Below are 144,179 nucleotides of genomic sequence, written 5' to 3' on the forward strand. Positions count from 1 at the left end.
AGAACCAACCACAGGGGACGAATCTCAGTAAGTCTATCCACAAACTGCTGACTCAACACTGCATTGATCTGTCGAATGCAGGCAATGTGCTCCTCAGTGATGGCAATAACTGCGCCCGGTGCCCGAGCTCCATGTAGGAGCTCGAACAACAGCTGCAGCATCGATGTGGGGAGACAGAAGTAGGATCGAATCCAATTTAAATGACCCAAAATTTGTTGTGATTTAACAAGGGTTAGGGGTTGGGGTAGAACCACTTCCGGGCGAACAGGGGCAGCATAGGTTTGTAAAACCTTATGCCCGAGATATTGGTACGGATAAGAGCGTTGGATTTTTTCTGGTGCCACTAACAGGCCATTTTGGCCAAGAATCTGAGACAAATATTCAAGCTGTTGTGCCGTGACCTGGGGACCACTAAGCAAAATGTCATCCATATAATGGTAGACTTTTAGTGTGGGGTATCAGGCACGAAAAGGGGCGAGGGCCCGATCCACAAAAAGTTGACACAAGGTTGGACTATTTTGCATTCCCTGGGGCAAGACCTTCCACTGATACCTGTGAGAGGGTTGCTGATTATTATATTCTGGCACCGTAAACGTGAATTTTTCACGATCTCGTGGGCAAAGGAGGATGGTGAAGAAACAATCTTTTAAATCTAACACACAAAGCTGATCGGTTTGAGGAATTAAATTCGGGTTTGGCAACCCAAACTGCCAGGGGCCCATGGGTTGGATGCGTTTATTTATTTCCCTTAAATCGTGGAACAGCTGCCATGCACCAGATTTTTTCTTAATAACGAACACCGGGGTGTTCCAAGGACTAGTGGAGCTCTCCAAGCGCTGCGCATGCAAATGTTGGTGCACAAGTGAATGAAGCGCTTTCAGCTTTTCTAGGGGGAGGGGCCACTGGTCAATCCGTACGGGCTCTAAGGATTGCCATACCAATGGTAATGCAGGGGGCAAGGTGGGTGGGGGAGGGTTTTGGGCCATTATATATTAATATCGAGGGTGGTGTCCAGCTTTGTAAGTAAGTCACGGCCCCAAATATTGAGGTGGACAGGGAGCACAAAAGGGCGGATCGTAGCAAGGGCACGGCCTCCTGGTTTAGAGACCGTGACCCAAGACAAACTTTGGCGCCCGGGTTTGCTACCCCCGATCCCCCACAACTCTTTAGAAGGAACTGTTGGCCAACTGACCGGCCAGTCCTGATCACGAATCACCGTAACGTCAGCTCCAGTGTCCACCAGCCCTGTAAAAGGAAAATTATTTAAAAGAAGTGTTAACTGAGGTTTCGAGGGGCGGAGCGACATTGTTAGAGCAACAAGTTGAGAGGACGTGTCGTGAGGCGGCGACTGAGACAGCTTTGATCCAAAGCCACCTCCGCCCCGGGCTCAATCCTCTGCGGCTGGCACCTGATAGGGGACTAAAGTCAATTGTGCAATTGACCATCCACATGGGAGCGACTGTGGAAGATGGGTCCACACCTGAACCTTAACGCCGGTGTAATCGGCATCAATGACCCTTGGGATGACCAAAAAAACCCTGTTTCCCAGCGTGTGAGTGAGGGAGAACCAGACCCACAAATCCGGCAGGGAGAGGTCTCGTCACCTGTGTAAAAGGTATGGCGCAAACCTCCCCTGGCAACTGAAAATCAGCGTCCTCCTGCATAATCAAATCAAGCCCAGCACTTCCGGCAGTCGCCGCCCTCATGGATTCTATAGATTTTAAGGCAGAGGGACAGTCATCTGAGTGGGGAAACACCCCCGTTTGGTCCTGGGTTCGGGGGGGGGGACCCGTCGCGCGGTTTCCCGGCCCGCTATGACACTGATTGGCCCAGTGATAGCCCTTCCGACACTTGGGGCACTTCTTTGAGGGGCGGGCAGGCGCCATCAATGAGCGGCACTCCCGCTGAAAGTGACCCTCCTTACTACAGCGGTAGCAATGCTTCCCCTCCTTCCCGCTTTTCCGCAGGGCGGCGGCCAGAACCCCAGCTTTATGTGCTTGTGTGCCAATGTTTTGGCACGCCCGCAGCACGTCTGACAGCTCTAGAACGCCAGCGGCTTGTGCCGCCTGGAGAGCACGGCGGCAATCCTTGTTCGCATTTTCAACCGCCATTTTTAACAGAATCTCCTGAACTGCCGCAGGGTCATCCACCTGTCGGAGGATAGCCTCCTGCAATCTGCTGGTAAAATCCATAAAGGACTCTGATGCACCCTGACAGATACTGGCAAAGCTTTTGGTAGGCTTGCCTGAATCCGGGACCTTCCGGAAAGCATGCTGGGCGCAGGCAGAAATAATGGGGAAGACGGCCTGAGGGAGTTGAGACTGCATCTGAACGGTAGCAAACGGGCCCTCCCCTGCCAAGTGCTCATAAATGACACCTTGCTCTCTATATACCTGGGCTTGGCGTTCCGCCATCTGCCAATACTCACTAAGCCAAATAACATACTGACTAGGCGTCAGCATCATGCGCAACAGCGCCTTCCAATCTTCAGGAACCAGGGTGTACCCAGTACCTAGCCCTTCAAGGAGACCACGTACATACGTGCTAGTCAGGCCGAACTCACGAATCGCTTTCTTTACCTCTCTGATCAAAAAGTAAGGCAAACTGACCCAGTTTGCAAGCTGGTTGCCCTGGCCATCATCCTGCCAGGTCATCGGGCAAACTGAGACCAGATCAGCTAATTCCTCTGCTGTAAGATCTGGGCGAGTCTTCACTGCGTGAACCATTTGTTGCACCAGCGAAAGCCCCTGAGCAGATGCTGACGACCCCCCGGGGGGCCCCGGAGCATGGGGCCCCACGGGGGGAGGGTGATCACACATCGGCTCCGGTGGGGAAGACAGGGGAGGCGGTGATAATTGAGGCGCTGGGGGCAAAGCAGGGGGAGGGATGGCTGCAGGAGCGGACGGGGGTGGTGAGATCGGCAGCCCCTCTATTGGCGCGGGAGAGGGCCTTTCCGAGGCAACACGCTGTATCGCGTCGCGGCAGAGGTGCCGGGCATGTAAAGCCTGCACGGGCACCCGAGGCTCTTTGTGCAATGTCTGGCCCAACCGCTCCCAGTTCCGGCTTCAGGGTACCACGGGCATTGGGCACTCACCTCCTGTAGCAGGAGAGTGAGTTCTCGAGTGGGGCAATCATGCTGAGCCTTACGCAGAAAATATTGTAGCTCATTGCGGTGTTGCACTTGCAAAGCAGAGAGGGAGCTTCCCATACTTACCACGATGAAAAATACTCACCGGGATCCGCAAAGCAGATAAGTGAGGCGTCTGAAACCCTTGCCGGGTGAGGTGAGTGCTGAGGGCCCCACATTTGGGAGCGGTTGTTGCGGTGCAAATACAAGACGGCAAGGCTTTAAGCAAGCAAGCAGGCTGGTCTGCTGATGGGCTGGTCCGCCTGTCAGCTTTTCACCCTCTCTTTTATTTCTCTCTCTCCCCCCGCGCATTACATACTCCAACAGATAAAAGGAATACCCTGGCTTTGTATAATATTCTTATTTACCAATTTCTATCTACCGCATTCCTTGCTCTCGGGCCTTGAGCCCAGTCCTGGGAGGCTTCCCACGGTTCATGTCATCTGGGCGAGATTCCAAGGTTCATGCCCTTGAGAGGAGCCGTGTGTGCACTGCTCCTACACAACACTCCGGGTGTGCCCTGAATGTTGCCAAGTGCATGAACCCTGCATGAATGCTACAGCGGGCCTTTTCCTGTCTACCTGGTCAGTGCATCTGAGTCAAAAGCGCTATCCAGAGCAGTCACAATTGAGCACTCTGGGATAGCTCCCAGAGGCCAATACCGTCGAATTGCGACCACACTACCCCAAATTCGACCCAGCAAGGTCAATTTTAGCGCTAATCCCCTCGTCGGGGGAGGAGAACAGAAATCAATTTAAGAGCCCTTTAAGTCAAAGTAAATGGCTTCGTTGTGTAGACGGGTGCAGGGTTAAATCGATCTAACGCTGTTAAATTCAACCTAAACTCGTAGTGTAGACCAGGGCTGAGACACATAGCTATACCAATGTAAGTTCCTAGTGTAGACCAGCCCTAAATACTACTAAGAAAGCTAAGGACTAAAGTGTTCGAACTGGGAGCTGAAAGTTGGGAGCCTTATGTCCATATTTGGGTTCCTAAATAAAAGTGGGCTGCTTTTCAGATTGCCAAGTGCTTACCCCTTCTACTGAAATCACTGAAAGCTTCAAGTGCTCACCATCTTTCTTGACAGGTCTTTAGTATGGGTTGTGTACTGCCAAGGGTCTCCCATGGCAGGGGTTACAAAACAGGAGCACAGCCTAGGAATAAGACGATCATTGGGAGAATGGGGTTGTATTACTGAAGGTTTTTAATGGCACAAGTACACGGCAGCTGCAGACAATGACCAAGATACCAGCATTTTACAATATCTAGATTGGGGGGAGGGGGAGAGAGGGGGGAGGGGGAAGAGAAGGAATGAACTGGTGAAACTGCGCCATTTCTAGAATGGCAGAAGCCAGCCAGAATTGTACAAGGGAAGCTTCCACAAGCACATTTCTGTAACTTTTTATCTTGCTTGTGCAGGCTGGAAATGTTGGTATCACCAGATTGTATTTCAATCAAAAAGCATGGGAGCAATTCACATTGGAACAAGTAATTAAATTGCTGAGAGTGGCATCATGGAAGCGTGGTGCCCCCATTCTCTCCCAAGTATCTATATGCCAACTGAATTACAGATTGCTTTCCCCCATCTCGCCAAAAGCAGGAGAGTGAGCCTGTTTCCATCCTGCACCATAACTGGAAAAAAAAAAAAAAAAAAAAAAAAAAAAGAGTGGGGGGGCCTATTTTGGAAGAGGGCTGCTTCAACACACGCTGATCTTATTCAAACACCGTCTATCTTTAATGCACAGTTCTAGTCCCAGCTCAGCCTGTGGTTTTGTTCAGAAAACTACAGACAGAGCATTTATCAAGCTAGCTGACTCCCTAAAGCTGAGGGGCTTCTGGAAAGCTGGGGTGGCATTAGGTAAAGAAAGGGCAGAGCAGATTACTCAGCACCACTTAGCAAATCTAGAACTCACAACCCTCACTCTAACACTCCCTGGAAGTAATGTTGCAGGATATCCCCTCCTTATTTGCATATCACCCTTGGGCCAGGTCAGGGTTCTCCATTCAGACATTGTGTAGAGAAGGAAGGGGATGAATTTAAATTGTGTCTGGAAATAACCACTTGGGTAGCTTTTAGAGGCCATATGATCAACAGTATCAAATCTGTAGACTCTCACTGTACTATAAGAGAGGATACAAGGGAACATTTCCAATAAGTTTCAGCTAATACAAGGTAGGTCTTTTTCATAGCACTGATAGTGTCTTAGAATTAATCTATGTGGTGCTTCGTTTTGCAACTGCTTCAGTTACTGCTACTTGGTTTGAACAGAGGTAAGCACATTTGAAAATGTGCTTAAGTCCCATTTTCATCAGCAACATGGGCACTTAAAAGTACAACCACGGAGAGTTTTTAGACCAGGGCCCACATAACACAGAAACATTAACTCCCTATCCCAAACCAGGAATCTTTGAAATCTTCACAAGAAATGAAACCCTTAAGATGCTAGAATGGATACTGTGCATTAGACTAGAATGTACTGTGTTTAAAGGGAAAAGAAGGAGTCTAAACACTGCAATTTCACTTGGAAAACTTCACAATACAAACAACCTTATTTTGTCCCTTCACCCTTCTTTCCTCCTTTGATCCTTCATTTTCCCCCTTCCTACCCATCAAATAAATTTGTTACTGTTAGATTTTCATTCCCTGCATTTTGTTGGCTTACGGCACAAACTGTTTGATTCACAAGGGAACTTTTGTGTTTAACTGACTCTTTGGGTGCCTAATGCCAATGTTTAAGCACCACTGACATTCACAAAAACACTGCTCAGCTGCTGCCTATCCCCGTAGGTGTCTATTCCCATAATCAAGCAGGTTTCCACTGTGGGCATATGCAAAGCCCCCTAACACCTGATGCTGCTAACAAGCTGCTCAGAGCCCTACCTCATGCCTAAGACCCAGTGGGGATTCTCAAGTGTGGCATTCCCTTATCTATCTCACCTGCAAGACCCAAAGTGATAAAGCATGCCTAACCTGCATAGAAGACAGCCAGGGAGGCGGTGAACAGGTCAAAATTTTAGGGGTGGGCTGGCTGGAATATGTGCATCCAAGAATACCTAAAAACCCAATGGGTAGGGCACTCATCTGGGATGCTGAAAACCGAGCTTTGAATCCCCAAACCACATGATTTGGAACAGGGACTTGAACCCAGATCTCCCACATCTCAGGTGGATGCCCTGACCACTAGGCTATACAGTCGCTCTTACTTTTTCTCTCTCTATCCTAAAAGAATATTTCGTTATTAATACAAAGTGGAACAGCTCTAACAGAAAGATCCACCCAAGAATAGCCAATAGCCTAGTGGTAAGGGAGTCACCTGGTTGGTAGAAGACCTGGGGGTTCTAGCCCCAGCTCCAAATCAGGCAAAGTAGAGATTTGAAAACTGCTCTCCCAGGTGGATGCCGTAACTACTGGGACAGTGGCAATAATGGGATGGCCTCTCTTGCGCTCTCCAGTTTTTCCTGAGAATGGGCCGATATGGCTTAAGTCCAGGAGAGGACGTACAGCTAAGAATCCCAACCTGAGATAAGTGCCTAGCAACCAGGATCAATGGAAGTTAAAAGCATAAATACGGAGATGGATCTGGGCCCTGAGCACCACTCCCTTCCTCTGCATTTCACTCCTGGCTAGCCTACATGGGTTCCCATTCACTTTGCTGCCTTCTGAAAAATCCCTTTCTTAGGGATCTAACTCTCCCAATGCAATGCATAGGGAGCCTGGGCAATTAACTCAGGGGCTGTTATTTCCACTGGCACCAGTGCACCTATTAGTTGGGGAATTAGGGGTTGCAACCCCCAATTCCCCTTTATATTTATGATTAATACTATGACTTGGGCATGGAAATATTCAGTAAATGTCACAGAAAAGGTGTGGGCAAAAGTGATAAGTCACAGAAAGTTAAACAATGTAGTTTTTGTTACATCAACACATGCAAGAGCATAGTGAGGGGTGCTGAAAGGCGAGGCCTGGGGGAGTTATAGAGTGAGCTCACCCCACAGCAGCAGCTCCCCACTCCAGCTGTTGTGACTCAGTGCATTTAGCTCACAGCACCAATCAGCTATGGTCCATCTGCCCCTCTGTAAATGGGGAAAGAAAGGCAGATGGGTCAAACCTGAGTAGCGCTGTGACCCTGTGCACCAGGTTGCAAGGCCACTGTGTCCGGGGGCATAAACAAATATGTTTTACAACCATTTCCAAGATTTCACAGACTTTATTCAAATTCATAATTTCTATGATCAGTGTGACAAAATCACAACCTTATTTATCACACACAGTACAAAGAGCACGGAGGTCATGAAGCACTTCCCTTTCACAATTTGTTTAAAGCTGTATGGACTGAAGGACAAATGTGTTTTACTTCTAAGCAAGTTGTTTGCAAGTTACATGATAAACACAAGCATTGAACTAGAGACGATCATTACAGTTCATGACGCAGAGGCATGGAAAGGATGGAAGACATTTTCTGTTAAGTTAGCAATACACAGAGGAGGTGTTTAAACCTGTGCAATGGAATTTCCCCGGTAACACAAGACAACACATATAACTTCGACTGAGCCAAGGCTCCGGGTTACAGCGTTCAGCAGCAAAGGCACCATCTTTCTGTAAACATGGACTCCTCTCACACCAGCTCTCTAAAGTAGCATTCAAAGCATTTTATGGAGGTACAGCAAGTCATAGCCCTCCATTGCCTATGATCATTTTACCTTTGTGAAAGGGTTTCGATATTCAATAGATCACTATTAAGTCTCCCCTGTACGTATTATGATTAATTCATGCAGAAAGTGCTTCCCCTTGCCTGTACTGGGGTACCAAAAAGTTTCATATACTGTGGTTTTCCCCAAGGCAGGTAAAGCTTCAGATTTCACTCTGACACATTCATGCCTGCAATTATTTTTTTGTTCTAGGTATTGTGCTAAAGACAGGATCCCTCAAACAGAAGGGCTGGTTTAAAATTTGCAACACATTTATATTAAAAAATGCTGTTAAAATATCAATCCCTTTTAGTTGCGAGTCTGCTCAGTCCCTCTCTCCCCAGTAACAGATTGTGCATTAGGAAAGAGTGACTTTGCGCAAATGAATTCATCAAATGTATTGACTTCATTTAAAACTGACTGGCCATTTGTTATGACATTTATATTTTTGATGCAAGTTTCTATACCATGAGGTTCTGAGCGTGCACTGCTTTCAGGAGGGTGGACAGCATTCAAAGAAACCTTTAGCAATAAGACTACCAAATTTGAAAACAGCTATGATAAATATTCAATATAAAGTTAAAACCATTTATGCCTTAGACAAAATGAATTGTGCATCTTCATTCAGTAATACTGAACGACTCTCACCAATATTCTAACAAAATTCTTACGACTCATACATACAAATCCAGTGATTATGCTAATTTGTGCACTTCACTATTACATGAAACTTGTGCGTTTCTACAGTATTTTCCTTCTGCCTCACAGGGCCGATTCTGACTGGTATTTTAACTCAGTATTATTCTTTTCATGTTCTGTAGGACTGTCAACTGGTACCTGCAGAAAGAATTAAGGAATTAAGTAGTTATACAAATGAAGCTATCCCTGACTTCAGTTTGCCAGTGAACAATGAGACTAATCACTAAATTCTACAGTTCATATAGCCAGTTAGACTACATTACTGTTTTAGAAACTAGATTTGGTGAATAATTAGTTTGAGTTAGATAATAGAAAGACATAAAAAAACAGATTCCCTTCCCCCTTCAATTTACGATTAAAAATTATATGGAATTTAGATCTCCTATAAATTATATAATTTTCCCATCTATATTACAGATGGAGTGTTGACATGGATCTTAGTGAGATTAACATTCAGTTCATCCCCACTGTATTTAAATACAGTAGAGGAGGATCTTGAAAATAAGGAAATCCTGCTGTAACTTATAGGTACACGTGAATTACCTAAAGTAGGCAGAAAACTATGTGATGTCTTACTGTAACAGCATCTATCACAAAGGCATCTTCATTTCCTTGAAGGTCAAGAAAAATACAGGATGGAAAATTTCAACTGTTTACCCTCATTTAAACAACTAGAGACTATGTAATATATTGCAAAGCTAACAGCTAGGAATACACATCTTGTGATCTACTAAAGAACATAAAGCAATGCTTATTGCTCAACTTTCCCTCACTTCAAAAGGAGCAAAGGGATACACCAGGGATCAGAAACCTTTGGCACGCAGCCCGTCAGGGAAATCCACTGGCGGGCCAGGACGGTTTGTTTACCTGCAGCGTCTGCAGATTTGGTCGATCGCAGCTCCCACTGGCCGTGGTTCGCCGTTCCAGGCCAATGGGGGCTGTGGGAAGTGCTGGCTGCTGCTTCCCACAGCGCCCATTGGCCTGGAGCAGCGAACTGTGGCCAGCGGGAGCTGCGATTGGCCGAACCGGAGGACCCTGCAGGTAAACAAACCGTCCTGGCCCGCCAGTGGATTTCCCTGACAGGCTGCGTGCCAAACGTTGCTGATCCCTGGGATACACCTAAACCGCACTCAATAAATTCACCATGGCATGAAACTCTACCATGCCTCTCTTTCATACACACGTGGATCTCACTTAAAGGGAAAACCATTATTTCACTGAAATGCCAAATGTATAGCATATACTCCTAAGCCTATACTTAAAAAAAGCTCTTTGCAGTAAGCACTGTAAATTTTGATGCAGTTAAAGGGCTAATCTGCAGCAAGCAATATGGAGACTAATACCGGCTATTAAGAATAGAGAAAACTCTGAAGGCACAGGTGGCACTGTCCTATATTCTGAAGAACCGCTAAGAGATATACACATATCAGTTACAAAGAGAAATAATCAGATAACTGAGGGAAGATCCTGAAGTGTATCAGCTGCTCTAGCTGAATTAGGAAGCAGTCACATATTGTATTTTGATGTTAAATACTCATGTAATTACAAGTCTAATATTAAAGTGCAATAATATAATCAAAATAAAAAAAGGTTAAATCACTTACAGCTTTAACGTCTGTGTTCAAAATCCCAGAATTTATAGTCTGTCTTCGCAAATCTGATTTGATTAAGGCTGAAACAAAGAAAACATTTGTAACCCCCACCTTTCACATACCGCGACCATTCCAGGAGACTGGCTGTACCACTATGGCACAGATGTGGCAGTTACTTTATCACCTGTTCAAAAGAGATTTCTTTATTTGCACTCTGACTTATTCACCTACCCATATTATTCACAAGTTTTAAACTTGTCCCTCACAGAAGTCATTTAACAAGTTTTTACATATGACATTTTCTTAACCACATTAAGACATCAGTAGGGGCATGGTGAATGTTGATGCTTTTGGCAAATACTTCCCTGTACACATGTAAACTTCCCTGTACACTGAGTAAGTCCCAGGTATAAATTTGTGAACCAAACAGTAATTTCTCTAGTCTGAGAACATTAGAGCTGCCCATAATGAAGTCTTGTCAGGCTGTTTGCATGTCTCTAAATCCCCTCAGAAGAAGGCCCTCAGAATAGAAGACTTTTGTACAGAATCTCTTATATGAAAGAGCAGAACAGTTTTATTTCTAGAGGGAAAGCATCTACTTCCACGCCCCAGCACCTCTCCCATGTTCCCTCTGAGTGCACAATGTCCAGGGATTTCTTACTCAACATCAGACCACCAGAAAAGAATGCTATCAAGCCACGCACTGGGGAATGAAAGCATGTGAGTGGGACACAGTTCTCCAGGAATCACTCTCAGTTAAGTTTCCTCCAAGTCAGTTCCTCTCTTCAAAGCAACATGCTTTGACATTCAAATGCATTAAATTACAAGTGTGGTCTAGTGAACCAAGCACAGGCCCAAGATCAAGTAGTTGCTGAACCGACTAGAGGGGATGCCATTTTAGATTTGGTCTTGGTGAGTAATGAGGACCTCATAGAGGAAATGGTTGTAGGGGATAATCTTGGCTCAAGTGATCATGAGCTAATTCAGTTCAAACTGAATGGAAGGATTAACAAAAATAAATCTGCAACTAGGGTTTTTGATTTCAAAAGGGCTGACTTTCAAAAATTAAGGAAATTAGTTAGGGAAGTGGATTGGACTGAAGAATTTATGGGTTTAAAGGTAGAGGAGGCCTGGGATTATTTTAAATTAAAGCTGCAGAAGCTATCGGAAGCCTGCATCCCAAGAAAGGGGAAAAAATTCATAGGCAGGAGTTGTAGACCAAGCTGGATGAGCAAGCATCTTAGAGAGGTAATTAAGAAAAAGCAGAAAGCATACAAGGAGTGGAAGAAGGGAGGGATCAGTAAGGAAAGCTACCTTATTGAGGTCAGAATATGTAGGGATAAAGTGAGACAGGCTAAAAGTCAAGTAGAGTTGGACCTTGCAAAGGGAATTAAAACCAATAGTAAAAGGTTCTATAGTCATATAAATAGGAAGAAAACAAAGAAAGAAGAAGTGGGACCGCTAAAAACTGAGGATGGAGTGGAGGTCAAGGATAATCTAGGCATGGCCCAATATCTAAACAAATACTTTGCCTCAGTCTTTAATAAGACTAAAGAGGATCTTAGGGATAATGGTAGCATGATAAATGGGAATGAGGATATGGAGGTAGACATCACCATATCTGAGGTAGAAGCGAAACTTAAACAGCTTAATGGGACTAAATCGGGGGGCCCAGATAATCTTCATCCAAGAATATTAAAAGAATTGGCACAAGAAATTGCAAGCCCATTAGCAAGAATTTTTAATGAATCTGTAAACTCAGGGGTTGTACCGTATGATTGGAGAATTGCTAACATAGTTCCTATTTTTAAGAAAGGGAAAAAAAGTGATCCAAGTAATTATAGGCCTGTTAGTTTGACATCGGTAGTATGCAAGGTCTTGGAAAAAATTTTGAAGGAGAAGGTAGTTAAGGACATTGAAGTCAATGGTAAATGGGACAAAATACAACATGGTTTTACAAAAGGTAGATCGTGCCAAACCAACCTGATCTCCTTCTTTGAGAGAGTAACAGATTTTTTAGATAAAGGAAACGCAGTGGATCTAATTAGTTAAATTGGATAAGATGGGCATCAATAGGAAAATTGAAAGGTGGATAGGGAATTGGTTAAAGGGGAGACTACAACGGGTCCTACTGAAAGGTGAACTGTCAAGTTGGAGGGAGGTTACCAGTGGAGTTCCTCAAGGATCAGTTTTGGGACCAATCTTATTTAATCTTTTTATTACTGACCTGGGCACAAAAAGTGGGAGTGTGCTAATAAAGTTTGCAGATGATACAAAGCTGGGAGGTATTGCTAATTTAGAGAAGGACAGGGATACCCTACAGGAGGATCTGGATGACCTTGTAAACTGGAGTAATAGGAATAGGATGAAATTTAATAGTGAGAAGTGTAAGGTCATGCATTTAGGGATTAATAACAAGAATTTTAGTTATAAGCTAGGGACGCATCAACTAGAAGTAACGGAGGAGGAAAAGGACCTTGGAGTATTGGTTGATCATAGGATGACTATGAGCTGCCAATGTGATATGGCTGTGAAAAAAGCTAATGTCGTCTTGGGATGCATCAGGAGAGGTATTTCCAGTAGGGATAAGGAGGTTTTAGTACCGTTATATAAGGCACTGGTGAGACCTCACCTGGAATACTGTGTGCAGTTCTGGTCTCCCATGTTTAAGAAGGATGAATTCAAACTGGAACAGGTACAGAGAAGGGCTACTAGGATGATCCGAGGAATGGAAAACTTGTCTTATGAAAGGAGACTCAGGGAGCTTGGCTTGTTTAGCCTAACTAAAAGAAGGTTGAGGGGAGATATGTTTGCTCTCTATAAATATATCAGAGGGATAAATACCAGAGAGGGAGAGGAATTATTTAAACTCAGTACCAATGTGGACACAAGAACAAATGGATATAAACTGGCCACTAGGAAATTTAGATTAGAAATTAGACGAAGGTTTCTAACCATCAGAGGAGTGAAGTTTTGGAATAGCCTTCCGAGGGAAGTAGTGGGGGCAAAAGATCTATCTTGCTTTAAGATTAAACTCGATAAGTTTATGGAGGAGATGGTATGATGGGATAACATGGTTTTGGTAATTAAATATTCATGGTAAATAGGCCTAATGGCCTGTGATGGGTTTTCAGATGGGGTAAGATCCAAGTTACCCGGGAAAGAATTTTCTGTAGTATCTGGCTGATGAATCTTGCCCATATGCTCAGGGTTTAGCTGATCGCCATATTTGGGGTCGGGAAGGAATTTTCCTCCAGGGCAGATTGGAAGGCCCTGGAGGTTTTTCGCCTTCCTCTGTAGCATGGGGCACGGGTCACTTGCTGGAGGATTCTCTGCTCCTTGAGGTCTTCAAACTACAATTTGAGGACTTCAATAGCACAGATATAGGTGTGAGGTCTTTTTTAGGAGTGGTGGGTGAAATTCTGTGGCCTGCATTGTGCAGGAGGTCGGACTAGATGATCATAATGGTCCCTTCTGACCTAAATATCTATGAATCAAAAAATCCCACACTCCAACCATGAATTTGACTTGTTGTGGCACATTGAGCAAGCCACTCTATCTGAGGTATAAACAACTTCCTGTCTATATCATAAGCATGATTTGCTTCAGTTTCTTTGCACCACATTATATAAGTATTAGGGTTATTACAGTATCAAAAATGTTCTGGATTACTACAAAAGTGAGGCAGTGCTATCATTCACTTTTATGGGCTGATAAAGCTTTATAGGCCTATTTACAGTAACCAACAAATTTCTAGTTCTTCATTGGATAATTTACCTTTAAAAAGGTCCCTAAGCCAAGAAATCAAACTCAAGCTAGTGAGGGTAAACTTTCATACACATATAAAATGCTATTATTTCCTCACCAGCCAACTGACATCCAGCATTCCTCATAATCAAAAGGTTCTTATCTTAAGCCCACTCTCAGTGGTGGGTATTTCTAATTGGCTAACAAGGTTAGTTTTTCCTCATATTCCATAATGGACAGTTTTGCCCTTGCAGACAAAAAATAAATGTGAAGAATGCTAATGCCATCCAAAAATTTAACAAGTCATTAAAAAGTGAATGCCTCATCAGTTCTCAAAAACCAGCTACAAGACATGAATGTTTTGCACATTAATAGCACACCGCTAAAAACCATTTTTAAAAAAAGTAATTTGTAAGACAATTATTAGTAGAATTGTCTATGCCCCACATATATATGGCTTCAGATAACATGAGATCTTATAAGACAGCCTTGCAAGCTTGTCAGTAAAACCTACAGGCAAAAATCTCTTATCACACTCAAACACCAATATGCACAAGAGCCCCAACCCCCAATACACACGCCACCTGCACATGTGGATATGTGCAATCCAACACTGTAGTGATGAGGCACATAAAACTTTGAACTCTCTTGAGCCATCAGGTTTGAGTAAAGCTCAACGATACATAAATCTACCACTAGCAACTAGTTTTACAGATTTTAGCCAACTCCTTACTCTCATAATTTTGTAAGTAATACCCCTCTAGCCATCAAATCTCCAGAAAATGAGATATTAGCCAGTGATGGCAGCTACCATAACTAGGCAATTCCATCCCTTTTCTTATGGCAGCTGGAAGGAATTTGTGGTTTTACCTCCAAACTGGCAGATCAAGTTCATACAAAGAAACCTCTTTTTCACAAAATAAAGTTGTGCGCTGTCTGTTTATACAACTATTGGATCATTCTATTTTAGAAGAGTGATCACTTCAGGCAACTACTAGAGAGTCATTCACTCCAAAAACATTAAAATCAATTAAAAACACCTGGAGCTTTTCATAGGCCAGAAAGGACCATTGTGATCATAGTCTGACCTCCTGTATAAAACAGGCCATACTACACAAGGCCAAAATAATTCCTAGAATATATCCTTTAGAAAAAATATCAAATCTCGATTTTAAAATGATTGGTGATTGAGAATCGACCATGACCTTGGTAAGCTGTTCAAATAGTTTATTACTCTCATTGTTAACAATTTATTCCTTATTTCCAGCCTGATTTGCAGTTATTTGCTGAGCAATGTATTTGATTGGTTCTAAAAATCCCACATATTTAAACGATCATTCTGGCTTGTAAACAGACAGATATTACTGGCAAAACTAACTTCACCCTGTAAATCCATTTAACCAACTCTATCCAAAAATCTCTATTTCTTAAGTGTGTTTTTTCATACTTTGGATTTAAAAATCCAGGTTTATGTACTAATTTAAACTGATGTATGTTTCTTTCATTTGTGTTTACTAAGATGTTTTGCAACGCTTTGAAGATAGTAAAATGTTCTAAATTTATGAAGACACTGTAGAGATGCAGCCAGGAACATGACTATATACGTAGTTACTGTGTTGTCCTTAGAATGAGGTATGCATGCAGTAAATATTAATAACAATTCTTTAATCAAGGAATAATTTTCCATCCTTTGACATAGATAAGAAAACTGTGTGTTTAAACTCTATTGCTTTGTTGGAGACATTAACTCATCAACAAAGAACAAAAATACCTACATAAATAAAGGTAAATAGCAAATGTGATTAGTTACCTGTTAAAATAATGCCTATTAACATCCAAGCACAGAGGAAAAGGTTTCCTGCACGAGGGCCATAATCTGTTATGAGCTTTCCTTGAACCAGTGTAAAGAAAATCCCAAATATCTGTAATCAATCATAAAACATTTCAGATTTTATTAGACTCATTTTGTAAATCTCTTCTAATTTAGCTTACAAAAATTCAGATCAGTGTATTATAGTTATTCTACCAGTCTAGAGACTGGCAAACAAACACACACTATAGGAGCACAATAAAATGCCAGCAGTCAAATCTAGGACTGTTTCCCCAAAAATTCAGGCAGAGAGGCTTTATTAAATGTTACCCTCATTTACAAGAATAAGTCTGCAATAACCTGTGCTGAAGCATTAAGGAGTCCTGATGAAGTGCCTTCAGACTCTGGGTAGGTAATTTCCACAGCAAACTCAAAGCCAAGTGGGAGATAACCAGTCATGAAGAAGCTGAAGGGGAAAAAAAAAAAAAAAAAAAAAAAGGTGAGAACAAGAGTATCCTAAGTGTGGCTCTATTCCATTGCTATGGATATGAAAAACAAACCTGAACAAAAGGTCATTTTAAAGTATCAGGTTACAGTGTTATGTGCTTGATTTCAAGAATTTATATAGTTTAGGGCTTAATCTGGCCCTCCCTACTTATCTGCCCTTGTTTTACAATGTCATTCTCATATCCTTCCACCATTCTAGTCCTGACATGTTTGTCTGGTTCTCATTCATAAACGATCTGTGCCGTGACTCCACGCAGCTCCTGGAAGCAGCGGCATGTCCCCTCTCCGGCTCCTACGCATAGGGGCAGGTAGGTGGCTCTGAACGCTGCCCCTGCCGCAATCACCACCCCCGCAGCTACTATTGGCCAGGAACCACGGCCAATGGGAGCTGCAGGGGTGGTGCCTGCAGACAGGGCAGCATGCAGAGCCACCTGGCCGCGCCTCCACATTGGTGATGGAGGTGGGACATGACACTGCTTCTGGGAGCTGCTTAACATAAGCGTGCCCGGACCCTGCACCCTGACCCCCTCCCGCACCCCAACCCCCTGCCCCAATCCCCCTCCTGCCCTCCAAACCCCTCAGTCCCAGCCCAGAGCACCCTCCTGCACCCCCCAACCCCTCATCCCCACCCCAGAGCCTGCACCCCCAGCCAGAGCCTCTTCCTGCACCCTGAACTTCTCATTTCTGGCCCCACCCCAGAACCCCCAACCCCAGCCAGAGCCCTCACCCCCTCCTGCATCCCAACCCCCAGTTTTGTGAGCATTCATGGCTCCCCATACAATTTCCATATCGAGATGTGGCCCTCGGGCCAGAAAGTGTGCCCACCCCGCTGTGGAGGAACGGGATTGACCATCAGTAAAGACACTAGAACTGCACCTGGGGATTGCTGTGGAAATTGGGGGAACTGAATGGAGGGCAGATGGGAACTCAGTGTACTTACTTTTTACAATTATAACTTAGACTTAACACCTATCATCACCCCACTCGCTTCACCTGTCTATCCCTTTCCCCACCTCTCTTTTGTTTTTTTAGATTATATGCTCTTGGGGGCAAGGACTGCATCTTCCTCTGCATTTGGGATGTGCCTAGCATATTTTGGTTGTTAGAAAAATATAAATTGTACATAGTAGCAATTATTATTAGTGAGCTCAAATGCCCAAGCCCACTACTTTTGTTTATTTGGGAGCCTGATCCAATGCCCACTGAAGTCAATGGGAAGACTCATTTGTTTCAATGGGCTTTGGATCAGGCTCATATAAGAAAGCTAAATTCTGGTCTTCATCACACTGGTGAAAATTGAGAGTAAATCTACTGACCTCAGCGGACCAGAATTTGGTCCACTCACCCACTGTATCTGTAGTATAAGATAGGTCGTATGTATGGAAAGGGAGTTTTACAGGTATAGTCTTTTAGTTTAAAAAAAGCCATTAGATACCTTCAAATATAGTTTTTAACTGGAATTACAACAGGTCTTCCTTTCCCCTTTGATTCCTTACCCAAGCACTCCTCCAGTCACAAACACTATTACAAGGTGTCCAATGTCCAGGGTGAAAGTAAATATGATCATTCCAACAAATGAGAGAATGTAAACGATTAAAGTAGTCTGTCTGCAAACAAAAGCCAAGAGAAAATACCCACCGTAAATCTGAGAAGGCAATACATATTGTGTAACATGGACATCATGTGAATATTACATATTCTCTTTGCTATAATTGAAATATGAGTTTTAAAAATCTGCTTCAGGTATTTCCAACTCATATATATACAAATTGTGCTAATGGATGCAGTCTGAGCAACTGAGGCACACATTAGTTTTATTAGCCAATCATTTGCAGCAGGGCAACCATTCTACTGCATTACCATCCACTAGGGTTATTAAAGCTACTGTACATAATTTATAATAAAGAAACACTGAAATAAGAACTTCACTCTAAGACCGTTCTTGTTTTGAAAATCAACATCCCCTATTTCCCTTATACATGTTTGCTAAATACCACAGCATACGCATTCTACAGAGCCTGTAACAGTGTTCTGCTCCACGGACATCCGCTGGATTAAAAGCTGAGTTATGCTTATTTAAAGACCCAGTAGAGGGTGCAAAAATTTGAATAAATAAATTAAGCTCCTAATTTAAAATGTGGTGAAGCCAGTATGCTCCACCAAAGGAGGAACTTGTTGGGTCAAAGCTGGAACAAGATAGAATCGGGAGAGGTGGGTCTGCTGGAACCCAAGATGCCTTTCCTATTTTGCTAACATCATGCATGCATGCATTCTCCAGCCACAGGGACAGACAGAAACCCCTACAAATTCTCATATCACCCCATAGTGGACTCAGCCCAACCCTGCCCCAACCTCATTCTGGCCAGAAACCAATGAGATAGACTCTAAGACTCCTACCTCAGTCTCAGTCATGGCACTCCCTCAAGGACAAAGAAAAATCATGGACATATTGATGTTTTTTTTTTTAATCATTTCCCTTCCACAAAGGTGCACTTGAATCTTTGTATTTTTATACAAGACTCCCCTCCCCCGCAACAATTACACATCTGCCCTACCCCCGCCCATCCCAACTCCACTCACTCACTTACTTGTATGTTTTGGTGTAATCCAGCCACAAACCACAAATAATGGAACCCACCATTCCTGCTACCACCAGTGTCAAGCCAATCCTCCCAGCATTCACTTCTTCTCCCTTTCAACAAATATTTATATGGTGTTTATTAATAAGTCACTTCCACTCAAGGAGTCAGGCTCTCAGACCTCTTGACAGTTATAAATTCAAACACTAGTACTTATCACCTCCATAACTGTATGGAGTATGCAATTTTAAGGGACTACAAAGGAGACTGAATCCTTGATCACACAAATGTCCACAAAACACCTGGGAAACCAACTCTGCAGATATACAAATGAAAAAGCAAAGGATTCCAGAGAAACTTACCACATAATATGTTACTATCATTTGGTTCAATAATGTGGAGATAGAATAAAATGCCCCAGTCATCATACCTGCAATAGCAAAACAACATGATGTACCCTCCATATCATTAACCATATTGTAAGTGTCAATAATAATCAAACGTTTACATTAAAAGAAGCAACATTCCCCACCAGGAAACTCAGTAAGTCACCAGCTCGATGTCTACTTATTGCCTTTTTTTTTTTTTTGGTAAAAGGTTTCTCTGTATCCTAAAGCGCCCCTGCCCTCCTGCTATAATCTGTGCCCAGACTCTCAAGGGCTAGCATTCAAGCCACCATCTGTCTGAATGAGTTGAATTAGAATGACAATTTTAGGGGTGTATGTTAGCTACTCCTTAAAAGGAAGCACTCAAATTAAAAATCACACGTGTCCAAATGTATTTTACCTATTCTTAAAAATGGTAATTAAGATAACAATAACTTAGAGAGATTAGAGAAGACATATTTATGCTTTCCTCAGTGGGTTTGCTTTGTGCATTTAAAAGCATTTTGTATACAGTCAGCTTCATTGTTCCCACAGTTTGTTTCCCTAGGTCTTCCACACATCAGAGAAAAACAAAGCAATAAAGCTACTTTCCTCAGCAAGTCTTGCTCTCCCAGGCTGTGTCTACACTAGAGACATTTACCATGCTACATGACATTTGTCCCCCCAGAACTACTCTCTTAATCATTTAGCAGCTATAAAGACTATGATTTGTCAAGGCTTCACATCAATTAAGCTTCAGTCATTCCAGGCCCAATCTTAATGTCAGAAGTGCTAGTACAATTAGTGTAAGCAGTCCTACTATAGGGGGTGAAGGATGTCCGGTGTAGAGCTAATGACAGCCTTTCATCTACCTGCTTCCCCCAAAAGTACCAAGATGCACTGAATTCTGCTCATGGTTTTTGAGAAGACCACAGGCCACGCACAGTTTTTGATCTCAAGCTGTTAAATGAGTGATAGCATGGCAAAGATTGGATGGACTCTAGGAATGTATCTGGCCTTTATTACCAGCCTAAAGATAAAAGGCAACACTCACCATAACTGATCAGCAAAAGCACAAAAGGAATATTTCTGAACAGGTTAATTATTGATTGTTTATAAGAGTAATCTTCAGGAGGAATGTCCTGGAGAACTGCTTGAGCCTGGCTTGGAGGAAATTTAGGCTTTTCATCAAACACTAGAACAAACACAAAAGAACAACATTAATAGAGTTTTTCACCCTACCTACCTTTACCAGTTTACCTTGAGTAATGGCTTGGGATTTTACGTGAATACAAAATGTTCCGGTTTAAGAAACATGGTAAAATAGATTTTTATGAAAGCGTAAACAACAAACGTCTTCCATTCAACTTTATCCTCTGACAAGAGCTAGCCAGACTGAACATGCCACCTCCATTCACTCTGGTTGGAGTGCTACTGACAAACATACCCTAGAGACATTTTTCATCTGTCACATGTTTGGGCCCTTATATCTTAGAATACAATTACTCTAAGCAAATGCCCAAGTCATGCTATGGCATGAATTAATTGGCGCACTGTTCAGAGCACTGTGTCTCTCTTTTCAAGATGACTGAACAGCTTACCCAATCTCTTTGGACCTGGTCCAGTTTGTAGTTGGAGTCCCAGAAGTAAACAAGCTAGTGCATCAGCACTTCCCTAAATACACCTTGAGCTAACTTCAGTTAAGAAAGAAGATGCAACAGTTCAAGTCCTGAAACTGAAGCATTAGTATTGGTAAGCCTCCACCATAACTTCTTTTTAAAGAACTTATTTTCCTCCTGGTTGAGAGTAAAGGACCAAGATTAAGGGCTTGTCTACACAAATAATTAGTTTGCAGTAGCTGGGGTCTGAATCTATCCCACACTAGCCTGCTATGAACTAAATGCCCATGTGGACGCTGCTCCGCACATAAACAATTCATTAGCACTCTTTGCTCTAGTCCTCTTTAAGATCAGACTAGATCAAAGCGCATTAACAAACGGTTACAGTGTGTCAGCAGAGTCCATATGCACAGTTAATCCACAGCAGGGTAGATTAGGATATTCACAACCCAGCCTGCTGCGAACTAAATGTTCATGTAAATAAGCCCTAAGTGTCCTTTACTCTAGATATCCTTCAAGGGAGACCATTTTGTTTCACTGGAAACTTGTCAAGTTACAGTAACTCAGTTGTCTTCTTTCTGATTGGCCCCACAGATAACTGAAGAACAAAACTTGAGAAAATCTGATCTGTGCTATTGCCCTTACATTAAAGCTGTGATTTTCAACCTTTTCTCATTTGCGGACCCCCAAAGATTTTGAACGGAGATGTGGACCCCTTTGGAAATCTTAGGCACAGTCTGCGGACCCCCAGGGGTCCACGGACCACAGGTAGAAAACCATAGTTCTATAGTAACAATCTTTTGCAGACTGCTTAAATAACCAGTGCATTAGAGGACTGGAAAAAAAGGAAGAGTGTTTTAACTGTTGATTGCTCCTTCTCATGCTCTAACTTGTCCTTGTACTAAACAGGAAGTCAGCTGACTTTCCTTGAAAGCCTCTTTGAATCCTGGTTTGAAGGGAGATATTATTTTTAGATACCATTGCTATCACAACCTATGACAACCGATATTAAGGCCTAAACATACTATAATCTATTTAAATTGTTTTAAAAAATTATATTTTATTAGTACATTTGCTGCCTAAGTTTTAGAGTCAAACCATTCAACTGATGGAAGTCACTGGCTAAGTACCTGGAACCAGCTGTTTGTTGAAGTGCTAAGCCAGCTTTTGACAGCAGTAGCTTCTTCTGCAGGTACAGAGAGAATATTTTCTTCATTTCAGTTTATTCCACTAGTTCAGTTCAATGACTAGTCAATTCAAAGGTAAGGAACTGACTGGGAGCTGAAAAAGCAGGAAAGCTTGTTTTCCTCTTCCAATGACTGAATAAAAACAAGATGTCAGAGATCGACTAGCCCTAAAATCTTGAAGGACATGCAGATAAGAAACAATTACTTTAATTCACTATCTACAGACCATACTTCTTTTGATTAATAAAGCAGTTTTAATGCAAAACATGTTTTGATTACTTTGAATATAGTGGTTACATACAAAAACAAGTAATTTAGTCTAATAAAAGCAATATTAAAATGTTGTTTTTCTACATTTAACTGAATTTCAAATTCCATTCAAATTCAGTTTGCCACAAATCACAAGCTAAAAACTAAAAAAATCAAATAAGGAATGTGTCATTCTTCATTTTGTAACACAATAAAAATATAAAAATTAAGAAAATCTGAATATATGCTAAAGTATAAAATTGCTAAAATAAATGTGTATAGATATAGTTTAGTAAAAAGTAGTACCAAAAACTTAGCATAAGGGCATTTAATAGCAAATCAACATATTTCAATTGTTACCAACCAATGAGAATCAGCTATTATTTAGGAAAATAACTAAAAAGTACAAAAGCAAAACAAAGAATAGAAGTGAGGATTTAACTCAAGGTTTTCTGCTTGCTGATTTATATCATGATTAAAATCAATCCACTCTGGAATGAAGCAGGATCACATTAATCAGATCACCTAGCCCTTGTCTTAAGTATTGAGATGCTCTGCTTACAGTGGCAAAATGAGGGTCAATCTAGCTCCCTTATTTAGTTATAAGGCCGAAAGTGCACTGCTATGCTAACTCCATTATATCTCAGTATTGTAACATTTGTGACAAAAGATCACAGATAAAAAAAATAACATTTTTGTGCAGAAGACCTGCCAAGGACCTCTACACCATTTATGCACCATTTTAAAGGGCTTAAATGGTACACAAGTCTTCATGCAGACCCTCTACAAAAGGGTGAATTTCACCGCAAACGTAAGAGAACAGGGCAAGAAGAAACTTTTAGTGGTACCTGAATTTACATGCTTTGGTATGCGTTTGTATCAGACCCTTAACAGTCTGTAGTATAACTTATTTTATTTATAGTGTTAAAAGTTGGATTTCTGTAAATATACCATTGGCTCTGGAGTTTCTTTAGGGATCTTTTGGATACAAATAGGTCAATGAACCCATTAAAACCTTTCTGACCTTTGTGTATATCTCTAGAGACAGTCACACCATACTAGTTCAATATGCTGTGGATATAAAACCAGTGTCAAAAATTGTTCAAGTGGCATTCAGCTGTATTTGATGATTTAGTATTTTTCCTTATTTCACTGTAGGTGGGACCACTAAAACAGAAAGCACATAAACGTTTATGAAATAAAGTCTAAACACAAATCCTTTCTTACTTGCTATTTAACAATACTTGAATGTGTTTACATTTTATCTTAGTAGGATTCAGTTCTCATTATTTTGATTTATTCAATTAGCATTTTTCCCCTACCACTTCCTTAAACTTTCGACATCCTCAGGTTAGATAAATTCATACACTGATATTTGGTAATCACTAGACACTCAATCACCAATCTGCAGTATTGATCAGCAGCTTTCACATTGACTGTGAATGAGAAATGTGAATTCAATATCGAAGACTGGAAAAATAAGAGCAGCTCACCAGCTTTATAAAACCACAAATGTCCTATCCATCTTCCTGAAGCTTTAGCAAACAAAACCCCACTAAAACCTCACAACTCCTTCCACCCTTCCAATGACAGGTAAGGAGGTTTTATCAAGAAAACAGGAGATAGTTTATCTGGTGTAAGAGGAAATCAAGCTCAACTTCAGGTAAAAGTTATACATGTGGAACATAGACATGTGTATCCATGTGGAATAAAGCAAAGGGAGTATCAACTATGAAAGCCTGCAACTCATTCATTTATCATAGATGTAACTGACCTTGGGCTTGTCTAGAAGGGTTAGAGCCTGGCAAGCTGGGATGTAAATCTACTGCTCACTAAGACGCTATACACAGTCTGCGTGCCATGGACGCTGCTGCTGTGCACTGAAAGTTCCCTATTCCGCTTTGAGGTCAGACCAGCCCTAAGAATACTGTTTTTAGGGACCATTGGAATGAAGAACACGGTCCCCAGGGTTCAAAAGGAGTACTCTAACTCCGGCAGCATTAAGCTAAGATCATGTTTCTGAACACTTCTTTAAACCGACATCAGTCCTTTAGGGAATCTCCTGATGTTGGGATGGCTGAATATTTTACAGTTGTCAGCTGAAGGAATAGCAGAAAATTGAGAGACTTCAGTTATAACAACAAGTCCAAAAACAGACTAAGAGGGAGCAGAGCATTGAGACATGTTATCTGCTGCCAACAAAGATAACAGAAATGAACACGGTTAGTAACACTGGAGGGTTTTATGGACTGTAGTACGAAATGTAACTTTACTGGACACACTAGATCAGAAGCTGATGTCTCATAATCCAAGCTGCAAGATAAAGAGACTTTGGCCTGGGGATGCAGAACAAGGCTGTCGGCCTGGGCTAGACATTCTGAAGACAACCATGACAGATCCAGAAGATGCACTACTTGGCCCAAACAGGAGGGATCAGAATGACACAGGCCTTGTCCTGTCTGATCACCAATGTGCATACAAATCCACAGAACAGGAGAACTCTGCTCCAGTCCTAACAAGAACACATCTCTAAATGCGTTTCCATCAATCTCTGCTCTGAAGCAAAACTGAGGGAGTTTTGCATTGCTACACCTGCAGCTAGCCACAAAAAAGGAAGGTACTGAGGCAACTGGGGCCACGCTCTTACAATCTCACCTGTGAGCATTCAGTGCCTTGAGGCGATGCTTGTGCAATCCCAACACCCACTGCTTTTTGAGGACCTTGGGGCACATCCCACAAGAGGTAACATGCAGAAACCACCTCACGTATTATCAGCGTACAATTTACTTATTATCAAATTTTTTGCTCCAATGGCATTTCAACTCGTTTAAAGTTAAAACAGGAAACTGAGGCTAAGTCTACTCTTAAAACATCTGCTGATGTAGTAACAGTTAGGGTTGTGATTTTTCTTTTTAAATAACATTGTATAACAGCAAAAGCTCTAGCTTAAATGCAGTTATACTGGCAAAAAAAACAAAACATGCTTTTGTGGGGAAAAGCTCATATAATTTAGGGAGCTGGTATTCGCTATTCTGACAAAAGTACTTTTTGGTATAAGAGGCATCTATACTAGGAAAGTTTGCAGATCTAGCTATTCCTGCAAACTCTTTTTAGTGCAGACTAGGCCTAAGTCTATTCAGGTCTTTTTCTACAGCTCAGGGCCAACACACAACACAACATAGCATGGTTAAACGCAGGCAAACACTATTTTAGACAAACAAAACTTGCACATGAATTCAACCTATCTAGATACTTATACAGCCCTTACCATTATAGTAAGCAGCGCCTCCCAAGAACAAAAAACAAGCACATTTAATTCACCACTTGCTAAGAGTATCTCGACAGAAAGCAGATGTTTGGTGTGAGACACTGATAAGTTTATTCCAAGGAAAGCTAAGTCAAAGAGGTGGGATTTGCAATTTGTTCTAAAAGCTGCAGTTCATGGAGTTTAAAGTCACTACTGGATTGCTTTGCTCACACAGCCACCATATGAAATGTTTCACTTACCAACTAATGTTAATAAGAATAAAAGTGTGGATACTGCTGCTGTTCCATAGAACATGATGCTGATATTATGCCCCATTAGATCAGTATCATCAACTGTGTTTGGAACCAAAACTGGTGGTAACAAGAAGCCAATTGCCGTGCCAAGCTGCAAAAAGAAACAAAAAACAAATACACTTTCCTGTGAACACAAGCAATCAAAAGAACAAAGAAAAAAAGTCCTAACCTGTGGAATACGGAGCTTATATTATAGCACAGAAAGTGATTAATAAGAATTACAAAAGGAAAAGTGTTCCTGCATTGTACTGAAGGGCAGCAGTTATTGATCTGTCAATTGTACTGACAACCAACAGCCAATATTTCCATAAACGAGTTTTCCTCTCTTCACTGCAATGCTACAGTTGGAATGCTACACACTGACAACAAAAAAAATTATGGAAGTCCTTCTGTAAGGAGGAAATTTCATATGAGAACACTGCTTTATGCACAGACATTTATTTGGCTTGTCATTCTGCAACTGAATGTACAGTCCAACTAGACAGGACATGCGTTTCTCTTACAAACCAGTCTTCCCTCGTTCTTGATCATAATCCTGCATTTGACTTCACAGCCTGATGTTATAAAAGGGAAGTTCAGCATTATATTTTCACTGCAGGATTAATCAGGAAGAGATTGGCAACTGGGAAGGGAATGCCTTTGTAGAAACACATTTTCAGTTACTATTAAGCCTGACAAGAAGTGCCATAAAATACAAAAATAGCAGGTTTATGTTTTGGGCCAGTTTCAATTCAGCCTCTAATTCAAGAAAAATAGAAGGCTATGACTTAAAATTTGGCTCCTGGTATGTAAAACATTTGAAAATTTCTGCAGGCATAAGCATAGTTTCTTTAAATTTCTCTTGGTTTTGTCTCTTGTTACTGGCCGCTGCTTAGGCAGTTTGGGTGGGAGGGGGCTCAGGGCTGGGGAAGGGAGTTGGGGTGCGGGGCGGCACATACCTCGGGGAGGCTCCATGGAAGCTGCCGGCATGTTCCTGCAGCTCCTAAGCGGAGGGAGCAGGGGTCTCAGTACGCTGCACACGCTCGCAGGTGCCGCCTGACTGTGGTTCCCAGCCAATGGGAGCTGTGGAGCCAGAGCTCATGGCGAGGGCAAAGCAGGGAGCCCCACTGCCCTTCCTTCCCCCTAGGAGCTGCAGGAACACCCGGAGCCGACTAGGGAGCTTGCCAGCCCTGCCAAACCTCCCCCTATACAGCACCAGCGGGGGTGCCGGGCCACGCCACAGTCCCTGTGGTGGCCCCCCGACCATTCCCCGAGAGCACCCATGGTCCCAAGTGTTAGTTAGGGGAATATAGTACAAGTCATGGGCCATGAATTTTTGTTTACTGCCCGTGACCTGTCCATGACTTTTCCTAAAAATACCCATGACTAAAACATAGCCTTAGTACTAACTAACTCACTCTTATAGTGGAGTAAGATGACTTCCAGTGGAACAAGAGTGAAATTATCAGCTCCTCTCATGAATTATCCAGTCGTGCTGGCAAGATTACTGAGGCTCACCAAAGGGTAATCCCAGTCTGTTTGTCCTGAACTGGTTCATCAGATCAGGACTACAGCTGGTGAGCATGAAGACTTCTACCTGAGTTTAGGAGCATGAAAGGGGCAGGTCCTCTTGCCTACCCCCAGCATCCCTCCTCCATATGGCATCCCCCATAGAAACACCACATGAGGGTCTGAGATGTGGAGTCATGGATGTGTGCAGGGAATGGGAGTAATCAGTTCTTAAAGGGATTCCACAGAGCTAATACCTAAGTAGCCTAGCACACCAAGGCAGCAGCATCATAGAGAGCCTTGATGCAAGGTTTGCTCCGATTCAGAAGGACTGAATGACAATTTGCCCCAAGCTCACTCTCAGCCCACAAGCCCTGCCTACATCTCCACATGACTCTCATCCCCCACGATCTTCTCACCTCCACCCCGGATGCTGCAGTATTACAGTAGTATTTGTTAGTGTATTTATTCTCTCTTCTTTTTGTTTGGGAAAATGATAATCAGTTATTTAACACAAAGCTAAACAGACCTTTCACCTCATTACAAGTCTCAACTGAAGCTTGTTTCTCCATTAGTTTTTTTCATTGTTTACCTAACTTTCATTGAATTAGTTTTTCTGAAAAACTCTTAAAAATGGAACCATGCTGTACATATTTGAAACAAGCACTTTGTAAGTTACTTGGTGATGTTACCCCAGTTTTGTTCTTTGATGTGCTCAATGCTTTTTTTTGCCTCTGTCTTCACGAACAAGGCCAGCTCCCAGACTACTGCACGGGGCAGCACAGCATGGGGAGGAGGTGACCAGCCCTCTGTGGAGAAAGAAGTGGTTCGGGACTATTTAGAAAAGCTGGACGAGCACAAGTCCATGGGGCTGGATGCGCTGCATCCAAGAGTGCTAAAGGAGTTGACGGATATGATTGCAGAGCCATTGGCCATTATCTTTGAAAACTCATGGTGATCCAGGGAAGTCCCGGACGACTGGAAAAAGGCTAATGTGCCCATCTTTAAAAAAAGGGAAGGAGGAGGATCCTGAGAACTACAGGCCAGTCAGCCTCACCTCAGGCCCTGGAAAAATCATGGAGCAGGTCCTCAAGGAATCAATTCTGAAGCACTTAGAGGAGAGGAAAGTGATTAGGAACAGTCAGCATGGATTCATCAAGGGCAAGTCATGCCTGACTAATCTAATTGCTTTCTATGACGAGATAACTGGATCTGTGGATGAGGGGAAAGCGGTGGACGTGTTGTTCCTTGACTTTAGCAAAGCTTTTGACACGGTCTCCCACAGTATTCTTGCCAGCAAGTTAAAGAAGTATGGGCTAGACGAATGGACTATAAGATGGATAGAAAGTTGGCTAGATTGTCGGGCTCAACAGGTAGTGACCAATGGCTCCATGTCTAGTTGGCAGCCGGTTTCAAGTGGAGTGCCCCAAGGGTCGGTCCTCGGGCCGGTTTTGTTCAATATCTTCATAAATGATCTGGAGGATGGTGTGGATTGCACCCTCAGCAAGTTTGCAGATGACACTAAACTGGGAGGAGAGATAGATACGCTGGAGGGTAGGGATAGGATACAGAGGGACCTAGACAAATCAGAGGATTGGGCCAAAAGAAATCTGATGAGCTTCAACAAGGACAAGTGCACAGTCCTGCACTTAGGACGGAAGAACCCCATGCACCGCTACAGACTAGGGACCGAATGGCTCGGCAGCAGTTCTGCAGAAAAGGACCTAGGGGTTACAGTGGACGAGAAGCTGGATACGAGTCAACAGTGTGCCCTTGTTGCCAAGAAGGCCAATGGCATTTTGGGATGTATAAGTAGGGGCATTGCCAGCAGATCGAGGGACGTGATCGTTCCCCTCTATTCAACATAGTTGAGGCCTCATCTGGAGTATTGTGTCCAGTTTTGTGCCCCACACTATAAGAAGGATGTGGAAAAATTGGAAAGAGTCCAGCGGAGGGCAACAAAAATGATTAGGGAACTGGAACACATGACTTATGAAGAGAGGCTGAGGGAACTGGGATTGTTTAGTCTGTGGAAGAGAAGAATGAGGGGGGATCTGATAGCTGCTTTCAACTACCTGAGAGGGGGTTCCAAAGAGGATGGATCTAGACTATTCTCAGTGGTGGCTGATGACAGAACAAGGAGTAATGGTCTCAAGTTGCAGTGGGGGAGGTTTAGGTTGGATATTAGGAAAAACTTTTTCACTAGGAGGGTGAAACACTGGAATGCATCACCTAGGAGGTGGTAATCTCCTTCCTTAGATATTTTTAGGGTCAGGCTTGACAAAGCCCTGGCTGGGATGATTTAGTTGGGGATTGGTCCTGCTTTGAGCAGGGGGTTGGACTAGATGACCTCCTGAGGTCCCTTCCAACCCTGATATTCTATGATCCTCTGTGGTTTGTTTAAGTACTTTCCATATTGGATTATAAGGGACAGATAATTTAGCTTCTATAACATTTAGTTTAAAAGAAATACATCAGCCAAAGCCTCCATTAAATTATAATGAGTCTCTAACAGCCATGTGCCTTTGAAAACTTCAGAAAAGATGCTGAATCAGAGCAGTCAGGTTTCTCATACAATGCCAGCTTTGAAATGACTAACTAGTTTAGATTTTCACTTATGTAGGCCTGCCGCACTCATTTGCAAGGAAAAAATCACATTAGTTTGTGGGGAGAACGCACAAAAACGTACTGGATCTTAACTCTCTCCTTGTTGTGATAGAGAATTTTGCTGTGTGCATATCAATGGAAAATCTCTCTTAGGATCTGAATTTTCCTCATTCAAACAACATCAGTTCTGTATACTGCATTAGAAAAGCAAACATGCAGAAATACACCATTATCAAAGTGTGCCCCCGCCCCATCAGCGCCTTCTAACTTCAGCTGAGATTTTCCCCAGTTTCAACCAGATTCTTCTCTTCCCCTCCTTCCGTCTGGATTTCCTTCCCCTCTTCCTTAACCTCGATTTCTCCCTTCTAAACCATGGACTTGTGGCTGCTGCACTGATGAACACCGACCTACCCCTGTCCCCCCACGACTCAACCGGGCATTTCTTTTCAAAAAAGAAGGGCGCAAACCCGACTCCCACCTTCCTACACAGCCCATTTCCCCCCGGATCTCTCTCTCCCTTTCCGCATTAGCTCGCTCTGCCCCACCCCTTTGCCCCAGGCCCTCCCGGGCTCCCCTCCGCTCACCTGGTTGCCCAGCACGGCCACGGCGCAGGCAGTGGACACCTCCCTGGGCCCAAACCAGACAGCGGCGACGCGGGAGGGCAGCCCCAGGATGAAGACCTGGGCCACGGCGCACACGGTCTGGGCCAGCAGGGTGAGCGGGTAGAGGTCAGGCCGGGCGCTGGCACACTTCAGCCAGGCGCCCAGGCAGTTGAGGCCGGAGCCCAGCAGGGCGGTGAGGCGCAGGCCGCGGGTGTCCAGCAGCCAGGTGGCCGGCAGGATGAGCGGCACGTAGGCCACCATGTAGACCATGGAGAGCCAGTCCACGCGGGAGTGGGGGGCGCCGTAGAAGCGCACGAAGACGCTGCTGAGGATGCTGTACTGGATCCACTGGAAGGCGTTCACCAGCGAGTAGAGGCTGAACACGGCCAGCACGGGCAGCCTGCGCCAGGAGAGCCGGGGGGCCGCCCGCGCCACGCCCGAGCCCGGGGAAGGCAGCATGGCCTGCGCCTCCGGGAGCGCCCCAGCATCCGCCCCGGCGGCGGGGCTGCCGCGCTCGGCCTCCTTCCCCGGGAGGAGCCCATTGGGCTGCGGGGGCATGTCCCCCTCCTCATCTTCCTCCTCCGCCCCGTCCCCAGCCATGGCCGCGCCTTCCCCGCCCAGCTTCCCGAGCCTCACGCCCGCTGCGCCGCTCCCGTGGCCCCAGCCGGCCCCGGCGCCGCCAGCTTGCTAGGAAAGCAGCGACGGAGGCGCGCCGCGGAGAGTCCCTAGTTCTGCCGCGCACACGCGCGCGGCCCGGCCCGGCCCCGCCCCCGCCCCCGTCTCCTCCAATCACAAGAGAGGGGCGGAGCTTCTACGCCATCCTCTTATCCTGCCTGGGGCGAGCGGGTGCGCCCCAGCCCCGCAGGCCACTTGCGCTCTCCCCGGTGCCCGCGGGCGCTACGCCTGGAGCTGTCCAGCCGCAGCGCCGGGCCGGTGTAGGGCACTAAAGTGCTCACACCGGCCGCCCTCCTGTGACCTCCCTGGCCCGGCCCTTCGCCCTCCCGCGGGTTGTGGGAGGGGGGGCGTAGTGTATTAAACTGCTCCCTGTAGGAATGTGCTACTGGTCGTAGTTACTGATAGGTAATGGATTGTAATAAACTGCTATTGTAGTAAAGTGCTACCGGACGTAGCAAAGGCCTACAGGTAGCAGTTTCTTGCACTGTGGTGTATGTGAAATTGCTACGTGGAGAAATGTGCTATCCCTAGCAGTTATTTATACGTGAGCATTGTAAGAAACAGCTTTTGTCAAAAGATGCTCAACCCCTGTCAAAAGCAGTCCGCAGAATCCTACGGCTAATAAGGGCAGGGTGAAGGGCAGTGGCTTCAGCAGATGTCCTGAGTATGCTCAGTACACTGTAAGTAGCACATTACTACAGAGAGCACTTTACTCGGCTACACCTGGCCTGAGCCAGGTCAAGGTGGGGGGTGGGAGGCTGAGAAGAGGGTCTCCCCCAGTAGGGAAGCTGGGAGCCCAGCAGAGAAGCAGGATCCAGCCCCCTGCCCTCTCAGTGGCCCTGCCCCCACCCCCCCCCGATGAGGATCCAGCCGCCCCCTGGCAGCAAGACTCCCCAAAGAGAGGAGCCCCTGCCCCCTCCCCACATGCTCAGGGTCTCTGCCCCATAGGGAAGTTGGAAGTGATGTGGAGAGGATCCAGCCCATCTCACCCCCCACAGAAGGACCACTTCTCTAGAGGGGGCCAGAGCCCAGAAAATGTGGGGAAAGGAGCCAGGGGCCTTTCCCTGCTGAACACCCTTTGAACTGGGGGAGCTAGAGCCCAGACAGGGATGGAGGAAAGTGCCAGCCCCTCTTGCCTGCTGGCAGAGCTACTGTCCAGGACAGCCCATGCTTAGGAGCAGGTGGAAGATGCGCTTCAGCATTGACTGTAATGTATACCCTGCCTGACTAGGAGTGAAGAAAGTCTGGCCCACAGGCTCTCTCAACCTCCCTGGGCCATCAAGGACAATCCCATGTAGTGATGGAGAGGATCCAACCCTTTTACCCCTACAGGAACCCTCTCGCCTCAGGGGAGACAGGTTCAGGTTCTACCCCTCTGCCCTATTGCTCCCCTTGGGAAACTAGAGCCCCAAAGATAAGAGAAGGCATTCCCTCTATACAGTGAGCCAGAGTCCAGCTAGGATAGTTCTGCCAGATAATTCCCCAAGAGGCAGAGCCAGAGTCCAAAAAGCGAGGAACCAACACCTGTTGTTTTATAGCACCCTTCCCTGCAGGAGGAGACAGCCCTATTCCCTCACATTAGTATTGCTAATCCCAAGCATTCAAAAACCAAGAACCGTGGCTCATTTACATGGTGCCACGCTAATTAGGTTGTAAATTCCAATGTTTACTAGCCCATGTGGATCCTGCTGGCATGCACTGAAAGTTCCCTACTGCATGTTAACGTAGTACTGTTTGAAACAGGATTACATTAATACACACCACAGAACTTTCAGTGTGCACCAGCAGGGTCCACATGGATCAGTTAGTGCACAATATGCTCGTGTGCATTGGAATTTATATCCCTCCCAGCTATGCGTAGAGCCCTGCGGAGATACAAAAAAATTTGGATCTGCATCTGAGATAATTAACTTGTATCTGACCCACGATCTGCACTCCACTTTTTAATATGTATCCGCACCAGCACCCTGTCTTGTAATCTCACTGGTAGAGCCCTGCACAGATACAAACATTTGGATCAGTGATCAGCAAAGATGGTAAACAATACATCCGCAGATATCCACGGATTTGCAGGGCTATAGCTCTGCGGACTAAAGAACCGTGTAGACAAGCCCTCAGGAAAAAAAAAATTGTTTTCAAAAGCCTTTAGCCGGAAGTTTCCCATCCCCAAAGTGTATGTGATAATTTCACATTCAAAATACAACCTTAACAACACGCACATGCAGGGCCTGGGGCAGAGCCGGGGGGTGAGCAGCGAGCACCCCCCGGCACACTGGAAAGTTGGCGCCTGCCAGAGTCAGTGCCTAGACAAGGAGCCGCGTATTAACTTCTCCAGAGCCACAGGTTGGCCACCCCTGTTCTAGAGACATCGTTTGCTCCAGTCCCTGCTGCTGGGTCTTCAGAGAATCCTCCGTGGGCATGTCTAGCCTAGGAAAGAGAGTTTCTAGGGAGAATCCTCATACTGAACGCCCAGCGTTTAAACATTTGTAAAGCTGTTCATTCCTGTCTATTAGATGCTAAGTGCTATTTAAAAAAGTGTTAATTCAAACATGTTAGCTAATGTTTTAAAAACCACCCCTTTTTTTTCCTCATCTAAAGGGCCTATGTAGGCTGTGCATGGGGATGATTGACAAAAGTCTGGGGAATGTTACCTACAACCCCCACATAACCTCAACAGAAGCAGCACTGCATCTTCAGTGCTATACTAATGCTCTTGGCTGCACCTACCCATGCCAGTCTAGTGTGGTTCTTGGATCTGTACTCACTGACCCTCTGACCCCATCGCCCGTCCATGCTGTGCATTCGCCCACGGAGCACAACACTGGATTATGCAAGGTGCATGGACACTGATGCTGCCTACCTGTATCCTAGCTCTGGCTCAGTGTAGTGAAATTTACTGGCCTTTATTGGAGTTACAGGATTTGGCTCATTGTAGCTGCCATGCAGAAGTGAGAAAAGCTTGTCCTACCTGGTAATTTAAGGCACAGATGGGAAGACATCAGTTGTGATGGAACCATGACCATGTTGAATTGTCAGTTGCTAGGCAATATGGATCTTCACCAACTGTCCCTTGTTCCAAAGTCCTTGGGCAAACATTCCTTTGTTTTTTCTCTCTACCACTGAAATTTGGCTTGGGCATCACACACATAGATCCCCCGCCCCAGAAAATACAGCACTGCCGAGGCTCAGGTGTGTAGTGTTTTCATATTGTTAAGATATTTTTCTTGTAAAAGACTTTCACTTCCAGCCCCCCTATTATTATTTATTTGTACTGTATTAGCACCTACGAGCCCCAGTCCTGGACCAGGATCCTAGTGGAGAAGGCACTATACAAACACAGATTTAAAAAACAGACCCTACCCCAAGGAGTTTAGAGGAAAGATAGATTTTTTTTAAAACCAGGCTTGAGTACTGTTAGAAATTTTAGATCAGCTTTTGGAGAGAAGGCATTTTAATCAAATAATATTCTGTAAACTACCTATGAGCTATTTAGATGTGTCTAATAGTAACATTGTTTTAGATAAGAAACTATGTTCTTTGCAACAAATGTCCTTTAAGTTCTCACATTTTATGCACTGGCAGTTTTGACAAGATCAAGGGATTTGAGCCTTGGTTTTTTGGCACTATTTAAATTTAGGTAATTATTACAGCTAGAATAATTCTATGAATATATACTGCATTAAAAAAAGTTAACCCTCTGGCTACATTTGCTTTTTCAAAATACTCTAGCAAACAAGTTCTGGCATGGATATTTGCTGACTCCATGACTTTTTAGTGAATATTGGAGAATATCCAGAGGAAAGGAATTATGAATTCATAGAAAACAGATATGCATCAGAAACCTTTAAAGATTATGTTCATCCAATCATGGAGCAGAAAAAAATACCATGTGACCTATGTGTCCAATAGTCCTTAAATAAATATAAAATATAAATTGTAAATAAGCTACAAGCCAAGAATTTTTTAAATCTTAAGATTTTCTCAAATTTATTCAATGATTAAGCTGCTCACCAACAATTCAGAAGAGGCAAAATTAACTAAATAAATTATTCAACACTAATAATTTGTCCAGCTCTAGGAACTATATTCTGCCTAAGTTTTCCCTGCAGTTTCAATTGACTTTTTTGTATGTGAGACTCCATCTGAAGATTTTAAAGTATTGTTAATTAATATGTTATTAGACTTCTAAGGCTTGATTCTAAACTCACTCTGGTTTTACACTGGTCTAATTCCACTGACTTCAGTGAAGATCTTCCTGAATTACTCCTGTGTAAATTAGATTGGAATCAGGCACCTTGGATTTTTTTGTTTGTTCCTAGGATAAGAAAATCTGTAGTTTAATAGTTTATTTATATTTTTATATGTAAAAAACAGATACAGGGTAAATGTTTCAAACGTGCCTAAGTGACTTAGGAGTGTAAGCCCCATTTTCAAATCTAAGACACTTTTGCCAGTATAAACTGTGTCCACATTGGGAGTGCTTTCCTGGTATACCATACTAGTATACCTTCATCTGCAAAGAACTCATAGGCAATATCTGCACTACAGACCCTATGTCATTATAGCTATGCCAACATAGCCTCCTAGTGTAGATGCAGCATATACTGACAGAAGGCCTTAGGCCTTGTCTTCACTTGCAAGCTATTACAGCAAATGCTTCTAGTGGAGACGTACCTTACATAGCCAAAAGCGGGCTTTTGCCAATACAGCTTATACCAGTTCCCTGAATAAAATAAGCTATACTGGCAAATGGACATTTTTACTGGTATAACTGCATCTGCAGTAAGGCATTTGGTGGCATAGTGATGTCTGTCAGGGTATGATTTTTTACCACACTAGTAACAGACATTGCTATGCCAGCAAAACTTTTAAGTGTAGACCAAGCCATAGGCTCCTAAATCACTTAAATTCATGAACATTTTCTCACAGATTTTAATCTGATTTAGCCAAATTCTGCCCTTGAATTTGTGTGTGTGGTTCTCATTGAAGTTTGGGGAGTCCCCTATGTTCATCAGAAGACACAATCTTTAAAGCTGAAGAAAATACAAGACCTGATTCTGCTCTGATTGGCTTTTCACCATTGTTACTCCACTGACTTCAGACTTACTCCCGATTTCCACCAGCAAAGCAAAGTCAGAATCAGGCTGTTTGTCACTGTGGACACATCTTAAATTTCACTTCCATGGCAAGCAGACAGAGCCAAAGATTCTGTTTACATGAGGATTTGTTTGCTTTTTTACTAGGAATTCTGCTTATAAGAGACACCCACCTAGATACAATGGGTGACGCAGAGAAAAAGCGCCTGATTGAACTGAACATGACAAGGGACCCCTTGTGTATGGTGGAAGGAAAAAGTGACTCAACCTGGCTCAGACCTCAGAGGAGACACTTCCCTCAAAGTAATCGAAGTTCACTAGAGAACTACAGAGAAAAAGAGCCTGCGCTTGACACTGGCAGGAGCTCCTGGACAGCACTCACTCCTCTTCACCACAAGGAGAGAAGGCACTTTCCAGAAAGAAGTAAGTTATATGCATTACAGAGAAGAAACATGTGGGGCCAAATTCATCCCTGGTGTAGCTCCATTGACCTCAGTGAATTTAGACCAGAGATTAATTTGGCCCAGTATGACCACTGGAATATGAGGTTACAGGATAAATGTCTTCAGCTGCCACAATGGTACAGGATGAACCTCTCTAATCCAGCACTCCCTGGTCGGCAACATTCTTGGTCCGGCATAGGCACTGACTCAGTGGGTAGTCAGGGGCTGGAGCACCCACGGGGGAAAATGAGTGGGTGCGCTGCATCCACTGGTGCCAAGCTCCCCCCCTCTGCCCCCTTCTCCCCGTGCCTCTCGCGCGCCGGCAGCTCCGTGCTTACAAACTCTTCCTCCTCCCTCCCAGCACTTCCAGAGCACCACAAACAGCTGATTCATGGCATTCAAGCTCCGGGAGGGAGGGGGAGGACCTGGGGCCGGCAGCTGGGACCCTGGGCGAGGGGCTGGGATCTTGGGTTGGCATCAGAGCCCCGGGGCGGGGGCCACGCTACACTACGTACAGTAACTTTATAAAGTGCTTTGAGATTCTTTGGGATGAAATGGGTGTTGTTCCATAAATGATTACACCACAAATAATATTTTCCTTTTCTGGGATGGAGGAGAACAAAACCTATTGGTTATTCACTGCCCGTACATTTCATTAACACGGAGTTGAGATTGACTGACAGCGTCTCATACTCTTCTAGAACAATCAAGGGGACCTATACTTAAATCTCTGAAAACCAGGAAATAAAGAGGTATGGTACACACCAACCCCACCCGCAATCTTACCTCTGTCTTCAAGCAATGCCCCAACACACCAGTAACACACACACAAGCATTCTACCCTTACAGGTGCTCAAGAACGCTTTGGGAACAACAGTATACAACAGAGCACTATAAAACAGAGACAAACACCTTTTTGTTAAGGCAAAACTCAAGTTAGGTCTCGTTTAGCAAACAGGAGTTCCCTGTACTTGGTCTATATCCAAATACTAAGTCTACTCTACACAGATGACCCCAGACTTGCAGAATGTTACTATCGGTTCACCCTTGCCTAAGGCTTCCTTGTGAGACATTGCCTTCGCTTACCCCTCACTAAGACCCAGAGACTGCTGACATGCATGCCACCAGACTGCTGACAGTCTCCATGGCAAGGAGACATTTTGTGCACTTCTACCAATACAACCTACACAACTGAGCACTGAAATGTAGCATGCTTGATCCTTCAAGATACAGGTAAGGGTACAAGGTACTCCTCATATCAGTGACAGCTCTGGCAACCTGCTCCAACTAATCTTTCTGCCATTCTGTACAGCTACAACTAACAGTGAATGGCGGTTGGAATGCATGCAGATAAATGATGCAGTGAAAATCTGTGGAACACAAGACAATGGCACATTCTTTTAGTCATGCCTCATGTCTACTTTAGTTCTGGTAACACCCTTTACTGAATCATTCCCAGCAGCTATTGTCAGCTCAGGAACACAAGGTGGAATGATAACCACTTATATTAATACTACAAATTCTGCTTTCACTTGCTCATTAGTCAGGCAATTCTTATTAACACTATTCAACTGCAGACAATGTAAGACTAGAACTCATGGTCTCCTAGTTCTTAGGGCACTTTCTCCAAGGACAAAGTGGATTTTGATGGGGTGGGAGGAAACATGGATCCTCCTTCTCCTTTTGTCTGTGTCCCATCTGGAGGTTCAGTTGTGTGTGGGGCTCTGTTTCAGAACAAGAAAGGAGGCTAGGTTGGAGTTAGGAGCATGTGAAGTGCATTTGGAGCGTTCAGGGTTTGAAGGGATAAGAGCTAAACAAGTTCCAGCGTACATGTTCAAGCAGCCTTTTCCCCCCTAATGCTTATAAGTTGGCCACATTCCAATGGATTTTCATTGGGACAGCAAAAGGCACCTCTAACCTCGGAACTAGCCCTCTGCTACATGTCAGGTTCCTGTTCCAAACCACAAGTACCAGAGATGTTTGGAAAAAAATCAAAAAATTAACACTTTAAAACAACCTATTTTTTGCTGAACTGTTTTTGCTCAAGCTTAAAAAATCCCAAACAACAACTGAATCTCAATCCAAGACCAAACACTGAAATTTTAACTCCAGACAGTTCAAGTTTGCCAGAGTTATAAAGCAACTGAAACGGCAACCTTATACATTCTGCTACTGCTCCTCCTCCTATAATATAAATATATATTACTAAGAGAGGAATCGATTTTCATAACTATTTTCAAACTTTACTTTTATCCTGCAGATAATGCCATTTTTGGATGAAGCACCACTTAAAAGCGGCCTTCTTGTTTGAGCTCAGGACATTTCACAAAATAAGGAGAAACTCAATATTACAGGGCTGCTTTTAAAATGCGTTTGGATATCTAACACTGGTAGTTAAGCTGTTTCAACAGTAGCTCAGTTCCCAATTAAACTCATTACTAACACTCTAAAGTACATTTTAAAAACAACATAATGTACTTTTCTTTCTCTTCATGAAACTTGAACCTCAGGACAAGACTCAGAAACGAACAAAAGTTGATTCACTGGAACTGTCTAAGACTCTACAATTTTGACCATGAAACCTACTGTTTATTTCTAAACTGAATTAAAATGATAACTTTTATGCATGGTATGCAGATAGGATTTCCAGTTTATTTTATGTGTATTTCAAGCTGTACATTTCAGTCATTAGAGGTTAAATTTTAAAATTAATTTCCAAAGCATGTTAGTCCAAATTTAACTCCCTGTTACAGTTCTCAGCGCAAAGGAAAAATCTAAGCAGCAAAAATGGATTGGACAGCTAGTTCCCTCTATCTCTAAGTGATTTTTTAAAATTTAACAACAAATTTGGGCAACATAATAGCTTTAAAACAAAACCCCTTAAATTTCATATTAGCTAAAAAAATCAGTTTTCTTCCTTGCTTATTTAAAAAAAAAGTGACAAAAATGTAGTGAAGAGCCACAGTATTTGTAGAATCCTGGACTAAGGGTGGGTGAGGAACAGATTGCTGACTGATGTAACCCTCCCTCTTCCTCCCACTCCCTCCCTGATCAGGACGTTGATTGCCCAGCCCCCACACTACTCATCTGGTCACATATCACTTCCCACCTCCGTGGAGGGGTGTTTGGAGTATAAGTCATTGAATGGGGGGAATGGGCAAGTGTTGGGGGTTTCAGGCAATTGTCTGATCCATGAGGTGTAGAGCGAGGTAATCACTGGGGAGGTGGGGGGGAGTTGTCAGCCAGTTATCTCTAAAACTACTTAGTTTGTATGTAGCACGTCATCCATAGATAAGTATCATTATCCCATTTTACAAATTGGGAACTGGAGATACAGAAACATGAAGTGACTTGCCCCAGGTCACCCAGCTGGTCAGTGGCAGAGCTGGGAATAGCATCCACCTCTCCTCCCAGTCCACTGCCAGACCCACTGGACTGCACTACCTCCAAAAGGCACGAATTATAAAAATACTGCCGTCTTCTGATTGACCCAGTGGTCCACCTGCAGCTCAGGGGAAGCATCTACATTACAGTGGTACAGCTGCAGGGTAGATGTGGCCTGGTACAAAATTGATGGGAGGTCAGAAATTAGGCCTATTGCATTTTCTTATCAACACTAATTGGCAAACAAATATTTCTGAAAGCAATCCTCTGTGGCTCTGGAAAACACCAGCTAGGGGAATGCTGTGGTCTCAATATGCCAATATGATGCAAAAGTTTGGCTCAAATAGCAGAGAAAGGTGCAGAATTATAAGACGTGAGAGTCCAGGTTCAGAAGATTCCTCTTTAAATACCAATGGAAATAAACATTACTGGATTTTTTGATCTATATAAAAGGCATGGAAAGCTGCAGTCTTGTGGCTCTCTTGTTTTCCATCAGCCTGCTCTCAAATTATTAATCGTAACTGATTTTCACCTCATCAACAGTAAAATAGCCTACCTGTATAAATACAATAGGTAAAACTTTATTGGGCCTTTATTCTTTAAGATGTCATTTTGGTCATACAAAAATTCCACGTAGCATGAAATATGTATATGTACACTGTAAAAAAAAAGTAATATAAAATAAAGCCCCAAACCACAAACTACAGAGCAGAGCTGTGTTTCGGATGCTCTCATTTTATTGTTGTTTGGCAAGTGTTCATTCTTTCAACCGCTGATGAACTTTGGGGAACAGCTTCAGGGCATTACATGTTGTTACTTCACAGACTGTTTCTACTGATAATCCTTTCACTGCAGCAATGTACTGACAAGCAATCCTGATCTTCTCTGGTTCATTTCTCTCCTAAAAGAGAATTGCCAACAAGGTTACACTATACAAGAAACCAAGTGAGATCAGCCTAGCTTACCCAGGGCCCATAGGACTGAGTCCCTCCCTTCCGTTAATTACTTCAAAAAGGTCACCACTGGCATTTACAAATCTTAAATCACAACTAGGCTCTATGATAAGTTAGATGGAAGAGTCAGCCTGATACTGTGCAGTTTTGGATCTGACACGACCATAGTTCTATGGCAATTTCATTATATTTTAAAGACAACAGCTGGATCAAGCTCAAGAAATTCTACTTCTTTTGTTGCTGAGAAAGAATAAATATTCAGCAACAGTTTCAAGTTCCTGAAACTTCTCTGTGGAGATTATCAGCAGGAAGAAAGCTGTGTTCTTTGAAGTTCTATATATATCAGCCTTGATCCTGCAAGATGTCGAGTGCTTAACTAAAACCCATGCGACTTATTTATTTATTTAAAGTAATAAAAACAATACCTAACCAAGGCTTGAGGCACTCTGACATCACTGATGCTACAATAAAATCCCAGCAGCATTAAGAAATCATTTCACAGGAACTCAGGCAGCCAGAGTCCAGAAACTCCTTTCCACTCTTTTATTGCTGCGGGAACCAAAACCTCAACCCTCTCCAAAAACCTTATCAAAAAACACCTGTTTGAAGAATGGCCAGAACGTCACCAAATTTGGACTATTTAGGGGAGTTAGTTCCAGAGTCCTGGAGCTCTCAGACAGATGCTCTTTCTTTTATAATGAGGGGAGATCCACCTCAAATGTCCCTGCTCACCACAGCTGTTGCAGTGTGGCACAGGGAAAGAGCCAATCCTCCAAGCAGGCCTGTCCCAGGCCATTAATGGCTTTATAGGTCATAACGAAAACCTTAAACTCCACCCGGAGACTAACAGACAGCCAGTGCAGATCCTGGAGTCATATGCTTCTGGTAAGATGCCCCATGCAGTACCTAACATCTCAACTGCCACCGAAGTCAACATGGACTCACAACACACAACATGTTCAAGCATTGCTCAGCACCTTGCGGGCTCTAATCTATTAAAGAGACATTTTCATGTTGATTTCAAAAATTAAAAAAAACAAAAAAAACTAAAATGTGGGTTTTGTTTGAGTGTAAATGTTCCTGTGCAGTTTGGTATCCTGAACACTGGCTCTCATGCATTAGCACCAAATGGCAGAACGAGAAACTGACTAGTCTGTTTTCCAAGCTAAATGTAGTGCCAAATGTACACAGACAGCATTAGTGATGACAAATTAGATTTCTAAAATTTGTAGTGTTAATTACCTGTGATGGTGGTAACAATACAAAGGAAACAATTATTTTAATGATCTGATTTCACATGACAGTGCCCCTTTGAGCTCAGAGGCGCCCGGGTGTGGTGTTTGAGATCTAGGTTAAACTATGTATTTCTTAGTGTGTGTCAATGGAGTGACAGCAGTGTAAACCCAGTGAGATAGCAAAATTAACCCTACAGTACAGTGGTTTTCAAACTTTTTTTCTGGGGACCCAGTTGAAGAAAATTGTTGATGCCCATGACCCTATGGAGCTGGGGATGAGGGATTTGGGGTGTGGGAGGAGCTCAGAGCTGGGGCAGAGGGTTGGGGTGCAGGAGGGGGTCAGGGCTCTAGGCTGGGGATGCAGGTTCTGGGGTGGGGAAGGGATGAGGGGCTTGGGGTGCAGGAAAGGGGTTCCAGGTTTGGGGGGGCTCAGGGCTGGGGATTGGGGCACAGGGTTGGGGCGCAGACTTACCTCTGGCGGCTCCTAGTCAGTGGCACAGCCGGGTACAGAGGCAGACTTCTCGCCTGTCCTAGCACCACGGACGGCACTGCACCCCAGAAGCATCTAGCAACAGGTCCGGCTCCTAGGCAGAGGTTTGCGAGCGGCTTCGCGCAACTCTCACCCACAGGTACCGCCCCCCCACCACCCCAGCTCTCATTGGCCGGAAACCAGCCAATGGGAGTGCAAAGCCGGTGCTCGGGGTGGGGGCAGTTTGCAGAGCCCCGTGGCCCCCCTGCTGGCCGCTTCTGGGGCACAGCGCGGTGTCAGAAAAGGTAGGCACTATGCTGCCTTAGTTGGGAAGCACCGTCGACAGGACTGTTAATATCCTGGTCGGCAGTGCTGACCAGAGCTACCCAGCACCTTACGTGCCGTGACCCATGGTTTGAAAAACATTGCTGTAGTATATGCACCAAGAAATATTTTTCTCTCCTGACATTCTTTTGGCTTTTCTTTTTTAATGTGAGGGAAGGGACCTCTCTTTGCATCTTGCATATGGCTAGTAGTCAGGGCATTAGAGAGCATGAACCCCAAATGCATTAGAGTGCATGAACCCTAACAGTCAGTCACTTCATTTCTAAAATGCAGGTTGGAAGGGTTTAGGATTTAAACTAGTAAGCTACATACTTTACCTCTTTCTTTGGGCCAAGAGAGGGTGAGTCGGTCTCCAAGCAAATGTTCTCTAGTGGAATCTGTCTTATTAACTTTGCTCGCTTGTAAAGACAGGAGAATAAAACAAGAAACAACACAGGTAAGAGTCCGTTCTCGTCGCACTAATCAATATAGAAAGGAGCACACTATACATTTACACACACAAAATCAGTTAATGGCTAACAAGTCTGACTTATTGGCATTTAATAGGCTGTTTAAGCCACTGGGGATAATCCTATGCCTCCAGTGAGCTGCAAACACAAAGGTTAAGCAGAGTATACTTGCCCATCAGAGCCTCTACCACACTACAAGGATTGTGAATATTCATCCCCCTCAAATGTCTGTTAATCTTTTCTAAATGCAAGCTGTCTTTAACATTCTATTAAGTACATCCACTCACCGAATGACACGTTACTGTGGTTGGGAAAGACAGTACAACAGCCAGCCAGGTACTGGGCTGGTGTTGTAGGAGACCCACAGTCAAGAACATCCTGTGGACTCCTGTTCTCCTAACCATTAAACTAATGACTTCAGGTAGATGGGGTGGGTTGTGGTTTTCTCTCTTTGTCTAGGCAGTTACAGCATGCTCACTGCCATGGTATCCGAGCCCCTCTCAGGGCTGGTGTGAAAGATAAAGGGATTCACTCCACCAGAAGATCAGAGAAAGGACAATGGGGCAGATGGTAGCTTGGACGTGGGAGGGCTCAGTGTCTCGGCACAAGAATTGGTCATTTGGTGTAGGAATCAATAAGTTAACAGCCTTGTGATTCCTTGGATGCTTGGGCCCAATCTTCCAGCTGAGAGGCACTGGCATGACTCATTCAGTTAACACTGTGATCAGCCAGAAGGAGCATGGTTGTGAGCAAGTCAAGGCACTCTCCTCTCACCAAGTAGTTAGTTGTGCTGTCTCAGCAGCACTTTGAGCCCAAGTCAGCAGTGCAGCAAGGGACAAGGATAAATTCAGCTGGCACTACGTAGCAGGCCTGGGTATGAACAGGAAGAGATCTGGAAAACCCGTTGTACAGAAATGAAAGATTAACTGCTTTACCGCTGCTGTACTAGGTGTATGGGGAGGAGGGGAATGAACCTCAAATCCTGCCTCAGGTACTTGACACAAGAAGGTAGGAATGAGCCATGCCAAGAGTAACTCCACTGGAGTGTCTTTGATGTAGAATATGTTTAAGTGAGATCAGAATGAGGCCCCTAGATGACAGCCTGCAAAGTCTGAGATTCTTTAGATAGGGTATGAATGTGATCCCACTTCCTGACCTTCAGCGTCCTGCCCCGCTCCGCCTCCCGAGGGGCTCTATGCTCTTAGACCCAGATCCACAAAGGTACATAAGCACCTAACCCCCTGACGTAGGCACCTCAGTCCCAATTTTATGCTCCATAAGACTCCCACCACACCCTGTGGGCACCTAAACTCAGAGAGGTGCACATCAAACTATCCCATAGTTCAGGGGTTAAAGCACTCTCCTGAGTGGTGAGGAGACCTCTGTTCAAATCATTTCTCCCCTCTAGCAGAGGAGGGAATTAAACCCAGGTGTCCCACAACCCAAATGGGCGCTTTAACCACTGGGCTAAAAGTTATAAAGTGGGCCTGGGGGTGCCCTGGATTTTGCAAGGATTGAGCCAGGCACCTAACTCATTCTTACAAGAAATGACTTGCTGTAAGCATAGGCGCCAACTTCCACTGGTGCCGGTGGGTGCTTGACCCCCCTCTGCCCCTGGTTCTGCCCCAACTCCACTCCTGCCCCGCCCCCATTCCAACCCCTTCCCCAAAGTCCCTGCCCCAATTCCACCCCCTCCCTGCCCATTGGACTCCTTCCCCAAATCCCCGCCCTGGCCCCACTTCTTCCCCGCCTCCTCTCCTGAGCGCACTGCATTCCCGCTCCACCCCCCCTCCCTCCCAGTGCTTGTTTAGGTGGCAAGTGCTGGGAGCTAGGGGAAGAAATGGGGATGCAGCGCGCTCAGGGGAGGAGGCAGAGGTGAGGTGAGGTGGGAGGTGGGGAAGGGAGCTTGGCTGCCAGTGGGTACAGAGCACCCACTAATTTTTCTCCGTGGGTGCTCCAGCCCTGGAGCACCCACGGAGTTGGCGCCTTTGGCTGTCAGCACCTAAGTCATCAGCTGGCACCCCGGTGGCAGGGCATGGTGTATCAGGCTCATGCTTCAATGGCCCCAGCTGACAACCAGTCTGGTTCTGCAGTAGTCTGCGTCTTCTTGCTGGAGGGCTGAGTCACCTAGACTCCCATCCCTTCTGGAGTAAGCCAATAGTCCCTCAAAACAGGAAAGCACAAAGTCTCATGGCTTCTATGCCAGGCCCTTGGCCCCCGTGTTGGACTCATCATTCCTGTCTCTTCCAATCTTCAAGCCTGTACTTCCCCTCTCAGTCTTGTGGGAAAGATAGGGGAATCCAGGCCCAGCCTCTCCTCTGGCTTCCTGCCCAGGGACCCTGTTTAGGTGGTTATGGGCTTGTTGTTCAATCCCTCGCCACTACCTTGGGTTGCCCCTACCTTTCCCTACTTGTCAGCACCTTCCATAGATATGGGAATACTGCCATGAATTTGTGGCTCCCCACAGCTTCTTCCCAGCTAGCTACTGAGGAGCTTCCTCAAAGTTGCTCCCAGCCTGTGAAATACAGCCCAGCTGCTGCTAAACAGTCCTTCCCATTTACCTCTTTCTGACAGGAGTCCCCCCAGCTCTCCTTCTTGAAGCTGGATTTGTGCTTAAGCCCACTGCAGGGCCTCAGCCACCTTCTCCTTCAGCTAGCTTCTTTTCCCCAGTTAGTCCCAGGCTCAGAGGATCCAGCAGGCCAGCCTTCTCCTGCTGATCTGCTCTCCTTCCTAGTCAGCCCCCAACTGAGCCATGTTCAGGCCTTTTAACTCCTCCCTCCAGGCTTGACACCTTTTGCAGGTGTAGTGGGGTAAGGCTGATGGCATCGGCTCTCATTAACCTCTTCAGCTCCAGTGTGAGTTTGTTACACCCTCTCACAGGCCCTAAGCCACCTGACTCCAGGAGAGAGGTTGCCAGTTGTGGATGGCTAGCAGAGATAGACGCATCCCTGCAGGCTGGACTTAGGTGCCTATCCCTGTGAGAGGAGCAAGTCTTAGGACACATCCCTCTCATTAGCATCCCCCATTGGCTATCTTAGGCAGCTCCCCACTTTGTGTGCTGGCTTTTGTGGATCCCATTCTAAGGCACTTGTCTCTCCCCAGTCAGTGTATAGGGAGTTGAGGCACCTAACTCAACTTTGTGAATTGCAGTGTTGTTCCTGTGATTTACTAGGCACCTAAGAGTTAGGCATTGCAATGCTCAGCCTCACAATGCCTAAGTCCTTTTGTGGATCCAAGCCTTAGGCCCTATCTATGCCAGAGTAATTCTCTGAAAATCTCCCACTGATGTTAACAGTGGTTCAGTTCCACTGGTGTTAGCAACACTGAGTGCCCTAGTGTAAATGGGCCACCAGATACTCAGCAGAGTCATATGACCATGTTAAAAACAGCATTGCTGGGACTGGTAACACTGGTAGAGCTCAACTGATCTTAGCAGCAAGTGCTACAGACCAGGCCTTTGATTGTAAAACTCCTGGCAGCAGGGACTGTCTCCCCCTATGTATTTGTATAGCGCTTATGTAACCCACACACCTTCTGGGTGTGGTGTTCTGTCCCATCTAGTGGCACCAAGACCACTTAGAGAGAAAGTGAGTTTGTTCTACAGCCTTAGCTAACAGCCAGTTGGCTTTTAGCTCATGAGGTAGAGGCTCATGCACTGAACTCCAGAGGCCCCAGGTTCGATCCCGCCCACCAACAACTAGGGTCTGTCGGCATTACACCTACCAGAACAAAGCCTCTAACTGGTGCTTAGGAGCATTACTGCAGCACAAACACCACCACTACCAAGTCAGCTCACTTTGATTCTGCCTTTGGGCCAGATTTTGATCTCCCTTACACTGGCTGCACACTCATGCACCTTCACTGGTTTCAATGGACTCACTCCTAATTTACATCCTTGTAAGCAAGAGGGGAATTGTCTTTGTCTTCTTCTTGGAGAAGCAGCTTTTCACATTTTCTCTTGCCATCCTCCATCCCTGACCCTGTCCATGCACCATGCCACATCGCTTTCCTCCTTATTCTAACCCTTCTTCCAAACTCACAACAGTTAGTTAACCAAACCCAAATGTCAGGGATTTAAAACATCAGTGTGTAAAGATCGTTAATGCCATTAACCCCAAAAGCGTTTGTTAGGAACGCCAGCTCTAGCTCCATCATCATGTTCCAACCATCGTTCCCCAGCTAAGTGTTCTTCTCTATCGCCGTAGCCCCATCGTTGCTCCACGCTGCAATATATTAAGTTAATTAATCCTCATTTTAAAAAACCCAACAAGAACTAAAAGGCCACATATGTTCCTCCCCGCATCCCTTGCTGAGCTATGGGTGATTTAGACTGTAAGCTTCCTGGAGCAGAGACTTGCCATTCTTCATTTGACTTTAATTCTGTCCTGATTATATATAAACAAACAGAGAAAGTGTCTCTGAGGAAGTATGGGTATCACATGTGCCTATGACACACACTGGGCCCGATTCTCTTTTACACGAAGGCCCATCTACACGGGGTGACAGTGGGCCAGTACAGGCTGGTATGGTGTACCGGTAAGAAGCCAGTGCCCGACTGTACACAGCCCACGTTAAAGAGTTGTGGCAGCAGTGCTTTCACATGGCTGCCCCTTCCCCGTCCGCAGCCCTGCCGGTAGGGACCGCCAACAGGGAAGGCAGAAGGGGCAACGACATTAAAGCAGCGGCCAGAGCCCTGGGCCCTTTTAAATCGCCACCAGAGCCCCGGGAGGTGGGAGCCAGGCAGCGCGGATGGGGCTGGCTGGGAGAGACTGACCCACAGCCCCGCCCCTTCTGCCCGAGACCCCGCACCCTTCAGGGGCCAGAGCCGGCCCCCGTACTGGTAAGAATTTAATATTACTTTCACCCCTTCATCTACATTGCTCTGGAGGAGTAAATGTGCCCTAAAGGGGGTATAAATGTAGTTTACAGATGTTATGTACAAAGGCAATTTACTGCCAGAGTGGCATAAAGGGGCCTTGGTGGGCATGAGAATTCATGTCATTGTATGCATGTCCCCAGGGTCATCCTTGCCCTCTGCCTCACCCTACCCTCCCAAATACCATCCCCCAATACCTGAGCCAATGCAGAACGTCATTTCTCGCGCAGTCCAATTAAAACTATACTGAATCAGAGTCCATGAACTTTCCAGGGACTTACCTGATCATTCCTTGTGACAGCTGGAGGAAAAGAAAAACAAAAGCCAGCTTGTACTCCTTCCAGGGCAACAGAGGGTCTGCCAGCAAAGTTATGAAGCAGTGCGTTCCAAATACCTGCACCACATAGAAGAAACCCCAAAAGCCTCAAGACACTAAAGCTAGGCTGTACGAGTTTAACAGCACCACAGTAAAGATTTGTATCATGAACATTTTTTTTCTGTTTTAATTGTAAGAGACTTTAGTGCTGGCTCTCAGTCCTGAAGTCCTTTATTTATCCACAGGCAAAATATTCATCAACCATGGCTTTGTAGGATCCCTCCCTGACGAGTGAGAACATAATTGATTTCACCTGTGACCTCTCTGCTGGGCCTGCCAACAAAGGTGCAGACTCTGATTCCCATGTATCCACTGGGAACCGGACCAAGACCACCAAATTCACTTCATATCAACACCAGAGAGCTGTCAGTGGTAACAATTTTCAGTTGGCATCTGCCGGGGCCAAACTGGAACCTGTAATTAGAGGTGAAAGGCTCCACAGTCAATTACCTACCTCCGCAGCCTTTCTGTCCCTCAGCAGCTTATTTCTGTCCTGCTATCATTAATTGTGTTTGTAATATGCACAGAGATGTAGATAAGTAAATATTTTAAACATAGTCTAATTGTATCTTTCTTCACAACATAGCCCAAATTTCAATCTACAGATTTGCTGGAAACAAATCATAAAGAGAAATAAAGCTATCTGGACACCGTACTCTTCTTGCTTCCATTCAAAGAGTGTAGTGGAAGCTGATGCTGAGACAAAGGCTGCTTTGATTCACTCACAAAAAAAGTTACAATAAAAAAAAGAAACAATTCTGTTTCATCAGAGGTTTTCCACTCTGCAGAAACTGTCACTCCTTGAGCATAATACGTAAACTTGGCAGCTCCACAGCATCTTCCACTCATAGTTTCCAAACTTTAATGAATGGAGTTCTAGGACACACACGTGAGGTAGGGAAGCATTATTAGCTCCATTTTACAAACAGGTAAACTGAGGTAAAGGACTCACTTTTCTTCCCAGTTACAAAGGTAAATCAATTGAATTACACCAGCATCTAACTGGTGTAAGAGCAGAAACAGGCCCAGAGAGCAGTTAAGGATTTCTTCGTGCAACAACAATCAGTACTGGTTATAAGGGTTTGATCAGAATGGAAAGCGAGACTTACCTTGCTCCTTAAGAAAAGCAATAGTTTGTCTCCCAGCCGAACGAGAATGCACGTTTCTGGTCATTACAAAAAACATACTTTAGAGAAGCAGAGACACACTGGTGTTTTTTTTTAATATAAAGTGATTTCTTTTTAGAAAATAAGCTCTCTCTCTTAAGGAGAAAACATTACTGTTCAGGAAAACAAGAGTTACAACTGGCACTGCTGGCAAAGTGAAGAGATTTGGTTCTATTCTGAAAAAACAGCTATAGAAAAACGGCACCTTCTTCCTCACCAGGTCTGCACCTCGTGTGTATTTAGAGTCAGATCTGCTGAATTTAGTGACAAAAATAAGGTGTTACTCTTGTTTGCCATGCAGAGCCAACACAGCTAAGGGAGAGCAAGCTGGATTCCTTTCCTCCTACTGCATCATCATCAGAACTATTTACTTAGTACCAACCAGTTTCACTGACATAAACTGAATGAAGACAATGACACTTCACAGTCACTGAGGGCTTCATGTGACCTTCAGAACGTTTATTACTGGCGCTGATGCAAAGAAGAAAAGAACCCAGCTTGGTTTTCAAGTCAAGGGTTGAATCTGAGGGCTGGCAGCTGGGGGTGGGGGGGGAATCTTTTCACTGGTAAACTAAACACATTTGTTCTGGAAATCACTGGGAGACAATAAACACGGCACCCTACCACACAAAAGTTACTTTCATTGAAACAAAGAAAGAATTACAAACCAAGAGATTTTGTTCTCCATCCCCACTTTTTAAAGTTCCTACCATTTGGGCGCAAAATGGGGTGAGGGGTACAGGTGGTTTAAAGTTCTCCTTTGCACTGCCCCAGTGCTGGTGCTGCTCTGTCCAGGCCATTATCCCTAAGCTGAAAAGCTAAAAGGGGCCAGAAACAGTAGTCCAGGATAATCATGGCACAGAGGCATTCTAGCGTCTCTCCCCACTCCTTTCTCCAGCCATGCCCCCTTTTATCTTCTAAGTCAGCTGCAAGGGGATCAAGTACAACAAGTTGGTATTACACCACCCGAGCCCCCCCCCCCCCCGGCACTTGACGAGCCTCCCTGGGCCATTTAAACTGGCTTTATGACCACATTATGCTGGCGGTGCAGTGCAAAGTGGCCATGTTGCACCAAAGGATATGGTCTTTTACTTTTTGAAATATTTTCTTTTAAATTATCACTGCTGACCACGTTTTTTCCAACCCCTTCTTCCTGTCCTCATTTCCCCTCCTCTGTCTGACTTTTAAGAACCAATTGTTTTGATCGGATTTGTCTGTATTCTCCTGTACAGTGCCCCAAGCACCTTGGGAGAGGTACTTGATACATATAATTATCCCCCTCTCCTCCTCGGATGTGGGGTTTGCATGTTGAATACCTGTTGATAGTTAGGAGAATTACACATATAGGGAGAAGAGAATAAAGTAATACGGTCTTTGTCTTCCTGTTTCCTGATGCTGAACTCGATATCATCAAATTAAATATAAAAATCTCAGTTTATTTTAATAATACTCTTATTTCCCCCCTAAATGTTCACTTATCAAGTACAGTGGAAAACCACCTATCTCATGGAATAGAGAGTTCTGGGAGAGATGCTGATTTCATTCATGCCAGTGTAACTCCTCTGACACCGCTGGAGTTACACCCACATAACAGAGATCAGAATCTGAGCCATGGTCATTATTCCAATAAAAGCTCTGGATTAGGGGGCGAGTTTTCCAATGTAAATGACATACATAGAGGCATGAAACCTAAATTTGGACAACAAGGAGTTTAAATAAGAGGGTCTCTCTCTGCTGTGGTGGGTGCATGTGCCGAATCCTGCTCCCATCGAAGTCTGTGGCAAATCTCTCTCTGGTTGAAATCCTGGCCCTAATGAATTGTGGGGGAGCTTTGCCATTCATTTCAAGGGAACAGAATGTCATCCTGTGACTTAATTTGTGCAGAAGTGGGACATAAAATGATGCCTTGAAATAATACAAGTCTAACCCCCATCGAGTTTTATTTGGGGAGCATAGCTCAGTTCTTATCCAAAAGATGAAAAGTGTACACATGGAAAATACACCTCCTTTCAAAAACAATTCTTTCAGAAGAAATGCCAGCAAGTCTCCCACATTTTTAATGATGACTTAGCTAGAGAGGAACATTCATCAGCCCTAATCTCTTGACACAGGCTCTGGCTTCCCAGGTGTAAGCCACCTTTTATTATTGTTATTTTTCTTTTTAACCTTAAACTATTGAATATTTTGACTAAAAATAATCCAAACAACCCATCATTATCAATATGCTTTACCGCCCCTCCTGCACTCCAGGAGCTGTGACTTAGGAAACATGTGCTGAGCTTAGTTAAGATTTGATATATGAGGAAGACTTTGCTTGGAGGTGTTCTGACTCACACTGGCAGGTCCAGCTGTTTAGCTATATCCAGCTGTAACGCAAAGACCTTCTGCTGCTCCTCACGTTGCTGGGATGTGGACACAAACCATGGAGTGAAGTCTAGACCAATCTGCAATGAGAATCAGTTAAGGGATGATACAAAGTTTATGAAATCTTAAGTAAACTTCAAAATGCATGGAGAATTAATGCTTTCAGTACATTAAACTTCAAATGCTGTAGGCTACTATGAGAAACCACTATAACTAAGACAAGATTAGAAGGCACTACAATCTCTATATAAGATCTTGTACCTGGGGGTACAGTAGTACATGAATGCAGAATAAACTATATTATATATAAGATAACACAAAAACGCTTTGCTAGGAAAAAATCTATAGCAGCTCAGCTAGTCTCCCTACCACTGTCCTAGCTGCAGGATTCTAGCATATATTTGCGGACCATCTCCAATACTTATTCATAAAATGATCATGTGGGGCCTGATTCTAGTCTCACAACAAGAGAGGAGTTTGGGGTTTGTTGAATCTCAGCAAATATGATTTCTGTCTATAAAAAGAAATGTAAGCACCACAAACCACAGATTGCAATATATTGCACAGGCCTACCAGAGCAATGGCTGAGTCAAGAAAACCCTGATACTAATGAAATCAAATAAAGCACTCTACCTCTCCAATAGCCACCAGCTTATCTTTGTGCTTCTCAAAGAATGGAAGGGCAGGTTCCAAGTCCTGTAATAAACCAGCTACAGCTCACATGCTTCGTTAAAATACCAGTGGGGTAAAAGAGGTCCTGGCATGTCAATGAAATTGCAAAACAGGCATTAGTAGACCATGGTGAGGACAGAAATATAAGGCAGGTATTAAAATTATATACTGAATTGTCTACCAGCTACTGAATGTTTTAAGTACCCATTCTTTAAATAAGACTATAATTAAAAATTAAAAGAAAGCCCAGTCATTCTGCTGGGCTGCCCAGAGCCAGCCAGCCACACAGCCACACTACGGTGGAAAGTACAGGCTTGGGCTGGGGCTTGGCCATAATAGCCAGAAGATGTGTTGATTCAGCATATCTTCAAGGCAGCCTCAGATGGCAGGGCTCCTCTGGAAGTCCTGGGGGAAGTGTAAAGCTGCCCTCCACTGATGGAATCCCCAACAGGGACAGCAGTGGGAATAGCATGGGTACTCCCCTGAGGATGAATGCCCCAGTATGCAACCTCTCCTGCTGCAATTTGCATCCCATGGGCCAGCAGAGATTAGTCAAGGCCACAGTTTGCAAAGTGCAAAAGCAGCTATATAAATAAAAGGCATCACTATTATCCCATAGGGCTTGCCTACATGGAAGTTAGTGCCCATAAGCTCGGGTCTGAATTTACCAGGGTGGATAAAATCAACGATTTAACTTAAAAAAAAAATCAGATTTTTTTGATAAAAGGTTTTTTCCCCAAAAAGCATGTCTAAAGATAGTTTTAATTAAGACACATTATAGTTCAAAGATATCTCATCATGGAATAGGGATTATAAATTCTAATTCTATAGTGTGAGACAATATATTCATGTAATGTTTAAAAAAAGTTTTGTAAATGAGTTCCAATAGTTCATGGATTAGGGACCCAATCTGATGGGGTTCCAGGGACTTCTGTATAGATTATTTAGGTTAATCTTTCTATCTACCCAATGGGACTCAGTGCTCAGTCTAGAAGATACCACCAGAGATGAGTAGTTTTGCAGTTCTCAAACTGTGGATTTGTGTCTCTGGAGGTAACATGCTTGTTAACAGCAAAAATGTTTTTAAATAAATAAATATATATAGAGAGGTGAGAAATAAGACCTCAGCTCTATTGTCCCTCTTCAAATTTGTGTACACAGAGTCAATCCCTTACCTCTCTCTAAAAGTGCAAAGTTTCAAAAAGTTCAATGAATAGAAGATTGTTGGAGCGGAATAGATCTGGACAAGGAGAAGAAGTCCGGGGATAAATGTGAGAAGCGAGGGACAGATGCTTGTTTTGTTAAAATATGTGTTTGCTGTTGAAAAAAAAAATCCAGAATACTTAATGTTGTTGTTTTAGTTAAATAAAACAATTTAAATGTCTGTTTGGTGATGTTCTCCTTCTAATACAACATGGCAAGAAAATCCTCCAAATACTAATGATTAACCTGTTGAATTGGAGATAGTTCAATGACTTCATAAATATCTGCTTCAATTACCTTTGGTAAATGAAATAACCAAACAATCATTCATTTTCTGATATAGCTGTGAAACTCATCTGAAAAGTTTTCAAAATAAATCAGTTTAAAAATGTATAGTGGGTACCTTCTAAAAATGAAACCTACATCTATCTCTGAGTTGTGAAGAATATGTATTACAGTTCTAACAACCAACAAGATTGCACTTTTATGTAGAAACCCATGATTAAATCGAGTCTTCCTGACTATTTTTTAAATCAAATCCGGCCTGGACTTTACAGTGCACTAGCTGCTCCACAGTAACTTCCCATATGGACACACTGTGCACTACAGTACCTTTGTGCACTTCAGCTTTTTTTGGTCCAGTAAAAGGTATTCCCCACCTTGCCCCTCTAATATCCTAGGACCGGCACAGCTCAGACTGCACTGCACAGGGAACTATGGCCATCATGATCACACAGCACCCTCTGGAGGCCAGTGAAGGAACTGCCTTCATGTCTATTGACAAGGTGCTGTGGTGATGGCTTATGCAAAAGGCTAAGATTTTGTCACAGTTATTTTTAGTAAAAGTTGCAAGCAGGTCACAGGCTTCTGTGGATTTTTGTTTACTGCTCGTGACCTGTCCCTGACTTTTACTAAGAATAACTGACAAAATGGGTAGGAAGGAGGGTCTAGCATCAACCACTTCTGGCGCTCCAAGGTTCTCCCTGCTGCCTTGTGCCTCAGAGCTGTAGGGGAGCCTGTCACCAGCAGCAGCTGAGAGCTGTGGGGAGCTGCAGGGCCCCTGCCGGCTGACAGCTCCAGCCCCGCTGCTGAAGTGGAAAATGTCACGGAGGTTTCTGGAAGTCACTGATTCAGTGACTTCTGTGACCTCCATGACAAAATCTTAGCCGTACTAAGTTATGCATCAAGGAAGAAAAACAGGATAAAAATCATAAAATAAATGGGCCCTTGCTTGAAGTCTCCTTAAAGAGCTTTTATCATCTGCTTCAAATCCTGCACCTAACCTATTTCCAAGATCTCACCACATTTGCTAATTTTTTTACTTGTTGCTTCATCTCCAAAAAAGGCAAAAAAACCTGTAATAACTCCGAGGCCAGCCACGACTTCATAGCTGTCACCAGGTTGCACAGCAAGGGCACTCCGAACTTCACAGGAAAGGAACTCAGACCTTCCTGCTCTGAAAGCACAGACCCTTACTCCTTAAAGGAGAGCTCCCTCCAGTTGTTAACTAAGTAGGGCCTATGCACATATCTGATGCCATCTAACAGAGAGCAGTATCAGACATACACACTAGCCAGTTTTCCCCCCAATAAATTGGTGATAATTACATTATCTTTATTAGAGTTAGGCACAGAAGAGAAGTGTCCATATTCACCCATGTGACAGCTGTAGGCACAACTGCTACCATGGCAGATTTCTGCTCTAAAGACTTGAAGAGCTACATAAGTGGAGTTACAAATACCCATATGAAGAAATTCATTTGATTTAGCAAAATACAGGCATAGGAAGCTCGACAAGTCACCTGAACAGTAACACTGCGATGTCCATTTGCACTGCTCTGAATCGGATGAATCCCAAAACATGCCATGACAGACTCTGGATACCTTTAGGAGGGGGAAAACATGTCAATGGGATTAAAACATCTAGCTCAGCAGTGAAAGTAACATCATCCAGTGGCTGTTTGGTGGCCTGTAGGCAATAAGTTAGCGGTCACAGCCAAGTTTCTAGCAGAGAGGTGTCCTCACTCAGGGAACACCCATCACAATCAGCACTGAGTTGTCATTCTTAGCAGAAACACCAAGGACTGAAGAGATTGGGAAGATTGAAATAGCCTTTCACCACTAGAGATGGGATGGTCTCTCAAAGGCCTGTCTACACACATTTTTGTACTAGTATAACTATGTGAGTTAGGAGTGTGATTAGTTAGTGATACCACTATGCCAGTACCACCCCTACTGTGGTCACAGCTACACGGATATAAAAGTGCCTTATACCAGTAGAGCTTATTCCCCTTCACATGTGTGAACGGCTACAGTGATATAAAGCTCCTTCATTCCTACACAAATACATCCACCCTCGTGGAGCTGCACCACTTTAACTCTAGCAGTATAATCAGAATGGTACAACTTGTGTGTGTAGACAAGGTGGGGCTGAGGCACTTTGATGAGGCAGAGGACATCTGCAATGCCACCCCCATGCTTTGTCCATTCTTAGGAGAAAGAGATGTCTCCAGGACTGCTCCTTTGCACACTCAGTTCATACATATGCAGGTGATCAATAATGTTTAACAATGAATACTTAACTTGATCTCTTGATATTTCTATGTTTTACATTTTGCTTTTTTAAAAAAACAAAGAAAAATACAATCTCTCTCTCCCACACACATGCACATACATTATTTTTATAAAAGCAAAAGATACTCTTTGTTAGCCTGTTCCAGTTCTCCAGCTCTCTGCCATGGTGAGTCAAAAACAACCCTCAGGCTCATTTGTATGCAATCACCCTGTTTAAAGAGGCCATATTGCAGTCCATTCTCCCTTAGAATTAGAAGAGGAGAGAATTAAGACATGTTACTTCCCCTCTCCACAAAGCACTCATGGAAGAATAAATATATCTTGATTTTAGGTTCTCACCTCTGTAGGATATATGGTCCATTCCCCTGCCTTACAACAGAAACAGCTTGCTATTCAGCATGTACCCCTCCAATTAAAGGCAAAATCCTGCTCTTATATTCATATGTTCAGCCCATGGAAAACCCTGTACAGTATAGTCTTAATTTCAAGTATATAGTCAACTTTGCCTTAAACTCCTTTATGCCATCACCTCACTCATCATATGGCTGACGTCCACACTTCAGCAACTCTATGTGATGAAACCCTTCATAATATCTAGACCAAATGTTACAACTTCGAAACAAGCTGCTACCTTGGAGGGGTGAAGAGGTTATCTCCCGCATCCTCATTCACTTTTAGACACCTGAAGATCATTACAATATCACCTCTTTGTTTCTTCTTTTTCAGGCTAAACATGTTTACATTTTTGTCAGCTGACACACATGCAAGGCCAAGATTCTGTCTCATTGCCTTCCCCAGTACTCACCCTGTAATCTGGATATCCTTTTTTAAATGAGATGCACAAAAGTTGCACATGATTCTAAGGACACCATTCGCAAGACTTTATGTGGCGAGATCCCTATAACCCAGTTGCTAGGGCACAGGACTGCGAGTTGCGCATGGGGTTTATCCTTGGCTCTGAGATGCAATCACTAGTCCTGATTCCCCACTACCCTAGCTCCCTGTGTTGTCATTTACACGTGCACCAAGTGGGTGTGAAATGCTACCAGATCAGAACAGTAGATTTACCCTGACCATGCACAGATATAAATGACTATGCAGAGCCCGAGGCAGTGGAGAACCAGGCCCAACAGCATGATCGTGGCCAATTCAATTAATCTCTCTGTGTTTCAGTTTTTCTATCAGTAAAGTGAGGATAATGAGACCCATTCACCTCTGTCCAGAATCTGGAGAGCTAGATAAGACACGTGCTATGGCAAGTGTTAAGTAGAGCGTTATTTCTTTGATCTAAAAGATGTCTTTTTACTGACACAAGGCATGCAGTGAGATAACAAACCTTTCTGCTAGATCAATAACTTCCTCAAATTCACTTTGCTGCTCTGTAACAGAAACAAAGGCTCGAACTCCAGCCTGGATTGAAGAAAAACAAACAAACAAAAACCCCTGTATTTGTTACTGGTGAAAGTTACACTTCCCTCCTGTTTTATGTATGTGTTTCCATTTATAAACGACTTAGCTAGGAACTGCTTTAGGAGCACATTCACTAAACTCACTTCAATTAAATACATCATTAAATGAGTGGAGGAAAAAAAAATAAAGTAGTACCAAAATAAATGACTTCTCACCTATCCAACCATGCAGGATTGAACAATATATTAGCCACACTGCCTCTCTGCCCCTCCTAGTCCAACCCCATCTCAAAATCCTGAGGGAAGAGCTAATCCTTAATTTGCCCTAAAGTTCCACAGATTCAGGGCTTGTCTAGACTACCGCTTAAGTCGATGTAAATTACATTTGTAGGGGTGTGAAAAAACCACCCCCGAGCGACATAACTTACATTGACTTAAAGCCGTGTCTACGCTACGCTATGTTGATGGGAGATGCTCTTCCGTTGACTTAACGCATCTTCACCAGATGCGCTAAATTGACCTTGCTGCATCGATGCAGTGATGGCCAATTTAACGTTGTAGTGAAGACAAACCCCAAAGCTCTGTTGGGCCAAGGAAGAAAGCAAGCTCCAGAGACTAGGGCCCCTTAATGAAAACACCCTGACGGTAGGCCCCTCTACCAAACCCTGACAGAATAAAGCATTCTTGATTGCTGTTCCTGCGCCCAGAATTTGGGGAGCCCAAATGATCTATGCTAATCCTTCCAGTTGCTTCACACGCACCCCTCCCAAGCCTTTCAGTTGCTTCACCACTCAGTATTACTGCAGTCTTGTCCAATTTGAGTCAGGCAACCAAACTGGCCAGCTGGATGGGATGCAATTACTGAAGATAATGACAGTCAGCCAAGACACTGCAATTCAAACGTCCTCCCTAGCCCTTCTAATGGCCCTTTCTGCCCATTAAGTAGAGGAGTGGCAAGACAGAATAAAGTTCAGTGGGTATTTCATATTTGGCTCCACTAATAAATAAACAGATCAAAAAACCTCTACCACTTACAAACTGTGCCCACAAATAGTCTAACATGCTCAGGTTAGTGCTACCCCGTCCTCATGCCATCACCTGCGTGTTTGCTTTACCCACAAGTTACATCTTGTCTTGATCTAGGGTCCTGCTCCTGCTACATCTGCAGCCCTCTGTGCCTGTGTAGAATCCCATTGACTATACTGCAGGATCGAGGCCTACAACTGTAAGCTGTTTGGCACAGGAGCGGTCTTTTAATACATGCTTGTCTAGAACCTAGCACAATGGGGCAACAATCTAGTTGAGGCTTCAAAGTGCTCCTGTAATACATAATAAATAAATCCTAATAATGTCCTGAGTAATGAATAAGGGATTCTGGTGCAGAAAAAGTAATAATTTAAAATAAGTCACTAACCTTTCTTGATTTTTCAATCACATCATTTATGTCCTGCAAGACACAAATGATCAGTTATCATGCAAAGCACTGAGAGACCTCATTTTGTTACATTTAAGCGAGGGATGTGTAATGGGTTCCCCCCCGGGGTGCCACCTGGAACTGAGGTATCACTGAGCCCCCCGACCAGGGCTGGCTCCAGCGTTTTTGCCGCCCCAAGCAGTGAAAAAAACTCGCCGCCGAATTGCCGCCGTGGAAGGCAGGAGAGAGAAGCTGCCGCTGAATTACCGCCACAGAAACTCTGCCATCCCTTTCTGACTGCCGCCGAATTGCTGCCGCTGCGGAAACTCTGCCGCCCCTTTCTGACTGCTGCCCCAAGCAACTGCTTGGAACGCTGGTGGCTGGAGCCGGCCCTGCCCCTGACCCACCAGCCTTGGCTCCCTTTACACTGTACTGCTGTGGCCAGCCAGCACTTTCACCAGCACACATACAGATAGGGACACACCCAGCTGCAGTTATATGCAGACGCTGAGAGCAGCTCTGCATGGGAAGGCTCTAGCTAAGGAACTTTCCAGCTACGCAGGCACGCACTCCGCTCTGGGGTGTAAACCCAAAATTATACCATCTTTCGCTGCACAGGGAACTGTACAGCGTAAGCTCATAAAATTCGCCCCCTCCCTTAATGTGGAGAGGAATATACAAGAGCTTTCTGCCCCGAGTTATGACTCCCACACAAAGCAAAACCAACTTTAACAACTTCAAAAAATAGATTTTAAGTGATTATAAGGCATAGCAAACAGATCACCTAGCAAATAAACAAAACTGCAATCTAAGCTTAATAAACTATATAGATCAGATATGAATAGCAAATCCTCACCCTAAGTGATGATACAAGAAGGCTGCAGACTCTTAAGGAGCAAGCTGCACTTGCTTACAGTTCTGAATCCCCCAGGCTAAAGGGAGTTTAGCCTGCGTCCAGCACTTCCCCCAGTTCAGTCTTTGTTCCTCAGGTGTTTCCAGGTGTCTCTTTGGGTGGGGAGTCAGTGAAAAACCTCGATGATGTCACTCCCCTGTCTTAAATAGCCTTTGCATATGGCGGGAACCCTTTGTTTCAAAACTTGGTTCCCACGCCAGTCAATGGAAAAACACTGGTTTCAGAGTAACAGAGGTGCCACAAGTACTCCTTTTCTTTTTGGAAAAACACTGATATCCCAAGATGGAGTCCAGCACCAGGTGACCTGGTCACATGTCCCTGTAGTGTCACTGAAGCCATGAGTTGGAGGCTGTCTACAGCATCCTCAGGAAGGCTCCCCAACGGGAGATAAGCTTCTTCTAAGGCCTATTGTTTTCTCCTAATGGCTCATTAACCTGAATGGACCCTTCCCAGCCAGCCATCTAGACTGAGAGCCTTTTGCCTAGTCAGCGTTCCCCAAGTGTAAACACATTTGTAATACAGATACATAGTCAATATTCCTAACTTCAGATACAAAAATGATACATGCAGACAAATAGGATAATCATACTCAGTAGATCATAACTTTTCCAATGACACCTCACTTGACTTATCTTGCATAAAACACATTATGTCATCATAATCATGTCATAACAACACTGCTGTGAAGAATGGGGCGGGGGGAGGCCGTGTCACAGGATGGTCTTGTGTTTAAGCTACCAGGCTGGGACTCAGGTCATCTAAGGTTCATTAGTGGCTCTGTCACAGACTTCCTGCATCACTTTGGGTAAGTTGTTTAACATTGTCCTTTCCATTTTATGTATGGGAAACCGAGTCCATGGCAAAGTTTGCCTAGCTGATGGGGGGGTTGTAAAACTAAATTATAAAATATTTTTCAAGTCCTGGGGTGAAAGGTGCTTGATAAGCGCAAAGTAGCATCATTATTATTTTACAAGAATTTGGTGGCATAGCCAGGAAGAGAAGCCAGGTCTTCTGACAGCACAGACATCCTCCCTTCCTCTCCCAACCGTCTTGAAAGCTAAACGTGGAACCCAACTACATCTGTGCTGACCCCTGATCCCCAGTCCTTCTCTTGACACTTTTGTGTATTACCTTGCTCAGATGCGGGGGCATTTCAAATCCTAATCTCACACAAGAAGGAGTCTGAGGCAGCCAAGACACCAATGGGTAACACTGAGTGCAGAAATTCAAATGGAGGTACTGGAGCCGACTTCAGCCCAGATTCAGCTACAGAGAACATCAACTATTGCGGGGTGACACTTTGTACCCCAAAGCAACACTCTAGCACCCCCATATTTAACATGGTGATACAATTATGATATATTTTGTACAAAGTATGCCTTGTGAGGTATCATTTTAAAAGACTTGATCTTTTGAACATCAATATCAAGTTGGATTGGGTGTGCTGTCATTGTATGTGAAGTTATGAAGTTTGCCATGCATGTTACTGAAGTATGTTGTAAGGTTGGGAATACACACAACCAGCCTTTCAGGTACAACAATGGGGCAGCCAGATACTGATGATGGCCCATGAAGGGGAATACACACTCACAAGGACTACCCCAGGAACTGTATACAGTGAAGACCTCTCAGAGGGAGCACAAAAAAAAATGGATACTACTTGACTCACCATAGCAAAAGATCTTTCCAGAAAGCTGGAAGAACTTATAAAGGAGGGGAAGTGACATCATCATTTGTCTTCACTTCCCCCACAACTCAACACCTAGAAACATGTTTGGAGAACAAAGACTGAACTGGGTCCCAGGCTGAAGGGGATTTCCAGCCTGTGTGTGGAAGATCTAAGACCTACTTGTATTGTCGATCAGGGTGAGACACTGCTTGATTCAAATCCTGTCTAGTTTACAGAACTCAGATTGCAATTTTTCTTTTTATTTCTTAGGTAACCAACTTTGATCTGTGCACTTACTACTTATAATCACTTAAAATTTATCTTTCTGTAGTTAATAAACCTGTTTTACCCTTTCCCTAAACAATGTGTTTTTGTTGAAGTACTTGGGGAATCTGCTCAGGAACAAAAACTGGTGCATGTCCTCTCCACCCTGAGGGAGGGGCAGACTGGGTAATAAACTTACACTGGCCAGGTTTCTGACCAGGGCAAGACAATACAGCTCTGGGGTCCTAGGCTGGAGAGCTGTGGGGAATTGGCTGGAGTCTCGCTATTGTTGGTTCATGAGCGGCTGGCAAAAGCATTCATGTAACCCAGCTGGTTTGTCCCTGCCTGTGTATATCTGTGTTAAGTGCAGTATCTGGAGCGGTTTGCAGCTAATCACAGCATCACAGTGTGAGAGGGAGCCCAGGCTGGTAAGACAGAGGGCTCAGTGGTACACCAGTTCCAGGTTGCATGCCGTCACAGTGGGTGTATGGTTTCATGAGATTTGCTTACCTGACTTGTTTAAAGAACACTATTTCTTCAAGGAACACCCACCTCAATAACTTCAGCCTTCTGAAGCAAGAGCCCTGATGTTAGTAGCGTCACTGACAAGCAAATGAAGGAGAAGCCCAGATTCTCCCTCTATTTGGTTAACTCTGTAGCCACGTAGGCAGTGATAGTGATCCTTTTAATAGAGGGACACAGCAGTGACTACCAAACCACAGCACGTTCTATCTTGGTGTCACACACACACTTCCTTCCATTTGCCTCTAATGCCAGCAGCAATTTTCAGGTTAACACAACTGCTTTTTCAGAGTTAAATATAATTGCACAATGACAGAACATTCATGTTAGCTCACCAAGTTCATCCCCTGCAAACACAGACTGTGGTCCCCAATAGAGGACGTAGCAGACATGAGAAACAGACCAAAAAGATTATTAACTAAAAGGCTAGGTGTAATAATTTCTTCCTAATCATACTTCTATTTCAATGGGACCTAGATTGAACAATGGATGCATCACATTTGTATTTACTTTGTCCTTGGGGGCGTCAGGTCATTCATGCCATGACACAGAGTTTTTAATATTCGGGTCATTGGGGAGAATTACGATTGGCAGGTTATTTTGTTCTTCATCAGATGCACAGCTAATTGCATCTGCTACATTCGTTATCAGACCTTGTGTATTGGCACAGAGTAGAAACTCAGAGTTACGAACACCAGACCTATGAATGGACCGGTCAACCACACACCTCATTTGAAACCGGAAGTACACAATCAGGCAGCAGCAGAGACCAAACATGTTTTTAAAAAGTCAAGTACCACACACTACTGTGTTAAACGTAAGCTACTACAAATATAAAGGGAAAGTTTAAAAAAAAATTTGACAAGGTAAGGAAACTTTCTGTGCTTGTTTCATTTAAATTAAGATAGTTAAAAACAGCAATTTTCTTCTGCGTAGTAAGGTTTCAAAACTGTATTAAGCCAATGTTCAGTTGTAAACTTTTGAAAGACCAACCATAACATTTTGTTCAGAGTTACGAACAATCTCCATTGGCAAGGTGTTTGTAACTCTGAGGTCCTACTGTATGTACCTTGGGAGACTGCACTTGTGTAACAAGTTTACAAATGTCTGGTTGCAGCTGTTTGTATCTAATGTTAACCTAGAGAGGCATGTCTACCCTTCTTATCTTACCCCAGCCTGGGTGGCTCTTTTTGGGTTTATCACACGACATGTCCCACATTCTACAGGACTGTCTGGATTTAATTAGGGCCACACAGCCCCCTAGAAGCAACTGCACCATCCCGCGAGTTATTTCAGAGTCCTAATGTGTCATCGTCTTGCAATCACAACAGTGTTATGACACAAGCAAGACCTGAGGAAGAGCTCTGTGTAGCTTGAAAGTTTGTCTCGCTCACCAAGGGAACAGAGTAGCAGCCGTGTTAGTCTGTATTCGCAAAAAGAAAAGGAGTACTTGTGGCACCTTAGAGACTAACCAATTTATTTGAGCATAAGCTTTTGTGAGCTACATGATGAAGTGATGATGATGAAGTGAGCTGTCGCTCACGAAAGCTTATGCTCAAATAAACTGGTTAGTCTCTAAGGTGCCACTAGTACTCCTTTTCTTTTCACCAGGGGAAGTTAGTCCAATAAAAGCTATTACCTCACCCACCTTGTCTCACAAACCAGTTTGTAAATTACAGAGCAGAGCAAAAGGAACCCTGCTCCTAATCCACCAAAAAGCTCCCTGAAGTGTATCCACCACGTCCGTGCTATAAATGGGGGTTCTGCCACGGACTCTAATGGGATCAGGAGCTTCTACAGAACATACACCAGGCTCAGTGACTACAAGCAGGTAGAGGGAATTCCATCACTAGCCTGGAAACAGCTGTTGTTGCAATCATACTTCGCATACCCAGGGCTGCAAACCCAGTAACAGCAGCCCCACAGCATAGGGCCTGTGTACAGAGTGCATCCGCTGCCTGCAGTCTTCAGTCCTACCTGCCTGAACTCCTCGGCCGTGAGGTGGCAATGACAATCGATGAACCAGCACGTCTCCATGTGCCAAGGCTGCTGAAGGCACCCTGAGCAGGCAAGGCCTGGGCTCCGCCTCTTGCGACTCTGACAGACAGCCGAAAGAGGCTGTGGCTCTTCCCAGGGCAGCGACTGCAACCCCTCCCACTCGCCCTATGGCGAGCAGCCCAGCCTAGCCCGGGCACACAGCCGCCTAGCTATGGGGCAGAGGGAGCTCGCGTCTGGTGAGCTCTTCCTCCGCACACAGGTGCGGGCAGTTTTGCAGCATGGAGGCAGGAGTTCCAGCCCCAGCTCTGCACTACAGGAGTATTTACAAAGAGTACGTTTGAGTTTCCGGGGGGGAGAGCGAACCCTGTTGTGTCTCCCCCTGGAGTCTCTTTCCAAACGATTACCATTTACTGAAGCTTCAGCAAAATGTAGCTGCAGGGACACTGGCATTTTAGAAATCACGTTTCTTACAATAATCAGTTTCGATGAGGCCAGGAACGTCCAGAAGCCTCGAATCTTGTTGTCGTCTTCTCAGTCAAACCATAGAAGCTGAAGATTTTGAGTAGATGACACGCTTCTTTTTTATACCCACACTTGTAGAATTAGCAATTTCTTCTGTGTTTTATAGGGGATAATAATTACGGCCTTAGTCCTGAAGAAGTGGTGTTTTACCCACAAAAGCTTATGCCCAAATAAATCTGTTAGTCTTTAAGGTGCCACCAGACTCCTTGTTGTTTTTGTGGATACGGACTAACAGGGCTACCCCCTGAGCCTTAGTCCTGCAAACCCTAAGCATGTGCATACCTATGTTCATGGGATGAGGCCCATTGACATTAGGGACACCACTGATGAGTATTTACAGACATGCTGAAGCCTTTGCAGGACCAGGGCCCTGCATGTGTAATTTGATGTCATGCTATGTTTTCAGTATTGCCTACAGCGACACCATTAATTGTAAAAAGAAAAGGAGTACTTGTGGCACCTTAGAGACTAACCAATTTATTTGAGCATAAGCTTTCGTGAGCGACAGCTCACTTCATCATCATCACTTCATCATGTAGCTCACAAAAGCTTATGCTCAAATAAATTGGTTAGTCTCTAAGGTGCCACAAGTACTCCTTTTCTTTTTGCGAATACAGACTAACACGGCTGTTACTCTGAAACCTACCATTAATTGTGTTGAGTGTTTTATTCTTTGTTTATATGTAACTTTACTTTTTTTTTTTTTAATAAAATCTTTCTTAGAATCATAGAATATCAGGGTTGGAAGAGACCTCAGGAGGTCTTCTAGTCCAACCCCCTGCTCAAAAGCAGGACCAATCCCCAATTTTTGCCCCCGCTCCCTAAATGGCCCCCTCAAGGATTCAGCTCACAACCGTGGGTTTAGCAGGCCAATGCTCAAACCACTGAACTATCCCTCCCCGTCAAACTCCTTGTTAGAATACAGCCTCTTGGACACAGTTTTTATATCATGGCCCTTTGAATAAATTTTCTTTTTAACCAGAATAGTTTAATTGGTGCAATCCTTAGTGTGGCTGCAATTACACAAGGTGCATTTTACCAGTATGGCTTATTCCTCTTGCCATACACATTAGGCACTTTTATACTGGTATAGCTGCATGCACACTGAGGGGGAGTTATATCACTTTAACTATACTGCATCATTACAACTTGCGTGTGTAGACACAGCTCACTACTTATTGCAATTACTTCAAAATGTCATAACATTTTTAAAAATCCTTTTTATATGACTAAAAATAACACGAGCTAATCAACCTGGATGAATTTTAAAATGTAATTTATCAGTCCTTAACTAAGATGTTTTTCTGTATTGCTCTCTGCGTAGACACTGATAACAGACTTTTCAGTATATTTTTAGTTTATTGTCAATGTTCCATTCCTGGTTCGTCTGTATTGCCTGTGTCATTGTAAGTGTAACGAATTCTGAAGTTAGCTATCTCAGAACACGTAGGGCCCACTCCTTCACTTACTGAAATTTGTTTGCAACATTGGACTGTAATGACATCAAATGTAGGATATTTGTCATGTGTGTTAGTGCATACAGCACAAGGTGAATTAAATGGTGGGTCTCCGCCCTCACCCTCATGCTTACATATCTATAGGAAAACATACAAAGACGGGGGGGCTGTTGTTCTTACAATTACCTCCAGAACATGTGTTTTGTTTAAAATGTTAAAGGAAATTTCATCCCATTAAGGATGGTTTAAAAAATTATTAGTAACTTCTAAAGTCTTGTTCTCAGATGCTCCATTAATAAAGGGCCCAATCGTTAGGCCCTCGACCTCCACGGAGTTCAATGGAAGTTGAGGAGGCTCACCATTGCCCAGGGTCAGTTTCAATGGCAATGGTCTGTAGGTACCTGATGGGGCACCCTCAACTTAAATGTAGCTAACTTAAAAATAAATAAATCGTATTTGTACCAGTTGCAAGTACAACCCCTGCCCTCAAGGCCTTGTGTCAGTCTGGGGTTTTGCAGTCACCTATATCGACAAAGAGGATAATCTATGTTCTTCCACTCAGCAAGAGGGGAGAGACCCATACAAATAGCAGAAGAAACTGACTAATGTCTTAATCCTGCAATAAGAGCCTCAATAGCAGACCCCAGCACCTGCATGTGGCTCCACCTGAAGCCAATGATGCTCCATGCAGACCAAGAGGCACCTGTGTGAACTTGTTTGTGGGATCGGGAGTCTAACTGACTAGATGAGGGAAATTGACTATCCACAGAATGCTGTCAAACTAACAAAATAAACACTCTGGAAAAAATAGAGAAAAAATATGTCTCTAATCTTTTCAAGTTATCATCTTAGGCATTACTTGTAATAATGGGAGATAAAACATTTGCACACTGAGGCATGACTTTTAAGTTGAGGGTTTACTCTTAACCATTAAGCAGGTCTAAGTCCATAGGCTGAAAAGAAGAAAAAATGGAAGCTGACAGTAGGGGTGTAGCGTGCACCCATTTCAAAGTTCTCTAGATGTATCTTGAGCTATACACTACCCTTGATCCATGCCCAGAAAATTCTGATAATGATACAGTGGAAGCTGTGCATGCAGGTGGCTCTGTCATTAATTATCCTTAATCAGGGTTCCCACTTAGACCCAAATGTTTACCTATTTGCAGTTCTTCTGTCTATTTCCTGTCTTTTAAAACAATAATACACATTGCAATTTATATATGAATGATTCAAATTCAGAAAAAGACAGACATTTTCTTAACTTGATAAGCTAATTAGGTGCAACTTATCTTAACACAGCCACTATCTGAGGAACAAGTAAAGCCAGCCTCCTCCAATGGTGATGCAGAAAAGTAATCATAGGGATGAAAATGTGAGGGAAAACAAGCACTTAAGGTGGACAGCAGTTACCTTCCATGTGACCTGGAAATAGGCTGCTTACATTTTACCTTACTTAGGGCTCGATCCTTCTCCCATTGAACAACAAACAGCAAAACTCCTACGGACTTCAAAGGCAACAGGCTGTCCCTGCTCTGTTGGCACCATGACTACAATTTGTCAGTCAGACATCCATTGGTGGTTCACAAAAAGCCAAGGATGTCAAACAGGAGTTCAGAACAGTGTTTTGTAAAAGATCTTCCAGAATAAAAAAAAAAAAAAAAGCAGCAGTTAAAAAAACTGTATCCATTAAGGGAGACAAGATTTGACTTGTCTACAGAGTGCGTTAGTCCACATTAGAGGGGTGTAAATTCTAATGCACATACGAGCATGTCATACATTAACTGGCCCATGTGGACCCTGCTGGCATATGCTAAAAAAATCCCCTACTGTGTGTTAATGTCTCATATGAAGGAGAGAGGCAATTCTTGATTTAGTCCTGACTGGAGTGCAGTATCTGGTCCAAGAGGTAACTATAACAGGACCGCTTGAAAATAGTGACCACAATATAACAACATTTAACATTCCTGTGATGGAAAGAAAACCTCAGCAGCCCAACACTGTGGCATTTAATTTCAGAAAGGGGAACTATGCAAAAATGAGGAGGTTAGTGAAACAGAAATTAAAAGGTACAGTGACTAGAGTGAAATCCCTGCAAGCTGCATGGACACTTTTCAAAGACCCCATAATAGAGGTCCAACTTAAATGTGTACCCAAATTAAAAAACACAGTAAAAGAACTAAAAAAGAGCCACCGTGGCTTAACAACCGTGTCAAAGAAGCAGTGAGAGATAAAAAGACATCTTTTAAAAAGTGGAAGTCAAATACTAGTGAGGTAAATAGAAAGGAGCATAAACACTGCCAAATTAAGTGTAAAAATGTAATAAGAAAAGCCAAAAAGGAGTTGAAGAACAGCTAGCCAAAACTCAAAAGGTGGTAATAAAATGTTTTTTAAGTACATCAGAAGCAGGAAGCCTGCTAAACAACCAGTGAGGCCACTGGACGATTGAGATACAAAAGGAGCACTTAAAGATGATAAAGTCATTATGGAGAAACTAAATGAATTCTTTGCTTCAGTCTTCATGGCTAAGGATGTTAGGGAGATTCCCAAACCTGAGCTGTCCTTTGTAGGTGACAAATCTGAGGAATTGTCACAGATTGAAGTGTCATTAGAGGAGGTTTTGGAATTAATTGATAAACTTAACAGTAACAAGTCACCGGGACCAGATGGCATTCACCCAAGAGTTCTGAAAGAACTCAAATGTGAAATTGTGGAACTATTAACTATGGTTTGTAACCTGTCCTTTAAATCAGCTTCTGTACCCACTGACTGGAAGATAGCTAATGTAACGCCAATATTTAAAAAGGGCTCTAGAGGTGATCCTGGCAATTACAGACTGGTAAGTCTAACGTCAGTACCGAGCAAATTAGTTGAAACAACAGTAAAGAATAAAATTGTAAGACGTATAGAAGAACATAAATTGTCGGGAAAAAGTCAACATGGTTTCTGTAAAGGGAGATCATGTCTTACTAATCTATTAGAGTTCTTTGAGGAGGGTCAACAAACGTGGACAAGGGGGATCCAGTGGACATAGTGTACTTAGATTTCCAGAAAGCCTTTGACAAGTTCCCTCACCAAAGGCTCTTACATAAATTAAGTTGTCATGGGATAAGAGGGAAGATCGTTCCATGGATTGAGAACTGGTTAAAAGACAGAGAACAAAGGGTAGGAATAAATGGTAAATTTTCAGAATGGAGAGGAGTAACTAGTGGTGTTCCCCAAGGGTCAATCCTAGGACCAATCCTATTCAACTTATTCATAAAAGATCTGGAGAAAGGGGTAAACAGTGAGGTGGCAACGTTTGCAGATGATACTAAACTGCTCAAGATAGTTAAGACCAAAGCAGACTGTGAAGAACTTCAAAAAGATCTCACAAAACTAAGTGATTGGGCAACAAAATGGCAAATGAAATTTAATGAGGTTAAATGTAAAGTAATGCACATTGGAAAAAATAACCCCAACTATACATACAATATGATGGGGGGCTAATTTAGCTACAACTAATCAGGAGAAAGATCTTGGAGTCATTGTGGATAGTTCTCTGAAGGTGTCCACACAGTGTGCAGAGGCAGTCAAAAAAGCAAACAGGATGTTAGGAATCATTTAAAAACGGGATAGATAAGATGGAGAATATCTTATTGCCCTTATATAAATCCATGGTACGCCCACATCTTGAATGGCATACAGATGTGGTTTCCTCATCTAAAAAAAGATATACTGGCATTGGAAAAGGTTCAGAGAAGGGCAACTGAAATGATTAGGGGTTTGGAACGGGTCCCATATGAGGAGAGATTAAAGAGGCTAGGACTTTTGAGCTTGGAAAAGAGGAGACTGAAGGGGGATATGATAGAGGTATATAAAATCATGAGTAGTGTAGAGAAAGTCAATAAGGAAAAGTTATTTACTTGTTCCCATAATATAAAAACTAGGGGCCACCAAATGAAATTAACGGGCAGCAGGTTTAAAACAAATAAAAGGAAGTTCTTCAGTCAGCGCACAGTCACCCTGTGGAACTCCTTGCCTGAGGAGGTTGTGAAGGCTAGGACTATAACAAGGTTTAAAAGAGAACTAGATAAATTCATGGAGGTTAAGTCCATTAATGGCTATTAGCTAGGATGGGTAAGGAATGGTGTCCCTAGCCTCTGTTTGTCAGAGGGTGGAGATGGATGGCAGGAGAGAGATCACTTGATCATTACCTGTTAGGTTCACTCCCCCTGGGGCACCTGGCATTGGTCACTGTCGACAGACAGGATACTGGGTTGGATGGACCTTTGGTCTGACTCAGTATGGCCATTCTTATGTTCTTATGAAACGGACACACCCTATAGACAAGTCTTAGGTTTTAAAACACATACAAACATTTGATACATGGAAGACATGGGCCCAGACCACAACGCTGGGATGCAGATTTGAACTTGCCAGAGTTTGGAGCGTTCGGACACAGGGTTTTGGTTCAGGTCAGGTCCAGCTCTGGTGTAGAAGTGTAGAGTGGCCATCGACTGGGAAAGGAGAACAGATTTTCTCTCGCTGTCCTGTTTTAACACAGTAACTCCACAGAGACCCCACATTCTGCCCCCTTACTCAGCTGGGCCCTAGGAGTAACAATTAGGGTACTATGAAGATAATATCTCTGACTATTGGGATGATATCCTGAGCCTGTTGAAGTTGATGGGAGTTTGGCCATTGACTTCAATAGGGCCAGGATTTTACTTAGTGTTTAGTTAAGTCAGGCAGCCATAGTATTAATTCACCGATATGAGAGAGACCCTTCTTCCATATTTATTTAGTCAACTAATATGAATCTATATCTGGACCAGATATCAGAAGGATGAGTGTGTAACAAGATATAAGAGAGATCCATCATACTCATAACTTTCATTTAAATAACATGTATATTTTCTGAATTATTTGACAGCAAAATTATGCAGGACAGACAGATTTTTTTATTGCACGTTAGCTGTTGGGGCATAATGTAATTGAAAATTTTAAATATTTTTGGTCTATTTCAAGAGACATTTCTGAAGTTTGGGAAACACTTTCAGTGCATTCTGCGTCGTCACTTCTATAACTTCTTCCACTGGGATTCCTTTCATTTTGGCAATATACTCTGCAGCAATGAAAATATTCTTTGGTTCATTTCTCACCTGCAATGTACAAAAACAGAGAATAAATTAAAGAATCTGCAATGACAGTGTCAGATTCAATTTATCTTCAGAACCCGTTGTTACAAACAGTTTCAAATATACCATTGATAGGGCCTTAAATGTAATTTCTCTATTTGTTCATCCTCCACCAGTCCCCTCTCAATCTATTCCTGCAATTGGCAAGAGCCTTCTCCTGTGTAGTCCCTGCCTTTTGGAACTGGCTCCTTGTATCACTCTGCCTTATCAACCTGCTATCTCTTTTCCAATTTCATTTGACAATGTCTTTCCTTCCTTGACTCTGCCTATTTAATTTTTGCTCTCTGTTACTGTTCTCAGTAAGCTACATTTTTAGAAATGCAGATCTGGAAAAACCAACAATTTACCTGTTTTTCAGGACCTAGTGCAGGAGAGTCGGTTTCTAAGCACATACATTCTAAGGGCAACTGTTTCACAAGCTTCTGCTTCTTAAAGGAAACAAGAAATCTATTAAATGGCTCATTCACTCAACTAGGAAAAAAAGCAGAGAGAGAGAGAGAGGGAGGGAGGGAGGGAGGGAGGGAGGGAGGTATGTTTCATGTTAATGGCATGGCAGTAATACATGTGGGGATCTTGTAAATATATTTTTGCTAATTGCACAATTAGGAAGTAATAAAAATGGTCAAGAATATATGAACTACTTTATAATGAAGTCTCCATAAAATACATGATGCCACCCTTACTGAAGCACTCAGCCCATTATTATCTATTAAATCAAGTAATATTATTGCACATTTAAAAAAAAAAACTGCATTAGGGTTACAAAGTAAAGCACTCAAAAGCTCAGATATACCAGAATCAAAGTTGCCTTTGCAACCCTAATTCATCCTCTTGTGCAGATGTCTTACAATACAATATTTAATTACATGCTTGCAAACTATTTTTTTCTCCTCCAGTCTTGTCCCACCTCCCATCCCCAGGGTTCTTGTCCCAATCTATTCCCGCATCCTAGTCTGGCTCTTGTCCTTTCTGCATTCAAATCAGGCAGCTGCTTCCTCCTCCAACTGCCTGGGCCCAGTGGGGGGTTACTAGAGCACAGGAGAGACAGGCTCCCTGCTCTCATTTCAGGTGACCAAACCCAGCACAACCTCCAGCGATCCAGGGAAAGTCCTGCTTGGCCTGGGGCTGGAGTGTGCCTAGTGTGGATAGGATCTCTGAAGAATAAAATCTAAAGTCTCTGCTGAGCATGTGCAAACTGCAGTTCTTCATGGACACATAAGTTGGCCAAATTAGGGTGGATTTTCACAGGAACAGCATAAGGCTCATTCCTGGCACACAAGTCTCCCCTTGCCAAATTCTGAGTCCCTACTCCACAGCAAGGGAGCACTAGAGCTTTCCAAAGAAAAGGTCACCAGAAGTTAACATGGGTGAAACTACATATTATAGGGCAGTAGTCGGCAAACTTTGAGAAGTGGCGTGCCAAGTCTTCATTAATTTAAGGTTTCGCATGCCAGTAATAAATTTTACATTTACAGGGCCCCCTCCGACGGAATCCTGTGCCGGCAGCAGGCTGAGCAGTGCCAGTGGCTGGGACCCCAGCTGGCAGGGGCCGGCAGACAGAACCCCAGACAGGCAGCGCAGGTGGCAGATGGAACCCAAGACCAGCAGCACACTGAGCCTCTCAGCCCACTGCCAGTCTGAGGTTCTGGCCGCCAGCCCTGCTTAGCCCACTGCTGGCCCGGGGTTCTGTCCATCCAGGCCGGCAGCGGGTTGAGCAGGGCCGGTGGCCGGGACCCTGGCTGGCAGCAGAGTGCCACTAAAATCAGCTCGGGTGTCGCCCTTGGCACGCGTGCCACAGGTTGTCGACTCCTGTTATAGCGGTTTTATTAAACAAAACAAAAAATCAGCATAACAGAAAGTAATAGTTTCTTTGTGATAAACTGTGGGTTACAGGCTGCAATCCCCAAATACTGAGATAGGACTAGCCCCTTTGAACTTTACCTGTTCACTTCTTATAATGGAAGGAGGAATGGAGAAGAAATATCCAGCCTTCACTCCTTCCATCGCCACAGATGGCCTCCCGTCAAATGCATGGAGCAACACCTTTTCAGCGCCTACAGAGAGCCAAACCAATGAGGAAGTAACTATATTCATGGTAGGACTAGGATGTCACCTCCTAGTACTAGAACCCATGGTCTCACTGTACTCTAGGATTACAGTGCTTTGAAGAGGAGCAGAGTCAGAACTGCTGCTGGGATGCCAGCACAGCTGGTGCTTACGGTGTCAGACAGTTTATAGAATAGGTCAGGTGGAGGGGCGGGATGTGGAGAAGAAGAGCCAGTTACAAGAGGAGCCATGTGGGGAGATATGATTGGGATTGCAAGCAGAGACAGCCGAGGGAGGGAGGGAGATAGCACCATGGGAACAATTCTAATCTCTTTCTCTTGAAAGCATTGTAGTTTGAGGAAAGCACAGTTGGACCAAGGAGTTTCTGTCAGGAGCGGACATCATCATTCTAACATAATAGAGGCAAACAGAAATTACATTCACTTTCCCTCCTTTCTTATTTTTACAGGTTTCCCCCCATTAAGTAAGGCAAATAGAGCAATAATGAAGAGATGAAAAAGAAGACCTATTAAATCACCGTAGTCCATTCCCCTACCAGTGCAGGATACCATCCCCCAGGAGTGTGAATATTTGATATTAAACTGATACAACACTTGATCTTAGTTCAAAACACAAGAGATACCAGAGCCTTAATTTTTTTATCAATCTGTTTTAATAATGCCATGATTCCACTTCATGAGCTCCAAGACTTAAGCTGTAGAAGTATCATATCAGTTAATTGCCTGTAACACTATTTGAGATGTATTTAAAATTTCCACCTTTTAAAAATAAAGTAAAATGTTAATGCCAACCTGGAAAGTTTGATGTTCTGAGCAGATGCTGAGCATGGATATGGATCTGTCAGAAGGTGTATCTGAACTGACAAACTGCTAGTCGCTAAGGCAATCTGAACTGTTCTTCAAACAAACAGTAAATCCCATAAATCAAAATTACAGTACTTTGAGAAGGACCTCCATAACTGTACCCATCCAACTTTGTGTACGCAAACTGACATGCATGATAAGGAGATATGGTAAAACCAAAGAAAGGCTGCTGAAAAAAACCTGAATTTTTAATAGCATGAAGTGACCCAAAAAAGTACCTTGTTCTTTTAGGAGGTTAATGGTTGGTCTTCCAGCTGAACGAGAATGGACGTTTCTAGTGAAGAAAAGAAAAGCTAGTATGAGGAAATTAAGCAGAGTATTTTTTTAAAATAAGATTAACTGATTTGACAGCAATTTTTATAGCACCATTCACCAAGAAAGATTCGCTAAGAACTTTACAAACTTATATAAAGAAATTACTTCAGCCATCATGAAAATACAGTAGCAACAGTCTAGGACAAGAAGAGAAGAAGACTACTATATACAATTGAAACTACAGGGGGTATCCCAAGTAGGCAGAATGTAATTACCATGTTGTAATTTGGCCAAGACAATAAAGTCAATACCTTACTTTTCTAAGTGCTGTGGGCTCTTTAATAACTACAGATATGGAGGAATTTGATTTTAGGTCTCCTCTGAAACACAATAACCTGTCAATATAAACAAGACCTACAAAGGCAAATCCAGTCTTTTCGCTAATTGAATCTGTTTGGTCAAGACTTGTCTTTGTTCTTGCTTCTGTTCATCCGTGCTGGCAAATCTGGGAGTGAAATCTAGTCCAACCTACAGCACAAGAGGAGACATAAGAAAATTTCACCAACCTGGTTCCTTTACATACTAGTCTGCAGTTCAGTAAAGAAACTGTTTTTCAGTCCTGCCAGTCAATTTTAAATGTATACATTTGGGAGAGATTGCCATTAAAATGAGCTCTATAGCAAACGGTCTTATCAACTTAGCTTCAACATTCAATTTATTTTCAACTCTGAAGGTGTTTGAGAGACCCAAGAACTTTATTCAACATTTTAACCTATATATGATTTTTGTGCAGCTATAACCATTGTTTAACAATGATTTCCAAACTAAAGCCCCATATCCAGAGTCCTCTGAATTCCAAGGGAAGTTTGATTCAGATCTGAACCTGTAGCTCAAGCCCATTTCTAGTGAAGTCAGCCAGCTGTATAGTATTGGAATTAAATATTTGAAGTTGATTTTTAAGTTTGTGAAAGGTTCACAGCTGTACCAGCCGAAGTCCTTGACTTATCTACAGAACAGGTGCATCATGACAAATTTACCTATACTGACATGTCAGTGTGACTCAACTCTGTACAGGGTCAGAGGGTAAACCAAAGGGCATCCAGGTATAAGAGGATCCTTCATACTTATTTAATTCTCTCTGCTAAGACTGCAGGCAAGATTGTCATTTGTTGTGGTGGTTTTGAGATATGACCATGTGTCTGAGCCCACTTCCTGCAGGCTCAGATATGACCAATCACCTGTCACACAAGCCACTGTACAGCTATTCTCCTTCATGTCCTGTAATAAACTGTCATGTAGCATTACCTGTGCTCTCATGTTGCTCTGCTGCATTCCACCCTGAATTTCAGTGGCGATTCAAGTGAACACTATGAATTCCCTATCTATTACACTGTGTTTTGAGGGTCAGTAAATTGACATTTTTAGTTTTATTTCAATACATTCCTACATACATGATTTCTGAAGCACTGTGGAATCCACTGAGAGGAAGTAATAACAGCTTTACTTACATTAATTAAGCAAGCCTCAAACCACAACAGCATATAAAACCACACTACAGTTTAGGACAGGAAGTAAAGGAGAATCCCAGCCAAACAAAACTGCTGAGGCAAATTAGGAAAGCAGAATGCAAGTACCTCAGTGGGAATTTGGCCAGGACACTGAGGTGGACACCTGTAATCTGATGAAACGTGCAATGGGATCTTTAATGAACCAAGTTCGTCAGGACCTTGGTTTTATATCTCATCCTAAAAACAGCAGCTTCAGCAGCAGTGTCCCTGCACCATACCTCAGTTCAGTACTGAGTCACAGGTAAGAAATCAGCAACTGAACCATGGACACTGCTTTCCATAGTCCCTAAATGGTCAGTGGAGATCTCCCATCCAAGAACTGACCCAGCTTGATCACACTTTGCTCTCAAAATCACCACACAAGTTGGCAGGGCTGCAAGTGAAAGGTAGTATGTATATTTAAGATATTTCATACCAAGTCCACACTATTAACTAAATATAAAATAAAAAGTAGCTAATAGCTTTTAAAATGTCCTCCTTTTCAGTCAACCTTTACTGTCAAGTTCCATTGGCGCTTTCCTATTGGGCTGAAATCAAAATCTTGAATTATTCTTAGCAGGAAAAGGCAGCTGCAAGGAGCAGGATGGGTCAGGAAACTCTAAAAATGAGAAGTACAATTGAAAAATCTTGAGAGAAAAAGTGGGGGAACGGGAAAGACTGGGGGCAGGAGAGAAGGATGATAAAAAATGCTATTACTGTATTTTTCTTCTATTTTTTTCAGGCTATTCCCTTACTGCTGTGTGAATGGTAATTCCCTTCGCCAATTTATTTATTTGAAGGGCATTAATGGCAGATTCAGAGGTAGACAAAAAAATTTCCCGTTCAGATGAAAAATTAGCACTGCAGAGTAAATGGAAGCTGGGGGAGCAGGGAGCTGCATCAGTGAAGTATATGAAGGAAAACATTTTCAGTGCTGGAATGACAGGTCAGGTTCTCCAGCTGCTCAGATTATTAGTATCACTTTTTGTTTCTATAGAACTGATGATGTGCTAAGTGCTTGTAACTCAGAGGACCTATGCTGGCAAAAAAAGAGGATTTAAACAAACCACAGAACTTCTACTTACCTCTCCAACTGCCAACAATCTATCTTTATAGAGTTCTATAAGTGGCAATGCAGCATCCAGGTCCTGCAAGAAGAAAAACAAAGAAATTAAAGAAACAACCCTCTATCCTTGCAAAGCAAGATCAGGATGAATTCAGTTCCACTGTGATATAGAACCACGTAATCTGTTGCCTGTGTACCTTGAAACATGCTCCTACAGTAGGCTGGGGTGGGAAGGAACAGGCTGTCAGGTTTTAAGATCCTGCAAGGCCATTGTGCCTTAAAGTTTATTTTTTAGATGAGTGGAACATGTAATTATCTCTTCAAGACAAGATCTATTAATATCCTGAACATGCCAGCTGTTAGTCTGAGTGCAAACAGTCACCAAATATGGTCAGGGCATGGACACAGATGTATACATCTCTCTTTAGTCTTCCACTCCCCATGGAAGTGGAGGGACAGCTAAATGTGCATGTTCATTATGTTGATTGTAAGCAGATCATCCACTCCACTGGAACCCTCTGCAAAACAGAGAGCCAAATGATTTCAGTAGCATTTTGCTTGAGTATTAACAGAATCAAAGACGAGTAAGGACCTTGGGATTTGATCCACAGTGTTTTCTGTATTATGGCAACTTGTACAGTTTAGGTTGGATTTATTTTAAATGTTAAATGAGTCAATTCTGAATGCCTGCTGCTTGGCCCAATCTGGACATGTGGCAATTAAGAGTTTATTTATACCTTTAAAGTAACACTGCATTGTTCCTCTGGGGGAATACCTTGAACTGGATGAACTCCCAGACATGGCAAGACGAACGCTGGGTACCTAGAAATGAGAAATACATTAACAGTGGGAAAGATCACAAAGCATGCTACATCATGACTATTGTAAAGAACTAGAGAAAAAAATATTAACTAATCAATTAAGGCTACAGTACATTCCTTGTCATTCCAATAACCAGCAATCCACTTGAGCAGCAGCACATCTTATGCCTCGTGCCAGAGAATGAAAGTCAGAGCACCTGGGTTCTATTCTTGCCTCTGACTGGACTTGCTCTCTGACATTGAGCAAGTCACAGCCAGGCTTTCAAAAGTCTTCTCTGATTTTTGGATGTCCAATTTGACACATGTAGTGCCTGATTTTCTAAGGTTTGGGTGCTGAGCACCTCTGAAAATCAGACCATGAGTGTTGGATCCGAAGAAATTGAAGAAACTGAAATCAGTAGTCTCTCTGAAAATTTTAGCCTCAACATCTCTGGGTGTCAATTTCCCTCCCTCTGTAAAATGTGGGAAAATAGCTCCTTCACAAGGATGTTGTGAAGTTTAATTAAAGTTTATAAAGAACTTTGAGATCCTCAGTTGAAAGGAACTACAGAAAAGCACATAGGAGCTTCAGTCACAGACCTGGACCCCATTGTGTTAGGCATTGTTCGAACACAGAACCAGAAGACAGTCCCTGCCCCAAGAAACTTACAGTCTAAATAAGGCTTTGCTGCATCCCATGAACAGCCCTTAATCCTGCTCTGTCCTTTGGGTACTGCTCATGTACAGTCGCAACCTGTGTTTTCTTTTTCTCCCTTTCCATAGGACGTGCTTTCCTTGATGTTTTGAATCCCACAGACCGACCTTATCTAACTGCTCTGCAGTCATTTAAAAATAACTATTGTTTTAATCACATGCAAAGACGACAAAGTCGTTGGAATAAACAATACCTTTCTGAAAGATGGATAATTTTTTCAAATTCTCCTGAGTGTTCAGCAACTGCCACAAGGGCCAAAACTTTAGCCTGAAACAATAGGAAATAAAATCTCTGTAGCATAGAGGAGCAAATGGAAATCCTAGATTAACTTCCTCGCTTGACAGAACTTCCAGGCTCTCTCATAGTCTGCATTTAATTGATAAAAATTAGGTGGGGATATTTCATGTAAAATGAACCCTTCTCAGGAAAGCTTAGTGCTGGGGTGGGATTTGGGAGAGAAGGTTTAAATTCCATGTGTTCCTAGCAACCAGCCCTGTGCCACCTACTGGTACAAGTACTGAAAACAAAAATCAGAATAGTTTTGAAAAATGTCCATGAATTCAGAATTTTTTAAAGACAACAGGGTATTTTTAAAGAATAGGGTAGGTTAGGTATTTAAGAGTCCAAAACAAATTAATAAGCCCTGTGCTTTTTGGCACATCTAATGTAGGTTAAACAGGGGGAACATGACATCTCAGGGTTTTGGTAATGAGCTATGGAACATTTCAACTCGAGACCACTATCTCAAATACAACTAGATGGAAGCAAAAGCATGCCCGTAAAATCAATGAAAAGACTCCAGTTAATGTCAATAAGAGCTAGGTCAGTAATAAGTGAAAGTTTATTCTATCTGATGGCTGTCATGGTGGTCTAGGTAATAGCCAAATGGTAAACCAACACATTTATTACTTATTGATAGCCTTGTGGCAATCTCAGCACCAAGGACTGAATAGCCATGGAAACTGAAGTACCCAATTGCTCCTAGAATTGGCAGCTCTAAAGTCAGGATGAGAAATGCCAGCATCATACCACAGGGAAGTTTGCATGAGTGCTGCTCCTATTGTAACTCTTCTGTGATAAAGGATTTCAGTTTACTACACTGGCACTAAAGCAACCTGTACCAACATTTATATGAATGATATTAGAAAACCATTATTACATGAAACACACTCAATTTTGACTAATAAGTAAGACAACGAAATAAGAAAAAATAGGTGAATTAGAAAGAAACCCTGCCCTCCTAATAAGGATTTTTCCATAGGATCTATGAAGAAACAGAAATGACAGTTGATTTTCCTGTCCATATAATGCTAGCAAAAGCATCTTAACCATAAATAGTTCCTTTAAGAATGACATGCTACATACAAAGTCATGGCTTCAGAAAAATATAATGCATTCAACAAGATTTGTCTTTCTCAAAATATAACCCCAACTATTTGCCTGCAAAAGACTAGACCTTGATCCTGCAAGTTACTCCATGTAGAGAAACCACTGCACCTGCCCAGAGTCGGTTAACTTCACTGGGGCCGGGTACAAACTGGGTGGTCCTTTAAGGCAAGCTGGGCTCAGCTTTGCCTCTAACCAGACAACTATCCTCAAGCTGAGTGTGATGGAGACTTAATTATGACTAACCCCAGCTGCAAGGAAGGAGGGGAATCAGAGAGAGGACTCCTTAAACAGATCTGGGAACTCAGTCTGGAGAGGAGGAAAAGGGGTTTCCGTTCTATGGAAATCAAGCTGGAAAAGATCTACAGGAAGTAGGTCAGGCTCCTGTGAGGGTGAGCGGAGGCCCTTGGATAGGGCCTGTAAAGAGCAGGGAGATTCCTGAGATGTGCTGGTGCTGCCAGAGTATCTAGCAAGGCAAGGCAGTGGCGGGGAAGCCTGCTGAGGAGATGTAACATAGGAGAAACTCTGTAGGGCCCAGAAATAGGGGCAAAAAGGCAGAGAACTTCAGTGTAGCCTAAGAGGTGCAAAGTATTATTAGTGAAAATATTTATTTGGACTTAGTTGGACCTCTTGTTACCCCAAAAGGGGACTGAATTTTTCAGTGTTCTGGAGGACCCAACCAGACAGGCCCTGGTGGGGCTAAGGAAGTGATCACTAGAGGGGCTAGAAATGAAGACCCCTGCCACCCATCATCCAGGCATGAGGGGGAAACCTTGAGGTGAAGACATGCAATTACAGGGTTCCATTCAGGCATGAGTTGGCCCACAAAGAATGGTAGAGAAGTCAGTGGGGCTCTATGGGAAGTCAGTTGGCCTGGCTGTGCAGAGCAGTTTGCAGGATCAGTCCCCAAGTCACTAAAGTTCCTGGACAAAGCACAGCCAGTGGAGGCTTTTACTTTATTACTAATAGACCCTAAGCCGGGCTGTTGTCTAGCTTGTCCTTCTTCTCAGATGAAATAAACACAGTTGTAACACTCCAGGCCCCCCCCCCCAGGGGGTCCCCATGGGGGAGGCAGATTAGCATTGTATATGCACTGTCTATTGCTAATGCTGTTGCAAGCATTGCAGGGCAATTTGGGAAGGGTTAAAGGTGGGAGTGGAAAATTCTTTTGCAGGCTGCAAAAGGTTAAAGAGGAAAAAAAGAGAGGGCAAAAAACGGGTTAACTTAACACTGCAGCTAGCAAGCTTAGTCCAACAATAAGACTCTGGCCCCAGTCCAAGGTCACAGCTCTAGACAAAAAAATATTTTACCCAGCTACAGCCAGCCATAAAAAAAGAAAAAATACACTGAACCAGGGCTGCAGAAATGGAAAACACTGGCGAGACGATGAAGGGGGAGCAGAGCTTTGCGTCCCTGGAGCCATTGTGTTTTGGGAAAGCGGAGAAGACCACAAAAAGCTGGTTTGAACTGGCACAAAAAGCACCAGAAACAGAAGTCCCTGACCAAGATGCCCCCAAAGGACCCTAAGGTTTAAAACCCTCCCGAGAGCTAAAGCAAACTGGAGATCACAGCGGACTCTGGACAACCTGTGCGCACAGGACAAAACTCCCGTCCACTCCTCCCTCTCTTCTTCTTCTGTTACACCCTGGCCTGGCCAGCCTCGGGTAGTGCGGGTGTGAGTATTAAAGTAGGTTAGGACTTGGGGCACTAACGCTTTCTTCCTTCCTCTGAGTGATGTGGGGAACGCCCCTCCCGCTCCCCAGCACTCTCCGCTGTTATTTTATCAATAAAGCTTTAAAACTCAGTTACGTGGTATGCTCCATCATCTCCTCCCTAAAAATCATGCGGCCTCAGCCTGATCACCTGACACCCCAGGCAGATTGGTAACTTAAATCTGTCACAGTTTTGGTGGAGAATATGGTCACTGTCACAGATGACTTGAGATCTGTAAATCAAAATCTCCCAAATTCTAATCTCAGCTCTGACATGGACTCCTATTGTGAAGCTGAATTCCTCACTTCACTTCTCTACCTCAGTTTCCTCCATCTATACAATGGGAATAATAATGAATACTGTGAAGATTACTTCATGTTTGTATAGAGCAGTGGTTCTCAAACTTTTGCACTGGTGATCCCTTTCAAATAGCAAGTCTCTGGGTGTGACCCCCCCTTATAAATTAAAAACACTTTTTTTATATATTTAACATCATTATAAATGCTGGATGCAAAGCAGGGTTTGGGGTGGAGGCTGACAGCTCGTGACCCCCCCATGTAATAACCTTGTGACCCCCTGAGGGGTCCCGACCCCCCAGTTTGAGAACCCCTGGTATAGTCTGGAAGTGCTGAATATTCAGACTTCATTAGGCTTCCTATAAATTCCACCTTTAACCAAATGTTGTGTTGCTAGCCATCCTGTATTTTAAAATATAAAACTTTGTGCTCAGCTAACAGGAAACGTGCAATGTTGGTATAAGGCCCAGATCCTGCAAACACACAAGCTCATGCATAACTCTAGAAATGTGGGTAGCATTATTGACCTCAATGAGGCCACTCATATGCCTAAACTTAAGCATGTGTGTAAGTGTTGACAGGAGCAAGACCCATGTTTAGTAAATAGCAAATACTTTGCAACTATGGAAAAATGCCAGTATAGTTACCCACCTTCTTTGCTTCTTCCAATATGTCCTCAATATCCTGAAAGAGATTATAATGTTTTATTGGAAACCTGAATCAGAGGGGGCAACAAAATTTTTAAAATGACAAGTGTCTACTCTTTTAAGGGCTCTGCAAATAGAGCGAGAGCTGAAGGGCTACAGTGGAAAAGTCATGGATGATGCCACAGGGCTGGAAAACACCCATCTGTGAGATGCAAACCTTCCACTTGGGGAAAAGCAGCCCCAGCAATCCCTGAGCAGCCCCTCACACACCAAAGCAAGGGCCCCTGATGCAAAGCATTGGGGGTGGGGAGCAAGGTGGAAGGGGTGAGCAAGGGGCAGGAGGGGGTGAAATCCAAATGGGAGGGTTAAGAGTGTAGATAGGCTGGGGGGGTAGAACCTGATAGGGTAGGGAGGGGTAATCAGGGGCAGAAGGGGGTCCCAGTGGGGCAGACCAAGGGGCAGGACAGGGGGACTGGTTGGGCAAGGTCCCAATAGGGTACAAAGGGAAGTTGCCAAGAGGCAAGAGGGGGGTGCTGGTGGAGTGGGGAAGGGGGTGACCAAGGGGCAGAGTCCCGAGGGGGGGTGACGGAGGGGCGGGAGGGGGGTGCTGGTGGAGTGGGGCGGGGGTGACCAAGGGGCAGGGTCCCGAGGGGGGGTGACGGAGGGGCGGGAGGGGGGTGCTGGTGGAGTGGGGAGGGGGGTGACCAAGGGGCAGGGTCCCGAGGGGGGGTGACGTAGGGGCAGGAGGGGGGTGCTGGTGGAGTGGGGAGGGGGGTGACCAAGGGGCAGAGTCCCGAGGGGGGGTGACGTAGGGGCGGGAGGGGGGGCTGGTGGAGTGGGGCGGGGGTGACCAAGGGGCAGGGTCCAGTAGGGCACGGAGGGGGGTGACCAAGGGGCAGGGTCCCGATGGGCAGGGGGTGAGCAAAGGCCGCCCCCGGGCTGCTCCGCACCCGCTCAAAGTCCGGCGCCGCGAGGTGGCAGTGACAATCCACCGGTCCCGCGGCCCCCATCCCGAGCGCCCCAGGCCGGAACGGCTGAGGGGTGCCAGGTTTCCACCCGGACAGGTGACCTGAGGCGCCGGTGCACGAAGGGCGGGCGGGTTCCGCTTCCGGCGGTTTGGAAAGCGGGAAATGGCGGCAAGCCCAGCCCGGCCGGGAGTGATGGAGGCGGCGGCGAAGGGGCCGGAGCCGCCGCCGCCGCCTTCCCCGGCCCTCCGGGAAATGCGCGTCCGCTGCTGCTCGAAGCGCTGGGTGGGCGAGGTGCTGGGGCTCTGCGCCCCCTACGTGCGGGCGCTGGCCGACGGGCAGCCCGGCGAGCTCGGGGCCCAGAGCCGGGAGCGGGCGCTGCGGGACGCGCTGTGGGTAAGAGCCACCGCCGCGGGGGTGAACGGGAGCCGCATGCTGCTCCCGCTCGCCTGGGGGAGGCTGGGCCCCGTCCCCGTGGCTGAGAGACGAGAGCACCGCCCCGCCCCCTAGGGCAAAGCGCCGAGGCGGGCAGGTGCCCCTGGTGAGGCCGAGGCACCCCAAAATATTAGCCTTTATTTGCAACTACATGACATTGTTGACTCTCGTTCAGTTAGTGATCTGCTATGACCCCCAGGTCCTTTATAGCAGAGCCACCACCTATTCCAAATTTATAGTTGTGCATTTGATTTTTTCTTTCTTTCTAAGTGTAGTACTTCGTACTTGTCTTTACTATTTCATCTTGTTGATTTTGGACCAAATCTTAAATTTGTGAACTCCATTTTGAATTCTAATCTAAGAACGGTGATAATATTAGACACTGCTGCCCTGCTTTACATCCCTTGATCTCAGCTGCTTCTAAAGACTGGAGGGGGAAATGTCTCTGTGTTTCAGCCTTTGTCTTGTACATTTTAGTGTGTTTTGTGTATAGTCAGTGTCATTGTTATTCCTGTGCAGTCAATTAGGCCCTGATCCGGCCATCCAACCAGTTGTGTGCACACAGAGCACCATTGACTTCTTTGGGGCTCCAAACTTGCTCAGGAATCTGCCTGTGTGGCTCACATTTCAGGATTGGGGATCGGTCTTGTTTCCCCTATTGCTTGTATGGGTCTTTCATGCAGGGACAGGAAAAGAACAAATACAATCACATTCTCCTTTTTTGTAAGTCCATAAAAACTTGTCAGAAGAACTCAAGGAAACATCTAGTACCTGAAACTAATTTAACTCACTTTTTTTTTTTAAACTCTAGTCCACGTTGTTGGTATCCCCTTAAATAGGTTAATGAAACAGGAAAACCATCCTTTTTTTATTTTTGTGGTTTTCATGTTCTGAGAAGTGTCATAGACCAGGGGTTCTCAGATGTTTTCTTTCTGAGATCCCCCCCCCCCCCCAACATGCTATTAAAAACTCCAGGGCCCAGGGGGAGCAAGGGTGGACGCAGGGCTCTGGGCCGGGGTGGGACCCTTGGGCATAGATGTTGTTTGACTTCTATTTTGAGGAGGCAAGGGCTGGCAGGGCTTCGGCCAGCTCCGCACAGCAAGGTCCAGGGAGGGAGCGCCACCTCCACACCCGGACTCTCCTCAGCAGGCCACTCACCTGTCTGGAGCTGTGTGTTGGTGTCTGCTCCCTGAGGGCTCTGCCGGCCCCGGAGCCAGCTCCCTGCCTGGGCAGCTCTGACCAGCTGCATGAGCAGTCAAAGGGGGCTGGGAGCTGAGGAGCAGCCGCAACCCTGGGCACCAGCAGCAGATGGGGGAATGCCATGGCTGCCCACTCCATGGCACCACCAGCCAGAGGAGCAGCTGCCCCGCACTGCCTGGCTCCGGCTTCCCACCCAGGATCTGGCCAGAGAGTGCGGGTGAGTTGCCGTGGGGACTGCCCCACTATGGGTAAGGAACTACAGTTTTGGGGAGAGGGGAGCAACACCCTTGTGCCCCCTCAACTCTGCCCATGGGCTCAGGGCTTCAGCCCTGCTGCTCCCAACCTCAGCAGGGGAGAGGGTGGAGCTCGGAGTTTCAGCCCACCCATCCCCCCGCCGCTCCCGGCTTCGGGATGGAGCTCGGAGTTTCAGCCCACCCCCCCGCCACTCCCGGCTTTGGGAGAGAGCTCGGAGTTTCAGCCCCCCGCCGCTCCCAGCTTCAACCCTGGGGGGGGGGTGCCCCTGGCTTCAGTGGGGCGGGCCCCTCTGCCCTTCTGAAAGGGCTCATGGACCACCAGGAGGTCATAGACCCTGGTTGAGAACCACTGTCATAGACCATAAAGAAGTGGCCAGTACCCAACCTCCACAAGAGAAGTAATCTTCTTTAGAGGTGAGAATTTGTAAACTATAGACAAAGGTAGCTGCATGGCTTCCCTCCTTATCCTCACTAACTCCTCCTGGTGCCAAGTCCGGGAGAGGAGGCCAGCGCTTCTCCTTACTCTGCAGCAGTTTCTATTTCTGCCAGACAGGGGGATGGGCTACAGCATGCTCTCATAATTCTACTTTCTTTCAGTTTTTTCTTGCCAGTCCCGTCTTCCTGGATGTGTAGAACAAATGATGCTCCTAAATAAAGAGACCACATTCATGTGTTTTAAACTTGAGTCGAGGTACCACATGGGTCACAGAAGGAAAAGGGGAAAAAAAAAAACCTCAAGGGAACGTGGACGGAATCCTTGCCTGAATGAAAATGCTGAACAAGTTCTTTAAATTCAGTTGTTAGCTGTGTTATATTACATTGTTAGGTTAGTAAGCATAATATTTCAAACATTTTGATCTGAATTTCTTACAGAACTTTGAAACAGCAGTTCAGGAGAATATTACCATTAATGGACACCAATGGCAGGAAACTTCAGATGATGCTGAGCTTCAGAATGGTGTGTGTTTGGTTTTTAATAATGTCTTCACTTTAGTCTAAGCACTTAGCATATTAATCAAGCAATTGTTCCTCCTGTTGTTGCTAATATATGTGATGCTGTGGGAAAAGATCAGACTGAACCCAAGCTTATGTGTGTTCAGATTAATGAGTTACACACACCTTTTCAATAAAACCTTTCCCCTAAAACAACCTCCCTATATAAAAAGAGGAAAAATAATCCATGAACATGTAAATTCCTGTATCCCTGTGACCTGGAAACAAATGGGGTGGGGGAGAGAACTCAGTTTGTTCTGAACATTTCAGTTTTGTTTAATACTCAGTTATCAAGATGATGGGTGATTTATAAATAATAGGTAAATCGCATTTCAAAATAAAGAAGTTTAAGTTTATATAACCAATGTCCAGGGTAATTATCCTGCAAAAGGGTTCATAACAAAAGGACTAATGCAATATTTACAAAATAAGATTTAGTTTGAAAAAATAATCCTCATTTTACATGATCGCTTGTTTTACAGTCCCATTCACTTAGTCTTGTTTCTTCTTATTTTTTACTATCTAAATTGAATAGGACAAATGGAAGGGATGTTATTTTTTAAGCTTTAATGCAAAATAAATCAGATTTAACAAAAAAATGAAACTAATGTTCTTCCTAGTAAACTCTCAACCTTTTTTTACTTTGCAATTTTTTTAAATCATGGCACCCCAGCCTATGATGTAACTCCCTCACATTGATCGTAAGAGAAATACAGTAACAGTTAACATATAATAGAGCAGGGGTTCTGAAACTGGGGGTCGGGACCCCTCAGGGGGTCACGAGGTTATTACATGGGGGGTCGCAAGCTGTCAGCCTCCACCCCAAACCCCACTTTGCCTCCAGCATTTATAATGGTGATAAATATACAAAAAAGTATTTTTAATTTATAAGGGGGTCGCACTTAGAGGCTTGCTGTGTGAAAGGGGTCACTAGTATCAAAGTTTAAGAGTTTCCAATGGATGCAAAGTAATGAAAGTCCCACCCCTGCAAAACCACCAGCCAAAGATTAATGACAAGCTAAATTCCTTGTGCATCCTAAGGGAGCAAAATTGATGTTAGGTAATACTACTGTAATTTCCTATACTATCTTGATGGTTGTTTGGTGGTATCTCAAGCCAGTTCTTGTGAGAAAAGTCTGTTTACATCACAGAGATTGGCATCCTTGATTATATCCAGAGACACAAAAGTGGGTGTAATGAATAGATGAATGGGAAAAATGTTTATTTTGCAGTGTAACGGTGCTGCACTCACCTCTTGCGAGCACCCCCTGGCTGAGTGCATATGCCTATGCTCTCTCGGTTTGTGGTGGGTCTTTGCTGACTCAGCCCTCCGGCCAAGTCATCTGTGAGATAAAAGCAACTTGAACCCATTTTGGGGTACAAGTCCAACAGGGGCTTCTCTCAGTGCCCTCTGATGTCTCTGTTTGTCCCTGCTCCGGAATAGAGCAGTGGCTCAGGGCTCCTTCCCTGGAGGCAGTGTCTTCACCCTCTTGGGGCTTCCTGGCTACAGGTCTCCAGCTGGGCCACTATAGTTCAGTTCCCTCCTTCGGGATGTCTCACTGTCCACGCCGCTTCCCCCAGTGGCTGTTGGTAGGGTTGGGGGAGGACCGGGCCTGTCCACTACTCCAGGTCCCAGCCCAGGGATCATGTAGATAGCTATCAGCCTTAGATAAAGGGACACAGCAATGTCTACACTACCGCAGTAAGTCAGCCTATGCTACGCAACTCCAGCTACATGAATAACGTAGCTGGAGTCGATGTACCTTAAGTCAAGTTACCATGGGGGGTCTGCAGGAGAAACTCTCCCGTCGACTTACCTTACTCTTCTCGTCACGGGTAGAGTACAGGGGTCAACTGGAGGGCAATCTGCTGTCAATTTGGCAGGTCTTCACTAGACCTGCTAAATTGACCACCGGTGGATCAATCTCAGAGCGTCGATCCTGGCTGTAGTGTAGTCCTGCCCTACCTAAGTCATGTTGCTGCTCTAATTCCTTGAGCCACTTCACCACAGCCCTGTGCTGTCTTCACCCTTACGTCAGGACCTTGTCCTGATGGAGTCCCCGCAATCAACTCAGGGCTCCTTCTCACTCTGCCTGGCTTCTGGCAGCACGACCTCATCCGAGGTCCTATAGCTCTGTCAGCCACCCACACACCATGCACATTCCTACAACTCCAGCAAGGAACTGAACTTGTTCTGGCTCTGCAGGTCTTCTTATACTGACCTGTTGGGCCCTGAGTGTCTGCTTCCCACACAGCCACTCTAGGCAGCGTGGAGGACCCCTCTGCTGCCCTTTTCTGGAGTGGGGTGTGGCAGGATCACAAGGCCTCCAGCAGGGGGCCTCAGGGCCTAGTCCACCCAGTCACATGCAGTTACTGCTTTTAATATCTTTTAATTTGTAATAATGGGGATTCTTAGCATCCTCTAGTGTTCACAGAAAACAGTCAGTATGGTTCAGTTGCATATACCTGTTAGTGAGTGTCAGGTATTCTTCCTCACATGCAACTTAATGGTTGAGTGAAATTGGAAACACAGGTATGGACTTGTATGTGGAGGAAGAGTTCCCTGAGCTGCTACTTGGTCAGCAAGCTCTAAAAACGCTGCAACTGATGACCTAGGCTGAGGAGACAGCAAGCTATGTTCTGGAATCACTTGCTCTTGGCTGAAAGTTTGGATTTGAAGAAATGGATTCTGTTTTAGAGAGTCTTGACTTAAACCATTGTAAAAATAGTGTTTTTCAAGTTTGCATCATCTTGGAAACTTTCTTTATGGAAGGATATTTTTGTTTCTATTTTAATGTGGATCAGTTTTTATTGGAATACATTTTTCTTTATGGAAGACTTTTTTCCCCTGTTTTTAAAAAAAAATCAAACAAAAAAGGTTTGAATTTAAAAAAAAAAAAATCTGAAAATTCTTACAAGTAGGTAGAGAAGATTCACCCTAACCCACTTTGGATCATTTTGAATTAATGTCAGTGCTAGTTTCTTATTGGAATATCAGTGGAAACATGCCAGAAATGCTCAAGTCAGCATTTAAGTTTGCAGTTAATACAGTTGTAGGAGAAATATTTATTTTAACATGTAAACTATTGATTTTCATTACAGTAGTGCAAAATCTGTTACAAAAATTCTTATTTTATAAGTCTTGTGAATTTTGTGTGTGTGTGTATAAATAACCCACTTATTTTGATGGGAAACAAGGTTGGAGCACAACATTGGTTGTTTGCTCTCAACAAATCAAAACTTCAGGGTCGGATTTAGAGCTATTCCACTTTGTATAAATAAGTACATATTTATTGGACCAGAGACAAACTGATTTATGTAGCCAAAGTAGAACAGTTCCAACAGGAAAGATTGAAAGAGGAATTCCCTCCTCTACCCCAAATAGTCGTCAGCCTGGTGGTCAGAGCACTCACCTGAGAGGGAGGTGTCTGTTATTTTGTGAAAATGTTTGGAAGGACTTGGTTTTGTCCCAGTGCAGAACAGGAAATGTTTTGAAATCTCATAAATTTTCATAGGATGGGAAAACAGTTTCCCACCCTCTCTATTGTTTTGCTTATTGACATTTCTTCCACATCCACTGATGCTGCACAGATTGATCAGTAGAGGGTGCTGAATATCCATCTTTCCCTAATACACTAACATCTAAAATGTGCTCAGCCTTTGGATCACATGCATTCTAGGATACAGGAATGGAACTGTTACAAAACAGAAGGAAATGGGGTTAGGGTAACTCTAGTTTTCATAGTCTGTAATGATAGAGGATATGACTTTAAATAACATAGGCAGCTGGTTAAAGTTTGTCTGAAGCCTCAGACAAATCTAATAGTATTTAGCTTTAAAAATTGTCAATTGCAATATTTGAGAAGCTAAGAACTTATTTTGGACACTAATACTGCAAACACTACTCACATAATACTTCTCTCCGTACTTTACAGCCAAAGGAAAAATGCCTTGCATATTTTGTCTGATACTTTTAAGAATTTGCTCTTAGAAAAAAAATTTTGTATTACAGAAAGATCAACTCGTAAGTGTGTGGTGTCTGTATAAGTACAGAGATAAAATATAATTTTTCTATATTTCATTGCATAGCTCAGTGTCAAGATTACCACCCTTCATCTCCTCAGAAAATTTAATTATTTTTTTAAAATGTAGTGAAGAATAGCCGCCATTACTGCTGGAAGAAGAGCATTGTCTTAAAAATAGCCAGCCTTTGTTCTGAGTCACAGTATAGTTACAGCACACCTTGTAATAATTCTCAAGGAGTACAAAATTTGTCTGAAGTCTAGCATGTGTCTTCAGGCTGAATACATGTCTGAAAGGGCTGCCACAAATATCAAAGTAATGGGGTTTAATAGATCTGACAAAATACTTGTCAAGCTTGAGGTCCTGATTCAATGCCCATCGAAGTCCATGGGAGTTTTTCCATTGAGTTTAATGGGCTTTGGATCAGTAATCACTTCTAATAGCTAGTTGCTCCAATGTATACTATCTTTGCTGAAGGGAGCTGTTTCTTTCATGAGAACTAGCCTCTTAGAACTTGTCTACTCACAGAAGTTGAATTGCGTTAACTATACTAGTATAGTTATAGCAGAACAATCCCCCTAGTGTGGATGCAATTATAGTGGTATAAAGGAGCTTATACTGGTATATCTTACTCGCAAAAGGGAATAACTAAGGGCTGCCTTGCTATAATTACTTCGGAATAAAATCCCACCCCTGACCGAAATAGTTATACCGGTATAAAACTACAAGATGTGTAGCCCATCTCTTAGCAACAACCAATGCTCTCATAAATCTGAAGCTTCTCAGAAGGATTCAAGGCATCCAGGAAATTAGTATCGTGTAAGATCTTGTCTATACGCAGTTATAATATTAAGCTGACTTTCAGTGTTAGAGTTCTAGAAAGCAGTTACTTTTGGGCAGTCCCACGTCATGTTTGCCTGTGAATCAGTCTCTATTTATATTATATTCAGTGTGGAATCTGAGCATTTAGCACATGTACCTTTAGCAGCTTTACACTGCCAGCATGGCTTCGCTGTATTGTATACATTTATGAGGGGATGGGGCATCCCTCTTATAGGCTCACTTTACGTGATTTAGACTAATGGATGCTAACTTCTCCAAAAAACATGAAACACAAACCTGACCCCACCCTCTGTAGCTAACTAAATTTACTTAGATTGTAAGCAGTTCAGGATAGAGATCATCTTTTCATTTTACATTTGTACAGTGCCTAGCTGTACAGTGGGGCCTGATCCCTGATTGGGCTCTCTAAGCATTGTTCCAGTACAAATAACACTTGTTGAGCCAGCTACCCTGAAACGGGATAACAGTAAGGAGACTAAATGCCATGAGAAATTTCAATGCCTGCTGTTAGGGGGAAGGACTGAGCAACATTTTGCTTTATTTTTCTTTAGTTTCCTGTAATAATTTTAGTATTTTTTTTAAAGACACTTAAAATAACTGTGTACTGTGTCACCTTGTTTTTCTTGTGAATTTAGGTTCTGACATCAAAATCCTCGAAGATCAGTTTGATGAACTTATAGTAGAGACAGCTACGAAGCGTAAGCAGTGTCCCAGAAAGATATTAGTACATGTAATCAAAACCATGAAAGCAGAGCAAGAAATGTTGGTAAGTATCTTTATTTTGCACTTTGTAAAGATGAAGTCTTAGTAATAAGACTTTATCGCACTCTACTATTAAATCTTTGCTGAGATGCAGCAAGACTGTTAAGTTTTTTGGGGTTTTTTTGCAATAGTTAATGTTTTCAGGTTACAAAGTTAATGTTAATTATGATTTACGGTAGTCCTCAAGTAATTTCCCCAAAGAGACCTCTCCTCTTACTTTTGTAACTGGTGGTCCTTTCAGATTTTGCAGTAATACTAATTAAATTATTCTGTTCTACCTAAATTTTTCAGCAAAAATTACGAAGTTGTTAAAATGTGGCATCACTATACATCACTTTCAACCACTTTTGAGCAATAGTTTTTTATATTTTCCTCATCTTTGGCTGTAAGGCATCCTCATGGGCAGCACAACTCCCGCTACTGCCACTGTCTCAAGATATGTGTCTCGAGGCAGTGGCTTCATATAATAGCCCATAGCAATGGAGATTCAGGGCTTCCTTACACTTTTCTCCAAAAACACTCCTCCTGAAGAACAGCTAAACCTGCTCTGCACAAGTTTCAATCTCCTACATCTGCTAAAGGGAGGCTGCCTTCTTTAAGGCTCTTCAAGTCAATCCATTAAAAATGCTTGAGCAGTGCAAGTTTTATACTTCCCTCAGTTGGGACTGTTGCCTTCTGTATTTCCAGACTTGCTAACAAAGTGTGTGAGCCACAAGAATTTTGTTCCAATAGTGACTAATGACACAAAGAAGTGACTCTCTTATCCTGATCTGCTCACAATTTTGAGAGGTGACTTGTAGTGGGGAAAATATTGTATGGGTCAGACTTGAATATAAATGTTATTCACCTTTCCCTTGTATTATAAAAACGAAAAACATTTTCTAACTGTTGAAGATGTTAGTATTGAAATAAGTTTGTTTCCTCCCTCATAGCCTCATCACTCAACCTGAAGTAAAATCCTAATGCTGAATCTACTGTTACATTCATTTCTGCTACAACTGTTTGATGTCAGATCACAAGATTCATGGCAGGGTCAAATAGCAGGAGAACCTGAGTTTTGAGGGAGAATGTTCTTATTCATACACAAATACCTGCAAAGATAGAACAGTGGAAACTGACACTGATTGGCCATATTAATAGCTTTCTGTATAAATGTTCCCTTTGTTCCAAGTTTATCCAGGCTCCATGAAGGGTTACCTAAGAGTTGCTCTGCAGTTCTATTTCCTAAATCATGTAGAAGATGGCAATGCTTCTCCCAAAATACCTAGATTTCAGCTAAAAATCTTGCTTTCCTCTGCACTAACAACTGAGTTTAGAGTTTGGCAAAATAAAGCTTAATATGGTGACTGTGTACATTTAAATAAGAAATGGACTGACAAAGCTAATTAGATCACTGTTTCTAGCAGTTCTCTGTATTGGATGTAGAGCACTAATCCCACTAACCATTTTTATTACAGTAGTAACTTGTTGTGCTAGGTACTGTGAAAGACATAGATTAAGACACTACTTAAACCAAGGAAATATTTCAGAGTGAAAAATATTTTGAATATATTTTTGTGTATGCAGAAGCTCTACCAGCCTGTTGTAAAGCAACAAGAGATAAAACCTGAGCCTTCTCAAGGTAAGTGTTTGTCATGACAATGCAAATGTATAGAGATAACACTACCTAGCACAGGGGTTCTCAAACTGGGGGTTGGGACCCCTCAAGGGGTCATGAGGTATTACATGGGGGTTTGCAAGCTGTCAACCTCCACCCCAAACCCTGCTTGCCTCCAGCATTTATAGTGGTGTTAAATGTATTAAAAAGTGTGTTTAATTTATTAGGGGGGGGTCGCACTGAGAGTATTGCTGTGTGAAAGGGGTCACCAGTAAAAAAGTTGGAGACCCACTGACCTAGCAGAATCACCAAATGCAATTTTTTAAATAAACACCAATAAAATTACTCTCTTTCAAGTGTGACTTTCAGACAAAGTTCATTCTGTTGGCATAGTTATACAAGTGAGAACTTGGTTATTTGAATACACTTCTATTCTGGATGTAACTGTGCAGACAAAGAAGCTTGTAGTAGCTGAGCATACTACTACATTGCTTTATTAGCACACATCTAGTTCTCTTGTCCTGAACCTTCATGCTATTACGGGCAGGACTTTAGGGCAAAAATCAGCCACTAAGAAATTATGGGGGTTTGGCAAATATTTTCTGTGGGTCAGATTATCCAATAACTGTGGCAGAGTTCCTTGCATCTTCCTCTGTCCACTGTTGTAGACAAGATACCAAACTCAATGAATCACTGGCTTCATCCATATACGGCAATTGCTGTGTTCCTATTCATGTCTTGTGAGACTACCACTTGGTTCTCAACATCAGTCAGTAGGCAAGCAATTGCTAAGAACTGGCTGACCTGGTAAAGAAGCATAAAGTACACATGTTTGGACATGCTTTTATTATTCAGTACTGAGTGGCATAGAGTGGATTTTCTTCTTAAAAATTATAACACTCAAGTCACCTTTTAAAAGTATAACATCAGTGGGACACATATGATATATAAATTGTAACTGTTAAAGCAGAAATTAATTGTTTAATCAGTGTCCTAAGTTTACTAGGTACAGTACTTTTGTAAACAGGACACTGTCCCTGCCCTAAGGAACTTACAGTTAAGAACAAATAAAACATTAAGGGCCATGAGTAGGATGAGTCTTTCAAGGCTTGTCTTTATAAGCTGGATTATCTTCACTACCCTATTTTAAAAGGGTATTGGTTTATTTCTAGCATTTTGAATGCAGTAAATCATACTCTGTGGTTACAAGGTCTTCAGTGTGTTTTGGCGGCACAATGTCATTCACACAATATAAAAATATTTAAACAAATTGAAACATTAACTAGAACTGAGGTAAAGTTTTGATAGAAGCTTTCAATTCTCAAATTGCTGATCTGACTTTACTTTAGGCAATGTTTCCTTTTTGTAACTGAGAGGAGATTGCTCTCAGAAATGCCAGCTTTTGTAGCTAAGGTGACAGCAGAAGCTGTAAAGAACTTCACTTCATAGTTGAGGGTTTTTTTCAGTGGTGGGGTTAGTGTCCACATCTACAGGTTTAAGCATGGATTAATTTTTTGAACAATAGGCAGTTTTTATTTTGTTGCCCTTTTTAAACAAAGCAACAGCAAGTTATTAACAAAAAGCATGTAGTTTGTGCTGAATCTTAGTATTTGCATAGTTGCTGGGAAGTTAATGCATCCCAGTTTACTAAGTGCAGTGGCCAGAAACCAAAAATGTTTAGATTACTCAATACCTTTCATATCCTTTTTTCATTTCCCTGTGTTTTGGAAAGCCTAGAACAATGAGGAATATAATACTCTCCTTGTAAACCTAACCTTTAACCAATAGTGACATGTTAAATGTACTCAATGTGCCATTGTTCCTGATTACCTAGAGGGGTCTCAAGTAACTGCTTTTGTCTTCTCCCTCACAATTTGGGGGAGTCCTTACTTTGTTCAGCCTTCCATCACTCTGTATCCTGTCATCAAAACTTCCTATCACAGATATACCAGCCTTTTGGATGAGTGTCCATTCATAGTCCACTGCTCTTTCTTTAGTTAGAGGGGTTGCTGTGCAAATACTTTCCCTCCCAAGGTCTGAATAATCCTGCCTTTTGAACATCCTTTGCCATTCCTGAATTATGCAGCCTGACACCTGGATAGGGAATCAGATTAGGTCTCCACTAGTAATACTCTTCCCAGGACAGAGTGCTCATTTTCCTGCTATAGCAGACAAGAGTCCAGAATTGCTTTTGGTAGACTGATGAGGAGCTTGATAGGTCTATTATTCTAGCTTGCAAATTATTCCAAATTTTTTATTTTCCTACTTGTCAGAGTGATCACAAGAACTAATTTTGCATAGAGACTTTCATCCTGTTTTTGCCACAGTACGGTAAAATGAAAACGTTTCCTGCATTCTTCATCTGCTGTGCAACTTCATTTCTTCCAAACTTCTCTCATCTTTCCAAATTTATCTAATAGAACACCTTCCCATTTTGTTTATAGTGAGTTCTTAATTTTTCTGGAGTAACACTTATCACTCCAGTTTTGCTGAGTGGAAAAGGATAACTGTAACTCTGAATTCTGAGGGCAGCAATTCCAGTTGTATAGCAACAACGAAACCTTTCCTCAAACCTGCTACTTTTGTCTAACTTTCCATTACTGATCTCTTCACATTTGTTGTCTTCTGCCCTACCTTATTGTCTAATATAATGCAATCTTTTAAGCTTCATAAACATGTCACAACAAATAAAACCTAGAAACTGTCTTCCTTCCTTCACAACCTTGTGTTGTCATTGTTTCCTGTGTTTGTCTAATTTAGGTTGCAGACCTCTGGGGCAGGGGCCTTGTATCTTGCTTTTCCTGTCTGCTCCTTGGTGAGGCCTTCAGGCAACATAAATGAGTAGGAGTAATAATGGCAACATATAAAACTTAGCACAGAGAGTTATAATTTTAGAGGTGGAAGTTGGTAAATGACCATCCACATCCAGGTTTTTAGTATTTGCATAGTCGCTGGGAAGTTAATGCATCCCAGTTTACTGAGATGTAAGACCTATGCTATAGGTGAGTTTAAAGACATTTATGCAAGGCCATACTATATTTTCAGTTAGTAGCTCTAACTTTATACAAGTTGCTTACAAGTATTGTGGTGCATGTATGGTAAACAGCAGCCTATCTATACTGGTGGATAAGAAACAATAGAGAGTGCCTCTGGACTTCCTTTGTGGTTTCATGGAGCACATTTACTTACACATGTTTATCAAGAAATCCTAAGATACATACCATTACTTAGCCTTCTCTGGTCTCCCAAAAAATGTTTAAGAGGCTTCAGTCAAGGAGACTTTGAGAACATGGGGTGTGTTGGTTATTTCTCATAAGGTAGCATAAAAGGTGAACAGATAAAAGTAATAAGTGTGAAAGTAAATAGCAAAATATTTCTCATTTTGTAGGCTCATATTCGAAGACCCTAGAACCATAGCCCTTAAAAATCTTTAGTTCAGTTCAAAATTAGTTCAGTTACAACATCTGCAAATGTATATAACTAACAGCTCCTGGGTTTGATGTCAGTGAGGGAAGATTACTTGTAAACATTTCTTGTATATTTTTCCTAAGTGAATAACGCTGTGACTGGCTTGTGGCAACCCTCTGAATGTGGAAACAATATTCTTCTCTAAACACTAAATGAGAAAAATGGGTTGTACAATATGACATGAAGCAGTACTGGCTTTAAGTGACGGGAAATCTGAGGGCTGCATATTTTTTTTTCCTGCTACTGGATAACCTATCAAACTATTATTAATGGGATCACTAAATTTACAAAGCAGTTTATTCTTTCAGTTCCCTGTTATATAAAATACTGAATCACAAAATGCCTTAGAAAGCAACAAAGCAGATGTTTAATAATTTTTAGAAGTATTTTTACAGTTCCCCTTGGAGATATTCTCCTGCTCTTTTTTTTTTTTTTTTTTTGGTCACTTCATGATTCTGGGGGAATATAAAATTTTTGATGTTTGTGTTTCTTTGCAGCTTCTCACATGGCAAATCTTAGGCAGGTAACAGGGGTCACATCCAAGCAGATTAGTGAAGCAATGAAGGTAAGATTTCTGTGTGCCTGTTGGGAAGAAATCTTTCATTTAGATTTTTGTCATTTAACATTTTCCATCAATGCTGTAAAACGGCCTGATGAAGCAGAAATTCTAACTAGCCAATATATCCTTTTTGTACAAAAATTTGCCATCTCTATTTGCAAAATTACTGACTCTACATCTTTATCAGTCGTAAGTGCAGTAGAACCCTTGCTTTGGACTAGGTTTCCTTTAAGACTCTCTCAGTGAAAGACCTGTAGAAGTATTCTTGTAATTTGGAATATCCACAGTGTTGGAAAGATTTAAAGATTTCTGTGACTGCAGTGTTTGGAACATTTAAACCATCATTTTAGAATAATGGTATTGCCTCTATCTACTAAATAGCATTTTATCACTTTGGTAAGAAATTTGAAATGAGCGATATTATTTATTTATTCTTATTTATTAATAAATTTATTCTTATTTATAAATAACCTTATTTATTCTTGATAAACTGTTCATATGTTCTTCTCTTTAGTCTTTAAACTTGCACTGAAATTTCCTTACATGAGCTGCTAATGCAGACTCTTGCTATTATTGCTGTATGAATTAGTGTTGGTAACTCACAACTATAATTCCAAAAGATTGTGTTAGGTGGGGATTTTATGGATGTCAAATTCTAGTTAACATGTTTTTTCTACCCATAATTAATAATGTTAGTTTAATTATGTAACTTGGGATTGGAGATGCTTTGTTGTTTTTTTCTTTGTAGTCCCTACCAGCATTGATAGAAAGAGCAGAGGGATTTTCCCAAGCGTTAACTTTGCAGCCCATCTTAGAACTATGCAAGCTTCGCCAAGAAGTCTTTGCTGGCTGTGAGGCTAAGGAAGAAAATAAAATCCAAAGCTTTATAACACAAGTGGAAGTCACACCAGCAGAGGCTGCTGCCAGTAAAAATTCTAATCTTATCCTGAAAAGAAAGAGAACCGCAGATTCGCCACAGTTGAAATACTACCCATTGAGACGAAGAATTACGTTGAATACGTGAAAGTTTTTCTTACACTTACTTTCAAGCTTGAAAATCTACTCTCCCCATTTCCACAGTATAGTTTAACTCTGTTCTTTTCTGACAGTGAATTACAGGTTTTTCAACAAGAGAATTCTTAGTGGCTGTGTAGCATTTAATGTTTTTCTATATTTTCTCTCTTTACTGTTACATCCTAGTCATGTGAAAATGTGTACATTAGCAGTGATGTTCATCAGAGTGCACTCATATTCCTACAAATTTTTCTCTGTCCTTCAAAATAGTAAACTCTATAGATTAGCCTATAATTCTTTCTATATTCTTTTATTGTAGGGATAAACTCTGGTCTTGATCCTTCAGTTGCTTGCACAAGTGCATAACTTTATGCATGTGAGTAGACCTATTGTGTTCAATTGGATTATTCATGCATAAAGCATGTGTATAAAAGGATTGGAGGATGAACCTATTGTATTGCTCCTTAAATATAGCTAGCTAGATAGCTGTTGATTTCTTTAATTGTTGAGGAAAAGTAATTTTAAAACATGTCCGTCTCTGTATAGCAGAAATAGTTTTCATTTATGAAATTCGTGTGCAATTGCAAAACTGGTCCTTTTTTTAGTACAATTATTTTTATTCTAAATTTGGGTGGGTTTGGCTTATTTTTTTATAATCCATGTTATACTAACATGGAATTTTAGTAAAATTTGTATGCATTTATGTGGTATAGTTTTTGAACAAAAACCAGGCCTTTTCGGTCTTGTAATCTGTAACATATCGGTATTTTCATGTCCTCCTAACTACAAGTGTTTAAGTGCAACTACTTTGGGATCCCTAGAGGACACTTCTTCATGTTAGAGGATCTCCAAGCAGAGTGAGTGTGTGTGTGTGTATCTGTAACTACAGTATTTTTGACTAGACTTTTAAATCAAAGTAGAGTAAAATTAAATTAATATCAAGCTGAACTGTCCCACATCTGAGTTTCTTCATATTATAACAATAACTAGAAGATCGCAGAGTATTAAATTGAGCAACTTGCCTTAATAATTTATATTTCAGATGTTTCAGAAGTCAAAGCTATTAATATAACTTTTTCCTGGCTTACGCTTGCAATATAACCTTATCTCTATTGCATGCAAAGTGCTTTCTCATACTGAATTACTTTAATTACTCTTTATTGGAGAATTTCACTGATCAAGTAGACTCAGTAAGAGGGAAAGGATAGGCCCCACATAACCCTTCAGAGACTGAAAATCTTTAAGAAAAAATGTGTGGCAAATTTTAGTTTAAAATATTGTAACTAATGCATATAAACTTAGTACAGAGTGAGAATTTGTATGTTGAACATTTGTACATAAATATTGTTTTTATGACTTGTATATTTATAAATAAACATTTGTGGTATTGTACAAATCAAATAAAACTGTAGTTAAAAAATACTATATGAAATCTCAATTTAGTTTATTTACCAGTTCAAGAGTAATTATCTAATCTGGGAATATGTAGTGACTCTAGTGGGCTAATGTATTAGTACCTTTGGAAACTAGGTTCAGATTTTGTCTTGGGTACCAGTAGGTGACCAGATAGCAAGTCTGAAAAATTGGGACCAGGGCACAGGGTGTAAAATAGGATCCTAAGACAAAGCCCCTAACATCAGGACAGTCCTGATAACACGCTAGGTACTGGTCCCATTCTGGTTCTTATTTATCCTCTCCAAACCACGCATAACTCAGTATGGACAGAAGTATCTACTTGAGAGGCCCAGGACTGGGATTGCAAGAGTGTTGGGATTATTTTAGCATGTAGAATATAGATAGGAAAGAAGAATACAATCCACCTGCATTATGCAGGCTTGTGTGCTTTTTTTTTTTTTTTTATTGGTGGGGATGAGAAGACACCAACCGCCCCATTCCTTCACCCAATCATTGATCCACACGTATTCTTTTCAGTTCCTTCTGCCCCTTTTCCCGCAACCCCTCAGATAAAAATCTTCCTTTTCTACTTGTAAGACCGATATGTGAGCACTATTTATTTTAGGATTTTGTACTGGCATATATCCCTAGTATCTATGCATCTCCTAAGTTAATAGAATGGCATAAGAAAGTCTCTAGTTGGTTTCAGGAAGCCTTTGGCTCTTCTTCCTTAACAGTTGTAGGTAAGCACCAACAGTGTGTTTGATTTGTACAAATCAACAGACTTGACCCCTGACCCAAGGAACAAGAATTCTAAAAGTCAAAAATCAGGTAAACCCCTTAATAGAACCTGAGCGAGGCATCTTGGAGCTACTTTTATAAACGGATCTGAAGATGGCATCATATTGACAATGTTTGAAGGTTCCATGAAAAGTGGGATTTCAAGAGGGATATGAATTAAGTGAGTATGGATGCTTGGTGTTCTGCAGCAGGGAGAACATTCCAAGCACAGGATGTGGTGTGGAAGAAGACCCAAACCTGAGTGGTAGGGGAAAAAGAGGTTAAAGGGAAACTTGGTAAGAAACAAAAATATCACTTTAAGTCTTGTGGATAGGCTCCGTGTCTGAACAGGGATGCTTTATGAAGTTCAGGATATCCGATGACAACCATGGGCCAGACTTACAGGCAGAGGACATGACAGAGGCAGAATGTTCCGAAAGGCTTCTCTTTGGAGTGGATGTTGTGGTAAGATGAACTACATGGTAAATATGTTGCTGTTTATAAATATGGAAAGCTTCTTAATGCGAACCAAAAAGTGACCCATCATATTCTTTTGCAGCGTTCCTTGTGCATGGCCTCAATATGCAAAGTGCTTCATTTTTCTGTCTAAGATACTTTTTCCCTTCAGTGAACTTTCCATACTTCCAACTTTCCAGTGTTGCAAGGCAAGTGTCTGAAGCGTGCATTTACTGAAATGTCACAACAGTCAAACTTTTATTTTTAACTTAGGGTAAAGTGGTATTGCATCAGGAGACGTCTGGCAGTTCTTAATATAGCCTCTGAATTCTGCAAGAGATACCTACTCCATAAAGGAAAGACTGTTCTTGATAGTTATAAGTTCCAACCACATTTCCATTATAAACTGGATTTTTGACCCATTACATTTTTCATTTTAGATGTAATATACCTTACATCTCTCAAGCAGCAGTAGATGTGGGGAGGGGCTGCAGATCCACTCCCCATTGGAGGAGAAATCAGTGATGCAGAGTCTGGGTTTATTTTTGTGGTAACTCGTTTTATTTACGCTTTACATACTGGTTCTTGAACAGAGGTGATCACAAAGAGCATGTAAGTAAATTCCCTTTTCAGAAGTCTCTACCCAGTTCCTAAGAAGCAACACTTCCACAAGAATTTACTCTAGTTGGAGAGGTTAAGAAAGAGAGCAAACTCTTGCTGGTTGCCACAGCTCCCGCAAAGAAAATTAACAATACAACATTTCTGCAAGGACTACGTACTGCTTGCACACTAACCGCTGGTCTGCATGGTGAGGTAGAGTGTGGCGAGGTAGTGTGTGGCAAGCCGGAGCGTGTACCTACAGTATATTGCTAATTCATTGTGTGGGTCCTGCTAGAGCACAGTAAAAGTTCTTTTTTAAATAGATGCAGCTTAGGTGTGCTTACCGAAGCTGGAGAAATTTGTGTAGCGGTACTGATAGAGGGATGGTGCTTATGACTTGCGGCCATATCCCCTCCCCAGGCTATATGAGGCAGTACTGTCCTGACCCCCTCTCAGTTCCTTCTTACCACTCCTAGTTGGAGATGGAGCTCTGTGTAGTAGAAAAATTGTGAGGTTAAGAACTATTGTTTAGTGTATTTCCTAGTTGTATGTAGTTAGTAGGGAATCTGTTAAGTCCAGTACTGATGAGAGTGATGCTGGCACTGGCTTTTTTCACACCAGCAGACAGCCTTTGCCTTTCCATCCCAGCCTCTCCCTTGGTCCAGGACTTTGCCAAGGCTACATAGTTTATAGCGTCATTGGTTTATGGGCTGCTGAACTTTTGGGTCTGTCGGCACCACACCCCAATGTTCACCTTCCGCAGTCTGTGCAAGCAGAGCTGGTGCTGGGCTTGGTGCAAGGGACTGCCTCGGCACCATTGCATTAGGCATCACTGATGTTTCTGTGGTGGCTCTCACCACACTCCACTTCAGCATTGTCACGTACTTTGCTGCTGCTGCTGACTTTGGGGTCAGCAATGGGAACAACGGAGGGAACAACTGGGAACAACAGAGGTGTACTCAGTGCTGACAGTACCATTTCCACTGTCAGCTCCAATGGACTCCTTTTTGGGGGACAGATGAGTCAGACCAGTTACTTGCCCCTTCATGGCTGGCTCCACCATTATCCGCAGAAACTCAAAGCTCCTTGGTGTCGAGGCTGGGCTCTTCCTCCTCCCATTCTCCACTGCCTGGCCCTTATCAGGGGCTGTTTATGGAGCACCATGGGTACCAGAATTGGCGCTCGTCTCACTGTTGGGACGGGGGGGCCCTGGCCCAGCACCTACTGGCCACGAATGTCTTATCCTTATGCTTAGTGACCTCCAAGACTGCGCTGGGCTTTTAGGCAGAGTTTCTGCAGAACACCCCTAAGTTGTTGGATATCCTGCAGCCGTCTGCTCCTGGGAAAGTGGCCCTCCCTATAAATGATGTGCTCCTAGAGCCTGCAAAGGTTCTTTGGAGCATGCCGGCTTCAGTACCACCTATTGTGAAGCACATGAAGAAATGCTACTTAATTTTGGTGCAGAAATTGGAGGGCTTTTACTCCCAACAGATCCCAAATTCCCTGGTATTAACCACAGTGAATGATCGAGCCCAGCAGGGTGGATTAAAGTCCGCTCCCAAGGACAATGACTGTAAAAGATGGACTTAATGGGAAGGAAAATTTACACCTCCTCCTCCCTGCAAATACAGATTGCGAACCAGCAGGCATGTCCAAATACAACTCTGTAAAATGGACTGCTATGTCTAAGTTTGCAGACAGGCTGCCTGAAACCTCAACAGAGGAATTTTGGGTGTTGATCACTGAAGGCTGCTTGGTGGAAAAGATGTCGTTGCTGTCCACAGTGGATGTCGCAGTCACTTCATCCGGAGTTATGGCCTCCATGGTGACCATTAAAAGGAAGTCCTAGCTGCAGAATTCGGGCATTGCTCCCAAAGTGCAGCAGACTGTAGAAGATCTGCCCTTCAATGGCTGGGTGCGTTTTTTTGGACAAGACTGATGAGACTGTACTCCTTCAGGGATTTCAGGGCTATCCTATGTTCCATGGGGGTGTATGCACTGTTACTTCAAAGGTGCCACTATGATGGTTAACAATACATGTAATGACATCCGCAATGCATCTTTGGGCAGCTTTTTCCTCTCCCAAGACAGTGGGACTACCCCAGAAAGGGGCGTAGGGCCCAGAGGAGAAGGAAGATGAGTCCAGGGTTCAGACAGTCCACATGCTCTCCCCAAATGTCCCCCAAGTGCCCATTTTGATTCCTTGGTCCAGAACAGTGGTCCCAGCCATCCCTCCCTGTACCCCTCTTCTGTTCAAGGACAGGATGTCTTGCTTTTACAATGTTTGGGACTCCATTACAACCAACATCTGAGTCCTAAGCACAGTCAGTTCAGGCTATGCTATCCAATTCCTCTCCACTCCTCCTCCTCCCCACCTTTCCTCCCCATTCCTCATCAGAAACCTCTCTCACAAGATACTACTCAAGGATACTACTCCTTGAGCATGTCCATTCTCTACTGGCTTTGGGAATGGTGGAGGAAGTTCCTCTGGAACACCAGGGCCAGGGCTTCTATTCCCAGTACCTACTAGTCCCCAAATCCAAAGGCGGGATAAGACCCATTCTCTACCTTCACAGACTCAATAAATATATCCGGTACATGAAGTTTGGAATGGTCACCCTATCAACTATACTCCCCATGTTGTCTCAGAACGACTGGTATGCTGCTCTGCACTTTCAGAATGCCTATTTTCGTGCAGCAATTTTGCTGAACCACAGAAAACTCCTCCAGTTTGTCATGGCAGAGTGCTATTTTCAGTACGCGTTGCTTCCTTTTGGCCTGTCTTCTGCCCTCTTCTCCCCCCCCCCCCAGTTTTTTAACAAGTGTATGGTTGTTGTGATGACATACCTCAGAAAGAAGGGTATTCATATCTTCCCATATCTGGATGACTTGCTGCTAAGGGACAGGTCCAGAAAGGAAGTTCTTTCTTTCTCACGTATGCACTACACTGTGCATACTTGATTGTCTGGTCTCATCCTAAACACCGGGAAGTCAATGTTGGTTCCCACTCAGAAAATCAAGTTCATTGGGGCCCTAATAGACTCTACAGGTTTGAGAGCATTTTTGCCAACCTACCATTTTCAGACGATTGACCACCTTTGCTTTGATCTGCAGTCCAGCATTCCATAACAGTTCATATATGTCTGGGGCAGAGGCAGATTAGGGGTTTGTGGGGCCCTGGACCAGAGCAAGTGGGGTCCCCTCCCCACCCCTTCTGCCTGCAGTCCCTCCCACGCTGCACACCTACCGGGGGGTCTGGGCAGGGGTGCTTGCCGCCCCCCCCTGCTTCCCTTGCCCAACCAGCACTCCTGCCTGGGAGCGGGGTCTGGTTGTGGGGGCTTCCTCTGTTCCCCAGCGGGAGTGCTGGGTGGAGCAGGGCAAGCCCCCATGCCCCGACCCCGCTCCCTGGCAGGAGTGCCGGTGGGGAGGGGCAAGCCCCTGTGCCCCAATCCCGCTCCCCAGCAGGAGCGCCAGGCTGGGCAGGATGCAGGGCACCCATTTTTCCAGGGGCCCCCAATTGGCCAGAGCTCCAAGGCACGGGCCCCATTGGCCAGTGGCTAATCTGAAACTGCTCTTGGGCCATGTGTGTAGTTGCGCGTAGGTGGTCCATTTGCAAGGTTACATCTTAGACCCTTTCAAATGTGGCTTAGGACAATTTACTCTCCAGTTCTTCACTCTGTGGACAGATTGGTCCATATCCCTCAGTTGGTCCTAGACTCCTTGCAGTGGTAGATGCTTCTGGAAACTGTATGTCAGTTGTTCCCTTTGTCTTGCCCCTACCAACTAGGTCTCTTGTCACTGATGCTTCCCTGATAGGCTGAAGAGCACATCTGGGGTCACTGAAAGTTTAGTGTCTGTGGTCAGAGCAGGCAATCTCACTGCATATCAAAATGCTAGTGCTTCAGGCCATCTACAATGCTTTTGTCATGCTTTTCTGAACCACATTAGGGGCTGATTTCAGAGGAGCAGCCATGTTAGTCTGTATTCGCAAAAAGAAAAGGAATACTTGTAGCACCTTAGAGAGTAACAAATTTATTTGAGCTTAAGCTTTCGTGAGGTACAGCTCACTTCATCAGATGCATCTGATGAAGTGAGCTGTAGCTCACGAAAGCTTATGCTCTAATAAATTTGTTAGTCTCTAAGGTGCCACAAGTCCTCCTTTTTATTAGGGGCTGAGTGGTTCACATACTTACTGACAATAGCACTGTGATGTATTATGTGAACAGGCAAGGGGGAGCACACCAGGGTGCTCCGCCAAGAGACGATCAGGTTGTGGCAGTTCTGCATTGACAAAAGTATCACTCCAGTAGCTGAGCCCTTGCCTGGAGCCCAGAATCATCTCATGGACTATCTCAGTAGGAATTTTTCCCTAAGGCATGAGTGGTTCCTGAAGACAAGCATCCTGTGGGTCATCTTTGCAGCTTGGTCCATTCTGACGATCAGCCTGTTTGCTGCAAGAGACAACACAAATGCCATCTGTTCTGCTCTCAAGGGGCCCTCGGTCTGGGCTCCCTCACTGACACCTTCCATCTCAGTTGGCAATCGGCTCTTCTGTATGCATTTCCTCCAATCCCGATCATTCGACGCATCATCCTCAAGTTGAAAGTGGATCGGGCCACACTTATCCTCATTGCCCCCAGCATGGCCAACAGAGTGCTGGTTCTCTGATCTTCTTGCACTGTTGATTCAGCCTCCCATGTTCCTTCCTCTCCCTCCTGACCTACTCAAGCAGAATCCTAATCACACCTTGCATCTTGCTGCGTGGCTGCTTCATAGTTGAATGAGGAGGAAAAGTGTTGATTGGTGGCCATTCAACAGGTTCTATTCAACAGTAGAAAATTCTCTACCAGAGTTGCCTATTTGGCAAAATGGAAGCAGTTTTCGGTGTGGTCAGCGGCCTGCGGAATTCAGCCAACACTGGCCGCTATTGAGGACACATCCTGGAGTACTAGCTGCATTGGGCCTTGCACTTAGCTCATTGAGGGTGCACCTGGCAGAAATGTCAGCATTTCATCTCCCCATTGATGGAAGATCAGTCTTTTCCAATGCCATGGTAGCAAGAGTCTTAAAAGGGCTTCTTCGTCTCCATCCTTCAGTCTGAGACCCAGTTCCTCTGTGAGACCTTAATACAGTGTTGGCATAATGGGACCTTCATTGAAGCCTCTATCATCTTGTCCCTTTCTGCTTTTGTGTCAGAAAACTGCCTTCCTGGTTGCAATAACATCAACTGGGAGAGTCTGTGAATTGCAGGCTGTGATGGCAGAGCCTCCTGATACGCAATTCTCCCAGGACAAAGTGACTTTATGGCCACACCCAAAATTTTTATATAAAGTAGTCTGAGTTTCATTAGAACCAGATGGTATATTTACTCGTGGTCTTCCCAAAGCCACATTCATCTCCAGAGGAGCAGCTTCTCTATGCATTAGATATCAGGCACTGTCTTTTATCTGGACAGGACTAAACCATTTTGTGGTTTACCTCCTCTGTGTCATATGCAGCTTTTATGAAGGGGCAAGTGGTCTCTTCCCAAAAAATGGCTAAATGGATGACATCCTGTATCAAGTCTGCATATAAAATAGCCTCGATCACATCTCCTCAGCAGGCACGAGCTAATTCTACAAGAGCTCAAGCTATGTCAATAGCGTTCCTCAGTGACGTCTCAGTATTGGACATTTGCAGGGCTGCCACGTACTTTATGTACTTTTACAAACCACTATGCCATTACTGCATCTTCCAGAGCCGATGCAAAATTTGGGAGGGCAGTCCTGCTATCCCTGTGTAGATAGATGCTGAGCCCCACCTCCTGTGGGCATTCCTTGTGAGTCACCTAAGTGGAATACATAGCTGCATCTACTCAAAGAAGAAGAAATGGTTATTTACTGCAACAGTGGTGAGATGCAGAGATGTGATGCAGACATGTATTCCATGACCTTCCATCCCCTCTGTATCGGAATCTAGTGTGTGAAGGAACTGAGGGGAGTTGGGGCACCACCGCCTCATATAGCCAGGGGAGGGGATATGGCCATGAGGCACAAGCACTGCACCTTTATGCCTAAGCAAAATTCTCCAGCTCCATTGTGCTGAGTGCACATACCCCTAAGTGGAATACACATCGGCATCACATCTCAAAGACCCACAGTTACGGTAAGTAACCGTTTCTCCCGTAACATGCTTTCTGTACTTTTAGGTCAAATACATTGTGGATCTTTTATAGACAAGTAATTAGAAAAAGAATTTGTAAGACCATTAACAATGCCATCTGGTGTTCTCCTGCCCTAACAATACTTTCATATGGCAGGAATACCAGTATTTTTCATTGAAAACATTCTTTAAAAAATAGCAAAACAAATATGTCATTAAGGTGAAGTTAAGGTTATTAAGACATAGAAATTGTGTGTGTATGTAAGTGTAAAAATCTTACTGGAATGTTGAAGTTTGAAATAAGGTGAAAAATTTAAATTATTTTAAAATTACTATATACTATAAACTTTACTATTACTATATTACTATTACTATATATTATATATAATTACTATATTAACTTTAAAAAAAATTTAAAGTCTGAAAATATGGAATTATGTCAAACTTAATTCTGCCTCCCTCCAGATCAGCCATTGCATGTGCATTGCCTATAATACTTCAGCGTTTCTCTCTGCATACCATAGTGTGAATAGTTTGCAAGTTAACTCTTTGTAAACAAATTGCTGCTAAACTTTCACAATAAAAGTTTGTATGTTGTGTTGTAAACCCAAATGACTAGTCTTTGCTTTCTGGATTCCCTTTCTCTTTGACAAGTTTTCTCATGCACATGGGCTTCTGCTAAAACAGTACTTCCAATCCACAGCAGCAGTTCCTTACGTATTTTTGTAGATGTAGTAAAGATGTTTTTAACAAGTCCTAAAGCACTAAACAGAAGCTTGCTCTGCAAAGGAAGTTTTGACCCCCTTCATTTCCTGTGTTGTTGTGAATGAAGGAGACCTTACGCAGCCAGATTTCTCAAGGGGATTGTCTCTTGCAGTATTGTCTGACCTTCTGGAACCTCTTGAAAACTCTCCATTGTCAGAGCTCCAAAGGATTGTTAGTCTGCCAGATTTGGTATGGGTTGGCTGTAGCAGGGGACTAACTTCTCTCCCTATTATGTTCACAGCCAGAGCCATCCCTTGGGTGGGGAAAATCAGGGCAACCACTCCCGGCCCTGCGCTTTGGGGGCCCTCACAAGCCAGTGCAATTGGCCAAATCTGTCACTTCCGCCCCAGGCTCCAGCAGCCCCCTAGGGATGGCCTTGTTCACAGCATACATACACAGAAGTTAGATAAACATACAAAATGCTCTTGCTGAATGTTTGTACTATAACACTACTTTTTCTCATAACTCAGAACCCTAACTCATAAGAACCCAAAAACAGAGAGGCACAGCTCACCCCACCGTACTCTAGGCTGGCTTATCTGCAGACTGGCTGCACAAGAGCGATGCAGATTGCGCACACTTACAGAGCCCCCGAGGCTGCTGGCAGGATCAGGAAACCACTTACACTTAAAGTGATAGCTTGCAATTTTGACTCCATTTTAAATACACCACACTCCTCAGCACTATTGTCTCCAATAACAGATTGGGTATTAATTAATTAGTGCAGTGCTAACTTTTGCTGGATCCCCGCTGCAACTACATCTCTACCCCCCAGGGAGGACCAAAATCAACAACAGCATAACTCCTGGAAAAGATGTGCTGGTGGAGAAGCAGGAAAGCACCGTAGAGGGAGGAGTCCAGTGTGTCTCTGCATCCTCAATAAATGGGGCTTTCCCCTACAGACCCACATATATTAGTCCAATTACTTACTTACACACACACACACACCAGGACAATCCCTTGGAAACTCCTCAGGGTTCTCTGTCCAAATAACCTATGTGGATTTCTTCACAGGAGGGGATAAGTTTGTCCTCTGTTTTAAGACAATACTGTACTAAAAAGAGTGCACCTATAATAATGCTTCAGTGTGTTTGATCTCATTCTTGTACCTGTAGCTCAGAAAACCATCATGCAATCTGGCATAGCTGGTATTCTCTGCTCAAAGTTGGAGTCCGGGACTACCCTGGCATAGTATAACCAATGTCTGCGAAGGTACATTGATGCAGTTACATATGTAAAGCATAAACACTTCTTGCTTGAAACAAGCATGTTTCATGTCTACTACAAGCCCCTTGCTTTCTTGAGCAGCAGTTGTCCTTGCAAATTTTAAGGAAAAAAACGTTGCAGTGCAGAGCAGGTGGTGAGAATAGAATTGTTTTAAAGTCAACCCTCTCATCTCTTTATGCAGTAAAGTAGCCTTCCTAGTGGGTTTGGTAATTCTCAAGTAAAGCTAGTAAAATATTGACAGATGAGCACAATTCGCAGGAGGACAGTTGGCATCAATATTTGATTATCTTAGATTCATGGATTTTAAGTCCAGAACAGAGCAGTATGATCATCTAAACTGAATTCCTGCATCATACAAGCCAAAGAACCTCACCCAATAATTTTTGCAGAAAACCCAAAACTTCTGTTTAAGCCATTTTACCACCCCCCGTAACTTAACTGCTAAGAGGCTTCATAACAGGTCACTGGAGGTCAAACCAGGAACCACCATCTGTGTGGTGTTTAGCTGCCCACCAAACAAATGTTCTCTGGCTCATCCTTTTTGGAGGCCAATTGTAAAGATCTTTGGCAAACAGCAGCAGATTGGCAGTGCTGAGAAATCAATCCTGCTGCCAATTGCCTTTATGAGAGTCTGCATATAGCATTACACACCACTTTCCCACAACATTTCAGATTTTTCCTACATTTGCTAATCTAGCTGTGTGTTTATACTGATGTTAGTTTACAAAGGGCTGAATGCGTTTTTAACAAGTAAACATCTGCTACAAAGTTTGTCTCCATCAGTAGAACGTGGTTCATTGCTTCAGTCTATCAGCCAAATTTAAAAGCTCCATCCTGCCCATTAAATATGCTGTTGGCCTACAGTCTCTGTACAATGTGTACATAAGCAAGATCTGAACAGCTCTGCCCATTTGAGTAGAGCTAGGGGAGAATGAATGTGTTCCATATCCTTGGCATTCAGAATATCCCACCCCATTGTGGAACAATCTTTTAAAATGTCATTCTGAAGAACTACAATGATTTTCACAATTATTAAAATATATTTTCTATTTTCCTTCTTAGAGCCACAATTTATTTGTTCCCCTGTTGCATGATTTTATGTGAAATCTGAAGGTCTTGTCTGATCTTTATTTCTCAGTTTTTGCTTTTGAAATATTACAAAATAAAATCAGCTTTACAGTTTCAAAATCCCCATTTAAAATACTTGAACTGGATTATAATAATTCAGGGGCTTTTCTGTTATTATTTGGGCCTCAATCCTACTCTCAGGTAAGTCAATGGAAGTTTTGAACTGACTTATAAAGCAGCAGGATTCTTGTGTGCTTAGCCAGAACTCCTAAAGAAAGAGGATTGACGATGTCTACATTAACAAAAAAAAGTCCCCTCTTAGAATTTACAGTGTACTAGGTGTGTAATATAAAAGTTTTCCCCCAGTTTTAACCAAACCAAATTCTTCAGTGCAATTAAGGGTATGTCTGCACTGCAGCTGGGATGTGTAATTCCCAGCTCAGGTAGACACATGTGCTCTAGTTCACCTTGCATTTGGATAGTGCAGCTCAATACTTTTAGCATCAGTCAGCTGAGGTTCAAATGTTGTGACACCACTTAGGTTCTTTGATACAGCTATGTGTTGGTGCAATACCCATTTTGCAGTTGGGTAAAATGAGATAAGGGATGTTTAAGCTGCTTGCCTGAGCAATACAGTAAGAGCTGGGAATAGAACACAGGACTTCTCTCTCCTAAAGTCTACTTAACTCCCTTAAAATCAATTTAGTTAGGTGTCTAAATACTCTTGAGGAGCTGGGTCAAAGTGACTTGCCCAGAGCAAGGAGTTGAGTCTGGGTCTCTAGGGTCCCAAGCTAATGCACTAACCAGCCTTCCTTCTGACTTCCATGAGTCCTGGATCAAGCCCCTAGCCTTCTACCTTTAGCCATTAGAATATAATGCTTTATATTCCATATAATTGAATTAATATTTTACATTAATTTGTGAGCTGTATAATTTAATATTAATTTAAATTGTATGAATCATGTGAAAAGATCTGGGAATACCAGAAAATGTAGATGTACACAATTAAAAATGTAGACATACCCAATCAGATCATTATGATAGATTAGCTGAGGCTTTACAACTACAGCATCTATTGGGTTTTTTCTTGGGCTTGAATCTATGAATTTCATAGCTGAACAAAATAATGTGTACTACTAGTAAGATATTTAGATATTCCTTCTAAATATGCACTGGATGTGCATAGACATTTTAACCTATACAAATATCCATTGCCTAGTTTAAAGAGGTGTGGGAAGAATCAATATGTTAGTGTCTGAAAAATAATTTGAAGATGAAAAGAAAAATTTAAGTGTTAAGGACTAGTGCTCCATAATGTTGTTAAAATATTATTTGGATAATAAACATGGAGTAGCCTTTTAATCTTGAAACAAAAGGAGTGCATGTTTTCAGCAATCAGACTAGATTTGTCTCTAAATGAAAAATGTGCTAAGTACTTCTTATAAAGGAATATGACTAGTGCATGTGGAAAAATGGCTTTTCAAACGTCTCACTTCATGATCCCTAGACAATACATGCATAGTATTTGGCCCACATTTATCTCTGGTATAACTGCACTGAAGTCCACTCCACTTCTGATATCAGTGTTGTTACACCAGGGATTAATTTATTCCACTATGCATAAGGAGTCTGATCCAAAGTCCACTGATGTCAGTGGAATCCTATCCATCCCCATAGTGAATATGAGATAATGTGGGAGGTTTAGCTGGGATGAGGTTGAAATGGCTGTATTACCCATGAGGGGTGAAGCCACAAGTGAATTATTCAGATTATCCCAAATAGCAGTCCATACAAAGGTAATATCACATTACGTCACCATATCTTCAGTATCCATCCCTCATGTTTAGAAAAACTACTTTAGAAATGTTTGAGTTGTTTCATATTCCTCCACTCATAAAGCCAGTCTGCCTTAGGTACCATGAGACCAACTGCACTGTTCTCTGATAAATGAGAAAATTAATCATACATTTTGGAAACCTATAAAAGTGCCCTAAAATAGCTTTTCTATATATATTTCTGAACCTACTGAAAATAGAAACAAATGTAGGTTTCTCTTTGCAAAGCTGGGGATCTTCCCTTTCAGTAATACCAAGCTTCCATGTAACCTTGAGGGATCGCAGAATATCAGACCTCAAACCTGTCAGAAGTGCAAGAATTAATATTGCTTATCTTGAGCCTTGGATCAGTGTATTTAGTGGGGAAAAGAATTTGGGGGAAACAGAGAAACATTTTTCTTCTGGTTATTTTTAAAAGAGAAGCAAAACTATTGACTCAGATGCTCAGGAAGGAGTTTGGAATGTAAAACCAATATATCTTCCTTTTAAGTAGCATGAAACATCTTGCATCTGTAGTAGTATATCATCACCAAGTTTCATATAGGTCATGATAAAGGTATATTAAATTTAACCTCTTGAACTTTTGACTTGTACTAATAATTTTTCAAGAAAAACATTCAGGGAGCTACAGCAATGCATGTGTTGATGAAAGGAGATCCTCATGAATGATGAGGCCAGAGGTAGCTTCCAGGCATAGCAAGATATCGATTGTCCCTACATAATCTTTGTCTTTCTAGTTAGATAAGGTGCAAGAGGTAATATATTTTATTGGACCAGCTTCTGTTGGTGCAATAAACAAGCTTTCAATCTCTTCTTGTCTGGGAAACTGAGGCCTTGTCTACACTACCAAGTTTTGTTGAAAAAGGTGATGTTGACACTCAGAAGTTGGCATAATAAAAATCAGAATGTCCTGTTCACACTCGCTCCCTCTGTCAGCACAGCACATCCACAGTTGAGGCACTATCATTGACAGTGTGAGCAATGCATTATGGGTACCTATCCCACAGTCCAGCTTCACACCTTCTGTCACTAGGTGGCATGGGAAGGTGGAGTGGATAGCGGCGCATCTTGGAACTGAGCTCAATGTCCCAGTTGCTTTCTGTCCCAGCACTCCATGGACTTTTGGCTTTCTTTTGTGGTATTTTTCAATGGCCCTTCTTTGCTGTGCACCCCAGCATCTTTGTGAGAAGGGATGGATCTTGCATAAGCCCTGTTAACTGTCATGAAGACATTGCAGATGGCAGTGCAGTTAATCACGAAGTTCCTAACTGAAGCAGACTCCCAGTTGCCTGACATGCTGTGTGATATGGATAGGAGCAACTTTAGATTGCTTTTGGCATTCACAGAACAGCTGCATAGGGTACACCATTGCTTTTTGGCTCAGGAAGCAAGCACTGAATGGTGGTATCATATAGTCGTGCAGGGGTGGGATGACGAGCAGTGGCAAGCCACCTTCCTGGAACTGTGTGTAGAGCTCACCCCAGCACTGTGTTACAAGGACACAAGAATGAGAGCTAACCTCTCAGTAGAGAAGCGTGTGGCAATCGGTGTGTGGAAGCTGATGATTCCAGACTGCTACTGGTTGGTCACTAATCAATCTGGAGTTGTGAAGTCCACTGTTGGTGCTGCGTTAATGCAAGTGTGCAGGGCAATTAATCGCATCCTGCTACAAAGGACCACGACTCTGGGAAATGTGTGTGAAACAGTGGATGGCTTTGCAGAAATGGGTTTCCCTAACTGTGGAGGGGCAATAGATGGCACACACATTCCAATCTTGGCATCAGACCACCTTGTGACGGAGTACATTAATAGGAAGAGGTGCTTCTCCATGGTGTTGCAGGACACGGGGTGGTCTGGAAAGGTGCATGGTGCATGCATCTTCAGAACACCGGCCTGTATAGAAAGCTATAGAAAGCAGTTTCTTTCCAGAAGATTACATTGGGAGATGTTGAAAAGTCATAGAGATCCTGGGAGACCCAGCTGTGACTTGTGAAAGCTTACACAGGAAACCTGGACAGCAGTAAGGAGTGGTTCAACAACAGGCTGAGTAGGTGCCAGGTGACAGGGGAATGTGCTTTTTCCAGATTAAAGCTGCACTGGTGGTGCCTTTATGGCAGGTTAGGCCTTAATGAGGATAATGTTCCCATAGTCATAGCTACGTGCTGTACATTGCATAATATTTGTGAAGATAAAGGTGAAAGGTTTGCTCAGGGGTGGAGTGTTGAGACAGACTGCTTGGCTGCTGATTTTGAGCAGCCAGATACCAGGGCTGTCAGAGAACCCCAAAGGGGGTGGGGGGGGGAGGAATTTGAAGCAGGGAGGCTTTGAGGTAACACTTTGAAAATGAGAACCAGTAATGTATATTTCTGATTGGTGCTGCAATGTTACATTACATGTTGTTTTCCTTGGAAGCAATGGTGACATTTGGGGCCTTACAGTCAAGCAAGCACATGAATTAACTGCCCATGTATGTATTGGTAGTGCCTGCTATCTCAGTGTGTAGAAAACAAATAAAGATGAGTTACCTTTCAAAAACTTTGCTTTTATTGCACAAGCAACAACACACACAAAGATGCTTTGTGGGAAAGGAGGTCCCAGGGAAGGGCAGACTTTCATCATTAAAGTTGGACCTACACAGAGCTCTGAAAATTGTCTGAGGGGGTGGAGCAAAGGCGAAACCAAGAAGTCCCAGCAAGTGGAAAGGACTGTGTGGGCGGAGTTGTGGGTGGGGGGCATGGAAAAGCATTCTGAATGTGCGGCAGGGGAGAGCGGGCCCGGATCTGCTCAGTCTGCAGCATTATTAAGGACTTCAGCATCTGCGTTTGCTCCTCCATGACTTTAATCATCTGCTCACTAGCGTCCTTAACAAACTCCTGATTTTCTTTTCTGTCCTGCCTTTTGGCTTCCCACCACTCCAAAGCAGAGAAAAGGGAACGCAAGGAGAAGTGCAGGACCTCCCGGAACATGTCATCTTCGCTCTGTCATGGGGACTTCCTTATGTGGCAGAGACGCTCGGCTGGTGTGTGTGTGTGTGTGTGTGGAGCGGTGTTCCTGAAGGCCATATCTGCCAAAGCACAAGGAACAATGCACAGAAGCATGATTTTTAAATTCACACACAGCATTGAAACATTACAGTAAAATACACCTTTTGCAACATACGCTCACTTTCTCACTGATCCTTGGCAAGCACATATCTCTGCGAACACCCAAAACATGGTGAGTGGGGGTGGGGGTGCTGCACATGGGGAAAAGACCACTCATTCTGCAAGGGTTGTGATGCAGCTGACTAGGAGAAAAAATATAAAATTCTCCCACGCTTTTCCACAGGCAGGGGTCATTCTAGCAGATATCTCACTGCTATGGGTAAGCAGGGAAACGCTTGTGCCTTCCACCCTGGTCCCTATGCTGCTTGTTTGTGTGCCGCTTTGGTTCCTATACAAGTGATTGCCGAATGGTGTGGGAAAGTTTCCTACAATGGGGGAAGGAACAAAGCAGCTCTGCCACGGAACCGTCAGCAGAGGATTATTGAGTACTTTCAGGAAACTTTCCTGGAGAGCTCTCTGGAGGATTCCCGTGAGATCTCAGCATTCATCAACATCCTGTTCCGCCACAGTGATTAGCTACACAGGGAAATGTCCAGCTCACAGAAACACAGCTAACCTCCCACATTTCTATACCCTGAACCTACCTTCGCACTACACAAACCAAGCCATTTACCAGGCATCTCTTCTCCTGCTTCTTGCTTGCCGGAGAGCAACTGCTGAGACTGGCTAGATGCCTCTGGAGTGGTGAACAGTTCCTGGCTGCCTGCCTCACCGGCAGACCCCCCCTGGGAGTTCCACATCATCATCTAACTCCACCAGGAGCGGCGAGTTGTATGGGCCTGTGGCACCTGTGCTCCATCAATATGAGAGCACCGGGCCCTGGCTCCACCAAAGTTCACAGCTGGGTCTCTCCCCCGGCCCCGCCTGCCGCCCCCGTGCGCCTCCCCTGGAGCATCCCCCCTGGCCCCGCCTGCCACCCCCGGGAAATTTAAAAGGGCCCGGGGCCCCCACTGCCACCATTGGCAGTGGAACAGGGCTAAGGCAGCTTCCTGCCCACCCACTTGCTCACCTGCTCGCCCGCCTGCTCTGCTTCCAGAAGCAGCCGGCACATCCCTGCAGCTCCTGGGGGTGGGGGGCTTGTCTCCGAGCATGCCTCCGCCCTGAGCTGCAGCCAATGGGAGCTGTGGGGATGGTGCCTGTGGGTAGCAGTACATGGAGACTCCTCCAGCCCCCAGCCTAGGAGCTGCTGCCAGAGGGGGTGCAGGTCACTTTTGGGAGCTGCCCGAGGTAAGCACTGCACCCCTCACCCTCTCCTGCACCCCTGCCCCAGCCCAGATCCTGCCCCTAAACTCCCTCCCAGAGCCCGCACCCCACACCCCCTCCTGCACCGAAACCCCCTGCCCCAGCCCAGACCCCACACCCAAACTCCCTCCCAGAGCCCATCCCCCGCACCCCATCCTTAGGGTGACCAGAGGTCCTGATTTTATAGGGACCGTCCTGATACTTGGGGCATTGTCTTATATAGGTGCCAATTACCCCCCACCTCCTGTCCCAATTTTTCACCCTTGGTATCTGGTCACATACCCATCCCGCACCCCAACCGCCTGCCCCAGCCCAGACCCTGCACTCAAACTCACTCCCAGAGCCTGCCCCCTGCAGCCCAACCCCTTGCCCCAGCCCAGAGCCCGCACCCTGCGCCCAAACTCCCTCCCAGAGCCTTAGGCAGGTGGGAGGGGTGATGGGACTTGGACCTGTTCTGGGCACCACCAAAAATTATACAAACCTGCTGCCCCTGAACTCCACTTCTTCATCAATGACTTCGTTCTCCAGGGTAGGTTGTCTTTCCAGTGTCTAGGCCCACCGAAGTATCCATGGGGCTCTTGGTGATGGAGGTGGGGTCACCACCAAGGATACCATCCAGCTCCTTATAGAACGGGCAGGTCTTAGGTGTAGCACTGGAGTGATGGTTTGGCTCCCTCACCTTATGGTCCACCTGCCTCGGCTCCTTTATCTTTGCTCTGCACTGCTGTGTGTCCCGATCATAGCCCTTTTCACACAAGCCTCGAGATATCTGCCCGTAGGTATCAAAATTCATACGGCTCAAGCACAACTGGGACTGCACAGCCTCCTCTCCCCATATACTGAGCAGATCCAACAGCTCTGCAGTGGTCCAAGCGAGGGAGCGTTTGCTGCGATAACCTGCCATGGGCACATGGGAAGATGCAATGAGACCTCTCCAGGCTGCGCAAACAGGAAACGGAATTTCAAAAATTCCCAGGGCTTCTAAGGGGGAGGGGGGTGGATGGTTGTTTTCCTGGTTGCAGGGCAGTGGAGTCCAAACTGCTGACCAGAGCGGTCACCATGGGCATTGTGGGACACCTCCTGGAGGCCAGTTAAAGCGGTAAAATCAAGCGTGGTGTCTACACTGCCACTTTCAGCACTATGACAGGTTTCAGAGTAACAGCCGTGTTAGTCTGTATTCGCAAAAAGAAAAGGAGTACTTGTGGCACCTTAGAGACTAACCAATTTATTTGAGCATGAGCTTTCGTGAGCTACAGCTCACTTCATCGGATGCATACCGTGGAAACTGTTTCCACGGTATGCATCCGATGAAGTGAGCTGTAGCTCACAAAAGCTCATGCTCAAATAAATTGGTTAGTCTCTAAGGTGCCACAAGTACTCCTTTACTTTCAGCACTAAAACTTTAGTCGTTCAGGGGTGTGAAAAAGCACCCCCTGAGCGACAAAAGTGTTAGTGCTGAAAAGTGCCAATATAGACAGCGCTTTCTCACCAGGAGTCGTGCTCACGGCAATAAAGCTACTACCCCTCATTTGGGGTGGTTACTTTTTATTGCCAGGAGAGCTCTTCCCACAGCAATAAAGCATGTCTATGCTGCCCATGTCACAGCGCTGCCATGGCCGCACTGTAACGCGGGCAGTGTAGACATACCTTAACCTCTCCTTGGGGTGGTTATATTTTATTGCCAAAACAGCATTTTTGCCACCAAATGTCGCATTGCAGTATGTACGCACTCACTGTTTTGTCAACAAAAGCTGCCTTTTGTCAACAAAACTTTGTAGTACAGATAAGGCCTAACTCAAAGTGTCACAGCTAAATACCAGAGTTGGACAGATTGTTTAGCATAGGTAGTTAACACATTGCAAGGGCCCATTCAAAGTGAATTGGCCTGTTAACACCCCCCCCCCGTGGGAGGGAAGGAAAAGTGGGGTTCAGGCAGCTGGGAGGGTTGTTAGTGCCTTATACATTCTTATAATAAGCCACATATCCAGTGTGTCTATTCAGGCCATGATTTTTAGTAGTTAGCAAAGTTACGAATTTAAAACTCATCCTTCTTGCTAAGCATTTATACTGGTCTCATCACTGTCCTGGTGGCGGGATAGACCCTTTTTATATACAGGAAATGGTTGTTTTCGCTGTCCCACTAAAGAATCCATCTAATCCAACGTATGGCGGTGCAGGAAGGAGTGTGTTAAGGATTGTGATCCTGTTTCCTCTTCCTCTTTTCACTCCGCCTCCTAGACCTTAAAAAATGTAATTGTAGAAATGGGCCTCAGTCCAAACTCCGGATCTGAGCACCCCCTAAATCCCTGTCCCCCTGCAGAGCGGGAGCTGAGTTTTCTCTCTAAGGAGCTGAACTAAACCCTCCCGTCCAGCCCCCTCTGACATGTTCTCTCTTTACTAGGTAGTTAGTGGGTCGGGAAGTTTGGCTCCCATCGCCAAGGAATCGCTTTCCGGTGCGGGTGTAGCCTTCAGTTCTTTCCCAAATTGCCCTCCCCCGCGGTGCTGGGGTATCTATCGCTCGGAGTATCGCTCTCACACGCCCGCCGAGGCGTGCGGAGGAAGGGAGCTCTGGCCTCCCCCCGCCTGGCTGTGCTCCGTAGCCCCTCTCGCTTCCCCACGCAGCCACCCTTGCGGTTTCGCAGCTAGTTCCCTCCTAAGTTTCAAAGGGCGCCACGTGACTTCCATGAAATTGACAAGCGAGAGCTGCCGCCGCCGTGAGTGCGGGACTCCCAGGCTCTGCCTCCCGGAGGCTGCGGCGGCGGCCGGATCCGGGCAGAGGGGGCGGCTCCTCCCCGGGGGCTGGGGAAGCACAGAGAGCGTGCGAGCCGCTGCAGCCAGGTGCTGGCTGCCGGGATGCCCCGGGCCGGAGTTTCCCCCTAGCGAGGCTGGGGACAGGAGTGCGCTGGCAGGGGCCGGGGTGCGGGGAGCGTGGCTGCTCTTTGGGCTCCCGCCGCGGCCCTGGCCGCTCAGCAGCTCCCGGGATGTCGCACGGTGTCCCGGCTTCGGGCAGCGTTCTGCAGAGAAGCGCCTCTTCCGATGGGAATCAGCCGCAGGTACCGGGCAGGGGAAGGGGAGGATGAAGGGTGCAGGGCAGCGGCAGCGGTAGTCAGGGTCCGAGTGGCACAGCAGCCGGGGCTTGGGGCGGGACACCAGCCGGGCAGGAGCAGGCTGTGGAGAAGCACTGGAGGGCGTGGGCCGGGATGTCAGAGCAGCCTTTCCCTGCTCTCATCCCATTGCCCCTGTACAAAGGTGGCTGAAGCCCCTTGTGTGCGCCGAGTGCTTTTCTTCAATTTGGCACCGACTTGCCTCTGGTCCTCTCTCTCTCTCTTAATTTGAGCAATTGTTGCTTATTCTTTATGGACTCCCTGCAAATCACATCACAGGAGGAAATGTTTTCCTCACTACCATAGGTGGCATCCTTCACCCCCACGTTTCTGAGGCTGTAGATCCGGGGTCCAGCATGGGGATCACTTTTGACAGGACCATGTCCTGATCTATGGCACAGCTGGAACTGGGTCCCAAATACATAACGCTGAGTCCCCTATAACATAGTGACCACAGTCAGGTGGGAGGTGCAGGCAAAGAAGGCTTTTCTCCTCCTCTTGGCAGGGCAGATTCACAGGATGGCAGCCAGGATCAGGATGTACAGGTAGGAGACAGGATGATCAGAACTGTAGGGCTGCCAGTTTTAGCTGGACATATTCCTGGAGGTTTCATCACATGACATAACCTTTAATTCCTGGAGATTCCAGGACAATCCTGGCGAGTTGGCAACCCTAAGAGAAATGGCTGCTTCCCTGCTTCCCAAGATGAAGAGCAGCATCTCATTGATGTTGGTATTGGTTGTCCTGAGCTTGTCTTGGGACACTAACTCCTGCCTGGAGATGCCTGTGCTGTAATCTCTAAGCCCCTAGGGAAGATGCAGAACAGAGCAAGATGCCCTCTTTCCATGGATCTGTAATTACCATGGGCGCTCCTCTTGCCCACTGTAGCCCTTTCTTTCATGAAACCACACACAGACATATGTCTCTCCTGAGCATGTCTGACACATGGGGTGGAATTCATCACTGGTGCGACTCCACAGTGTTACCTCAGAGATTAGTTCAGTTCACGGACTTTATCATAAATCTTCCTTGTAAGAGAGGAAACAGTGGTTAACTTGACGTACTTTGGAGTAAACATTGCTAGGAGCAACAGCAGCCACCGCTGCCAGCAGCCTTAACACTGTCATTGACATGCTGGGATGAACTCTGTGTCTTCTTTCTAAACCAACATGAAAGGCAATTGATCATGTCCTATTACAGAGCTGTAGGGAAATACTTGCAGCATGCATGGGGAACTCCTCCCCCTGCTCTCCAATCCCTGCTCACTCTTCTGCAGAATTTGCTGCAGCTTGGTGATGAATGTTCTTTCTCTGGACAATAAAAATCTTATTGTCTTCTAAGTCGAATGTGACTTAGATCTGCAGACAACTGTTGCTGGGCATTGTTAGCTACCAGGAAGGCTTGTTTACTCGATTCCTTTAATGTATATAAAATTCTGCTCTAGCCTGAGAGGAAGCAAATGAAATTTCAGACCACATGGAGAATTTTTCAGGTATGCAAGGGAGGGTTAATCATTGGATTTATAATGAAAAGCCTCCTGAAGCCTCCACAAACCATGATCAAGACTCCATAATGAAAACAGAAAGTTATTTTCTAGGTTGTGAGTGGATTTTGTGTGTGAACAATACACGAAAACATTAATCCAAAACAGGATCTCTTAGTAAGATATTTTGTATAGGAGATTTTCCTTTCTAAAAAGCTAAAACATCTGTGATGGTGTAAATTTCAAAGATACTGTGGCATGTGTATTATATGCTATTTATGTAATCAACAAGGTTGTTTCTGGAAGACCACATGGTCTACTGGATTAAATGGACATAAACGCTATTATTCTGATTGGTAGAGTTAGGGCAAGATACAGGCAGGGGTACTGGAATAATTTTTTATAGTGGGGGTGCTGAAAGTGGAAAGAATGAATTTGGTTGTTGTTACTACTTCAAGCCAGGGGGTGCTGCTACACCTTCAGCACCCCTAGTTCTAGCCCCTTGGATGCAGGGTACCGCAGAATCAGGCCTCTCTATTTTTTAGTCCTGGTTGTGCCATTGACTTGCTCAACAACCCCAGCTCCCACTGATGTCAATAGGAGCTACAAATACTCAGCACTTTTGAAAATCTCCATGCCTCATTTTCCCTGTCTGTGTAATGGAGATAATGCTACTTACTGACCTTTGCAAAGTGCTTTAAGATGTGTGGATGGAGAGGATTATGTAAGAATGAAATATTATTATTATGAAGCACACCAGATTGTTTGCTTATTTTCACTAAAAGTTATTTCCTTGCTTTTTGAATCTCAGTGCACTTTTTAAAAAAACAGCAACAAGATGTGTTTGGTTTGGTTTTTCAGAGTCCTGAAGAGGATGATAGGAAGATAAGACGGAGAGAAAAAAACAGAGTCGCTGCCCAGAGAAGCCGGAAGAAACAAACGCAGAAAGCAGACAAACTCCATGAGGTGAATGGGTACTTCATATGTTGCTGTTGTCTTTTGAGCGTTGTGTGCGGAATTTAACCATACTATGCATTTCTTAAACAGGGATATGAAATGATTTTTGTACTAATCCAGCATGAGGAAGTATGGGTTTGGTGTAAAAACATATGAATTACCATACTGGACCATGCTGGTGAGCTGTCTAGTCCAATATTTTGCCTACATTGAAACATCTGGAACTTGCCAACAGTGTTAGATCTTTATACTGAACAATTAAGGAATAAGCTTCCCATAGGGGAAGCTTCTCCTAACTCCAATAAGTCACTGAAGTATGAGGGTTTAGACAGTTTATATATATTTTATCCTATCTTAAACTGTGGATGTTTCCATTGTGCATATAAATGTCTGATCCTTTTTGAAATCCTATTAACAAGCCCTCAGCATCAATAATATAATATGGTAGTCCTATTGTCTGTTCAGTTGTAACTCTAACAGGGCAGGCATGTCTCTTTTCAGTGTTTGTACAGCAGCCAGTACAATGGGGCTTCCGGCTCGACTGGGGCTTTGGGCACCACCATACTATAAATATTTACTACTATGCTACTAATGCCTTTATGTAAGTGATGCAGCTTCAGGGCCCAGTTCAGCACAGAATTATCTCTATCTTCTACATTGTGAAAATAAAATTTATCCACAGAAGACAATTTTTCATGTCTTTTGTTCTTGCAAAACACTGTGAAGTGCAGGAAATACTTGTACTAGGGTCACCATACCTGGGTTCCACGATACCAACTTCTAGAGATGAAATGCCAAATTTCTGAGCTTTTCTTCCCCTGGTGTCTACTACAGAATGCCTCCAAACTCTTCAATAATTCAGTTCAGTTAATTCATTCCCAGAGGCAGTCTCTGCTCAGGTAAGAAGCAGGACTGGAATAACAGGAGTGTGGGTCAGGATTGATGTGGGTGCAATGGCAGAGCTGTGTTTAGAAACCAACATCGAACCTACCTGCATATTTGATTCTTCATAGTGCTCTTGTGAGCATTAAATTCAAACACATTTTAAAGGGGGAACAATAAAGATAACTTCAGAGGGAAACAGTTTGTTACACTTGCTGGATTGTGGGATATTTGCATTTTCAGATAGGAAAATATGATGAATGATTATTTTCTTGCAATATAAGCACACTGGTCATGGTGGTTGGACAGCCTGTGTTGATCTAGATATGAACTTCTGTGGAAGTTAACCCTGCTAACACACATTCAGTTGAAAGTGAAAACCAGAGAATAACTGCAGTTGCACTGAAACAGTGATCCCACAGCCTTTTCATGCTGATCAATATCATCTCACTGTATTCCCTCATCCGTCTGTTGTCTCTTGTCTTATATTTAGATTGTAAGCTCTTTGGGGTAGGGACTGTGTTATTGTTCTGTGTCTGTACAGCACCTAGCATAGAGGGGGTACTGGTCCACGAGTGGAACTCCTAGGTGCTACACTAATACAAATAATAATAATAATAAATTAATAATAATACCCCTCTCCCCCAGCATATATACCAGTTCAGTTTATATTACAAGGTCTCTAGCAAGTTAGTCAAGTCCCAGAAGAGCGGCAGGTGACAGCAGAAAATGAGGGGCTCACAGATGTTTTCCAATTTTGTAATCATTATTTTATGTAGTAGATAATGTAGAAAGAAAGTAGTGCTTAGTTTCGTTCTGAAACATAAATGCAGAATGTAGAGCTGAGTTAGCTGCTCTCAGGGCCAGACTTTGGGGTCAGTAGCTTTCATGGCATTACATGGCCAATCTGGGCTTCGCAGCCACACAAGTCATTGTACACCTGAAAGGGAAGAAACTCCAGGCACAGATTTAGCACTTTGGCAGTTGCCCAACTACTCACGTTTCCCAAAGCAGACCAAGACTCTGCCCAGTCTAACTTAGGTACTTTTCATTTTTTTAGGCAATACAAAACTGCCTTTTGCAGCCTGCAGAGGATGGTGTGGAACTCCTAAACCACCCCATCCCTTCAACCAGTGCAGAGGATATGGTTGGGGAAAGAAGCTGGGTATCCTGGTCACAGCCCACACTCCTGAAATCCCTGGTTCCCAGAATGGTCCCTTTGGGCCATTGCCAGCAAGCACAACCTAGAGCACCCTTAGGCTACAACAGTTTGTGATGGGAGAACTAGAACAAAATAGATTAGCCCAGGATCAGGAGAATGCAAAAGTGGCTAAATGCTAGCTTTGCAGTCCCCTCCTGAGTGGGACTACATGCTTCGTGGCCACAGCTCAGGATCTGGGCCCACAACAGTAGCTCAGTAAGAACATGGATAGTAACAGTTGTATTGTAACGAACATCTGTATTTATTAGGCTAGTTCAGTATTTTGATTCTTACATTAGATTTCAAAACATTAAATAAGCAGAAATAACAATTTATTCTGCTATCGTTTGATTAAAAAAGGTGAAGGCACCGAAAGGAATGTTTTTATTAGCAGTGGGCTTCCTTTTTTCATTCCAGGAATATGAGTGCCTTGAACAAGAAAATACCTCCCTGAAAAGAGAGATTGGGAAGCTAACAGATGAGATGAAACACCTGAGCGAGGTGTTGAAGGACCATGAAAAGATCTGCCCTTTATTGCACTGCTCCATGAATTTTGTGACCATACCCAGGCCTGATGCCCTCACCAGTTGCCTGCCAAGATGAGAGCTCCTCCTTATTGCCTTTAAATGCTGGTTATTGTTGCACGTAAATAGGAGAGATTTAAAGATCCAGCTTCTTTTTTTTTCACCACAATGCAGGTATATCCTCCCTTTTGCAGAGGGATGGACTTGATCTAATAGGCCTTTACGTCTCTAAATCCTCTGAATATCAAAAAGGTCAGTGTGGGAAGAACAAGACTGAGCTACAATTTATTTCCTAGAACCTGTAATACACTGTTTCATGTTCATAAATGGCAAAATATGATACAATCTGCTTTTACAGGATGGAAACTCTGGAGAAAAATAGCAGTCTAGGCTAGGATATGATTTACCCCACACTATGCCAGCTATTATTTCTGAGTTGTTAGGTTGTCATCCATAGTTCTTATATATATAATATCCTGGCTGCTCATTTTTTGTTTACACTCGGGTTTGGCTAATAAAATCAATGTGCTCTTTTTCTCTTTATGGTGTCTCCCACCTTCTTCGATATCCAATGCCTTTTGAACACCTTTACATTTGCTCATTTGTCAAATCCAAAGTCTAATGCTAATCTCCCTGCTTTCAGTGTGCCTTATTATTTGCTTATCACCAGCTTCAGGATGTTTGAAAAGCTTTATTGGCTTCCCTTCTGAAGGTTGTGTAACAACTGAGTGTAGATCATCTTCACTTCCCTAATCACCAATCCTCAAACCATCAATCCTCAAAGAGTTTTATTCCCATTCTTGCATGACGTGTGTGCCCACTTTCCAGGGAGTAAATGTAGAACAGGCAGTTTGGGGTCCAGTTTCATCCCAAGAGCAAAGCCACTGTAGCCAGTGGAATTCTACCAGGGGGAATTCCCTTTGGGTTTTTTTTGTTTTGTGGTTTGTTTGTATGTTTTGTAATTTACTAGTTGCCCTTTTCCACATTATCCATTACACATCTAGGGCTAGATTCACCAGGGTGACTTTTAGGTGCCTAACTGCCACGTTAGATGCCTAAGCCCAACATTTAGGTGTCACTAGCATTCACCATATCCCCAAGGTGCCTACATTTTGGCAACAGGTGTGCACAGCTGCCTCAATCCTGCCCCCATCCAGTGTTTAACTTTCACCTAAGCCCCAGCATGATGGATCAACCAGGCATTCCCCTGTCTATGTTGCCTTTGGGGCCTGATCCCATAGGTGTACTGATAGCATGCCTAAACCTGCACAAAAGATGCCAGAGGAGATGGTGGTGGTTTCCCCCTTTTGCCCAATAGCCCAGTGGTTAGAGCACTGACCCAGGATGTTGGAGACCTAGGTTCAAATCACTGCTGTACTGCCTCCTGTCTCCACAGGGAAGTTGGTGGTATGGTCGGTAGATAAAAGCATGGCTGCAGGATGGAGACCTGCCTGACTTTTCAGCCGCTGAACAACCAGCTGGCTGCAATGTGAGCCTCCTTCCAGCAGGGGATCCCTTGTACTGTCTGACCAGAATTACAGGTATCTAGGACAGGGCACTGCTTGGAAGGGAGTTGGCTGCTGAGGAGTAAGAGGCCTAGAGCTGAAGCTGCCTGATGCCCAGGTTTTCCCAGACGTGACCTTTTTTTTGGTAGCCCACCCTCCATCCGGGCACATTTTTCAAATAAGAGGCAATGTCCAGGATTTTTCATTGCGGAGCAGACATCGCTGCTCAGAGAGAGCCATCTCCACTCCCCGATTGGTCCCTCCCCTGCATCCACAGATGCCAGATCCTGCCTTCCCTAGCCCAGCCTGCCAGGTAAGTGGAGCCGCCAAGCGGCTCTCGGCCAGGCCACCTGCCCCACCGCGGGGCTTCAGAGCCTGTCTGGGAGGGGTGACAGGGCCAGGCTTTGGTTCCCTGCCCTACAGAGGGGGGAGGCGCTGATTGACAGGCTGGTGCTGCTCTCAGGCCTGGGCAGCCTCCCTGCCACTGTGATAGGGAGCATGACACTGCTCCCCACCTCGACAGTGAGGCCTCAGGTACCCCCTCTAACACTTCCCAGGTACTCCTCCCAGTACACACACACCCCTCCAGCACCCCCAAATACCCACTCCCAGTACACATGCACTCCCCATATACCCCTTCCATCACCCCACAAATACCTCCTCCTAGAACACACACCCCTCCAGCAGCCACAAATACCCCCTCCCTGTACACACACCTCTCCAGCACCCTCCCACACGCCCTCCCAGTACACATACATGTCTCCAGCACCCCCAAATACCCCCTTCTAGTATACACACCCCTCCAACACTCCAAAATACCCCCTTCAGCACCCCCAAATACCCCCTCCCAGTACACATAAACCCCTCCAACATTCCCAAATCCCCTTCCCAGTACACGCACCCCTCCAGCACTCCCAAATACCCTCTCCAGCATCCCCAAATCCCCCTCCCAGTAAACATACCCCTCCAGCACCTCCAAATACCCCCTCCCAGTACACACACACTCCATCCAGCACCCCAAATCCCCCTCCAGCTCCTCCTTTCCCTCCCTACCCCCCAACAGTGTCCTCTAGTTGGGAACTTGAAATATGGTAACCCTATGCCCAGATAAAGCCCCCATCCCCACTCTTGCTCCCCAGCAACACTAGCTTGTGTTCAGCAATCATCCAGAATCAAATTAGCAGGAACTCTGATTTTAAAAGCCAAATTAAAGAGTCAGGCCAGGGATCTTGCTCAGCCACACACACCAAAATAGATCAAGGCATCATTTATTGAATTGTTTCTGCTAATTTGAATAACAATTAAGTAGTAATGGCTGCTTCATTGTTTCTCTTTGATACACTGTCAAAAAAGCAGAGATGTTTATAAAAGGACATTATAATTGAACATTGTAGGCTTCCCTTTGGCATTTATTTACTATGGAATCCAGAAATAGAATAATAGACTCATATAAATGAAGGGCTGGAAGGGACCTCAACAGGTCATCCACAGCACCCCATGTGCTGAAGCACGGCCAAGTATACTTAGACTGTCCCTGACAGGTGTTTGTTCAAACTGTTCTTAAAAACCTCCAGTGATGGGGATTCCACAATCTCCTTGGAACTATTATGTTCATTATGTAAAGACCAAAAGGCACAATAAGTGGCAGACAAAATGGATTATTTTTCCAGCTCTGTCACCAAAAGTGTGTATGATATTGTTGACATTGATGTTGATGCATCATCCTCATATTTAATAATAGAATGGCAACTTACCAAACTTTTTGGTGCCCAATATTCAAAGGCCTTTGGGCATCTTAAAAATAATTAGTTAAAATGAACAACATTCCACAAATAAATTCAACATTGCTGTCTGTTTATAGTTAGTTTGACGTTTGAGTCCACACCTGGCAAGAACGGAGCTGAGCTAATAAAGCAAAGTCTCACATGGGATAAATAAAAAGATCGACATTGGGGCTACACTGATTACAAAAACCGAATGAATTGTTCAGGAGGTATAGGTTTGTAATGTATTTAAAAATAGAAATTTATTCTAGAGGCTGGGATAATTGTATTGTTACAATAGAACAAGAAAGAAGAACACAAAGGAAAAGGTTCCTTTGTAAACTAAGCAACAAAAATATCTTGATCAAATCCAAACCTCCCCCTTTGGAGCAGACTAACTCACTATTGCAATATATATTCTAGATCTGTGTATGTGCTAAAATGTCCTGTCCTAGCTAGTCACGTCCTAGCTTTAGAAAACTTCCAAAATACTTTATTTGTTCCCTGTGAATCTGAGTTATTTTGTTTTCTGATGTACAGTATATGTGAGGGATGTGTAGTAAGTGGGAGCTGTGTTATCTTCAGTTGTATGGCATATATGAGGGTTACCATGTAGTCATAGCCTTGTTGTATATGGATGTACAATACATGTGAGGGTTGCCATGTGAGTTTGATTGTGGTTTTCAAATGCACAGTGAAGTTTGCCATCTGTCCAGATTTGGCTATTATGGTCGTGAGTCTTATGTTCTGTTTATCACAATGAAGAAGCAAAATGCATGATGATCAAGTCTACCAAAGTTAAAAAACATGCTATCAATTAACCAATTGGGCCCAATCCAGCGCAGTCTTTCTATTAATTTTGGTGATGTCCAGAATGACTGAAGTTTCTCTCAAAACCAATTTTAGCCTTAAAAGGTGAAAAATCAACAGAAAATAGTAGTCAAGCCCTCTGAAACCTTTAATTTGATAATAATAGATGCTGACTCTGTACCTTGAGCTAGACATTTAAAGAGAAAAAAGGAAACGACTTCTTCCACTGATCTTCTATATGTATATTTATGAATATTTACAACCTTCTAGATGCGATTTCAGTGCAGCTTCTTGTTGACTGCTCCAGAAGGTGATGGGGGCATATAATGGATCAGTTTTTATTGTGCAGAATTCAGCAAGGAAAAGTGCTGTGATAGTCACTCTGTATTCCATAATGAACTAGGGTCAGGAGAAATATACTATCAGGGTAGTTTTGCACAGCCATTAAACACCCGCTGCTGGCCTGTGTCAGCTGACTCGGGCTCCCGGGTCTCAGGCTGCAGGGCGGCTGAAGAAGAGCTCTGTGAGGCTTGAAAGCTTGTGTCTCTCACCAACAGAAGTTGGTCCAATAACAAATATTACCTCACTCACCTTGCCTCTCTGAACTGCAGTGTAGACATTCGGGCTCAGGCTGGACCCTGAGCTTTCGTAGCCCATGTGTGGGGAGTGTCCCAGAGCCTGGGCTCAAGGCTGAGCCCATACATCTACACCACAGTTTTACAAACCTGCAGCCTGAGTCAGCTCACTTGGTCAGCCACAAGTGTGTAATTGCTGTGTAGACATACCCTCAGTGGCCTGTGATCTAATTAGCTACATTCTTGAACTCACCCATCCCTGTGATATCGGAGCACTGCCTTCCCCTGCAAAAAGCCCTGTCCTTCAGTCATCTCTGTAGCTTTGTAAAATTGCACCTAGACAGCACTTCCGACTGTGCACAGTTGAAAAGGGGGAGGTGGGGGATGGGGAACACGCATCACTGCTTGTAATGTTTGATGTCCTCGTGAGTACATTTTTTGTAAATCAGAAGGCAGCTATAACATATTCCCCTCAGTGACATTTCTCTGACCTGAACTGCTCCTCTGGGTGAAAATAAAGGAAAACCTTTGAGTCTAGTATAGTATAAACTGTCATGAACAGTAAGAAAAAGAAGGTGGCCCTTCCAGGCTCAGGAGGACATGGCTATATCAATTTACACTCTCTTCATGTTTTCAAAGGTACCGTCATAACCAGGAGCCCTAAGAATATATTTTTGAAAATTAAAACCCGGACTCTGAAGCACAGTGCTGTTGCAGTGGACGGGAGGGGTGGATTCTGTAGCTGTGGAATCTTGGAATCAGGGAGTCTTGCTGTTGATACTCTGCTGTACATAACAATATCCTAGTGTTGCTCCTTTTAATGACTCCTCCCTGTCCTGCCTTGATTGGCTGACCTGGAGCTCCATTTCGACTTCTTTCAGGTAAATGTTTCAAAGACGGCAGGGCTTCTTTTGGGAAAAAGAGCATCCTTAAATCCATCTCTAGCTCTTCTATCTCCCTCCTTCACTCAGACCTTCTATTTGGGTTCAGAGTTTATAATCTTTGTGTTATTCTTGATTCCAAACTTTGCTTCCCCTCTCACCTCTCCTCTTTCAGCAAATTTGCCTCTTCTATCTCTGTAGCTTTGCCTGTGCACACTCTCTTGACTCCCCCTGTGCTGAAATCCTCATGCATGCCATCATCTTCTCGAACCTTGGCTATTGCAATTCCCTTCTTAATGGCTTCCAAAACCCCACCCTGTCCACCCTTCTGCATGTGCAGAATACTGTCTTCACCCTGTCACATATACAAAAAGTCGTAACCACATCACACTCATTCTCCACTGGCTGCATAATCATTTCAGTATCCAGTTCAGAACTGCCCTCTTTATATAAACCCTCCATGGAGCAGCCTGTCCCACCGACTGTCTCTCTCTCTCTCTCTCCTCCCTTCCTTGCTATCTCTCATAGATTAGCACTGGTCTACTCTCTGCTCCTCCTCTAGCCCCTGCTGGTGTGAGAATGTTCTCCTCTGCAGCTGCTATCATCTGGAAAGCCTACCTGTATCTCTCCATTGAATTTCAGATGTAATCTTTTTGCCTCTGCTTGTATCTCTTAATTGCTTTTTGGTCCTATACCTCTGTAACTCTATTACTTTGTCAGTAATTTTGGAACACAGTTATTCTGAAGGACATTATACAAAGTAGAGTTTTATCATCCAGGTTGTACACTGTGATGGCAGGTAAACGTGTGCAGTTGGTGCTTGTCACTTGGGTGTTGAAGGAAGAAGTCTGAGAACTTGCACTTCCACTCAGTGTAGAAATATTTAGAAGTGGCATAACCTTTAGCCTATAAAACCACAATGCTTCCTGTCCAAAGGCAACAACTCTAGTGCACCACGCTTGGGGTTTCCGTTTGTGAATCAGTCTAGAATTTCTTCCTAAGCGCCTCAGTGAAAGTGATGAATAAAGCAAACATAAAAAAATCCCTTCTCTCCTCTTCCCATCAGTGTAGTGGTATCATTCCTGTCACAGGAAGGAAGCATGTCTGATAAGCAGGAGAACTGGTGGGTTTGATTTACTGTTACACAGACTGTTATTCTCTTGAAGGAAGGTTAGCAGATTACTGTATGTATACCCTGTGTTACTGTCATACAGCCGTAGGAGAAACATTTTACAAAACTCTGGAGAATTTACACACACACACAAATTAAGCAGTGTGTACGTGTGTGTGTGAGAGAGAGAGAATTTAGAGTTTAATCCTGTGCAAAGATGTGGGGTTTACATTTACTTCAGTGGAAGAGGGATCAGACCTGTGAATGCTTCAGAAGGGTCCCAGGGCTCCTGCTAACAAACTTCAGGCTAGGTAATATTTAAAGCAAGAATAGTTACAAACTAACTTGGAGTGAGTGCTGCTTAATAGAAAAACCATAGTAAAAGTTAGCCCTTTGATTACCCAGGAATGAGCCGGATACTCATTTGCTCTTTCCCAGATGGTTCCTTATGGAAAAACTTATAGAATTTAATAGGAAAAGTTTTTTCTCGGTAGAATTTTTAAACTATCCTGTAGAATGTAATAGAGAATGGCAGCCCTGCTATAGAGATCTATACATGTAGGTTGCTTTAAACATTGTATAGAAGTGATCTCATTATCTATTGAATTATATAAATTTATTACATTTCTGTAGAACTTCTTGATCTCGTTCCTCTTATATTATACAGGATATTTCCATCAGGATTAGATCTGCCCTATACTGACCTCTCAGCTATCTCTCACTGTGAGGGAACTCTCTCATTTACCTCCATGCCACCCTGACCTGATGTTGTCTAGGTTTTGTCACTGTAAATTTTTATATTCAAAACAGTAGATTCATGAAATGGGCATCAGAGTCCAGAAGTTCTAAAGCTGGAGTCTTAGGAGACTTTCTTGGGAGCAGAAAAGTGCCTGGATTTTTTAATAATAAAAAAATAACATTTTGCAAGGTCTTCATAAATGTATTTGACATAGACTTGCAATGTTTTTTAAACAGCAAGACCACATTAAAAAGACCTGCAAACTACAGTTCTCCCCTCATTGTCCACAGGCTCATTTTGATGGGGGAACTAGGATTGGGGCTGAGGAGTGGGGAGAGGTAGTACCTCTTGTTAAATTAAATCAGTTAGTTTAATCTGTCTAAGGAGAAGACAGAAGAGAGTGGGGATTCTTTTTGTTAACATGGTTATTATTTGAACCATGGTGGAATAAATTACATTCCTTGGTCAGTAAACCTTTCACAGGCAAAACAAAAGCAAACAAACAAACCAAAAAAAGTCACAAGAATTTTGTGAATTTCTCAAACTGTGTTTAGTTGCCTACAGTCAAAATGAACAGTTGTTCTCATTCCACTTGTGGGACATACAGTCTTATAGAGGACTGCAGGCAATTTCCTCAATTTCTCTTATGTCCAGTTCATTGATTAGATGTGTAAACAGGATGCTGTATCTTTAAGAGTAGAAAGCTCTAAAACAGGATTTGATACTAAACAAGAGTCAGTAGTTCCCTTTTAGCTGTTAAAGTTTCATCTTCACTTATAAGAACTGTTTTAGGGGACAGTAATTTCCAAGTGCAATACTGGGTTTGTGGGGTAAAGAATCTCTAGAGATGAATATTCTTTTTCTTTCTTTTTTACAGTAAATGACCATGCTATGTAGTGCTAAAAAATTCCCCATGTGAATTCTGGTCATCCCATGTATTCACTGGGTTCCAGTATGGACTCAGGACTTGCTCTGTCAATGTGTAGAGGAGTTATGCTTCATCACTATGGCCCTACCAAATTCACAGTCCACTTTGGTCAATTTCATGGTCATAGGGTTTAAAAAATCATAAATTTCATGATTTCAGCTATTTCAATCTAAAATTTCACAGTGTTGTAATTGTAGGGATCCTGACCCAAAAAGGAGTCATCGGGGAGGGGAGGCGAGGGAGGTCACAAGATTATTGTAGGGGGGTTTGCAGTATTGCTACTCTTACTTCTGCGCTCTTGCTGATGACGGTGCTGCCTTCAGAGATGTGCAGCTAGAGAGTGGCGGATACTGGCCGGGATCCCAGCTCTGAAGGCAGAGCCGCCACTAGCAGCAGTGCAGGAGTAAGGATGGCATGGTCTGGTATTGCCACCCTTACTTCTGCACTGTGCTGGTGGGGCACTGCCTTCAGAACTGGGCGCCCAGCCAACAGCTGCCACTCTGCGGCTGCCCAGCTCTGAAGGCAGTGCAGAAGTAAGGGTGGCAATACCGTGACCCCCCCTCAAATAACCTTCCAACCCCCTTGCAACTCCTTTTTGGGTCAGGGCCCCCAATTTGAGAAACACTGGTCTCACCTGTAAAATCTGTATAGTATAGGATAAAAACACACGAAAGATGAGGTTTCATGAGAGGAGACCAGATTTCATGGTCTGTGACACACTTTTAATGGCTGTGAATTTGGTAGGGCCCTATCCATGCCTATCTAGAGGAGAATTGACCATTAACTGTGTTTGAGAACTTGGCTAACGGCTAAAGTGCAAAAAGTTTGGAGAAGACTTCTTATAGTAATGATAGTGATAGTAGTGATTTTAGGGTATTCATTATTACTCTTTATTATTTTTACAGTACACAAAATGTGGAAAGGTTCTGCTTTACAGACAAATAAAGTATATATAGCACCTGCCTCAAAGAGCATGTAAACTAAGGCCTTGATATTGCAGACTGCTCCATGTAGGCAGACCCCTGCTCCTGCCTGGAGCTCTGTTGACATCAATGGGGCTCAGAACAGGTGTAGGGGTCAGCCCAAATAGAGCAGCTTGAAGGATCAGGACCTAATTATAGACATGATTCAAACAGTAGGATATAAATAAGGGTAATGGAGGATGAGAATCATAATAATAGTTACAAAATGGTTACTTAAGTTTGTTATGGATTTTTGTAGATGACATTTACAGGCACACACACACACACACACACACATCATATACATATTTACCATTATGTTAATAAACTAAATAATCAATAATTTTTTCTTTTCTGTAGCTCATATTCTTTCCCTAGTTGTTGAATTTTGCCTGATAATTCTTTTCAATATTTCACTAAATTTACAGCTAAACTAATTTCCATATTCTTCACTGATTGATTTTATCCCACTATTTGTTTCCATTTTTTTTCCATTTTCCAACTTTAAATGGAAAATAACTATAAAATTCCAGGGGACCTGTGTATAGTTCTAGATGAGTTTCCATGTAAGTGATTATTATTTTTTAAATTTCATGTTTGTAGTTTTTATTAGGGTTAGTGAAAATGAGATTTTTATGAAGAAATCTTGTTACTTTAAACAGTTTAATTTTTTCTATTTAAGGTTAGACATAAATGATCTGTGGTGTGTTTGTCATTTTGTTTTGTTAACAAAGTATATCATGCTAGGATGGCACCTCACGTACCCATTCACTAAATTCAGGCTTTTAGTGGCTTTGTTGTATTGTACAGTGTGCTACCAGAAACAGGGACACTGTGCTATTATTAAACACTAAACTGTTTCTTTGATCTCTTAATAAAAATTTCATTAGACAGCCTACTTACCTGTTCCATTAAATAAAGAGTTTCAAACTCTAGGGCTGTAATTCAACTACTGAATTAATATTTTAAAAAATTATCAATTCTGAATCAATATACAACATCTACATTTCTCCTATATCAGTGGTTTTCAACCTTTTTCATTTGCGGACCCTTTAAAATTTTCAAATAGAAGTACAGACCCCTTTGGAAATCTTAGACATAGTCTGTGGACCCCCAGTGGTCCACAGACCACAGGTTGAAAACCACTGCCCTATATCTGTAAATTTTGGTATCATGACAAATAATAATACTTAGCATTTTTAGTATAGAGGTTTATAAAGTTCTGTTTAATTATGTACTGGGGGGCATGGATTCATGTTCAGGTTGCATGCCCCATCAGTACCTGGGCTGGGCCTGGCAGGGAAGCAAATGCTCCAACCAACGGACCGAATTCAGTATGAATCCTGGTCACATGCCATCTGAGGCATGTTGCACATACGCTAAGAAGAATTATGTACTAACTCATCCTTCCAACACCTTTGTGAGGAACATTATTTTGTGTTATTAATCATAAATAAATGCTTACCAAATGGACAATTAAAATTCTTACCCCATTAATTTTTTTTTAGTGTCTATGCCTGAAGTATAAGCTTTATCTATAACTCTTTCCCTTACCCTACATCTGTCTTGTCTGTTTGCATGGTGAGTTTTTTGGAGCAGGTACTGTCTACTATTCTGTGTTAAAAAAGTGCCTAACACAACAGGGCCCCAATTTTGGTTGGTCTCTAGGTACTACCATAATACAAATAATAAATAAATACTTTGATTGTAGTATTAGTAAGGAAAGCATCCTCAAATAACTACTGTACTGGAGCAATTTCAGGGTGATTTCCTAACTTGCAGTGCTTTCCTGGTTTGTCCATGCATTGATCCATTCTTGGCAAATTTCCCTTTCATTATTCATGCTTGTTATGCTATTGTGAAGAAAACCGCAACACCTGAGCTGTAGTCCCTTGTTCTGAAATGGTTAGCCATATGTTTTACTGGTAGATTCTAATAATTCAGTTATGATTTTTAAATCTATCTATCTATCTGATCATTAACATGCCCATCAAATATGTTCCTGTTAGTTTTTCTACTGTGCCATACAATACACAGTCCCTGTTTTTACAGTGGTTAGGTTATCTGAGGTGCGTTATAACAATTCACTATTATTTCATTTTCTTCTTGTTGAAATATTTTCTTAAATACAATGTAATAATATCAGTGCCATATATTTCTAGAACCAAATTCTGTTCTCACAAACCCTGTGCAACATCACTGAAATCCAAGAGGCACTAGTCATCCACACTGATGTCAAAAGACAGACTTTGCACCAGAATGTCTTACGCACAAATATTTCCATATGTATCAAAAATAAGGCTTTGATCCTGTAATATGCAGCATTCAAACTGACTGCTGTGCCCGTGCAAAGCTCCACTGAAGTCAATGTGGCTCTGTGCAGGCACAGCAATCTGTCTGCAGGCTGCTCATTAAAGGATAAGGTCCTACACTGATATCCTCTTGATCCGAGAAATGAGGAGATTTAATTTAGGGGATTCCTTTTTGTTCAGATGGCATCCTACATGATATTTGCTCTTTTTCAAACACTTCTATAGTATGACATATTTTCCTATATATTTTTAAATGGTCCCCATATGATATATAATTTGTCTGTCTTATTTTTTATACTATGCATCACTGTCTCATTATTCAGGTTTCAGAGTAACAGCCGTGTTAGTCTGTATTCGCAAAAAGAAAAGGAGTACTTGTGGCATCTTAGAGACTAACCAATTTATTTGAGCATGAGCTTTCGTGAGCTACAGCTCATTATTGCTTACTAGTGCCAGTAATTCATTCCCTCCAGAAGGCCCAGTTTAAGCCCAAGTAATAAAATACAGATAGAAGAGTATTAGGATTGATGACAATTCATTTAATGAAACTCTTACCAATACTCTCCAGAGTATAGAAAATTGGCAGAATGCTATTAATGGTAAGTTTGGGGCTGCTTTCTGATGTCATTCAATTAACAACTAATGGGCTATTCTCTTGGGTTATCATTTCACAATTTAGTGCAATGCAGGCAGATTTCTTTTTAGTCTTCAGTTTTCATGAGGAATAATAACAGTTGATTTAATTTGTGTGTATGTGATTTGAAAGTGGATCTTCTTAGATTACAAATCAAGGACCATATTATCCTCTAATCATAAAAAAATAACATTTTGAGATGTTTACATAAACATTTGACATGAGACCTGTAGTGTATTTTAAATAGCAAGACGTATGTATGTATGTTTTTTAAACTACAAGATGTATGTATGATTTCTGCATACATATCTCAATTTGATTGTTACCACAATTAGTAATAGCTGAACTGCTGGTCATAAACATTTGGATATTGGTGGCAAAATTGCAACCACTGATTTCCTGAAATTACCACTTTCACAGATTAAGATGATAGCATGATTTCTCAGCACTACATTACTAATATTTGTCATTTCTCTGGAACTTTATTGACTTACATGTGGTATCCTGGAATAAACCTTTCTACCTTTCTGATCAAGGCTAGGAACAACCAAAGTAGAGACAGCCCTGAAAAAAATCCATCTCGGGTTTTACACAAGACCAAGTGTATTTAAGGACAGGATTTTGTGAGTTATCAATCATTCAGTGAAGAGTTTCAACAAAATTGGATTTTTATCCATATGAAATTGCTAGTTCTTTATCCTAAAAGTGAGTCTTAATATATCAGTTCTAATTTCCCAGTAGCTTTGCACATACCAACAATATGAGCAACAAAAAGCAAATTGTAAATTGTCAGGATCATGTGTGAATTTATAATTTCTATGTTGTGTTTGTGGATTTCTCTTTAAGCCTTTAAATATTACTACTATTTTGCATTTCTGCCTCCTAGCCCTAATCTTTAGCCTCAGAGTTTGAAGTTTTAATGGTGATTTCTTGGTGTAATATATAGTAATAGGGCAGTATCTCTTTAATAAATAAATAAAAACTGCTAGAAACCAGTCAGAGCAGCAATCTGTATGTAATTAGGCTTTGCAGGTTTGTGCATATACACTGGCCAAACCAGACGGTCTCTACGCAAAAGAATAAATGGACACAAATCAGACATCAAAAATTGTAACATTCAAAAACCAGTAGGAGACCACTTCAATCTCCCTGGACACTTAATAACCGTCTTAAAAGTGGCAATTCTTCAACCATAAAACTTCAAAAACAGACTTCAATGAGAAGCTGCAGAACTGGAATTAATTTGCAAACTGGACACCATCAAATTAGGCCTGAATAAAGACTGAGAGTGGATGGGTCACTGCAAAAAGTAATTTTCCCTCTGCTGATACTCACACCTTCTTGTCAACGGTTGGAAATGGGCGACATCCACCTTGATTGCACTGGCCTCGTTAGCACTACAAAAGCAATCAACTGTTGAGAATAGGCCACTTCCATCTTAATTGAATTGGCCTCGTTAGCACTGACCCCCCCCCCACTTGGTAAGGAAACTCCCATCTTTTCATGTGCTGTAATATATATACTGTTTACTGTATTTTTCACTCCATGCATCTGATGAAGTGGGTTTTAGCCCACGAAAGCTTATGCCTAAATAAATTTGTTAGTCTCAAAGGTGCCACAAGGACTCCTCGTTTTTTCTGATACAGACTAACATGGCTACCACTCTGAAATTAGTAAACTTGATTATTTTGGAGCCAAATGTACACTTGTGATTTCTTCAAACTGTTGTTGTAAAAAGGGCAGAATAATGCACAATAGCAGGAAAAGAACCTCTTTCAGAGCATCAGAGTGCTTCATGTGCTAGAGGAAGGCCACCATAAAGAACCCTTAACACTTGGCCCTGAACCTTGCTTACTTTTCATTTCCCCTATATTCTGCATCTTTCTTTCTTCTGGCACTTAAGAAACCTGCTGTACATCTAAGCAAATGCTAATGTCCTGGGGATCTGTCCTTCAGATTATTGACCAGGATTTTGCAACACTGGAAGGAGAAACCATGCCCAGGAATCATTCCAGAATTTTCCCTGAACCCACTGTCTGCTGGGACAGGACTTTGGGAATTTGTTCAGTGAATACTCATTACTCATGCAGAGCAGACACAATAAATACAACTCATAGTTTATAGGCCTCACTATGAAGGCCCAGGTCCTCAAAAGTATTTAGATGCCTAAACTCTTATGGGAGTTAGGCATCTAAATATCTTTGAGGATCTAGGCCTCAGTACCTTGATTTAAGGAGCTCCCCAGTAAATGAGAACTAACCAGTGTTAGCTACAGATGTGGCAATACCTGTACAAGTGACATACTCAAAGTTGTCGGATGAGATTGCTTGAACTTAACCACTTTTTTGAAAAAGAGATGGCATCTTGTGTAGTATAATAGCCATTTCCAATGATGAGAGGAAGATTTTTAGGTAAAATTATTAAAAGTGCTAAAGTTACTTAGGAATGTAAGGACCAGATTTTTAAAGGGATTTAGGTGATGCTCTTCTCAGCGTTGCCAGGCCTACATGACTTAGGCTGCTAAGTCCCATTTTCAAAAGTGACTTAGGCACTCAGGAGCGTAAGTCTCATTGGAAGTCAGTAGGACTAAGCCCTGTTCTACACTAGGAGTTGAGGTCGAATTTAGCAGCGTTAAATTGATTTAACCCTGCACCCGTCCACAAGCCCTGTTCTACACTAGGAGTTGAGGTCGAATTTAGCAGCGTTAAATTGATTTAACCCTGCACCCGTCCACACGACAAAGCCCTTTTTTTTTACTTAAAGGGCTCTTAAAATTGATTTCCTTACTCCACCCCCAACAAGGGGATTAGCGCTGAAATCGGCCTTGTTGGGTCGAATTTGGGGTACTGTGGACACAATTAGACGGTATTGGCCTCCGTGAGCTATCCCAGAGTGCTCCATTTTGACCACTCTGGACAGCACTCTCAACTCAGATGCACTGGCCACGTAGACAGGAAAAGGCCCCTTGAACTTTTGAATTTCAATTTTCTGTCTGGCCAGCATGGCAAGCTGCAGGTGACCATGCAGAGCTCATCAGCAGAGGTGACCATGATGGAGTCCCAAAACTGCAAAAGAGCTCCAGCATGGACTGAACGGGAGGTACGGGATCTGATCACTGTATGGGGAGAGGAATCCGTGCTATCAGAACTATGTTCCAGTTTTCAAAATGCCAAAACATTTGTCAAAATCTCCCAGGGCATGAAGGACAGAGGTCATAACAGGGACCCGAAGCAGTGCCACATGAAACTTAAGGAGCTGAGGCAAGCCTACCAGAAAACCAGAGAGGCGAACAGAAGCTCCGGGTCAGAGCCCCAAACATGTTGCTTCTATGATGAGCTGCATGCCATTTTAGGGGGTTCAGCCACCACTACTCCAGCCGTGTTGTTTGACTCCTTCAATGGAGATGGAAGCAACACGGAAGCAGGTTTTGGGGACGAGGAAGATGATGATGATGAGGTTGTAGATAGCTCACAGCAAGCAAGCAGAGAAACCGGTTTTCCTGACAGCCAGGAACTGTTTCTCACCCTGGACCTGGAGCCAGTACCCCCCGAACCCACCCAAGGCTGCCTCCCGGACCCGCCAGGCAGAGAAGGGACCTCTGATGAGTGTACCTTTTAAAATACTATACATGGTTTAAAAGCAAGCATGTTTAATGATTAAAGGGGGGCCTGACGATATGTACCCAGAACCACCCGCGGCAATGTTTTAGCCCCCTCAGGCACTGGGATTTCTACCCAGAATTCAAATGGGCAGGGGAGACTGCGGAAACTGTGGGATAGCTACCCACAGTGCAATGCTCCGGAAGTCGACGGTTGCCTCGGTACTGTGGACACACTCCGCCGACTACATGCACTGAGAGCATTTGTGTGGGGACACACACAATCAACTGTATAAAAAAGCTTTCTACAAAACCGACTTCTATAAATTCAACCTAATTTTGTAGTGTAGACATACCTACTCCTAAGTGCGTATGTCACTTTTTAAAATGGAACTTAAGTTCTTAAATTGCATATGCAGTTTTTGAAAATTGTCTCCTTATCCTTTTTCTTTTTTATTTAAAATATATGTTTTTTAAATTGACCAATGCTGTAAGAGCTTCCTTGTCTGTATCTTTCTGACATTGTTAAGCTTTTTCACTCACTGTTTAGGTCCACCAAGACTGCTCATTTATGGTTCAGAGTCCTTGGTATCACTCAAATAGCTCATGAGACTATTTCCTACCCTTGCAGTAGAGCAGACTCAGTGATCATACAGGTTTTGTCCCACTGCAACCAGTATAATCCTGTGATCTTATTGTCATAATTCATTGACAACATCTTTGGTTATAGCTGAAAGTCATGAGAAAAGACCAATGAACATATTCTATTAGTCATGAAATGTGATCACTGAAGTATCATTAGGGGCTATCCATCTAGTTAACACTGGTAAGAGCTTTCATTTACAAGCTCTGGACTTGCTGAAATAAGGGGAAATCCCTGTAATCAAGTCTTGGAAATCTACAAATCATTCATTGTGACTGGAAGTTACTGTAAGTGCCAAATTCTGCCCTGATTTACACCCCTTGCATCCATATTGATGTGGAGAGGGCTTCATGGGTTGTAAGTCAGGGCATAAGTTGACTCTTATTCTGTAGCTCCTATTCTTATTCTGTGGTCAGAAGAAAACATGGTATCAAGTTCTGCCCTTAATTACGCATGTAAAACCCCACTTAAGTCAATGTGATTGCATTGGTGTAACTGAGAATTGGACCATAAGTCTAAATCACAATGAAGCTGCAGAGAGTGAATTATAAATAACATTTAAAACATGACTGGCGGGGTTTGGTCATAGGTACCCAACATTATACCAGTGGAAGTGTGGCATACGTATAAAACTATATGCATTTCAATGAGCATTGCTGCCAGTTATGCCATAACAGAGCATTAGGTTTACTCACCCCTGAGTAGTCATCCCTGGAGGATGAGAACTGAGATCAGCCCAGTTTCTCCTATGGGGATTTCTGACTGGCAAGTGGGGCCCCAGTTGACTGGATGAGGAAAGCAGAACTCTAGGTGTCTCTCCTCACTCCAGGTGAACTGCACAGCTGTCACTTCAACTGCCATGGAACATTCAGGCCCCAGCATTCCAGCCAGAAAATCTTCAAATCCCCATCCAACTGCCACAGAACCTTCAGGCCCCAATGTTCCATCTGACATGACACCTCCCCATTTCACCCCTGTCTTTAGAACTCTTTGAGTGGTTTTTAAGCAGCAGGGCAGAGGGAAATAATGTTATCCACGTTATCCCCTTTTTTCTTTTTGGCCTTTTATCTCTTTCCCTTGCTCTCCCTAGCTCCTGCTTCCTCATTATGGCCATAAATAAGGGAGAAAGGGAATATGACTAGTTCCACAGCGATCTCTTCTATTCTGACAGACGTACATGAGTAATAAAAATATATGTAGTTTATACACTTATGTTATAGGGGTGGTATACATTTTTCAGATTGGTTTCATGTGAGCTCATATATTGATTCATATATGAACTATTATGAAAGTGTCCCTTTACAGTTATTACTGTCTAGAGTCATATGTATCATATATGAAACATATGACATATCTATGTAGATTAAAGACAACTCTGTTAACTTCATTAAGCAAAAATTCACATGACTTTCATTGCAACCTTTAGAACCTTAT

At 43.4% G+C, this 144,179-nt stretch overlaps 5 protein-coding genes across 7 annotated transcripts; 2 read left to right on the forward strand and 3 right to left on the reverse strand.

The window, feature by feature from the left end:
* Positions 1 to 7,315: 7,315 nt before the first annotated feature.
* On the reverse strand, positions 7,316 to 31,181 carry FLVCR1 (FLVCR choline and heme transporter 1). Its single transcript, XM_084624181.1, has 10 exons — positions 30,411 to 31,181; positions 25,678 to 25,822; positions 20,170 to 20,310; positions 19,113 to 19,180; positions 18,760 to 18,863; positions 17,668 to 17,778; positions 16,025 to 16,130; positions 15,665 to 15,776; positions 10,120 to 10,187; positions 7,316 to 8,653 (listed from the first exon to the last, which is right to left on the reverse strand). The coding sequence occupies exons 1-10, from the start codon at positions 31,026 to 31,028 to the stop codon at positions 8,579 to 8,581; spliced, it is 1,548 nt and encodes a 515-aa protein (XP_084480307.1). The 5' UTR covers positions 31,029 to 31,181; the 3' UTR covers positions 7,316 to 8,578.
* A 9,602-nt stretch (positions 31,182 to 40,783) lies between these two features.
* LOC311517555 (putative deoxyribonuclease tatdn3-A) lies at positions 40,784 to 64,935 on the reverse strand (the record flags this gene model as incomplete). Its single annotated transcript, XM_084622466.1, has 11 exons — positions 40,784 to 40,927; positions 43,346 to 43,426; positions 48,635 to 48,747; positions 49,839 to 49,894; positions 52,230 to 52,339; positions 52,893 to 52,955; positions 55,789 to 55,851; positions 55,936 to 56,017; positions 58,044 to 58,117; positions 59,531 to 59,563; positions 64,876 to 64,935. 11 exons carry the CDS (start codon positions 64,933 to 64,935, stop codon positions 40,784 to 40,786), a joined length of 879 nt encoding a protein of 292 aa, XP_084478592.1.
* Positions 64,936 to 71,772: 6,837 nt separating this feature from the next.
* Positions 71,773 to 84,504, reverse strand: LOC311517554 (putative deoxyribonuclease TATDN3). 3 transcript variants are annotated; one of them, XM_084622463.1, is made up of 10 exons: positions 84,358 to 84,504; positions 83,412 to 83,444; positions 79,559 to 79,632; positions 78,588 to 78,672; positions 77,870 to 77,932; positions 75,656 to 75,765; positions 75,201 to 75,256; positions 73,994 to 74,106; positions 72,400 to 72,477; positions 71,775 to 72,016 (listed from the first exon to the last, which is right to left on the reverse strand). In XM_084622463.1, the coding sequence occupies exons 1-10, from the start codon at positions 84,415 to 84,417 to the stop codon at positions 71,873 to 71,875; spliced, it is 816 nt and encodes a 271-aa protein (XP_084478589.1). In that variant the 5' UTR covers positions 84,418 to 84,504; the 3' UTR covers positions 71,775 to 71,872. The 3 variants fall into 3 exon arrangements, with proteins under 3 accessions (XP_084478590.1, XP_084478589.1, XP_084478591.1); XM_084622465.1 differs by having other exon boundaries at positions 72,400 to 72,480; positions 84,358 to 84,481; XM_084622464.1 differs by lacking the exon at positions 72,400 to 72,477 and having other exon boundaries at positions 71,773 to 72,016.
* Positions 84,505 to 84,537: 33 nt separating this feature from the next.
* Positions 84,538 to 100,908, forward strand: NSL1 (NSL1 component of MIS12 kinetochore complex; the record flags this gene model as incomplete). Its single annotated transcript, XM_084622462.1, has 6 exons — positions 84,538 to 84,768; positions 87,135 to 87,219; positions 92,756 to 92,886; positions 94,449 to 94,503; positions 98,445 to 98,512; positions 99,255 to 100,908. 6 exons carry the CDS (start codon positions 84,538 to 84,540, stop codon positions 99,528 to 99,530), a joined length of 846 nt encoding a protein of 281 aa, XP_084478588.1. The 3' UTR covers positions 99,531 to 100,908.
* A 19,499-nt stretch (positions 100,909 to 120,407) lies between these two features.
* Positions 120,408 to 126,808, forward strand: BATF3 (basic leucine zipper ATF-like transcription factor 3). Its single transcript, XM_084623607.1, has 3 exons — positions 120,408 to 121,186; positions 123,582 to 123,686; positions 126,178 to 126,808. The coding sequence occupies exons 1-3, from the start codon at positions 121,115 to 121,117 to the stop codon at positions 126,361 to 126,363; spliced, it is 363 nt and encodes a 120-aa protein (XP_084479733.1). The 5' UTR covers positions 120,408 to 121,114; the 3' UTR covers positions 126,364 to 126,808.
* The last annotated feature ends 17,371 nt before the right edge of the window (positions 126,809 to 144,179 follow it).

This window comes from Lepidochelys olivacea, assembly GCF_965140295.1.
Source record: "Lepidochelys olivacea isolate rLepOli2 genome assembly, chromosome: 3".
Taxonomy (NCBI): Eukaryota; Metazoa; Chordata; order Testudines; family Cheloniidae; genus Lepidochelys; species Lepidochelys olivacea.

What these genes read in the sequence shown, in the direction of transcription:
- LOC311517554 (XM_084622465.1), bottom strand. Translation starts at nt 84,417, where the DNA reads ATGGGGGCCGCGGGACCGGTGGATTGTCACTGCCACCTCGCGGCGCCG. An exon ending in ATTATCCATCTTTCAGAAAG is followed by an intron (nt 78,673 to 79,558) that starts GTATTGTTTATT and finishes TCTCATTTCTAG; the next exon opens with GTACCCAGCGTTCGTCTTGC. An exon ending in GATTGTTGGCAGTTGGAGAG is followed by an intron (nt 75,766 to 77,869) that starts GTAAGTAGAAGT and finishes CTTGTGCTGTAG; the next exon opens with GTTGGACTAGATTTCACTCC.
- FLVCR1 (XM_084624181.1), bottom strand. Translation starts at nt 31,028, where the DNA reads ATGGCTGGGGACGGGGCGGAGGAGGAAGATGAGGAGGGGGACATGCCC. An exon ending in TGGCCGTGCTGGGCAACCAG is followed by an intron (nt 25,823 to 30,410) that starts GTGAGCGGAGGG and finishes TTCTTTTTGCAG; the next exon opens with CTTGGCACGGCAATTGGCTT. An exon ending in ATTCTTATTAACATTAGTTG is followed by an intron (nt 20,311 to 25,677) that starts GTAAGTGAAACA and finishes TGTTTGTTCTAG; the next exon opens with TGTTTGATGAAAAGCCTAAA.
- BATF3 (XM_084623607.1), top strand. Translation starts at nt 121,115, where the DNA reads ATGTCGCACGGTGTCCCGGCTTCGGGCAGCGTTCTGCAGAGAAGCGCC. An exon ending in CCGATGGGAATCAGCCGCAG is followed by an intron (nt 121,187 to 123,581) that starts GTACCGGGCAGG and finishes TTGGTTTTTCAG; the next exon opens with AGTCCTGAAGAGGATGATAG. An exon ending in AAGCAGACAAACTCCATGAG is followed by an intron (nt 123,687 to 126,177) that starts GTGAATGGGTAC and finishes TTTTCATTCCAG; the next exon opens with GAATATGAGTGCCTTGAACA.